Source organism: Mesoplodon bidens, assembly GCF_964165515.1.
Source record: "Mesoplodon bidens genome assembly, chromosome: 18".
Taxonomy (NCBI): Eukaryota; Metazoa; Chordata; class Mammalia; order Artiodactyla; family Ziphiidae; genus Mesoplodon; species Mesoplodon bidens.
This window is the reverse complement of record NC_138175.1, coordinates 45,258,352-45,395,538: the sequence shown is the minus strand read 5'-3', so window position 1 is coordinate 45,395,538 and position 137,187 is coordinate 45,258,352. Positions and strand designations below refer to the sequence as shown.

The 137,187-nt window shown below is 51.9% G+C and overlaps 9 protein-coding genes across 16 annotated transcripts in view; 4 read left to right on the top strand and 5 right to left on the bottom strand.

The window, feature by feature from the left end:
• LRFN3 (leucine rich repeat and fibronectin type III domain containing 3) overlaps positions 1–6,185 on the bottom strand; it is a 7,249-nt gene extending 1,064 nt beyond the window's left edge. The window contains exons 1-2 of the mRNA XM_081216837.1: positions 5,024–6,185; positions 1,941–3,377 (exon numbers count right to left, since the gene is read on the bottom strand). Coding sequence (XP_081072963.1) covers positions 1,941–3,361 — 1,421 coding nt within the window. The 5' untranslated portion in view covers positions 3,362–3,377; positions 5,024–6,185. The remainder of the gene's footprint in view (positions 1–1,940; positions 3,378–5,023) is intronic.
• Positions 6,186–32,263: 26,078 nt separating this feature from the next.
• On the top strand, positions 32,264–35,319 carry TYROBP (transmembrane immune signaling adaptor TYROBP). 2 transcript variants are annotated; one of them, XM_081216386.1, is made up of 5 exons: positions 32,264–32,372; positions 32,747–32,773; positions 32,929–33,063; positions 33,244–33,287; positions 35,085–35,319. In XM_081216386.1, exons 1-5 carry the CDS (start codon positions 32,321–32,323, stop codon positions 35,142–35,144), a joined length of 318 nt encoding a protein of 105 aa, XP_081072512.1. In that variant the 5' UTR covers positions 32,264–32,320; the 3' UTR covers positions 35,145–35,319. The 2 variants fall into 2 exon arrangements, with proteins under 2 accessions (XP_081072512.1, XP_081072513.1); XM_081216387.1 differs by having other exon boundaries at positions 32,303–32,372; positions 33,241–33,287.
• Positions 35,320–35,564: 245 nt separating this feature from the next.
• Positions 35,565–36,843, bottom strand: HCST (hematopoietic cell signal transducer; the record flags this gene model as incomplete). The annotated part of the gene is made up of 4 exons (XM_081215973.1): positions 35,565–35,605; positions 35,831–35,968; positions 36,383–36,406; positions 36,801–36,843. The coding sequence occupies 4 exons, from the start codon at positions 36,841–36,843 to the stop codon at positions 35,565–35,567; spliced, it is 246 nt and encodes an 81-aa protein (XP_081072099.1).
• Positions 36,844–38,234: 1,391 nt separating this feature from the next.
• On the top strand, positions 38,235–45,738 carry NFKBID (NFKB inhibitor delta). The gene is made up of 12 exons (XM_081215203.1): positions 38,235–38,347; positions 39,804–39,904; positions 40,101–40,161; positions 40,555–40,772; positions 41,030–41,220; positions 41,303–41,408; positions 41,527–41,673; positions 41,791–41,842; positions 41,936–42,084; positions 43,843–43,959; positions 44,246–44,410; positions 45,124–45,738. Exons 4-12 carry the CDS (start codon positions 40,620–40,622, stop codon positions 45,175–45,177), a joined length of 1,134 nt encoding a protein of 377 aa, XP_081071329.1. The 5' UTR covers positions 38,235–38,347; positions 39,804–39,904; positions 40,101–40,161; positions 40,555–40,619; the 3' UTR covers positions 45,178–45,738.
• Positions 45,739–49,656: 3,918 nt separating this feature from the next.
• APLP1 (amyloid beta precursor like protein 1) lies at positions 49,657–59,009 on the bottom strand. 3 transcript variants are annotated; one of them, XM_081215345.1, is made up of 17 exons: positions 58,776–59,009; positions 57,728–57,871; positions 56,771–56,903; positions 56,448–56,560; positions 56,085–56,218; positions 55,790–55,974; positions 55,199–55,329; positions 54,749–54,823; positions 53,706–53,864; positions 53,499–53,627; positions 52,470–52,569; positions 51,321–51,428; positions 51,034–51,060; positions 50,802–50,872; positions 50,498–50,560; positions 50,222–50,365; positions 49,657–50,105 (listed from the first exon to the last, which is right to left on the bottom strand). In XM_081215345.1, exons 1-17 carry the CDS (start codon positions 58,902–58,904, stop codon positions 50,007–50,009), a joined length of 1,944 nt encoding a protein of 647 aa, XP_081071471.1. In that variant the 5' UTR covers positions 58,905–59,009; the 3' UTR covers positions 49,657–50,006. The 3 variants fall into 3 exon arrangements, with proteins under 3 accessions (XP_081071471.1, XP_081071472.1, XP_081071473.1); XM_081215346.1 differs by having other exon boundaries at positions 51,034–51,057; XM_081215347.1 differs by lacking the exon at positions 51,034–51,060.
• Positions 59,010–60,420: 1,411 nt separating this feature from the next.
• KIRREL2 (kirre like nephrin family adhesion molecule 2) lies at positions 60,421–68,076 on the bottom strand (the record flags this gene model as incomplete). Its single annotated transcript, XM_081216558.1, has 15 exons — positions 60,421–60,995; positions 62,520–62,585; positions 62,935–63,035; positions 63,352–63,456; positions 63,920–64,139; positions 64,302–64,402; positions 64,713–64,845; positions 64,937–65,064; positions 65,389–65,537; positions 65,654–65,759; positions 66,032–66,182; positions 66,560–66,720; positions 66,881–67,030; positions 67,642–67,791; positions 68,025–68,076. 15 exons carry the CDS (start codon positions 68,074–68,076, stop codon positions 60,660–60,662), a joined length of 2,109 nt encoding a protein of 702 aa, XP_081072684.1. The 3' UTR covers positions 60,421–60,659.
• Positions 68,077–71,356: 3,280 nt separating this feature from the next.
• Positions 71,357–88,704, top strand: NPHS1 (NPHS1 adhesion molecule, nephrin; the record flags this gene model as incomplete). Of its 2 annotated transcripts, none has more annotated exons than XM_081216382.1 (29): positions 71,357–71,804; positions 71,912–72,127; positions 72,204–72,326; positions 72,533–72,661; positions 73,324–73,405; positions 73,785–73,888; positions 74,072–74,199; positions 74,287–74,458; positions 74,646–74,803; positions 75,070–75,214; positions 75,317–75,441; positions 76,642–76,828; positions 77,039–77,168; positions 77,295–77,467; positions 77,884–78,024; positions 78,115–78,255; positions 78,762–78,883; positions 79,873–80,044; positions 80,140–80,296; positions 80,392–80,543; positions 81,918–82,029; positions 82,113–82,294; positions 83,907–83,963; positions 85,678–85,797; positions 85,930–85,954; positions 86,061–86,136; positions 86,293–86,386; positions 86,483–86,589; positions 88,573–88,704. In XM_081216382.1, the coding sequence occupies exons 1-29, from the start codon at positions 71,663–71,665 to the stop codon at positions 88,702–88,704; spliced, it is 3,804 nt and encodes a 1,267-aa protein (XP_081072508.1). In that variant the 5' UTR covers positions 71,357–71,662. The 2 variants fall into 2 exon arrangements, with proteins under 2 accessions (XP_081072508.1, XP_081072507.1); XM_081216381.1 differs by having other exon boundaries at positions 86,474–86,589.
• Positions 88,705–99,194: 10,490 nt separating this feature from the next.
• Positions 99,195–110,691, top strand: PRODH2 (proline dehydrogenase 2). 2 transcript variants are annotated; one of them, XM_081217091.1, is made up of 10 exons: positions 99,195–99,434; positions 99,511–99,707; positions 99,798–99,936; positions 100,018–100,104; positions 105,328–105,408; positions 105,495–105,650; positions 105,755–105,921; positions 108,909–109,019; positions 109,406–109,491; positions 110,468–110,691. In XM_081217091.1, the coding sequence occupies exons 1-10, from the start codon at positions 99,261–99,263 to the stop codon at positions 110,650–110,652; spliced, it is 1,383 nt and encodes a 460-aa protein (XP_081073217.1). In that variant the 5' UTR covers positions 99,195–99,260; the 3' UTR covers positions 110,653–110,691. The 2 variants fall into 2 exon arrangements, with proteins under 2 accessions (XP_081073217.1, XP_081073218.1); XM_081217092.1 differs by having other exon boundaries at positions 99,256–99,336.
• Positions 110,692–119,883: 9,192 nt separating this feature from the next.
• ARHGAP33 (Rho GTPase activating protein 33) lies at positions 119,884–131,141 on the bottom strand. Of its 3 annotated transcripts, none has more exons than XM_081217043.1 (21): positions 131,035–131,141; positions 130,871–130,955; positions 130,441–130,521; positions 130,194–130,331; positions 129,671–129,763; positions 128,623–128,745; positions 128,458–128,535; positions 128,305–128,371; positions 128,162–128,221; positions 127,919–128,071; positions 127,733–127,835; positions 126,380–126,524; positions 126,220–126,302; positions 126,028–126,135; positions 124,492–124,637; positions 124,105–124,146; positions 123,703–123,856; positions 123,474–123,619; positions 123,319–123,393; positions 121,609–122,274; positions 119,884–121,515 (listed from the first exon to the last, which is right to left on the bottom strand). In XM_081217043.1, the coding sequence occupies exons 5-21, from the start codon at positions 129,761–129,763 to the stop codon at positions 120,257–120,259; spliced, it is 3,501 nt and encodes a 1,166-aa protein (XP_081073169.1). In that variant the 5' UTR covers positions 130,194–130,331; positions 130,441–130,521; positions 130,871–130,955; positions 131,035–131,141; the 3' UTR covers positions 119,884–120,256. The 3 variants fall into 3 exon arrangements, with proteins under 3 accessions (XP_081073169.1, XP_081073170.1, XP_081073168.1); XM_081217044.1 differs by lacking the exon at positions 124,105–124,146 and having other exon boundaries at positions 119,884–121,039; positions 121,124–121,515; XM_081217042.1 differs by lacking the exon at positions 124,105–124,146.
• Between the last annotated feature and the right edge of the window lie 6,046 nt (positions 131,142–137,187).

Genomic DNA, 137,187 nt, shown 5'->3' with positions numbered 1-137,187 from the left:
CAGTTTTGCTCCACGCTCCTGCCTGACTTCACGCTGGTCCCCCCACCCTCCTCTCCCCTAGCTCACGGCCCGGGTCCCTCCAGTTTACTACCCCATTTCCCACCAGCCCACCACCGAGTTCCCTCCAGCCCTGCTTCCAGACGTCTCTCCAACTCAGCACCCAGTTTTGTTCGAATGCTGTCTGGTATCCCTCTAACCTGATGCCCATTTCCTTCTAGCCACATACCCCCCGCCACGCCCGTCCAATTTCCCTCTAATCCCACCTCCCAGTCTCCCTCTAGACCTTCACCTAACTTCCCTGTTCCTCTGACTTTCCTCCAGCAGGTGCCTGGTTCCCCTTCACCAGCTGCCTGACCTTCCTCTAGTGTTAAACCTAGAATTCTCTCTAATCTAACCGCCCGATCCCCCCATAGTGCTGATGCCCGATTTCCTTCTAACCTGCCGATGAATGTCCCCCAAGCCCCGCTGCCGCTGCTGTGTTATTATTACCATATCCACAGCCTGCTTTCCAGTGAGCCCTGTCATCTGGCTCCATTTTCATTAAACTGATGTGCCTCAGTCATCACTGCTGAGTTCTTTTTCTCCCTGTTGCCTTATTTCTTTCCAGTTCTGTCCCCTGATTCTCTTTTATCTCTCTGGCCTGGTTTCTATTTATCCTTACCTTTCCCACTCCCTTTTATCCTAAGTACCCAATTCCACTATATTTCCTTTGGTAGCATGGCACCCTGTTGGAGATTTAACTTGTTTTATAATCTGTTTTATTCTTACACTGCTTTAATGAGGGAACTCCATGATTATCTCTAGGAGGGTGATGATCTAGGAGAGCATTTGTCCTGTCCCCTGCCAGGCAAGGTAGATGGGACTTGTGTGATTTTCAGGTGTGGGCCCTCCATGGAATCTACTGAGTACCACTGTCTGCGAAAGGGAGTGGAAAAAGCTCGTTGGATTTCCAGGACTGAAAAGGAAACCAAGTGACTATCTTTTGAGGTTTGGGCTTCTGGGGAAGCACAGGGAACCCAGGTACTGGGTTTACAAGGTGAAGACCCCAGGCCTTGGGAGGCCCAGTCCTCTGCAGCCAGGTGTCAGGGACTGTACCCTTGGTCCAGCCTGGCAGTGAGAACAGGGAGCCGTCCACAGGCATCCATGCAAGCTTGGACTTGGGTGAGATATGTCAGCACACCTGGATGAGAGCCACCACTAGTGACCACATGTGGCCACAGCAGATGTTCCATGTGCTCTCCGGCTTGGGGGCAGAAGTTATGTAACCCGCCTCCTGGAGTGTGTAAACCCCAAGTTTTGTGTTTGCAACAAGAGAAGGGAGAAGGGAGCCCCCAGCAGTGGCCGACTGAACATTCCTGTTCACCCAGAGGTGGAGCTTGAACTAGGTTTAATTTGATTTAGAAAACCAAAAGTTGAGATGTCACCATGTTGGAACTCCAAACACATGGAGCAGGTCACACCGCACAAACGCAAAGCCTAATCTCTATGTAACCTCCTTCCCCATTTTCCTTTTAACCTCTGGTCTGAGTTCCTTTGCAGCCAAGCTGCCTCACTGCATTTTCCCCATGATCCGTGTACTCTCCTGCTCTTTATCTTCCTGCAGACTGGCTTGAGTCTAGTCCTGTCATCTGGAAATACCCGGTTTCTCTTTACTACTTAAGTTGGTTTGTATCCCCTCAACTTTGCCCCTCACCCCCAATTACCTTTTTACTCTTCTGGCCTGATTACTATTTATTCTTGCTGCCTTCTTTCTTTTTACCACTGCTGCCAGATTTCTTTTACCCTCTCTGCCTGATTTCTTTTACCACTGCTGTCTGATTGCCTTTGTAACCTTGCAGCCTCATTTCCAGTGCTGCAGCCTGGGGTATCAGTAGGTGTTCCTCCAACCCTCCCTCCATCTCGCTCCCCCACCCAAACTGCCTGCCACCTGGACCCTGCACCTGTAGACGAGGATGTCGTCGGCTGAGCTGTTGTACTGGATTTGGTACATGCGGATGCCTGGGATAGGCCGCTGATCTGGCCACTGGACTAGAGCAGCTGTGGCCCCGTGCTCAGTCACCTGGACGCCACGGTCGGTAGGGGGCCCAGCGTCAGCCGCCTTGGCGGAGGCAGAGACCGAGGCGGCAGAGGGCGGGGTGAGGGCATCAGGATCCCCGTCCCGCGGGGGGTCACAGCTTGTGCTGTTGGCTAGCTGCGGGGGCGGCGGGGGGCCGACGGTCAGCTCCACAGCAGCCGTGGCCTCGCCAGCTGCATTGGCCGCAATGCAGGTAAAGGTGCCGCCATCGCCCGGCTCGGTGACCAGCAGCTCCAGCGTCCCGTTAGGGAAGGCGCGAGCTCGGCTCGAGTTGCCCAGCAGCCGGCCCTGGGGTGATACCCAGCGCACACGGGGCTCGGGGTCGCCCACTGCCCGGCAGCGCAGGGCGGCTGGCCGACCGGCAGGCACGGCCAGGGGCGGCGAACGGTGTGTCACCACGGGGGGCTCGCACACAAACTCCTCCTCACCCACAGCCCAGAAGTAGCGGCCACCCAGGGCCGGCGGGGAGGCGCAGGCCTCGAGGTCGTCCTCACGCGCCAGCCGCCGGAGCCACACCAGCTCGCAGTTGCAGTGCAGGGGGTTCCCGCCGAAGGCCAGCACCAGGGCGGACGCGGGGGAGCCGCGGGGCCTGGCCAGCAGCGGCAGGCGGGAGAAGAGTGGGTCGGGTGGGATGGTGGTTAGGCGGTTGGAGGTCATGTCCAGCCGCGCCAGCTTGTGCAGGCGGGAAAAGGCGCCGGCGGGCACGGAAGCCAGTAGGTTGTGGTCGAGGCCCAGCGTGTTGACGTTGCCCAGGCGGCCCAACGCTTCCCAGGGCAGCTGTTCGAGGTTGTTGTAGGAGAGGTCGAGGTCCTCGAGTGTCTCAGCGCAGTCGTCCAGGGCCCCAGCCGCCAGGGCTGCCAGCTGGTTGTTGCTCAGGATGAGATGGCGTAAGTTGACCAGGCCGCGCAGCTGCCCCTCACCCAGAGAGGTCAGCCGGTTGCCGTCCAGGTGCAGAGCGCGCAGGGCGCGGAGGTCAGCGAAGGCGCCGGCGGCCACGTGGCGGATGGTGTTGCGTGACAAGCTCAGGTGCAGCAGGCCCGTCATGTTGGCCAGGTCACGGCGCCGCACGGTCGCGATGAAGTTGTCCGCCAGGCGCAGCTCGGCCGCCCGGCGGTCCAGCGAGGGTGGAACGAACAGAAGGCCTGCCCCCGGGCACAGCACGCTTAGGGGCAGGGACTGTGTCTGGCAGCGGCAGCGACGGGGACACGGGCTGGGTGTGGCTGGCTGGGGTGGAGACGAGGCGGGGGCCAGCGGCAGCAGGCAGAGGAGCAGAGGGAGGACGGCCATCGCGGGCAGCGGCGGCCTGCAGGGAAGAAGGGGGTAGTTAGGGCGGGCTGAGGCCAGAAGGCGGGGGGCTAAAGGGGGTTGGGGTGGTCTGAGACCAGAAGAGAAGGTCACAGAGCAGAAGACTTGGTCAAAGATGGTCAGAGAGAGGACTGGTCAGACAGATCAAAAGCCAGAGGAGACGGTCAAAGACTCAGAGAGATGTTTCCCGGGGGAACCCAGGGAGCAGAAATGTGCAAAGACGGTCAGAGGGAAGGGAGGTGATTAGAAACGGTTAGCGACAGTCAGAGAACAGGATCAGTAGTCAGGGTGGGTAGAAGGTAAGCCAGAGAGCTTTAGACGTGGTCAAAGAGCGATACTCAGAGATGGCCAAAGAGAGAAGAGTTGGTCAGGGTGGTGGGAATGATTAGAAGTAGCCAGATGTGACCAGAGAAGAGAGGTGGTTAGAGATGGTCAAGAAGATCAGAAGTGGACAGAGAGGGGAAGTGGCCAGGGGTGGTCAGATCCAGGAGAGATGGTCAAAGATGGCCCAAAAGGGTCAAAAGGCAGAGAGGCAGTCAGAGAGAGGAGGAGAGAACAGACGTGTCAGAGACAGCTGGACATGGGACAGCTGGTTAGGTTGATGGGTGTGGGGAGAAGTCATCAGAGAGAGGAAAGGCAAACAGAGATGTTAGAAATGATCAGAGAACACCAGTGAGCAAGAGAGACAGAGAGAAGAGAGGTGGTCAATAAAGGCCAGGATGGTCACAGACTGGCAGCTGGAGTCAGGAGTGGGTGGAGGGCAAGAGAGATGGTGAAAGATGGTCCGAGAGAGGAAAGACGGATAAAGGGAGTCAGAGAGGAGAGATGGATGGAAGCGGCTGGAGAGAAGAGTGGTAGAAAAAGATGTCACAGATGATCAGAGACAGTCACAGGTCAAGGCTTAGAGTCAGGGGTAGACACGGGCACGAGAGCTGCTGAAAGATGATTAGAGAGAGGTACCTTGGACAGCGATGTCAAAGGTGGTCATTGAGTGAAACAGTAGACAGAGGTGGCTGGAGAGAGAAGCTGTGGACAGGGGGGTTAAAGATGATGATCAAAGACAGAAGTGGCAGACAGAGACGGTCACTGAGAGGAGTGGTGGCCAGAGGTAGCCAGAGAGAAGAACAGTGGACAGAAGTGTCAAAGATGATCAGAGAGAGGAGAGGTGAATAGAGATGGTCAGTGAGAGGAGAGGCAGAGAAAGGAGAGGTGAATAGAGATGGTCAGTGAGAGGAGAAGCAGAGAAAGGAGAGGTGAATAGAGATGGTCAGTGAGAGGAGAGGCAGAGAAAGGAGACTGGAGAGCAGAATGGTGGACAGGAGAGGCAGCTGGAGATGATCAAATAAGACAGATGGTAGGAAGACGCTGGAGAGCCGGTGGCGGGGGGAGGGGGTGGTGGTGAGTGGGTCACAGACCTGGAGATGCCATCAACTGGGGAAGAGGAGGTCAGAGAGGGGCAGGGCTGGCCAAATGTCCAGAGAGTGTTTGAAGCAGAGCAGGAGCTGGAGGCAGAGCCTTGTGAGGGGCTGTTTCCTGGGGAAACTCCAAAGGTGCCCAGGGGGACCTGGTAATCCTTACCTCCACCTCCAGTCACAAAGTTCCTCCCAAGTCCCTCCCCACCATGGGGTCTCCCAGTAGTCTTACCTGAGCTAGAAGCCACCCCAAGGAGCAGAGTCCTCAAGCTCCAAGGGGGTCAGGGGTCAGGGCTCTGGAGGGGGTGCCTGGTCATTCCTTCTCTGTCCCCAAGGCCTCTGTAGAGGGACCGTCTGTTGTGTCTCAGCTCAGATTTGTGGCCACGGAGTCTTGATACTTTGATATCCTTGATACTTTGATAGACCTTGATACTTTGGATCCTAGATCTCCAAATATTGGGCCTCTAAGGGTCCAATTTTAGAGACCCAGGACCCAGTTTGTGTTGCTTGGAGTGATGGTCTCCCAGCTCCAGTCCTGGGATGCTGAACAGTCAAATGGAGAGTTTAAGATCTGAGTCCCAAGCCCAGTCTTGGGATCCGATACTGGGGTGCTGGGTTCAGATACTGGGGCTCTGAGTCAAGACTTGCCCCAAATTTCAGTATTCAGGTTTGCAGCAAGGACTTCAGGCCCAAACTCAGGTTTAGGCCCTTTGGAATGCCAGGGTTCAGATCTTGGAATCTGAGGCCTAAAGTCTCAGGGTTGGGGTCCCAAATAGTGGGTTCCACGGTTTAGAAATGAGAATCCAGTCCCAGATTTCAAGGTCCCAGGCACAGAACTCAGAGTTCAGCTCCAGATTTGGGGTTTTAGATGCCAAATCTTGAGGTTCAGGCTCCAAATCTTGGGGTCCATATTCCAATTCTTGGGGTTCCGGCTCCAAATCTTGGGGTCCCAGGGACTGATGTTGAGATTTCAGCCCCAGATATTGATGTTCAGGCTCCAGGTCTTGGGGTCCCAGCCCCAAATCAGGCTCCCAGGCTTGGGTTTCCAGATCTCTGGAGCCAATCTCGGGGTGCAGGCCCCCGATTTCGGGGTGCGCGTCCTGGATCTGGGGTGACGGCGTCCCGACTTGCTTCCCGGGCTGCGGCGGGGGCTGGCCCAGAGTCGGGGGGGGGGCTGCGGTGGGGGCGCGGGGCGGCCAGGCAGCCCCGGGGGCCGGGGTGGGGCGAGGCCTGGGCGCGGACAGACACGGACACGCCGGGTGGGGGCACCGCAGCACAGGCGGGGGCGCAGGGGGGAGGGGCCGTGCTCAGAGACCCCTCCCCCGCCGGGGCCGGGGCGGGGGCCGGGCGGGGGCCGGGCAGGCGGGTCGGGTCCTGGCGCTCCCGCGGCCTCCTCGCCGGGAACCCAGGGCCGTGCGCGCACCCGTACTTAAAGGCGCAGGCCCCGCGCGCGCCCGCACTTAAAGGTGTAGGCAGGCCCCCTCGCTCAAAGGCGCGCCCCTGGCCTCACCTCTCATGGAGTCGTTCTGGCTTTGCTTCGGAAAGAGAATCCTTGGATAAAGAGAGAGTCAGAGAGACAGAGAGAGACACAGAGACTGAGACAGAGAGGCACACAGAGATAGAGAAAGACAGAGATAAAAAGGGAGGCTTAGATTGAGGGACAGAGAGGAGTAGAATGAGAGAGAGGCAGATAGAGAGACAGAGAGATAGGAAGAGACACACATATTCAAGGAGAGATGGAAATACAGAGACAGTGACAGACCCAGAAAGAAAAAGAGAGACAAGAGACAGCACAAGTTAGAGATCGAGATAGAGAGAAAGTCAGAGAGACAGAGAAATGGGAAAGAGACAGAGACAGAGACAGACTGACCTGGGGCAACTCAGCTATGAGGATGGGTACGTGGATATGTGTGTGTCCAGTTCTCATTCACAGCCTTGAACGTGGTTCTCCATCCCAGAGCCCCCGGCCCCCACCGAAGCCTGTATCCTGTCCCTGTGCCTCAGCACCACCTCTCTGGGATGTCCTTCCCTCAGGCGGAGTTTCCTTTCTTGAACCCTGCCCAGAAACAAGCCTGATCTTTCAGGCCAGAGGGGAGACTCTCCTCCTTCCCAAGACTCCTTGTCCTGGCTGCAAGGGGAAAACTTGGCTCCAAGACCCCGTGCCCTCTGGATTTAGAGCTAGACCTCAAGATACACTGGCCAGATATCCCATGGAGGAAGGAGAAATTAGGACTTGGGAGAGAGGCAGGGGGTTGGATGGGTTGACCCAGAAAAGTATGTCCACTGCCTTCCCCTCTCCCCAACTCAGGTCCACTGCCCCACAGAATATCCTACTAGAATTGTACTAACACATGACTCACCAGGAGTGGTGTCTTCCTGTGCTGATGCTTGTGGAGGATAGTGGAGGAGAGGATGGGGGGGTGGGTCCCACATGTTTCCTGGCAGATGGTGTTGCAGGAAGAGGAATGTGGGCCGTGGTCTACAAGCCTGGCCTGGGGAACGTTGCTATTGGTTATAGCAGCACGGGGGACTTAATCTTTTGCGAACCCTCATCCGAAGGGGGCACAGCCTTGGCTTGTGGTCATGGCCCTACCCTGGGGGGACCTGATCACAAACCACCCCCGGGAACCCCCAGCTGAGCAGAGGAGTAAAGTAACCTTGTTGGGGGCGGGGGAATGAATGCACATCCCCACTGGCATCCCTAGCTCTGCTGAAGGTTTCAGAACAGATTTTTGGCTCCTTCCACTTACGTGTACTGAAAAATTGCAGCTAAAATTAACTCAGCTCTAGGGTCCACCTTTCCCAATCATTAGCAAAGGTTCATCAGTGCTCCTGGCCCAGCACAGCGGATACAGTTTCTCAGATGCTCAGAAGAAGGGTGAGAAATTTCAGAGACGCTGCAGAAGTGGCGGAGGTGGGGGAGATAGAGGAAAATACCTGGAGACAATCCCAAACAGACTGGGATTAGAATTCAGAGGAACTGGCTGATTTGGTGTATGGCCCCAGGAAATAGGCAAGGAAGGGGGAAGAGGGAGGCAGAGGAGGAACAAATTTAATAGAAGGTGCAGACGAGGAATGGGTTACCTCTTTGGGCAACGGGGGCTCAGTTCTGCTGGGGAACATTAAGGAACCCTGAGAACACATCAGAATTGTCGTTGCTTCCCTTCCTTCCCTGCTGCAAAGTTCAGAGAGGCTGGAGCATTTATCCACAGAATCTTGCCCCCTTTGGTGATGACTGTCCCTTGGTGAGAGGGAGTGGTACTGAGAGCCATCTGAGATCTGAGGTGGAAAAGCAGAGGGATGACTTGCATGAACTAGACCCAAGGTCTTCACACTTTAGCTGCATCAGGATCACCTGGAGGACTTGTTAACCATAGATCTCCAGGCCCCAGTCCCAGAGTTTCTGATTTGCATTTCTACCTTCCCAGGTGATGGTAATGCTGCTGGTCGAGGGACCACACTGAGAACCACTGGGCTAAACCAGGAACATCTGCAGTGTGCGTGGTACTGTTCACCACACCTATGCCAAAACCTGGTGAACTGAGGGCACGCAGCACCACAAGTGTGTGACAAAGAAACCAACATGTTTAGAGACATAAAGAGAGATTTGGCAACAAAGAAAGGCAGACGCAAAGATGCTAGTTCAACATTTACTTTGGATTTCTGAGCATTGTTGTGTGCTGGATGACACTGCCGTAAAAGTGTGACCAAGACAGCGTCAGGTCCTGCTTCACTGAGCTCACATTCCAAAAGGGAGAAAGACACATCTCTAGACAGCCTGGCGTGGTCAGGGCGGGGATGGGAGAAGCTTGGGCTAGAAAGATTGGGACTGTCATGACAGAAGGCCAGCCCATAGTGGTCAAAGTGTGCTAGGGGAAGCACAGGGAAAAATAATAAGGGCTCTGATGACAAAGCACAGGCCACAGTGGTCAGGGCTCTCATGGGGGAAACAGAGGGTGTGGGCCCCAGAGGCAGAGTCCAACCCTTCTCCCCCCAACTCCCCCACCCCCGGAGTCAGGAGGGCTTCCCGGAGGAGGGGGTCTTTATACTGAGATCTGAAGGATAAGTGCGAATTAAGCAGGTGGGCAAAGGGACCCCCTATGCCGTTTGTGTGCCCTCATGCCACAGCATGTGCAGTCTGGGGGGGTGGTCCCTGTGGTGCCTGAATAGCACCGTGTATGTGTCTGCATGTGCTGTAATCTCTCATTAGCTCCTGGAAGGGGATCCTGGTGGGATGCTTGTTTGGGGGACTCCGCTTAATTGCTGCATTTACATAATTGCAACATCTGGAGAAGGGGACAGAAGCAGTGGAAACAGCCACAGCAGGAAGAATGAAGTTAAATTGCCTGAGAGCTGAGGGAGACTTGGGAGGAAGGGAACTGCTCATATCGACACACAGAATCTGCCCCAAAATACACATCCATACTCACACATGCACATCACATACTCAGAGGCTCACCAGAACACACATGGATACAGCAGGCACATGGAACTTATATCACCTGGACTCATGTTCAAATACAGGGGCATACAAAAGTGAATACTTAGACACACTTCCAAAACACACACACAGACATGTGAGAGGTCACATGTGCAGAAACACACTCTGCACACAGATTCTCTCTTGTACGCATGTGTGAGCCACACTCCCACACATATGCACAGAAACATATTCAGAGAGTCACATCAGACACCTCCATGGGATGGGCACACACATGCACATGCACATGTGTGCACATATACATTCAAACCAACGGACTCTGTCTGCCAAAAAGGGGTAGCTTTATAGGCCCCTTCCAAGTCAGGGGGTTGTTAGCACAAGAAGGGATGGAGGTGGTATCTCCTTATCCTCAACTAGTACCTACCAACTCCTTGTACAGCCCAAGTCCAGTCAATGGGGTTCATTGAAATTAGCTTGGCTTTGTAATTAGCACATGAATCAGAGCTGAGAACTAGGGACTCACTTTAAAGATCATGTCTGAAGGTGCACCCCCATATGGAGGGGTCAAAAGAGTGGGGCAAGGAGATGAGTACATCCTCTCCATCCACACCCCATACACGCATACGAACCACCCTAAATCAGATTGATGGGTCCCAAGCAAGCACTGACTTCTACACAGCAACCAGGAGACCCTCTACATGAAGTTCTGCTGAACTACGTGGAAGACGGAATGCAACTTTCAAGGTCTGCTCTAATGACTTCCAGCTATCAACATGGAAGAAGACTTCCATAAGAACATGGGGAAAGGTTTACATTTGTGCAAAGAATGGAGGGAAATATGCCGAAAACTTTTAACTAGCAAACAGAGACTTTGGGCCACTGTATAGACCTGCTCTGTGAAAGCCTGAATGCCACAGTTGGGGATTAGAGGTTCATTTTACAGAATGACAGGAAGGCTCAAGCTTTACTGATATCTGGGGCCAGAAAGGAAGGATCAGTGTGTTCGTGAATGTAATGCCAGCTGCTGTAACAAATAACCCCCTGACTCTCAGTGATTTAATACAATAGTTTATTTCTCACCACAGGTGTCCTGCGTGGTTGGCAACTATCCTCCATCTGCTGATTCACATGCCAGGTCTGTTAATCTTGCGCCTCCATTATTTCCTAGGGCTCAGAATTATCTGCTTCTACCTGGCAAATGGGAGGAGACAGAGTGGAGAAGTTTCACCAGCTTCTTAAAAAAACTTGGCCCAGAAGTGACCTTCTACAGATCTCCCTTCTGCTCATATTTTATTGGAGAGATGCAAGGGGGGCTGAGAACATATTTCTAGGCTGGGCAGCTCCCTCTCAGTCACAATTATGCAAGGAGAGTGTGGATTATAATGGAGCCAACATCAACCCCCACCAGATCCACAACCTCAGGGGAAGCAGCAGAAAGGGGCTATGGGATCTCCTTCCGCCCACTACGTGGAGTCCTGCTCCAGGGAGAAGTTCCCAGCCCCACCCTGACCACCCACCCACCCACCTACCCTGGTTCCCTGCCTTTGGGGTGGGTGACCACAAATTTGACTCCTTTGAGGGCCAAGAGAATCTGGCTTGATTTGATAAATCTTTAGTCACTGCAGAAGGATAATGGTGAGAGTCCGACACTCTTTCTCTAAGCATTTATTGAGCCCTTACTGTGTGCCAGGCCCGATGCTGGGAACATGCCCATGAATGAGACACGGTCCAGGCTTTGGAATTGTGTCTCCTCACAGGGCAGAAAGAGAACAGATGATTTCTGAACCTGTGCTTGTCGCTGTGATATTTCATTATGAACAAGATGGGAGAGAGGGGAGGGGCAAGGAAATCACCAAGTCTGTCTGTCTGTTGGTGACGGTTGGGGTGGGGGCAACATTTGAGGGGGTCACCTGGACCAAAAGGGGGTAGAGCTTCCTAGGTGTGAACATAATCCCTGTGTGCAGACTCGTGTGCTAATCAGAAACCTATTATTCCAGTTCCTAACACAAACCACTGCTGATTCAAGTGCTAATCAGAAATCTGATCCCTGTGAAATCTGATCTCTAATCAGAAATCTGATCCCATGTTCTGATTCATGTGCTAATTATAAATCTATGTTGATTGCAAACTCTGTCCTGGAGCAGGGCTAAATCACAAACTTGGGCAGGAACACGTGCTGATAACCTTCAACTCAAAGAGATCCACGTTGCTAATGGCCATCTAGAGTTGATTCCCATGCTAATTACAATCTTGGGATAATTTAATAGAATGATCAGAGGGTGTTAAATTCATAGTGAAGAAGACTCTGAAGACTCTCAGACTCTGAAGCCTGACAGCCTGGATTCAAATTCCATTCCTGTAAAGAGGGGGCTGATAGTAAATCAAATGTCTTTTGGGAGAATTAAATGAGTTAATACAAGTAAAGCGCTGGGAGCAGGGCCTGGCATCTAAGTGCTTACTCGCTAAGTACTAGCTGTAATAATAATGATAATATGCAGCCAACAGTTATTGTTCTGATTTCATGTAATTCTCATAGCGGGCCCTACCTGCAATCTCTTCACCACCTTCCTTGGCCCAGGTCTGAGGGCCTCATCCTCTGGAAAGGTTTCTCAGAGCTTCCCAGGGACCAGGGATTCCCCAGTCCCGCCTTCGCCCCTATCCCTTTCAGCACCCTTCCCAGGCCAGGGCGTAACCACTCAATAGCCACTTGGGGGCAGCAACACACCGTTCAGCAGCTGCGCGCGCGGCGCATTGTGGGGCGCGTAGGCTTGAGGGCAGGTTAAGCCGTGGCTTGGGTCAGCATGCGAACTGCGTTTCCCGGAAGGCCACGCGACACCCTCTGCCTCACCTTGCTCAAATCTGGAAGCGGAGATCTCGCCCCCACAGAGAGCGCGCCTCCAGAGCGGCGCGGGGGATTATGGGGTGTAGGGACTGAGGCCCGCGGGGGGAGGAGGGATTGCTACGCAGGCGTGGGTGGCCTGTAGCGCCCGCTGGACCTTAGCGGGTGGGTGGCCCTGGAGCCACAGACGCGGAGCTGAAGTTGAAGCAGCAGTGGAGGATATGCAGTCCATTACTCGAGGAAGAGCGGGATCCCTGCCCCCCCGCCCTACACTGTGTGTGCCCTGGAACCAGCTCACCAGCCGTCAGGCTCTCTCCTGCAATTCTACTGTCCCTAGTATTTCCTTGGCGCTACAGTATATATATTTTTAATGTATTTATTTATTTTTGGCTGCGTTGGGTCTTTGCAGGCTTTCTCTAGTTGTGGCGAGCGGGGGCTACTCTTCGTTTCGGTGCGTGGGCTCCTCATTGCAGTGGCTTCTCTTGTTGGGGAGCACGGGCTCTAGGCACACGGGCTTCGGTAGTTGTGGGCTTCAGTAGTTGTGGCTCGTGGGCTTCGTTGCTCCGCGGTGTGTGGGGTCTTCCCAGACCAGGGCTCATACCCGTGCCCCCTGCGTTGGCAGGCGGATTCCTAACCACTGTGCCACCAGGGAAGTCCCAATGCTCCAGTCTTAAGAGGAAAAATAAAACCAAAACCTTCTTTTCTTTCATTTTCTTTTATAGCCACACCCCCTTTAAAAAAAACCCACCTTACTACAGTAATGTTCAACCATGCACAAAAATAGAATAGTACAATCATCCTCCAGCTACCCATCCAACAATTATCAACATATGACCAGTCTTGTTTTATTTTTTCCGCTTCCCTCCCTGGCTGAATTTGTTTAAAGCAAATGCCAGACATCATATGAGTTCATCCATAAATACTTCTGTATGTATCTCTAAAATATAAGGTTCTTAAAAAAAAACACCTTTATTACACCTAAAAAGCGAATAATTCCATAATATTATCCAATATCCAACCCATCACCAAATTTCCCTGATCATCTTATAAATGTCTTCTAACTGTTAGCTTGTTCAAATCAGAATCCAAACAGGATAGTGCATTGCATTTTGTTGGTGCCTCTTTAAGTCTTATTCAACGACAGTTCCCCCTCACTCTCATCTATCTCACAGTCTGGTTGCACTTCTTGGTGTCCTTTAATATGTTCTTCTGTCCCCTGTATGCCTAGGTGTGAACTGGTGCAAACTGGTAAATCTAGAGGCTGGGTCGGATTCAGATTCAATTTAGGGGTAAGTATGCTTCATGGGTGATGACAAGTCCTTCCATCAGGAGGCACATAATACTGCCTGGGTGTTTCTTTTTTTGTGTGATGTTAATATTCAGTGTTGGGTTTGAGTGTTGTCGGCCTGATCCATCCATTATAAAACCACAGCCAAACTTCAGGAAGGAAGTGTCTCCATGCTCTCCCCTCCATCTCTCTCCCTCTATTTCACAAATGTTGTCGCCTGTTGCTAAACCTCTTCCTTGTTGCTAAGCTCAAGAGGCAATTCTCCATCCTCAACTCACTGGTCCTGTAATAACGGACCTGTCCTATGCTGTCCAGTAGGGTAGCCACTAGCCACACAAGTGGCTTTTGAGAGGTTAATTAGTTCTAATTGAGATGTGTGCTGTAAGTATAAAATACACACTGGGATTTCAAAGACAGTACAAAAAGAAGAATGTAAAATATCTCAAGAATTTAAAAAATATTGATAACATGTTGAAATGATAGTTTTGGGATATATATATATATATACACGAGAGAGCTATTTTATTAAAAGTACTTTCACCTGTGTACTTTTTAACTAGAAATGTTAAAATCACCTATGTGATTCACATTACATTTCTAGTAGAAAGTGTTGTTCTAGACCAGTGGTTTTCAAGTGTGATCTCTGGACCAGCAGCGTTGGCATCAGCATCACATGACAACTTGTTAGAAATGCAAATTCTCTGTTGCCCTGGACCTACTGAACCAGAGTCTCTGGGGATGGGACCCAGCAGTCTGCATTTTACTAAGTCCTCCAGACTATTCCTGTCTGAAAACTCCCCTCCCAGTTTCTGTGACACAGTACCCTCCCAAACCCATCTACTTCTCACCCCTTCACTGTTAAACCCTGGTCTGAACATCATTCGGTCCTACCTGGACCACTGCAATTGCTTACAAACTGGTTTCCTGGCATCTAATCTTGTACCCTACTTGTAGTTCTCACACACAGCTCTGGGGCTCCTCCAAAGACATAAATCAGATCACATTACTTCCCTGCTTAAGACCTTCCAGTGACTTCTTATTGCATTTAGAATAAAACCCAAACTCCTGCCTGTGGCCCCTGCAGCCTCCCCACCTTCACATCATCCCCCAGCTCGCCCTTCGCTCTTTCTGCCCCAGCCTTGCCACCTTTCTCGCTGTTGCTCACACTCCCAGCTCTTTCTTGCCTCGGGGACTTTGTGATGGCCATTCCCTTTTCTGAGAACACGGTTCTTTGTAGGACTGGCTCTCTCTTTTCCTTCGGGCCTCAACTTAGATGTCCTCATCTCCATGCTGCCATGTGTCATTAAAGCCCGGCTCCCCACACCCATGTTCACACAATGTCACCCACCTTTCATTCTTAGCATGGCACGTACCACACACTGTTCTTCACTTGTCTGTCTGTCACCTCCACTATCATGTACGCACACGGGGGCAGGAACTCATCTCTCTAGCCCACCACTTTGTCCTCAACTCCTCCCACAGTGCCTGCACACAGTAGGTGCTTAAAAAGGTCTTTTCACTGACCCAGCATGTGAACTTCTACAGCTACTCCTCCTCAGTCTCTCTTGCTTCCTCCACCTGCTCTGAAATCAGAGGACCGTTGGCATCCATGGTGTTTGAAATCTCAGAACGTTCCCCATGACAATCCTGGTTTCTGGTTTCTGCCACATTGGGATATCTGACAACACAGAGCCCACTTTCCAACTTGGGACCGGTAGGCTTGAGCTACTATACCTGCGAGGGCTTGCTGAGGATACAGAAAACAAAGAACAGAGGGACATTAACACATCGGGGTGGTTATGCAGCAGATGGAGGTGCTGAGGGGCCAAACAAGAGCCAGTGAAGCCAGCGGAAATTAACAGCAGTGGGAAGCCACCGCTGCTCCAGGCTGGAAGAACAAAGGGAGGAGGTGGTGTCACCAGAGCCCAAAGTCACCTAATAGAAGCTGGAGCCCCAGTGGGATTGGCTGGCTGGCTGGACTGTGGAGGGGGCACAACCACAGAGAGAGAGGGAGGAGTTACTGTGGAAGGGGAGAATTGCTCTGGCCTCTTCCTCCTACCCTCCAGGCTCCTGCCACTGCTTTCCGCTGGCGGAACCCCAGGTGAATCCAGATGAAGGCGAGATGGAACTGTGGCCTGGGATGCAGGCAGAAAGGGGAGGGCAAGGAACAGGTCGGGGCAAATACAGCCCAGAGCAGCACAACATGGGTTCCCCTCCATGCACCAGGGATCCCACTTGGTTGTCCCACGCCAGGCCTCACTCACTGATTTACATTATGTGTCTGGCTGCAGTAGGATTAGGGTTAGGGTTGTTTGCAACTCCAATGTTTCAGTTATCTATTGCTGCATAACAAATTATCCCTAAATTAAGCAGCTTAAAACAACCATTTTCTTTTTCTTCCAACTTCATGGATCAGAAATTCACAAAGGGACTTCCCTGGTGGCGCAGTTGTTAAGAATCTGCCTGTCAATGCAGGGGACACGGGTTCGAGCCCTGGGCGGGGAAGATCCTACATGCTGCGGAGCAACTGAGCCCATGCACCACAACTACTGAGCCTGCGCTCTAGAGCCTGCGAGCCACAACTACTGAGCCCACGGACCTAGAGCCCGTGCTCCGCAATGAAAGAAGCCACCGCAATGAGAAACCCGTGCACCGCAACGAAGAGTAGCCCCCGATCGCCACAACTAGAGAAAAGCCAGCACGCAGCAACGAAGACCCAATGCAGCCAAAAATCAATAAAATAAAATAGAATTATAAAGAAATTCACAAAGACCTCAGTGGGGCTGTTCTCGTGTGGTGTCTGTGCTGTGGCTGGAGTCCGATGTTGACTGGGGTGGGGTCATTTGAGAACTCTAGGGGCTGATGTCCAAGGTGGCTCACTCGCACTGCTGGCAATGTTGCTGGCTGTCGGTTGAGAGCTCAGTGGGCTGTTGACCAGAGCAACTACACGTGGCTACTCCAGCATGGTGACCTTACATGGTGGCCGGCTTCTTCCAGAGCATGTGTTCCAAAAGATCCAGGCAGAAATTGTATGTTTGTTTGTTTGTTTTTATGACTTGGCCTCAAAAATCCCACAGCATCACTTCTGCAGTCACAGACCCACCCAGATTCAAGATGAAGCTACATAGATCCCACCTTTTTTTTTTGCAGTACGCAGGCCTCTCACTGTTGTGGCCTCTCCCGCTGCGGAGCACAGGCTCCGGACGCGCAGGCTCAGCCGCCATGGCTCACGGGCCCAGCCGCTCGGCGGCATGTGGGATCTTCCCGGACCGGGGCACGAACACGTGTCCCCTGCATCGGCAGGTGGACTCTCAACCACTGCGCCACCAGGGAAGCCCAGATCCCACCTTTTGATGTGAGGAACTTGCTACAAAGAATGTTATTTGAGGCACTGATAGGAGTCCTTTTCTGTCCTGACTCTAGACATTCTCCTGAGATGAACTTCTCTGTTATAGTCTGGTGGCTTTGATGACTAACCACATGGCTACGATTCCAAGCCCTATTTGCAGCCCAGACCCTCTCTTGATGTATAGAATGGTTATCAACTGGACATCCCTCCTCCCAGATATTATGTAGACACTTCAAAATATCTAAACTCAGGTAATTCTTTTTTTTCTTATTAGTTATCTATTTTATACATATTAGTGTATATATGTCAATCCCAATCTCCCAATTCATCACACCACCACCACCCCTGCCACTTTCCTTGGTGTCCATACATTTGTTCTCTACATCTGTGTCTCTATTTCTGCCCTGCAAACCGGTTCATCTGTACCATTTTTCTAGGTTCCACATATATATGCATTAATATACGATATTTGTTTTTCTCTTTCTGACTTACTTCACTCTGTATGACAGACCTCCAGGTCCATCCACATCTCTACAAATGACCCAGTTTTGTTCCTTTTCATGCCTGAGTAGTATTCCATTGTATATATGTACCACATCTTTATCCATTCGTCTGTCGATGGGCATTTAGGTTGCTTCCATGACCTGGCTATTGTAAATAGTGCTGCAATGAACATTGGGGTGCATGTGCCTTTTGAATTATGGTTTTCTCTGGGTACATGCCCAGTAGTGGGATTGCTGGGTCATATGGCAATTCTATTTTTAGTTTTTTAAGGCACCTGCATACTGTTCTCCATAAGGGCTGTCTCAATTTACATTCCCACCAACAGTGCAAGAGGGTTCCCTTTTCTCCACACCCTCTCCAGCATTTGTTGTTTGTAGATTTTCTGATGATGGCCATTCTAACTGGTGTGAGGTGATACCTCACTGTAGTTTTGATTTGCATTTCTCTAATAATTAGTGACGTTGAGCAGCTTTTCATGTGCTTCTTGGCCATCTGTATGTCTTCTTTGGAGAAATGCCTGTTTAGGTCTTCTACCCATTTTTGGATTGGGTTGTTTGTTTTTTTAATATTGAGCTGCATGAGCTCTTTATATATTTTGGAGATTAATCCTTTGTTGATTTCTTTGCAAATATCTTCTCCCATTCTGAGAATTTTCTTTTCATATTGATTATAGTTTCCTTTGCTTTGCAAAAGCTTTTAAGTTTCATTAGGTCCCATTTGTTTATTTTTGTTTTTATTTCCATTACTCTAGGAGGTGGATCAAAAAAAATCTTGTGGTGATTTATGTCAGAATGTTCTTCCTATATTTTCCTCTAAGAGTTTTATAGTGTCCGGTCTTACATTTAGGTCTCTAATCCATTTTGAGTTTATTTTTGTGTATGGTGTTAGGGAGTGTTCTAATTTCATTCTTTTACATGTAGCTGTCCAGTTTTCCCGGCACCACTTATTGAAGAGACTGTCGTTTCTCCATTGTATATCCTTGCCTCCCTTGTCATAGATTAGTTGACCATAGGTGCATGGGTTTCTATGCATGGTATCTCTGGGTTTTCTATCCTGTTCCATTGATCTATATTTCTGTTTTGTGCCAGTACCATATTGTCTTCATTGCTGTAGCTTGGTAGTATAGTCTGAAGTCAGGGAGTCGGACTCCTCCAGCTCCGTTTTTTTCCCTCAAGACTGCTTTGACTATTCGGGGTCTTTTGTGTTGCCATACAAATTTTAAGATTTTTTGTTCTAGTTCCATAAAAAATGCCACTGGTAATTTGATAGGGATTGCATTGAATCTGTAGATTGCTTTGGGTAGTATAGTCATTTTCACAATATTGATTCTTCCAATCCAAGAACATGGTATATCTCTCCACCTGTTTGTGTCATCTTTGATTTCTTGCATCAGTGTCTTATAGTTTTCTGAGTACAGGTCTTTTACCTCCTTAGGTAGGTTTATTCCTAGGTATTTTATTCTTTTTGTTGCAGTGGTGAATGGGATTGTTTCCTTAATTTCTCTTTCTGATCTTTCATTGTTAGTGTATAGGAATGTAAGAGATTTCTGTGCATTAATTTTGTATCCTGCAACTTTACCAGATTCATTGATTAGCTCTAGTAATTTTCTGGTGGCATCTTTAGAATTCTCTATGTATAGTATCATGTCATCTGCAAACAGTGAGAGTTTTACTTCTTCTTTTCCAATTTGTATTCCTTTTATTTCTTTTTCTTCTCTGATTGCCGTGGCTAGGACTTCCAAAACTATGTTGAATAATAGTGGCGAGAGTGGACATCCTTGTCTTGTTCCTGATCTTAGAGGAAATGCTTTCAGTTTTTCACCATTGCTGTGGGTTTGTCGTATATGGTCTTTATTATGTTGAGGTAGGTTCCCTCTATGCCCACTTTCTGGAGAGTTTTTATCATAAATGGGTGTTGAATTTTGTCAAAAGCTTTTTCTGCATCTATTGAGATGATCATATGGTTTTTATTTTCAGTTTGTTAATATGGTGTATCACATTGATTGTTTTGCATATATTGAAGAATCCTTGCATCCCTGGGATAAATCCCACCTGATCATGGTGTATGATCCTTTTAATGTGTTGTTGGATTCTGTTTGCTAGTATTTTGTTAAGGATTTTTGCATCTGTATTCATCAGTGATATTGGTCTGTAATTTTCTTTCTTTTGTAGTATCTTTGCCTGGTTTTGGTATCAGGGTGATGGTGGCCTCATAGAATGAGTTTGGGAGTGTTCCTTCCTCAGCAATTTTTTGGAAGAGTTTGAGAAGGATGGGTGTTAACTCTTCTCTAAATGTTTGATATAATTCACCCGTGAAGCCATCTGGTTCTGGACTTCTGTTTGTTGGAAGATTTTTTTTGTGTGTGGTATGTGGGCCTCTCACTGCTGTGGCCTCTCCCGTTGTGGAGCACAGGCTCCGGACGTGCAGGCTCAGCGGCCCATGGCCCACGGGCCCAGCCGCTCCGCGGCATGCGGGATCCTCCTGGACCGGGGCACGAACCCGTGTCCCCTGCATCGGCAGGCGGACTCCCAACCACTGCACCACCAGGGAAGCCCTGTTGGAAGATTTTTAATCACAGTTTCATTACTTGTGATTGGTCTGTTCATATTGTCTATTTCTTCCTGGTTCAGTCTTGGAAGGTTATACCTTTCTAAGAATTTGTCCATTTCTTCCAGGTTGCCCATTTTATTGGCATAGAGTTGCTTGTAGTAGTCTCTTAGGATGTTTTGTATTTCTGCAGTGTCATTGTAACTTCTCCTTTTTCATTTCTAATTTTATTGATTTGAGTCCTCTCCCTCTTTTTCTTGATGAGTCTGGTTAATGGCTTATCAATTTTGTTTATCTTCTCAAAGAACCAGCTTTTAGTTTTATTGATCTTTGCTATTGTTTTCTTTGTTTCTATTTCATTTATTTCTGCTCTGATCTTTATGATTTCTTTCCTTCAACTAACTTTGGGTTTTGTTTGTTCTTCTTTCTCTGGTTCCTTTAGGTGTAAGGTTAGATTGTTTATTTGAGATTTTTCTTGTTTCTTGAGGTAGGCTTGTATTGCTATAAACTTCCCTCTTAGAACTGATTTTCCTGCATCCCATAGGTTTTGGATTGTCGTGTTTTCATTGTAATTTGTCTTTAGGTATTTTTTGATTTCCTCTTTGATTTCTTCAATGATCTCTTGGTTATTTAGTAACATATTGTTTAGCCTCCATGTGTTTGTGTGTTTTACATTTTTTCCCCTGTAATTGATTTCTAATCTCATAGCGTTGTGGTTGGAAAAGATGTTTGATATGATTTCCATTTTCTTAAATTTACCGAGGCTTGATTTGTGACGCAAGATGTGATCTATCCTGGAGAATGTTCCATGCGCACTTGAGAAGAAAGTGTAACCTGCTGTTTTTGGATGGAATGTCCTATAAATATCAATTAAATCTATCTGGTCTATTTTGTCATTTAAAGCTTGTGTTTCCTTATTAATTTTCTGTCTGGATGATCTGTCCATTGGTGTAAGTGAGGTGTTAAATTCCTCTACTATTATTGTGTTACTGTCAATTTCCTCTTTTATAGCTGTTAGCAGTTGCCTTATGTATTGAGGTGCTCCTATGTTGGGTGCATATATATTTATAATTGTTATATCTTCTTCTTGGATTGATCCCTTGATCATTATGTAGTGTCCTTCCTTGTCTCTTGTAACATTCTTTATTTTAAAGTCTATTTTACCTGATATGAGTATTGCTACTCCAGCTTTCTTTTGATTTCCATTTGCATAGAATATCTTTTTCCATCCCCTCACTTTCAGTCTGTGTGTGTCCCTAGGTCTGAAGGGGGTCTCTTGTAGACAGCATATATATGGGTCTTGTTTTTGTATCCATTCAGCAAGCCTGTGTCCTTTCGTTGGAGCATTTAATCCATTCACGTTTAAGGTAATTATCGATACGTATGTTCCTATTACCAATTTGTTAATTGTTATGGGTTTGTTTTTGTAGGTCCTTTTCTTCTCTTGTGTTTCCCACTTACAGAAGTTCCTTTAGCATTTGTTGTAGAGCTGGTTTGGCGGTGCTGAATTCTCTTAGCTTTTGCTTGTCTGTAAAGCTTTTGATTTCTCCATCAAATCTGAATGAGGTCCTTGCCGGGCAGAGTAATCTTGGTTGTAGGTTCTTCCCTTTCATCACTTTAAATATATCGTGCCACTCCCTTCTGGCTTGTAGAACTTCTGCTGAGAAATCAGCTGTTAACTTGTAGGAGTTCCCTTGTATGTTATTTGTTGTTTTTCCCCTGTTGCTTTCAATAATTTTTCTTTGTCTTTAATTTTTGTCAGTTTGATTACTGTGTGTCTCAGCATGTTTCTCCTTGGGTTTATCCTGCCTGGGACTCTCTGTGCTTCCTGGACTTGGGTGGCTATTTCCTTTCCCACGTTAAGGAAGTTTTTGACTATAATCTCTTCAAATATTTTCTTGGGTCCTTTCTCTCTTTCTTCTCCTTCTGGGACCCCTATAATGAGAATGTTGTTGCATTTAATGTTGTCCCAGAGGTCTCTTAGGCTGTCTTCATTTCTTTTCATTCTCTTTTTTTATTCTGTTCCATGGCAGTGAGTTCCACCATTCTGTCTTCCAGGTCACTTATCTGTTCTTCTGCCTCAGTTATTCTGCTATTGATTCCTTCTAATGTATTTTTCATTTCAGTTATTGTATTGTTCATCTCTGTTTGTTTGCTCTTTAATTCTTCTAGGTGTTTGTTCTTTAATTCTTCTAGGTCTTTGTTAAACATTTCTTGCATCTTCTCGATCTTTGCCTCCATTCTTTTTCCGAGGTCCTTGATCATCTTCACTATCATTATTCTGAATTCTTTTTCTGGAAGGTTGCCTATCTCCACTTCATTTAGTTGTTTTTCTGGGATTTTATCTTGTTCCTTCATCTGGTACAAAGTCCTCTGCCTTTTCATTTTGTCTATCTTTCTGTGAATGTGGTTTTCCTTCCACAGGCTGCAGAACTGTAGTTCTTCTTGCTTCTGCTGTCTTCCCTCTTAAACTCAGGTAATTCTGATACCCAGTTGCTGATTCGGAATCACTATTCTTCAAGATGAATGCTAGATTTCTTACAGTGGCATTCATCTCTGCCTCTGGACTTTAGGGATTCACCAAGACAATCTCTAAGTGGTTTCTCGCCTGTGAACCTTAGTACATGCTCTTCCATTTGACTGATTGTGCTCTCATTTTTAATACACATGTCTGGGGTTACCTCCATTGGAAGTGACTTCCTTTCTCAGACTGGGAGAGATACTTGCCTCAGGGCCCAGCAATGGCCTGGGCCCCTACATTCACTGCATTTCAGGAGCCTGTGTCTGTGTGGCCTGCCATTGCACCTGCTTTCTGCCTGACTCTTGTGAATGGCTAATAAGCAGCCATTTAATGGATTGTGGAAGTCAGTTATGCTGAGATTCCCAGAGAGATATACCTCCCTATTCACACTTATATAATCCTCTCCCCTTGAATCTGCCTTGGACATGTGACTTGCTTTAACCAATAGAATATGACAGAAGTCACCCCCAGCCAGTTCTTGGCTAAGCCTAGGATTGTCAGTTTTTGCTTCTGTGTACTCATGAGCTCTGAGCTCCTTGTTGGGGAGACCACATGGAAAGGCCATGTGGAGACCTAAGGAAGCCAGGTAACAGCGAGAATCGATGCCCCTCATATATGACCCCAGTTCAGCTGTTCTAGTTATCCCTTAGCCATTCGAACTTTTCCCAAAGCACCAGACATGCAAATGAAGAAGCTCTCTTGGATGTTCTTTTTTTTCTTGGATGTTCTAACCAGAGCTGACATCATGTGGAACAGAGACAAACCATCTCTGCTCCTATTCAAAATCTTGAAACACAGGACAGTGAGCAAATAATAACACGGTTGCTGTTTTAAGACATTAGTTGTAGGGAATTTTGTTATGCAGCAATGGCTACCTGATACACACTGAGTAAACTATTTCCTATTCCTCTGTACACTCACTGCCCAGATCGGGGTTGGCATATTGTATGCATTCATTTATTTGCTCACTCATTCATTGATTCATTCACTAATTAATTCTTTCACCAGATGTTTATTGAGATCCTGCCATGTGCCAAGCTTTGTTCTAGGTGCTGTGGATACACTGGTGACAAGACAGACAAAATCATGGAATTCATATAATATAAAGTGTGATTTCAGTGTAAGAGCAATCATCCTGGGTAATGTACCAGAATGATTGGCCAAAGACAGAGTAAAGAAAGCAAGAATGTATTATAGAACAGAAACATAATGTTATACCAGCTGGGTTTATGTCTCAGCCATTTGGGGGAAAATATCAATTTGGAGCCTCATCTTGCATGATAAATGAAACTAAATTCCAGATGGACTAGAGGAAAATGTGGGAAGAAAATTACACAATAAAAATTTGAAGATGAAATAAATATTTAATAACCTCTGGGTTGGAAAAGACTTTCTGAACTTTAAAAGAATAAATCACAGTGGCTTCCCTGGTGGTCCAGTGGTTAAGACTCCATGTTTTCACTGCAGGGGTCATGGGTTCGATCCCTGGTGATCCCTGGTTGGGGAACTGAGATCCCGTATGCTATGCTGCACAGCCAAAAATAAATAAATAAATAAATAAATTTAAATCCTGTTTAAAAAAAGAACAAATTACAAAGGAAAGGATTGATGGGTTTGACTGCATAAAAAGTTAAATATCCCATATGTTCAAAAAGGGCATGACGGGGCTTCCCTGGTGGCGCAGTGATTGAGAGTCCGCCTGCCAATGCAGGGGACACGGGTTTGTGCCCCGATCTGGGAAGATCCCACATGCCGCGGAGCGGCTGGGCCCGTGAGCCATGGCCACTGAGCCTGCATGTTCCAGAGCCTGTGCTCCGCAACGGGAGAGGCCACAACAGTGAGAGGCCCATGTACTGCCAAAAAAAAAAAAAGAAAGAAAAGAAAAGGGCATGACAAAAATTGAAGTTAAATCAATAGTAGAGAAAAATATTTGCAACAGGTATGATAGAAAAGTGGTTAATGTAATAAAGATATTAATAAATTAATGCGGAATTAACAGGAAAAGCCAATACCCAAAAGAAAGATGAGTAATTAATATGAAAAGACAATTCAAAGAAGAAATACAAATAGCCAAAAAAGATGAAAGGCAAGTTTATCCCCAGTAATATTCAAATAATTTGCCACTTGAAATACTGAGATGCATCCCTTTGTCTGTCAAATCAGCAAGGATGTTTGAAATGTGGTTCCTTTGGTGAGGAGAGTTCAGGGAAATGGGAGACCCTGTTCACATTCACTATGATTGGGCTGTGAATGGGAGTGACCCTTCCAGAGAAGGATTGGGCAGCCTGAGTCCAAAGCCTGAGAATGTGCATATCTGTTAATTCACCATTTACCCTGCTAGGAACTTAGCCCCTGGAAAGAATCCAGCAAGTGGAAAAGATTTCACTGCAAGGATTTTTATAACACCATTTTAAAAATAATAGCAAAATGAACAAAAACTAATTGGAAAGAAGTTGACTGTGTCCTACTAGCATTTGACAAAGATCCATGGGATGTTAATTGGTATTTGAGAATAAAGGCTCCTTGATAAAATAAATGTGGGAAATGCTGGCTTGAAAGAAGTTAGGTGAGCTGCAGGAATTTTCCTCAACATGCTAGAGTCCATGATAACTGTATGAGGGTACCTCCTAGGCATTTTTTTCCTGAATGTATTTATTTATTTCTGACTTCATTTTCAGTTCTTTAGCAGTTGTTGGCAACTATCATGCCATTTCTTCTCTCTCATTCTATTGGCCACCTCACGGCCCAAGACCTGCTCAGATTCAAGGGGTGGGGTAATAGACTCCATCCTTTGATGGAAGTTGCTGTGAAGTCAGACGGCAAAGGGTAAGGAGCCAGGGAGGGGTGAAAAATTTTGCAGTTTACCAGAGTCCTTTCTTCATGTGTATGAGGCAAGGGAAATTACTAGCAATTGTAACCAAAGAATCCCCAAATCTCAGTGGCTTGATGCAACCTATCTTCTTTCACAGGGTTGTGTGATACAGCAGGTGGGGTAGCTTTGCTCCTCAGAGCCACTTACGGGCCCAGGCTCCTCCCACCTGTCAGCTCTGGGCTCCTTTAGCTTCCCTGCATCTGCCCTTAGTCCTCTCCATTGGTGAATGTTAAAAGAGGTGAGGGTCCTAAGTGGGAGGTTTGGGGCATCACACCTGGAAGTAAGACACACATCTGCCCACTTGCTCATTGGCTCACATACCTGATTATAAGGGAGGACGGGAAATGTGGTCCAGCTGTGTGCAAAGGGGCAAAGGGGGGCAGTTTTAGTGAGCGATTAGTCTCTGCTACACATTTGGGAACATGTTGTATCTGAACATAGAGAAGGGTTATCTTGTTTATTTGTTTTCTTGTGTATCACCTGTCTTCTTCCACTAGGATGTAAGCTGCAGGAAGGCAGTTTTATTCACCATTGCATAGCCATCACCCATCCAGGGGCCCAGTAAGCACTCAACAGATATGTGATGGAATAAATGGATGAATGCATGAGTGAATGAAAAATTCAGTAACTTTGCAGAACACAATATTATGAACCAATTAAGACTGATACTTCTTTTTTTTAAGAGACTTTAAATTTATTTATTTATTTATTTATTTATTTATTTGTTTATTTATTTATGGCTGCGTTGGGCCTTCGTTGCTGCCCGTGGGATTTCTCTAGCTGTGGTGAGCAGAAGCTACTCTTCGTTGCGGTGCACAGGCTTCCCATTGCAGCGGCTTCTCTTGTTGCAGATCATGGGCTCTAGGAGTGCGGGATTCATTAGTTGTGGCACACAGGCTCAGTAGTTGTGGCTCGTGGACCCTAGAGTACAGGTCTAGTTGTGTGGTGCACGGGCTTAGTTGCTCCATGGCATGTGGGATCTTCCCAGACCAGGGCTCGAACCCATGTCCCGTGCACTGGCAGGTGGATTCTTAACCACTGCGCCACCAGGGAAGTCCCAAGACTGATACTTCTAAGGAGATTCTGGGAACGTGAGAAAATGCTCACATATAATGAGCATTTAGGTAGGGTCTATGTTAGGTAGGACATGAATCCGTAAGAGAACTCAGTATAACTATAGCTTAAACAAAGGAGAACTTTAATCCTCTCTCACCAGTAGACCAAGCATAAGCAGTCCAGGGCTTCATGGTGTCAGTATGGAGGCTTTATGGCATCAGAGATGCAGGCTGCTTTGACCTATGGCTCTCCCATCCCTAGGGCAGTGCCCTGGCCTGAGTGGTCCAAGGTGGCTCCCACCACATCCATGCTCCAGGCAGTGGGAAAGAGAAAAGGGAAATGGAGACTCAGCCCACCGCTCTTTCTAAGCATAGGTGGACAGAGAAATAAAATCTCAACTTTGGTGTCTAATTTATTCTGAGGGTCATCTCTTTGGTTTCTTCCCAGGGCAAAGAGCAAGGGTAACAGTGAGGTCACGTCACGAAAGAGTAGTCAAAGGGAATATAGCTGCTTGTTTCAGGTTAATACAAGTTGTTTGCAAAAATGGGCAGAATGCAAATTTGCATATATGATATGGTCAGAAATATATAAAAATATACCCAGTGAAATGACAGGATGGAAATATAACAAAATATTGTAATGAGGTTGTCTCTCAGATGTAGGTGAAGTCTCTTTTTCTCTTTGTATTTTGTTGTATTTTTCAAAATTTTCATAACGAGCAAGCATTATTAGATCTTTTAAATTTTATTTATTGTGACATATAGAACACCTATCAAAAGAGCCCACAAAACCCCCAAACAAAAAGCAAATGCACGGCATAATGAATCATTGAACACTCGACCATCTACCGCCACAGAAAAGAAAGAGGTCATCAGTGCAGTCTAGAAAATGTTTTGTCCTTTCTTATTCATAAAGCTTCCTCTTCTCTGACAGGTTACCACCATTTTGATGTGATAAAATCCCTTCCTTGCTTTTCTCAATAGTTTTGCCCCTACCTGTGCTTCCTAAACACTCTAGTCTAATCTGGACTATTTTTAAACTTTATGCAAATGAGGGCCATATTGCATGTACTCTTTTGTATATGGCTTTTTTTCTTTCACTTAACATTCTGTCAGTGAGATAAATCCATGTTGTAGCAAGTATTGGTTTCTACTGTGTTTATTCTATGGATCCAGGATATTTATTTTCATTATTGTGTGAATGTGCTACAGTATACGTACCCATTCTCCTGTGATGGGCATGTGTGTTGGTTCCCCTGAAGGGCTTTGCAAATAGGGCAGCTGTGAAGAGGTTTACACAGGCTTTCTGGTGTCCATCCACTAGTCTCTCCAGGATACAGGCAGAAGTTCTGAGTCACTGGGAAAAACAATGCCATACTGTTTCCAAAGTGGTTAAACCACTTCCACTCACTCCTTCAGCAGCTTTACAATAAGTCTTGATATCAAGTAGGGTGAGACCTTCATCTTGTTCTTGTCTAAGAGTACCTTTGTTATAATCGGCTCTTTGTATTTCAGTGTAAAATTTGGGATCCATCTGCAAGTCCCACAGAAAAAAGCTTTTAGAATCTAGATTATGAACGGATTGAATATATAGGTAAATTCAGGGGAAACTGCTATCCAAATCCAATAACATGGTATATCAAACCATTTATCTAGATTTTTTAAAAAGTCTTTTACAGAGTTTCCCTGTACAGGCTTTTCATATAGTTTGTTAGATTTATTACTAGCTACTTGGCCATTTATGCTAATGTAAAGGGTTACTTTTTTCCACCTTTGTTTGGTTTATGGCTGGTACATAGCAATAAATTGATTTTTATATTGATTTTAGATTGATTTTATATCCAGGTACCTCACTAAATTCTGTTATGAATTCTAATAAATTAGTCTATAGAGTCTTCTGAATTTTCTTTAGCCAGAATCATATAATCTATTTAAAATGGTGACAATAACCTTTTATTTATTTTCCTGCTTTACTTCAGAGTTAAGGTCACCAGGACAAAATTGAACAGAAGTGATGACAATAGGCATCTTTCTTTGTCTTAGTCCAAACTTAGAAGGAAAACATTTTTTTTAGATTTTTTTTTTTGTTGTGGACCATTTTTTAAGTCTTTATTGAATTTGTTACAATGTGGCTTCTGTCTTATGTTTTGGTTTCTTGGCCCTGAGGCATGTGGGGTCTTAGCTCCCTGACCAGGGGTCAAACACACACCCCCTTCATTGGAAGGCAAAGTCTTAACCACTGGACCACCAGGGAAGTCTCAGAAGGAAAACTTGTAATATTTAACCATTAAATGTTTTAATACTTAACCATAAATGATGCTAGCTGTCGGTTTTGGTAGTGCTATTCATCAAATTTTTTAAAAACTGTTTTATTGGCGTATATTTTATTTAAAATGTTCTACTGGGGCTTCCCTGCTGGCGCAGTGGTTGAGAGTCCGCCTGCCGATGCAGGGGGTATGGGTTCGTGCCCCGGTCCGGGAGGATCCCACATGCTGCGGAGCGGCTGGGCCCGTGAGCCATGGCCGCTGAGCCTGCGCATCCGGAGCCTGTGCTCTGCAACGGGAGAGGCCACAACAGTGAGAGTCCCGCAGTTTCCTGATAAAAACTTCAAACTTGCGTTTTGTTTTCTTGAAAATTCGTGTAGCTATAGCATAGTGAAAGGGGGTGCAAGGATAAACTGTAAGTTCACATGAAAGCTAGGTGACTCCTGGCTCATTCTTACCTTGAGTGTGATGGCCTTCAGGTCTCAGCTTAAACTGAAGAGCAGAGGTTCAGACTCTCCAGTCTGGGTGGATCTGGGCCTTTACTTTTGCTCCTCTCCTCTCAGACTGTCTTCTGAGTTGGAAAATGCCTTTGGAACAAGTGAAGGCATTTGTTCCAAAGGCACTTGAGTTTTGAACTCCTCTCTTGTTTTATTCTGAGTTTTCAGTACTGTTTCTTTAGCCTCTTACTAGTGCTTTGCTGCTTTTAGTAATTTTTTTTCCCCATAGCTTTCATCCTGCATTTTTATCTGTTCTCCAATGGAGGGTGGTTTCTGATTTCTTTAGAACACCGCTCCTGGCAGAAGAAGTCCTGTATTTTTTTCTTCTGCAAAATTGATTTGTTTGTTGTGTTTTCTGATATTGAAATATCATTTTCCCCCAATTACATAGATTAAAAATACTCCCCATAAAAAACATCAGATTTTTAAAAGTAAGAAAATATAGGGCTTCCCTGGTGGCGCAGTGGTTAAGAATCCACCTACCAATGCAGGGGACATGGGTTCGAGCCCTGGTTCAGGAAGATCCCACATGCCGCAGAGCGACTAAGCCCGTGCGCCACAACTACTGATTCTGCGCTCTAGAGCCTGTGAGCCACAACTACTGAGCTGCGTGCCACAACTACTGAAGCCCGCGCGCCTAGAGCCCATGCTCCGCAACAAGAGAAGCCACAGCAATAAGAAGCCCGTGCACCGCAACGAAGAGTAGCCCCCGCTCGCCACAACTAGAGAAAGCCCGTGCACAGCAACAAAGACCCAACACAGCCAAAAATAAAAACAAATTAATTTAAAAAAATATATAAATAGGGCTTCCCTGGTGGCGCAGTGGTTGAGAGTCCACCCGCCGATGCAGGGGACACAGGTTCGTGCCCCTGTCCGGGAAGATCCCAAATGCCGCGGAGCAGCTGGGCCCGTGAGCTATGGCCGCTGAGCCTGTGCGTCCGGAGCCATTGCTCCGCAACGGGAGAGGCCACAACAGTGAGAAGCCCACATACTGCAAAAAAAAAAAAAAAAAAAAAAGTGGGTTATTTGTCTCACTTTTCAGAAAGCTTTCTCTGGCTGCTGTGGGGAAGATGGACTGTAGGGGGGAAAAGTGGAAGCAGGGAGACTGGGGAGGGACTGTAGCTTCCACAGAGGCAAGCTTGTCACAGACTCAGCACACAGCCTGCCTTCTGGGAAAGTCAGCTTTGACCTTGCCCAATTCTTGGGCTGCTGCCAGGAGAGACTGAGACACTTTACAGATATGGTGGCCAGGGGGGCAACACTGCTTCCTGGAGTCTGGCTCTGGAAGGAGGGTGCTGCCTTCCATCTCAGCCTGTTCCTTTTCCCGGTGGAATGGAGACCAGGGAGTGGAGACCAGCCCAGCCTGGCATATTGGGGTCTGCACCCATAAAGTTGTACCTGTCGCTAAAATATTGAAATACTTCACTTTGGGTTGGTAAAGAGCCTCTATCCCACATCCCACAAATATCTACCACCACCCCAGTCAGTTCCCTTGGGACGCCTCAGACTTCCCCACATCTCAGCAACCAAAGGGGAGCCCCAGGACTCTGATCCAGCCCTGTGGCCACATCTGTTCTGACTGGGTGCTGCATGGGTGTGGGGCTGTTAGACTGGGGACAGCCTGGGCCTGCTTGGAGTTGGAAGAATCAGATCAGGAGGCTGAGGCTGAGAGGTAGAGGGAGGATTTTTCTCAAGGCGAGCACAGAACTGAAGACCTGAAGTACTAATAACAGTAACAGCAGTGATGTTGATAAAGATGAACATTCATTGAGCATATACAGGGTGCCAGGCAAGCCTGATTCTAACAGACCTCACAAAACCCTCACAAGAAACTGGCTCCCAGCTCCTGCCCCTGCCCCCCCCACAGTCTGCTCCCCACCCCCAGCCAGAGGGAGCCCTGGGAACCCCCCAAGTCAGATCAAAGCCCTCCTGGCTCAGAGCTTCCTTTGGTCTCTGACTGCCCCCGGCTCGCTGGGCTTCAGCCACCTTGAGATGCCTGGTGTGCCAGTAGGGCCTGCAGGACCGGCCTCCTCCAGACCTGGTGGTGGTGGTGGTGGTGGTGGTGGTGATGGTGGGGTGTTGATTCTTCTGCGGTGAGACTCGGCCAGGCCTGGGCAGTGGTGGCATTAGCAGCCAGTGCTGCCTGGGACTCAGCCCTGGCCCTTTTCCAGACTCTGAATACTACGCCCCCGCAACGGGCCACTCAGCATCTGTCCCATGACCAGCATCCAGTTTCCCCTTTTTGCGCCTGAGCCCGGCCCCCCGGGGAGCTGTGGGTGTGCCGCCTGGACAGGGGAGGGGGGGCTTCCTGCTGCTGGCCCTAACCTCAGGTTCCTCCTTCCCCAGCCCTGGCTTATCTCCTGCTGGGGCTAGAAGTCCTTGTCATCTCCTGGGTGGCCTCCCTCAGGGCTCGCTTCCAGCCACTTCCTCATTTGGTGGGAGGAGCCTAATCTGGCCCAGTGTTACCACGTTTCCCCCACCTGCCTCACCCCAAAGCCCCAGTCCTGCGTCTGTGCTGTGTGCATCTGTGTCACTGCCTATTCCTCTCCCTCTTTCTCTGCCTTCCCGCTACTTTCTCCTTCCCTATCCTCCATCTTGGTTCTTTTTCTTTCTCTCTAAGGGTCAAATATTTGTCTTTGGGTCCTGGGTTCCATTTCTGCCTTTATGTTCTGTGTCACCTTGGGCAAGTGTCTTTATCTTTCTGTAAAATGGGGATCAAAGCATCTACCTCAGAAGAGTGTTCTTGGGGGTTAAATTCATGAACACTTGGGACGGGGTGCCTGCACGTCGTTAGTACCCATATCCCGATGGTTCTCTTTTAATATCCTGTGAACATCACACGGTTCTGATTGTCAAGTAATTATAACTGGTTCTTATAAAAAGCTGACAAGGGTCAGGCCCTGTTCTAGAAATATTAATTCATTTGATTCCCCACAACAATAGTATAAAGTAGGTACTATTTTACTCCTCATTTTACAGATGAGGAAACTGAGGCCCAGAGAGGTTGTGTGACTTGTTCAAGGTTGTCCAGCCAGGAAGAGGCAGAGATAGCTTCAATCACAGTCAGCCACAGCCCCTCCTGCTATAATGATGTCTGACCCCTGCCTAGGGCTGGAGGTCGAGTTGACACATGTATCTTTTGGCCTTCCTTCCAGCCATTGGGGGCTGCAGCGTGGCCCTCTGGGGTGTCAGGGCCTGACTCTTTGGTGGTATCCGTCTCCGTTCCTCCTCCCCCATTGTTCCCTCCTCCCGCCTGCCACCACCCACCTCAGACTTCCTCCTTTACTTGGTTGGACACTACGCCACATCCCACCCGTCTTGGACTGTGGTGTCCAGCAGCGTTGCCTGCATCATGGGGGGCTTTGGACCCTCCAACAGACTCCTGTCTCTCCTGACTGTGGGTGGTGAGTTGGGGGCTTCAGCAGCTCCTGGGCTCAGCTCTGGGCAGGGCAGGGAACAGGGTGGAAAGAGAGAACCAAAGGGTGGGGGTTGGTACCGGAGCAGATCCCTGGCACCCCAAACCCTATGGGTCTCTCCCAGAGCCTGCACCCCACAAGATCTGGCCTCTGGGAGAAGCAGAGGGAGGGGATTCTGAGGGTGTTGCAACAGGACAAGTTGATGTAGAAGTAACACAGTCCGGTGGCCGTGGTGACGGCCCGCAGGTCCCACCAGACGTGGCTCTCCACCCGCGCCTGTCAGGACCCACCCTACCCAGCTTCTCTGCCCAACCCCCAGTCATAGTCACGTGTCTCAGTTTACCTTCTTTTTCTCTCCTAAGGTCTCAGCCTCGTTCAGGCCCACGCAGGTAGGCCTAGACCTTGCGATCCCCCCCCACCTCCCAAAGACCACCCCATCTCTGTCCCTTCCCCAGTCTCTCCACACCACCCCCTGATGACTGACACCACCTCCCAATTCCCAACTCCCACTGGTCTCTGACTCCTGTGCCACTTACGTTCCCAGACCGCAGCTGCTCCTCGGTGAGCCCCGGCGTGCTGGCGGGGATCGTGCTGGGGGACCTGGTGCTGACCCTCCTCATCGCCCTGGCCGTGTACTCCCTGGGTCGGCTGGTCCCTCGGGGGCGAGGGCCCACGGAGGGTGAGTGGAGCTGGCCGGGGATGGCCTGGGACCCTCTGAGGACTTGCCTGGTGGGGAGGGGTAAGCTCCCAAGTCACGTCCACCCAAAAGGAGGCGATGGAGGGGCGGCTCTTGCAACAAAATGGTCCCAATTCTCACCCCGTCTGTCTCTGAACTCTGCTGTCCCCCACCCCCAAGCAGTGACCCGGAAACAGCGCATCACTGAGATAGAGTCGCCTTATCAGGTGAGGAAACCAGCGTTTCTTTCTCACACCTCACTCCTGCCCTGAGGGCGTCTTGTCGCAAATACCCCTCCCCCAGCCCCTGCAGAACCTAGACCCTAAAGCCCACTTTCTCAGCAGCTCCTCAAACGCTTGAAGACAAAGCATCCAAAACTGCTTTCAAGGATCAATCACCACCTTATGCCCAGCTTAAAATGCGTGGAGGGGAAATACAGGGATAGTTTGTCTCAGCCAGAAGCAGGCTCTGAATTCTTCTGGAAAAGCCCAGCCCAGGACAGGCTGATTTCTCAGAGAAGTCCTCATAAGGGCAGAGGATATAATTCAACCCTAGTTTGGTAACTCTAAAGAGAGGAGCTCTGAATTTGTGGGGGAGGGACCCTGCAGCCTTTGAGAAACTGACGAAAGCCAGAGACTCTTCAGAAAAATCCACACAAAAAATACAAAATTGTGCATATCATCTAGAGACACTGCAAGTATCCTTGAAACCCTTCTTAAGAACCATGATGCAAATGTCACCTTTCCATCTCCCACCTCCAGTCAATGCCATTCTTAACCCTTTAGGGGGTCATGAGCTCCTCTGAGAATCTAACGGAAGCCAAACAGACCCTCTCCAGAAGGATGAACTCCAGACCGGGCATTTGTATATGATTTCAGGGATTCTATCTGAGGCCTGCATCTTGGGGCCATAGAACCCCACCCCATCCGCACTGTGAACCCTGCTCGGTGAAATCTGTTCTACTTGTCTGCAACCAACTTTGCTTTGCCTCACTTGTGGATAAAAAGTCTCTTTGTAAAGTATAAGAATCTCAAGTTTGGCTCTGTGAGGTCCAGAAGACTGAAGGGGCTTTCCAGTTACAGGGGGAGGTGGGGGGCAGTGAAATTTTAGGGCAAAGCCCCAGTTTATTCATTCCTTTGGTGGAATATGTTGAGGGCCTATATATGCTAGATGCTGGAGACACAGCAGCAGAGCTTACATCCTAGTTGGGGAGACAGACTTTTTTTTTAAATTAATTAATTAATTAATTTTTATCTTTGGCTGCATTGGGCCTTTGTTGCTGCTTGTGGGCTTTCTCTAGTTGCGGCAAGGGGGGCTACTGTTTTTTGCAGTGCGCGGACTTCTCATTGTGGTGGCTTCTCTTGTTGCAGAGCACGGGCTCTAGGCGTGCGGGCTTCAGTAGTTGTGGCACGTGGGCTCAGTAGTTGTGGCTCGCGGGCTCTAGAGCACAGGCTCAGTAGTTGTGGCTCATGGGCTTAGTTGCTCTGCGGCATGTGGTATCTTCCTGGACCAGGGCTCGAACCCCTGTCCCCTGCATTGGCAGGCAGATTCCTAACCACTGCGCCACCAGGGAAGGCCTGGGGAGACAGACTTGAAGCAGATTAACAAATAAGATCATTTGGGGAGGCAACATGAAGGAAATAAAGTAGGTTGATGTAACAGTGACTCGAGTGTGCAGGGAAGAAACTGTAGATGGGGAAATCAAGAAACGCCTCTCTGAGAAAGTGACATGAGCTGAGACCTGAAGGGTGAGAAGGAACTATCCATGGGAATATCTAGGGGACCAATGTTTCAGGCAGAGTGAACAGCACACACAAAAGCCCTTCGGCTGGGACATAACAATGAGCCAGAGGAGCAGGGGGAACATTGAAGGCACTTGAATAAAATCCAGATCTCTTTCATGGCTACAAGGTTGAAGAAGTTGCCAGGGGCCTTGCAGGCCACTGGGAGAAGGCTAGATTTTATTTTCAGTTTATTTGGTGGACCCCCTTTACTGATGGTCCACACCCTGTCCATCCCTTTAGGAGCTCCAAGGCCAGAGGACAGATGTCTACAGCAACCTCAACACTCAGAGGCCATATTAAAAATGAGCCCAAACCAGGGCACTCAACAACCTGATGCCTGGATCCAATCATTCCTGATGCCTGCCCAGCACTCTATTCCTACTCCCACCAAGATACAGATCCACAGAGTGTCCACAATGAGACGTCAGACCTCTCCCCACTACTGCCCCCAAATAAACGTGGAGCACACAAACAATGTTGAGTTATTCCAGAACCCTCGGCTGACGGGATGGGGATATGCGGGGTTCTAGGGGGATCAAGGACCCAGAAACAGCCAAATGAGAGGGAGCCTTTGGGGAACCTGGGTTGTCTGAGAAAGAATTAGAACAAGAAGTATTTCAATTGCTTTATTCCAGCCCAGAAGAGGGTTGGATTTCCTGTGCCACCACACACAATCCAGGATGACAGGGTCAGAAGTCATATGTCGCAGTTACTGGGGAGTCAGCCCCTGCCAGGCATGTTGATGTAGATTTTGCCATCTTCTGGGGGTGGGGAAGAGAAAGCACGAGGCCTGACCACCCACCTTCCACCCACATCTCCACTTCCTTGGGGACCCCCTGCCTCAGGGGTTTCCTCAGGAGTTCCCCCAAGCACCGCCCCCAGGGTTTCCCCAGAACCTCAAGGGCTTGCCCGGGGGTGCCCGCCCTGGGGACCCCCTCCCTAGGGACACCATGCCTCTTCAGGCCCAGCTCAGTCCCTGCCCTCACCTTGGGTGGGCCTGCTGTGTGGGCGCACACACACAAACACCACCACCACGATTAGCAGTGACACAAACACAACCGCATCTGTGGCCACGAGGCCCGCCAGGAGTGGCAGGGAGAGGGGCCCACATGCGGAACAGGAACCTGAAGGGTGGGAGCCAAGACAGAAGGCGGCTGAGGGGGGTTCCAGACACTTGGGCCTGGGCTTTGGGCATATGGGTCAGAGGAAGTCCCTTTGGAGGTGGGTGTCCCAGATTCCCTGGGGAACGAGAGGGGAGAGGGAGATCCAGAGAGAGGCTGGGGGGTGTCCCAGGGCTCCCAGGACTGTGCTTTGGGCATAGTAAGTACTCCTGAAGACAGGCGGGTGGGTGGCCGAGTCCCTGGGCCTTCAGTTTGGTGATGAGGACAGTGAGATGGGGACCTAGAGAGGACTGCAGATCCTCTGGGGGCTCTGATTAGGGGATGTGTGGTGAGATCCAGGACCCACAGGCCACACTTTAGAGATGGAAGCAGGACCTGAAGTGGTGCTGCAAAGGGGACAGAGTGTTGATTTCTCACCTGGGGTCATCTGAGCTGCAGCCACTGAGGAAAGAGAGGGAAAGGAGATCAATGGGGAGAGGTGGTTCTCAAAACAGGGTGCAGGGAAAGGTGATGTCCTGAGAAGTAGCCTCCACTTGGGAGAGGTCAAATGAGAAAGAGGCGCCAAATGGGAGGGAAGCACCCAGAGACACAGAGGGAGACAGGAAATCAGAAATCTCACCTCACAGGAAATCTCACCCAGCGGTGAGAAGGGGACGAACAGCAGCCATCCAAACTCAGCTTCCCTCCCCAAAGAACCAGGCCCAGAAGTTTCTCTCTGGAAGGGAACGGGCACTGGGAGAAGGACCCATCCTCAGCACCTCTCCCTTCAGATGCCACCCCAAGCCACTCCTTTCACAAAACTCTGCCTAACACCCCCCATAACCACTGGCTTCACCTAGGAGCAAAAGCAGGAACGGGATGTTGCCTGCAGGAACCATGGTGGGCTGGGGGCTGGAAGAGGTCTGTCAAAGGGCTTTGGTCCAGAGAAGTCCTGAGGCACAATGGGAGTAGAGAGGCAGCAATAGCGGATGTCACTTTGCTGGTGGCAAGGCCACCTGCTTCCTGTGTGTGTGTGGGAGGGGGAGAGGTGATGGATCTCTCTGCCAGCCTTTAGGGACAAACTAGGGGGAGGGTCAGAGAGATCAGGGGGGCTGCTGTGATGGTCCAGGTGGGATGTGACAGGTAGACCAGGGTGTGGGCACTGGGGAGATCCTGGAAAGATTTTGAAGGTAGAGCCAACAAAACTTGCTGATGGAGTGGATATGAATGTGTATGAGAGAGAGGGGTCCAGGATAACCAAAGCTTCTGGCCTAAGCAACTGAGAAGACAGAGCATCCTTTGACAGGATGGAGAAAGAGGGGAAGCAGCCTTAGGGGGGAAAATGCCAAGGTTTGGGCAAACTGGGTTGGAAATGCCCTATAGATCTCCCTGTGGAGAAGCTGAATGACCACAGCTGCCTCTTTGAGTTCAGGATAAGTCTGGTCTGGAGATGTAAATTTGGAGATTGCTGGCTTATGGATGGTATTTAAAGCCATGAGACTGGATGAGATCATCAAGGAAGTGAGTACAGACAGAGGAGCAACACCACCTCCTCCCAACACCAAGAATGGGTGAAGAGGAGGAAACAGCCAGTAAAACGGAAGGAGCAGCAAGTGAGGGAGGAGAACCAGGAGAGCATAGAGTCTTGAGGGCAGGGGAGAAATATGATTTACATGGTCACCAAGATGGGAACTGAGAGTGAGCCTCCCACTGGAATGTCAGTTGGCTTGAGGGTTGGGAATTCCTGCCTGCTTAGTTCACAGCTATACCACAGCACCCAGCAAAGTACCTCCCTTGCAGTAATTATTTTTAATGATGAATGAATAAATGAGAACAGGCCTCTGAAAAAGGTGATGTGTGGAAGGGGGTAAATTTGAGTCCACCTATATCACTCTTACCTACAGACCTTTCTTCCCTCGAGACCAGGGAGTTCAGAACCCCAGCCCCCTTCTCTCTCAGGACCCAATAATACTGGCAGCGTCCCCCCGTCCCCCCGCCCCTCGGCCAGCCCAGGGCCTGGGAGTCAAGGCCTCCAACACCCCCCTGGACAAAAGTCCAGGTCCCCAGTTCCCTCCACTTTCAGGAGTCCGCTACCTCAGGCCCCTTCTCCCTCAGACCAAAGCCCAATCCCTGTTTCCGGGGAGACTTAGGAGTCGGTCTCTTAAAGTCAGCCCCGCCCATTTAGACCCCAAGTTTGCTCGAGCGCAACGCGGGGACTCCCGGGCTTGTGGGCGGGGCCCGCCCCACGACTGGGCGGTGCCAGAACCTCAGTTTAAAAAGTCGCGGGGGGACCCGACCCAAGATCGGGGACCCGGCGGCGGCTCCGCGGGGAAACAGCGAGGCTGGCGCAGCGCCGAGGCCGGGGCCCTGGGGCCCCACAATCCGCATCACGGAATCTCCGAGGTAATGGAGGGGCGGGGAGGTGAGACACGCTCGGCCCCTAAGAGAGGGGCTGGGGGACGAACTCTTGAGGCTCTGAGGGACGGAGCTGGAGCATCAAGAGTGAGGGGTGAAGTATCAAGCTGAGAGTGAGGGTACCCGGTGTTTGGAGGGGGCAGAGGGTCCAGACTCCTGGGTCGTGATCCCGGAGCGGCTGGGATTCTGGACTCTTGAGTCCCGGGGTCGGGTGGGGGGCGTGGGGTGGGGTAAAGGACGGTTGATCCTGAATGCTAGGTCCCGGGGGTGAAAGCGCTGGGAGCCCCGACTCCTGCCTGGGTCCTGGGAGGAGGGGGCTGGCGACCCGGACTCCATGCTGTAGAAAAAGAGGCTGGATCGAGTCCTTGGGGGCGTTGTTTGAAATCAGCCAAGGTCTGGGTGGGCAAGGTCCGGGGCTTGGCCGCAGGGATGCACTCTGGCCGTGACCCTGCCCCACCCTGGGATTTCCCGAGTCGCCAACCGGCCCGGGTCCCCGGGCTGAGCAGGAATTTCCCTTGTGCGGGGATTCCACGAGCGCCACGCTTGGCCACGCATCGCGTCTCGGAGCGGGACACCTGGGTCGCCGGGCGGAGAGGAAGAGGGAGGTGGAAGATTCCCTTGCGTGAGCGCCGTGACGTCAGCGCGTCGCGTCTGGGCTGTTTCCGAGTCCGCCCTCCGGCGCTTAACCCTTCCTGTGCTCGAGTAGGGCTCGGAAGGGTGAGAGCTGAGGGCTCGGAAGGGTGAGGGCTGAGGTCCCGGCCTTCTTGCGTCGTGCGAACGAGTCTGGAAACTGGGATTACCAGGTCCTAGCGGGGAGTAGGCTGAGGGCCCGGACTCCTGGGTCCTGGGGAAGGGGATGCGAGTCTCCCAGACTCCCGTGAGGTGGGGCTTGGACTTCTGGGTCTGAAGAGGGGGGCGAGGTCTGAACCTTTGGATTCCTAATGAGCTAGGGGGTTACTGACTTCGTGGTTCCTCAGGGAGAGGGGCTGGGGACTCGGATGCCTGGTATCCCGAGGAAGAAGTATCAGGGCAGCTTCTAGGGCAGAGAGATATCGGGAACCTGGATGTGCGTCTCTAGGGAGTGCTGCCCGGCGACGCCCCGAATCCCTCAGGACTGGGAGATCTGGGAGTGGGGTGGGGTGGGATTTTTCACGGAAGTGGCAGGCAGAGGGAGGGGGGCTGCAGAGGGCGCCCTCCACCTCCTTCCTCAGTTTCCACGACGCTGGTGGAAAGTTGGGTCAGAGGGGAAAGTGCGGAGCAAAAGGAAGGAAACCGCGGAGGCGGCGCCGCACCCGAAATCTTAGATTGGCTTTGGAGTTCTCAGGCGGCATCAGTGTGCCAGTTTTTCCGCGCGGGAGGGCGAAGAGGGCGCTCAGACCCACTCCCCGGCGCACTTGGGTGACTTAACGCCCCCTGATAACTTCCCTCCCTCCTCACCCCGCAGTGAGCCGGAATGAGCGCAGCCACTGCCCATCACAGACGGTGAAGAAGCTCCTAGAAGAACAAAGGCGCCGCCAGCAGCAGCCTGACGCTGGTGGGCTACCGGTGAGGCCCATGAAGCGCCGTAAACTACAACTCCCGTGAGGCCATGTCCTGTTGGGCAAGGACTTGCTGCCTTGCTGGGCCCTCAGGGCTGATGAGAGTCATAGTCCTGACTTAGATGGCCTGTAGGTGGGGAATGGATGCTGAGGAATCTGCCAGATAAATTCACCCTTGTTTCTTTTTGCTTATGCCTCTACAGGGACAGTTCCTGGCTCCCCTGGCCCAGCCCCTGACCCCATCTGTGAATGAGGGTGAAGCTGGTAAGTCTGGAAACTCACCTGGTTCCCTCAGCTCCTAGCCCCAGCTTCCCTCAGGGACTCAAACATCCCAACTCTTAGAACTTTCAGAAGCTTAGGAGTTAGGCCCTCATTCTTGCTGAGACCCGCAGAGTAGAACCAGATTCTCTGGAGCCCAGTAGTCTATGCATATAGTCCTTCAGGGACCCAGGCTCCCAGCCTGGAATCTAGGCCCTCAACCCCTCAGTGTCCCAGGCATTTAGGTCCCATAAGTCCAAGCTTCCAGCCCCTTGGTGCCCCAGAAGTACTAGCTTTCAGTACCCTGGGGACTCCAGGCCCTCACACAGGTCCTGTCTGGGCTGTGACTTCCCTAACTCTGGTAACCAGGCCTGCCCCTGCTCCTCCTCTCACACGCAGGCCATACTCACTTCCCAGCACACCAGGAGACTGTGGGTTCTGGACTTGGCAGCCTGGCACCCTCCATGGGCTTTCCAGACTGGGACCCCAACACGCATGCTGCCTACACGGACAGGCCCTACTCTTACCCTGCTTCTGCTGCTGAAGGTTCCCTGACTCCTGACTTCTACTCACACTCGGACCCAGGGCGGCCGTGTTCATTTCCCCTGGGGATGGAGGTGAGATACAGAATGGGAACTGGGTGCTGAAGGGCTCCTAAGATTCCCAGTTGCCCTTATGCAGCATTCTGAGATGTCTGGGGTTGGTTTAGGATCCCATTCCTCAGATGGGCAAAAATGAGGCCCAAAGGTCCAAGGTCACTTGGCGCAGATGGGACGCCCAGCCACTCTGCCTGGCACTCTGTATGTGTATGTGTCTGTGGTAGAAAGAGGGAATTCTCAGCTGACTGGCTCTCCCCATCACCTGTACCCTTCAGGAACCCCTGGATACTCGGCTCTATGCAGAACCTCCCCTGCCACAGGCAGGATCCTGGAGAGGTTCTGGACTCCCTTCAGGACCCCCACAGTTGCCTCCTGTGGTCAACGGACCATCCCTGGACACTGCCCGTGCTCAGATGCTGGCTTTGGGGCCACAAAAGCTGCTGGCCCAGGATGAGGAGGGAGACACGTGAGTATAGGGGAATGGAGTCTGCAGGCTCTCCTGCTCAGCTGGGGTGCTGTGCTCATTGCTGCCTTCCACCTATCCTCAGGCTCCTGCACCTGTTTGTGGCTCGAGGGTTGCGCTGGGCCGCATATGCCGCAGCTGAGATGCTCCAAGCGTACAGACATCTGGACATTCGTGAGCATAAGGGCAAGGTGAGGGCTGAGGGCCTGGACTCCTGGATCTGAGAGCAGGGGGTCTGGAAGCCTGGATTCCTGGTTTTCAGAGGGGAGGGGGCTGGGGGCCCAGACTGACCTTTCCTGACTCCTGCAGACCCCTCTTCTGGTGGCTGCTGCTGCCAACCAGCCCCTGATTGTGGAGGATCTACTGAACCTGGGAGCAGAACCCAACGCCACTGACCATCAAGGGCGTTCTGTCTTACACGTGGCCGCTACATATGGGCTCCCAAGAGTTCTCTCGGTATGTTCACCTGGCAGGTGGGATGAATGGGATGGACTGATTGCCTGGATCCTGGCTTTCAGGGCTAGGAGGCCTGGGGAGACCGTAATCCAGCTGTCTACCTCCTCCTCCTCCCAGGCTGTGATTAACTCAGGGGCTCGAGTTGACATCGAAGCCAGAGACTTCGAGGGTAAGTTGGGTGGTGGGCAGGGTGGGTGGGGCTGGTGGGGCTGGGTGGGGTCGGTGCTCCAGATGTAAAGTCTTCACTGTCTCTACTCTGCAGGCCTCACCCCTCTCCACACAGCCATCCTGGCCCTCAACGTTGCTATGCACCCACCCGACCTATATCCCCCAGTACTGAGTACCCAGGCCCAAGACAGGCTGGCTTGCGTCAAGATGTTGCTGCACATGGGTGCTGATCATACCAGCCAGGTGAGCTGGGCAAGTGGGCAGGTGGCCTCCAGGAGGGCATGTGGGATGGGGGCGCCTGGCTATCCAGGGGCTCGAAACATTCTGACTTGCCTCTTCCCAGCTGTGTGACCTTGAACATGTGACTTCAATTCTCTGTGCCCCAGTTGTCAACTGGGAATAATATTACTGATCTTAACTTGTATTTACCAAGCACTTAACTATTCATCAAACACTAAGTTTCATGGATTAGCTAATTGAATCCTCACAAACACACTTTGATGTGTATACTATTAATACTTTCTCTCTTTCACTGATAAGGAAACTGAGGCTTAAGGACTTTGCCTTGTGAGTGTCAGAGAGGGGATTTGAGCCCAGGTGGCCTGACCCCAGAATCCAGCTGTGAATACATATAGTCTCCTCCTTCCTGACAGTAGCTCCTTCAAAGGCTGGCTGAGAGAATTAAACATCTACTCATTGTTTTGGGTTTTTAAATTTTTGTTCAAGAACTTTGAACATAGATAAAGTACAGAAAATAGTATAATGAACTCCATGTACCCAACATAAATAACCAGCAAATCATAGCCAGTCCTTTCCCATCCACTTCTGTATTATTTTTAAGCAAATCCAAGCTTATAGTTTTACCCATAAATATTTGTCTTTAGAACTCTTTTTAACCTCTTGTTAACCTCAGTACCTTTATTCCACCTTTAAAAAAATTAACAGTCTCATAATATCAAATATCCTGTGTTCAAATTTTTATTTGGCTCTAAAGTGACATACATTTATTTTTTTTCATTAAAAACAAAACAAAACGAAAAAAAAACTAGGATCCAAATAAAGCCCACACATTGCAGTGATATGTCCTTTTAAGCTCTTAATTTAGAGCTTCCCATCCTTTAGAGTTTTCTCTTTATAATTTTTTTTGATGAGCCAGCTAGGTGGTTTTGCCCTATATAAACCCACAATTTTTTTAAAAATTGAAGTATAGTTGATTTACAGTGTTGTGTTAGTTTCTGGTGTACAGCAGAGCGATTCAGTTGTACACATATACACATATTCTTTTTCATATTCTTTTTTGTTATGGATTATTACAGGATGTTGAATCTAGTTCCCTGTGCTATACAGTAAGACCTTGTTGTTTATCTGTTTTACATGTAGTAGTTTGTATCTGCTAATCCCAAACTTCTAATTTATCCTCCCCCATCCCCTTTCCCCTTTGGTAACCATAAGTTTATTTTCTATGTCTAAACACACAATTTTTAATGTTTATTATCATTACAAATTCTTTAAAGGCACATAGTAAAGTCTCATTGTGGAAAATGTCTTTACTTGCTTCAAAATATGAAGAGAACAGTTCAGTATGGAAGTAGATACAGGCTTAGGTAGGCCACTGATTAATGCTGCTCAATTCCCATCCTTATAGATAAAGTACAGTCCATGTGGGATGTGGGCGCATTTTACTGTGTTTAATAGAATGTGGGCTGCCAGGGCAGCTGCTAGTCCAGAGAGCTCCTTTGGATGAATAGAAAAGAAATCTTTTTCTCAAAGATACTTGGGCTGGAAAATTGTCTTAATAAATGTACCGTTCGGTGATGTGTATGATCTGAATGGCACCCCCTTAAATCTGGTATTCCTGTAGAGTGCACAGCACGTACAACTGTATAAGGCACTCCTGGGTGCTTGAAAAAGAGAGACAGGGTGTCTAAAGGCTCTTGGGTTCCATGGGTGGAGGCTTGGGTGTGAGGACTGGCCTGACCTCTGTCGTTCCCCTCCTCACAGGAGATCAAGAGCAACAAGACAGTTCTGCACTTGGCTGTGCAGGCTGCCAACCCGACCGTGGTTCAGCTGCTGCTGGCGCTGCCACGGGGAGACCTGCAGGCCTTTGTCAACATGAAGGTAGGGGCCTAGGCTGGAATATGCAGATTGGGTGAGACATGGCAGAGAGCGGGCAGTGGGATGTTGGGAGTCCCACGGGCTGTCTGTGGAGGGGCTGCTGTGTGGGATGTGGACGGGGCACGTGTAGGGCCTAGAGAGGTGTGTGGAATGTGGCCCTGGAGGGGACTTCTGGGGGATGTGAGGAGGGACATGTGGGACCTGGGTGTGACGGAATATGAAGCGCGCCGTCGAGGGCCCAGGCCAGCTGAGCCTGCGTCTTCAGCAGGCCCCCCCTCACCGTCCCCAGGCCCATGGGAACACAGCCCTCCACATGGCGGCCGCCCTGCCCCCTGGGCCGGCCCAGGAGGCCATTGTGCGGCGCCTGCTGGCAGCTGGGGCGGATCCAACGTTGCGCAACCTGGAGAACGAGCAGCCTGTCCACCTGCTACGGCCCGGGCCGGGCCCTGAGGGGGTGAGCACTGAGCCCACCCCGACTGCAGGGTGCACCCCCGACCCCATCATTCCTGACTGTAGAGGGTGACTTGTAATCTCAGAAGGTGACCTTGACCCTTATCCAACCCTGACTTCAAAATGTAACCTTGAGGGACTTCCCTGGCAGTCCAGCGGTTAAGACTCCACGCTTCCACTGCGGGGGGCATGGGTTCCATCCACGGTTGGGGAACTTAAGATTTCACATGCCATGTGGCATGGCCAGAAAAAAAAAAATGACCCTGGACCTCCCTTGCCTGATAATGGTGACTCCTCCTGACCTCTATTTCCACCCTGACCTCAGAGTGTGACCTCTACTTTCAACCCTGAATCCTGACCTCAAGGTGTGACCTTTGATCCCCAAGCATGACCTCTAGCCCCCTGACTTTTAGTCCCGACCTCAGAGTGGGACTTCTGACCCCCAAATGTGACTCTGGCCCCTTGCTTCTCCCCTCTGACTCCCAGTCCTCAATGCTAATCCCAAGGTGGGAACGCCCAGCCAGCAACACCTTTGCTCAGGAGCCTTGATTCATTGTGTGAAAGAGGCTTCACCCCCAGCCCCGCATCTTGACTCAGAACCTCTGACCTTCAAACCCAACTGACCCTACTCACTTCCCTCTGACCCCCAACTTCACAGGGTGTGCCTGTTCTCCTTGCAACCTCTCAGGCTTCTCCCCCATCTTGTCTTGTCCACAGCTCCGGCAGCTACTGAAGAGGAGCCGTGTGGCACCCCCAGGCCTGTCCTCTTAGGACTCAAACCCAGAACCTGGACTGATTTTCCAGTCCCCACCGTCCTGTGGGACAGCCAGCGTATGCTAATGTTGCAAACTGTGATAATGTATGTGCATAATGTCCTGCCATCGGGGTCTTACATTAAAACCCCAAAATGGCTGTTGGCGGGTAAACAGTTCCCAATATTTGGGGTGGTATGATACCCTTCCCCCACCCACAAGGAGCCCCCTTGATGATTTCTGTGAAATCGAGACCCCTTGATTGTTTCTGTGAAACACACTGGACCCCCAACCCTTTCCCCACCAGGATCTTTTGGGGTCCAGATATAACTCCCCTATATGGTACTTGGGGTATGCCAAAACAGCTTCCAGTACCATCCTAGTAGAGCTCCTAAGATGACCCCTGACCTCCCCAGGACCCACCCCCTTCAGGTCCTTAACCCTGAGACATAGGAAGGACTCTCGATTAGAATCCCCTAGGTCCTACTGCTTTAAGTCAGAACACAACCAGGCCCCTGACCCAGACCTCAGTATTTCTAGTGAATCCCTCCCCTATATGAAACTCTTGATTAAACTCAGTTTGGACTAAAACCGTTACTGTCTAATCTCTAATCATTGGTGCAGGGAAGCGGCTGAGGAGCCGTGTTTGGGTGAATGTGTCTGGGTGGGGGGTTGTAGCAGACACAGCGGGTGCCAAGTCCATATCCTGTCCCCCTCACCCTGTCAACACCTGGTGGTCTAACTGCCAGGGCCAGCACGTGACTCTGCCTGTGGGCATTCTCAGACCACTGGTGCCCGCTTTGCCCTGGGTATGAGTGTGGCAAGACTTCCATGCCAGGAGGATCATGCCTCTTCCCACTCCAACCGCTCTCAACCAGTGACTGACTGAAGGGAGACGGTATGTAAATACTCCAGGTCCCCTGCCTCCGTGGGGGTAACTGGGAAGTGTGTGTTCTACACGGGCTCTCAAAGCTCCAGTTGTCCACCATGGTTCTGGCTTGCTAACGTACCCTTTCTTGTCAGCTTTCCCTTTTCTGGGTCCCTTCCTGCCTCCCCTATCAACGTTCTCCACTCCTTGCAGGTAATCTTGTCCTCAAGTCCTTGCTTCAGCCTCTGCTTCCGGAGAAACCCAAACTAAAGACAGAAGACCTCCACAATGCCCCCCTGTACCTCTGCCCCACAGCCTCTGCTCTGTCCTGCATCCCAGTCTCGTCGCTCCAGAAAGCCCTCTGACGCATGGTAGCCCCCACTGCTTGGAGCCTCTCACGGACAACAAACCAAGCACACTTCAGGGCATATGCCAGTGTCTGTACCCCAAAACTTAAGGCTTAAAACAACCACCACTTCTTTTGTTTTTTGATAAATTTATTTATTTATTTTTGGCTGCATAGGGTCTTCGTTGCTGAGCGCAGTCCTTCTCTAGTTGTGGCGAGTGGGGGCTACTCTTCGTTGTGGTGCGCAGGCTTCTTTGCAGTGGCTTCTCTTTGTTGCGGAGCACGGACTCTAGGCATGGAAGCTTTCGTAGTTTGGCACACGGGCTTCAGTAGTTGCGGCTCGTGGGCTCTAGAGCGCACGCTCAGTAGTTGTGGCGCACGGGCTTAGTTGCTCCGCAGCCTGTGGGATCTTCCTGGACCAGGGCTCGAACCCGTGTCCCCTGCATTGGCAGGTGGATTCTTAACCACTGCACCACCAGGGAAGTCCAACACCACTTATTTTGTTCATGATTCTGCGATCTGGGCTGGGCTGAGCTGGGCAGTTCTGCTATCTTGCTTTGGTCACACACGTGGCTGCAGTCAGCTGGAGGCCCGATTGGCCTGGACAATAGCACTCGCGTGTCTGATAGCTCAGCTGAGATGGCTGGAACTTCTGAGAGTGAGCCGAGCCTCCCTCCCACTGTGGTCCCTCCAGGAGGGTAGGAGGATCTCCTCACGCAGTAGCTCCAAGAGGGAGTATTCCAAGAGAAAAAGCCCCTGCTTGCATCATGCCTGCTGATACCCCATTGGTCAAAGTCAGTCATGTGGCCAAGCCCAGAATCAGTGGGTAGGAAGGTACTGCACTAGAACAAGAATATTGGGAGGTGGAGTTATTGGTGGTGCCAGCACAAGTCTCCCACATCAGCTGCCTTGGACCAGCACGACTGTGCTCTTCTGTGTGTACTCACGTAGTGGCAGCTGACCCATGAAAAATTCATAATAGTATGTTGTATTTCATTAATTCTAGGAAGAACTTAATTGGAATTCATCTTACAATTATGTGGCATAGTTTAATGTCTGCGCATTTTTCCTTTGTGGTACATAAAATAATGGTATTTCTTATTTATTTATTTATTTATTTATTTATTTATTTGCGGTACGCGGGCCTCTCACTGCTGTGGCCTCTCCCGTCGCGGAGCACAGGCTCCGGACGTGCAGGCTCAGCGGCCACGGCTCACGGGCCCAGCCGCTCCGTGGCACGTGGGATCTTCCCAGACCGGGGCACGAACCCGTGTCCCCTGCATCAGCAGGCGGACTCTCAACCACTGCGCCACCAGGGAAGCCTGGTATTTCTTATTTTTGATGGCATCTTAGATTCTGTTGACATATAAGATGTGTTTCCCGACATGTATCAGCGCACACACACACACACACCACTAACGTGATAACACGTCTCTAGGAAACTTTGCTTTACTAAAAGAAGAAATAAATTGTATTTAATGGGAAAAGAAGAGTGGTTTAGGGGCACAAGAGCATCAAATGAGCAATAGTAAAGCTATTTTTCCTGCTGGAATTTCAATAAAAAGTGTTTTTAAACTAATTACTCTTAAGTATTGCCATTAAAATGCAAATATTATTAGGGAATCATGCACTGAGCGTATTGAGCAAAATGGCCTTTCATTTCCTATCCCACCTGCTTGGAGCTCCTTACCTATTGTTAGCCTGTTAATCACCCTTGGCTGTGAAAATACAAAGGCAGTTTTTCCCCTGCTTGTGGTGCTACTTATAGATTTCTACTAGAATGCTCTGAGTATACCTGATGGTAAAGCCAGTATCAGAAGGATGTTGCAAACTGGGTTCTTAATAAAGCTGTGGCATTGTATCCAACTTGCATCATGTAGGCATCTTCCTCCCAATACCTACCATGTCTATATTTAATATACATGACCTATAATTCATGTATATCTTATGTAGAGCTCATCACTGTGAGCTCATCAGTCTGTTGGAAGAATTAAAAATACATGCTCCCTCCCTTAGCCATCTGTCAGAAAATTGTGCTATCCTGATATTAGAACATGGCACACTACTGCTATCTGCTGGGAAGTTGTGGTAAAAATGCAAATCTACAATGTCTAGGAGATGAATGGTATCACTTGAAATTTTGCAGTGAGCAACCCAAACACCATATGGGACAGCCATGAATTATTAGGCAGGAGGTTAGCAAAATGGCCTAGAGTATGGGCACTGGAGCCAGGTTTCCTGGGTTGAATTCCTAGCTTCATCCCTTCCTAGATGGTGACCTTGGGAATGTGATATAACTTCTCTTTGCCTCCATTTCCTAACCTATAAATGAGGATAGTCATAGTACCTACTTCATGGGGTAGAAATAATGATTAAGTGTGCCAGTGCATGAAAGCCCTTGGAGCAGTGCCTGGCACAGGGTGCCATATGAATGTTTGCTGCCATGTCATTTTAGAATTTATTCAACAAGTACTTGCGAAGTGCCAGGCACAATTCTAATGTCCCAACAAGTATTACTTTTTTTTTTTGTGGTACGCGGGCCTCTCACTGTTGTGGCCTCTCCCGCCGTGGAGCACAGGCTCCGGACACACAGGCTCAGCGGCCATGGCTCACGGGCCCAGCCGCTCGGCGGCACGCGGGATCCTCCCGGACCGGGGCACGAACCCGTGTCCCCTGCATCGGTAGGTGGACTCTCAACCACTGTGCCACCAAGGAAGCCCCAACAAATATTACTCCTTTTAATCCTCACAACAACCCTCTTGAGACAGGTAACAGTATATATAGAGGGACAACTCTTGACATGTCACAAAATGCGATGCACTTGCAGACATCACATAACCCTCTCTGGGACACATGGTTGGATTTCCACACTCCAAGGGGATTCTAATCACCTCCCCCAGAAGGGCTTAAGACTCAAGGATGACAAGAGCAGTTCAAGATTCCCTGTCCCTGATCGAGTTCACAGGTTGGGGGGTGGATGTTGTATGCGATTGTGTATGAGGGTGAGTGGGAGGCAGGGGAAACTTGCTGGAGCCCAGCCTCCTTGGAGTCCACCCTGGAACCCAGCTGATACAGGCTTAGAAGTGGCTGCCCAGTCAGTACCACGGAAAGCTCCTGGGTGGGAGCCTAGCCTAGATCTCTGGACCCCGCCCCTCCCCAAGGCCCCGCCCAGACTTAAAGATCTCTCCAACAGTTTAAAGAGGTGAAGGAGGTCTGGGCGGGCTTGCACACCAATGTCCAGAGCTGATTATACCCTGATTCCCCCACAGAGACAGAGGATGGCCTGGTGGGGAAGAGGACTTTATTGGGATATTAGTGGGGGACACGTGGGAGGGTGAATTCCAGGGAACAACAGACAGTGGGACCAACTGGTGGTCACCTTAAGGAACAATACATTAATGTACAAAATAAATTAAAGTGAGGAGGTCCCAAGCGGGGAGGCAGCTGGGAATACCTGGGGATTTCTTAGGGATGAAATTTGGAATTGGACAGGGGAAATAAGACTTTCCAGCCCCCTCACAAAGGGTGTGAAATGAACTTTTTCAAGACCCCTCCCCCAGGCTGGGAGTTGGGGTTCTGGGGCTCCAGGAAGAGGGAAGGTCTGGGCTCAACCAAAGGGGTGAAGGGGGCTGGTTCAGGGTCGTTCCTCCAGGAAGCGGTAGGTGGGGTTCTCATAGCCGTGACGCTGCAGTTCACGCAGCTGCTGCTCCTCCAGGGTCAGCATGGGGTCCACCTGCAATAGGGGCAGGGCAGGCGGAGTGGGCCACAGGGACCTGACCGCAGACCTCACAGCCCCTCTACCCCCAGGCTCTGGAAGTCCTCCCCGTTCCAGGTCTCTTTGCCTCTCACCTCCACCACGCCATGGCTGATAGCCCCGTAGGGTTTCTTCCTGCGCAACAGCAGCATGGAGAGGATGACCAGGGAGCCGCCACCTGCTCCCATGATCAGCAGACCAGACACAGCCTCTCGGGACATGCCTGTTCCAGCTGGTGCCTGCAGGGGGAGGCGATGGGGCCGGGGTCATCTTGGAGGCTCACCAGGGCCCTGCGTGGCTTTGGGAGTCACAGCCTAGCCCACTGACCTCTGACCTCTTCCCCTAAGTCCCCAGAATATTCCTCCTCTTACCAGCTCATCTCTCTGAATCTCCGATGAGTGGAAAGGAAAACCCCTTGGAACAGACGCATTCACCTGGGGGAGCAGGAGGTGTCAGGGACCCAGAAGTCTGGGCCCCTGCCTCCCCCTTCCTTGGGCCCCAAGAAGGCATCCCCCAGCCCTCTCCTTCCCTAGGACCCTGAAGTCCATGTCCTCAGTCCCTTCTTTCCTCTGAGGCCAAGGAACCCAAACCCCTAGCACCCTCCTCCTTCAGACCTAGGAGTCCAGGCCCCCTGGCCCATCCTCCCTCCGGTGCCCGTGGGTCCGACTAACTTACCTTTCGTTCATACTGCTCCAGGGGGGACATCTTCTCTTTCCCAGAGGATGCAGCATCTTGTTCTGTGGACCCTACCCCCCAAATCCTATCTCATTCCTGCGAGTCCAGAATGGTACTACCCCCGCCTGAAGAGGGGGTCAGAAGGGGCACCAGACACCATCCCAGGAGGCCTTTCTGGGCTCAAGGACTCAGAGGGATTTGGTGGCTGGGGGCTACTCTGTGAGATACTCACCTTTTGGAAGGGCCATGGGGGTGTCTGCTGGCAGCCAGAGGAGGCAAGGCAGGTGGAACAGTGAAGAGAAGAGAGCATCACCAAAGATAGTGCGGGGAAGCCCCCTCCCAGGGGCCGAGGAAGGAGGATCGAGGATCCTACAGAGGCCTCTACAACCTCAGACATTCCTTCCCACCCTCTGCCACTCACTGTGGTGGCTAAGACACCCCCACACTTTAGGGGATTAGAACTGAGGTTGGGGACCTGTACCCCAAAGTCTGGGATTATGTATATTTGGGTTAACTCACCATCCTTGGAATCCAGGGGCTGCAGCCCACCCTTGTCCTCATTGCTGCCCCCCGGGGCAGGGGCTTCCAGTTCACTGGGGCCCAGGTGTTCAGAGTGGAGAAGCTCCTCTGAGGGGAACATGCAGAAAGGTGGTGACGTTGTGAGCATAGGGATCCACAAAACAAAAATGGGTGAATGCATGGCACCCTAACAATAGAGTGATTGGTGGGGGGGGGGCATACCTGTGACCTGGGGAAGTGGAGCTGAGTGTTGGAGGATGGAGGTTGAAGTTAAAGAGAACAGCCTCCTTAAAGGGCAGGAGAATTAGGGTTTGGCATGGGACATCCAGGAGGAAGTCACAGCAGATCTGGGGGTTACACTTTCTGGTATTCATGCTCTTGTGAAGGCCCTGCAGCTTGAATCTGGACTGGGTTTGTGACTTGCTTTAACCAATAGAAGGTGGGCCCAAGTCTTAAGAAGACCTGGCAGTTTCCACGTGCACAGTATGGGGAGCCTGAACCACCATGTCCAGCTCCCCTGTTGGAGAGACCACATGGAGGGGCTCCATGGCGAAGAGAGGCCCTGAGCCTACACAGAGAGGGAGATTGGCTCATTTGTGCCAGAGTCCCAGCCCTTAGCTGACCTGCTAGCCAAATGTAGTGACACGCTGGACTACTGACAAGACCGGCAGAAGAAGCACCCAGCAGAACCCAGAGCAGACGGCAGAATCATGAGCAATGAAAATGGTTGATTTAATACAGCTATAATACCGGGTACATGCTGTCCTATGACCAGAAGATGAAGATTTCCTATCCTCAGTGTGCATTTGAATTACTCAAAGAAGTTGTTAAATGCAAATTCTCCATCCATGTCTCAGAAGATTCTGATTCAACAGGTGTGGAGTGAGGTCCCTAAACTTGCATTTTTAACAAACTTTTCAAGTGATGCTAATGAAGGTCCTTGAAGGACTGTGGACCATTTTTAAAGAAAGACTGGAATAAACCTTGGTTTCCCAAACTCAAAAAAAAAAAAAAAAAAGAAAGAAAGAAAGAAAGAAAAGAAAAGAAAGTGGTTGATTTAAGCTACTAAGTTTGGGAGTTTGTTACACAGGAATAGATAGCTGAAATGGCAGGGGAGTCAAAGGCTGGGGGTCAGGATTGGGCACTCACGGATCTGGGGCCACAGCTCCTGAGCCAGGCGGGGGTTCTGGTCAAGCAGCCCCAGGCTCTGATTCATCCTTTCCTCGATTACTTGAAGGTGAGTCTGCACCTGTGGGGGAGTGAGTATGACGGATGAACTGAGCAGTGCAGGCTAGAGATGGGGAAACGGAGGCAGGGTGAAGGAGGAAGGTCAAGAGGTTCCAAGCAAAATTAGCACATACAATGGACAGGAAGTAGGGTACAAGGGCCAGGAACTTGGCCATGGGAGGAAGGAAATTGGAGAAGGAGAAGTGGAATACAATGAAAAAGGAAAAGATGTACAGAAGACAGGCTGTGAGAGTCTTGGGAAAGAAAGTAAGGAAGAAGGAAAAGGAGTAGTTGCTAGGAAAGGTGGGGCACAGGAGACAAGGTAAGTATAGGGCACAAGGAATATGGTATAGAAGATGGTAAGTGGGTAGGAGGGGCAGAGAGCAGGGTCTGAGGAATAGGAAGTGAGGCTTGAGGAGGTTCTGAAGAAGGAAGTAGAATTGGAGGGTCATATAGAAATGATGTGGTTCAAGGGCAAGACTTGGAGTTCAAGAGCATAGAATGGAGTATTCTTGGACAGGAAGAGGACATCCAAGAAACAGGAATTAGGATCTGAGGGCACAGAGCAAGGGTGCCAGGGAGAACAAGTGGGGTTAGGGAAAAAGGAGAGTTGAGGGACAGGAACAGGGTTCAAGGCGCAGGAGGGGGATTCTAGGAAAGGAAGTAAGAATCCAAGGGACAAGAAGTGGGGTCAAGGGACAGAGAGTGGGAATTCAAGAAAGGGGTCAAAGGCACAGGGGTCGGGGAGGCAGCATTCCAGGGTCAGGAAGTGAGGATCTGAGGGACTGGAATGGGTCCCAAGCACAGAAGGGGGAGGTTCCAGGGATAGGAAGGAGGTCCAAGGGATGGAAAGAGGGTATGAGGGGCGAGAGAAGAGTTTGGGGGATGGGGTCCAAGAGGCCGGGGGCTGAGGGCTAGCTGAGAATTTGGGAGCTGGAAGAACCTGAGCACCTGGAGGCGCGTCTGCTGGGCCTTCTCGGGGTCCACGGCGGCCACGTGCTGGTAGTGCCTCAGCGTGTGCCTCTGTTCCTTCCGCTCTGCTCGCAGGTAGCGCCGCAGGGCCAGCAGGACGCGCTCTGGCTGTGGAAGCGATGAAGGCTGCCCAGGCCTGCCCCAGCCCTTTCCACCCCCTGCCCTCTGCCCCCACGGCTCCCGCACCTGAGGCGGATCCCCCTGCAGTGCCGCCAGGAAACCTTCCAAGGCAGCCCGGCGCTGGTCGTTGATAAGGGCAGTGACTCGGGTGGCATGGGTCTCCACCAGGCGCTGTCGCTCACCAGACACCTGCTCCTCCAGGGTCTGCAGAATGGACTGGAAGTGCTGGCGAGGGGGTGGGCACAGGGCCAGGAGAGGCGTAGTGGGGTGAAACCCGGGTCAAAGGCAGTCTGGAAAGGTAGGGCTATAGGGTCAAGTGGCGGGGGAGAGGGAGGCGTGCAGTGGATCCAGGCCTGGGCAGAGTCAACCTGGGGTGGGACTAGGTGACAGGAGACTGACTGGTGGAGCTGGGGCTGCAGGGCCAGGTAGAGTGGGGGCAGGGCTAGGCCTGCTGGGAGCCCCGCTGAAGGTGTTCACTACATGGGCAGGAACAGTCTAGGAACAGAGCTGGCCTGTGTTGAGATGAAAGGAGCCAAGTATTGTAGGAAAGGTAGGGCTCAGGCCTGGGCAGGACCCGCTGGAGACAGGCTGTAACTAAATAAGACTGAGCTGGGTAGGAGCAAGAGTCAAGTAATAGCGCTCAGGCGAGTGGGGTCTACACAGGGTAGGGCTGTACTAAGGTGAGGCTGAGAGAGGTGGGTCAGAGAGTCATGAGGCCGGGACTACTGAGGAGGGACCGAGTAAAAGGGAGATTACAGGGGCAGGATCAGAGTCAGGGAGCAGGGCCGAGCATCAAAGAGAGGCTGAGAAGGACCGGGCTGTGTCTGCAGGGGCCCAGCTTGGGAGAGGCCTCCAGAGCCAGCCCTCAGAGGCTAGGATCAAGTTAAGACAGGGCAAAACATGGCCAGTGGGAAGAGGAGGGAAGCAAAGTCAGGTTGGATGTAGGCCAAGAGGGGCTGAGCCGAGGGTAAGGGTGGGGCCTGGAGAGGCCCATGCAAGTAGGAAGGGGTGAAACTGGATGAGGCCAGACAAAGCCTTAGCCAGGCTGAGACCCAGTGTGCCCCAGGTAGTGGACAGGCCTGAGTAGGACACCCTGGAGGTTGTCCTACCTCATTCAGGGCCTGTCTGTCGGCCTTAGGCAGGTTCTTGGACTGGTTGTCCGCCATGGCCCATTCACGCATCACCTGGGGACAAGGGGAGCTTCAGGATCCTAGAATCCACCCTGCTCTACCCACTGAATCTCCCCTGTTCCCATCCTTCTTCAGAGTCTCCAGATCCCTTAAGTCCCCCTGCCTCTTGGATTCCCAAGAGAGAGGATTCAGAAGGAATTTAAAGTGGAAGAGTACCATGCATCAGAGTTTCCATAGAATCTGGTGGCATCTCAGTGGGATTCTAGGTGGGTCAGAGATCCCTGGTCATCTTAGGGGTGGTGTTGAGGACTGGGGCTTAATGGGGTCTTGGGGACTCTTTAGAGGTAGTCTCAATGTGTCCCTGAGGAATTTCCTGATATTTAGGGAGCTCTGTGTTATGGGGGGTCCTGAGGCCCCCAGCACCATCACCTCGTTAATCTGACGCATCCTGCGCTCCTCCAGATCCATCTTGGCCCGCAGGAACCCCTCATGCTCGCTGATTTCTCCAGGCATGCCAAAGTACACGTCCACACCATCCGTGGGCCTCGGGGTGGGAGTCGCTGCAAGGCCAGGAACCAGGGAGTCAGCCAGAAGCCCAGCTCCAGGTCTCCTTCCCTTCCCAGAGAACTGCATTTCCTAGAGCGCGCTGGAGACCCTCATGTGTGCACTTCAGCCATAGCTGCTGCCTGGCATCATGTGAAATGTGGTTCTGAACTGGGTCTGTTCCTGTAAAGCTTAGGAATCCATTACACTATCCTCCAAGCTTTCCCCCCAGTAATCCTTCAGACCTACCAAATGACTCCTCCACTTCCGGGTACCCCCAAACCACCCTCCCCTTTTGCATTCCTCACAGGCTGCCCCTTCCACCTCTACTTTATTCAAAGCCATTCCCATCCCTCCCATTTCCCCCAACAGGGCTTCTCCCCCACAGGTCCCTCCCAAAGAGGCCCCTATACCAAGGCTCCCTAAATCATCCTCCCCCCAGGGTGGAGGGGACTGGGGGTTCAGAGCCCGCCTCACCTTTGCTGACCCCTGCAGGGGGATGGGAGCTTGAGGGTGGGGCTCTTTCCTCCTCTTCTTCCTCCTCAGCCCGTGGGGGCTCCACAAAGTAATCGTCTACTGGCTGTAGGAAGGATTCCTCCTCTTCCTCATCCTCACCCCCCTCAACTCTGCCCCCGGGAGGCCACGACCGAGTGGAAGGATCACTGAGGGAGCGGAAGACCCCAGGCAATAAGAACCTGGGCCCAGGCCCCCAGGCTTCCATCTCCTGCCTCAGGAGCCTTGGGTTGGGCATGGAGGCTTCCCTCCCACTCACCCAACTGCTGTCCCAGACGGGTTGGGGGTCACTGGAGGGGGGCAGCACACATACTCCACACCTCGGAACCGATCTGCGCCACAGGGCAAAAGCATGCCCGAGCCATGCAGGATGAGGCCCTGGGAGCTGCAGGCCTGCGGGAAGAGTGGGCCCAGATGCCAGGACTGTGGGGTAACAGAAGGTAGGGGGGAGCCCGGATGCCTGGGTCTTGGGGGCTGATGGGGCTGGGAGCCTGGATTCCTGGTTCTGTCCCATTGGGAAGAGAGGGCTGAGGCCCAGACTCTTGGGTTCTGGAGGAGGAGGGTGTTAGAGGACTGGATCCCTGGGTTCTGGGGGGTGAGGACGAGTGGGCTTGGTCCTGACCTCCTGTGCCTCCTGATGCCTCCGGGTTGAACTCTCGCACTGGTCCATGCGCTCCTGGTGCAGGAACCGGCAGCCTTCAGGCACCAGCAGGGCCTCGCTCACAAATTCACCCTCTGGCAAATGGGGGTCATCGATGTGACACACTGCCACAGCCACTAGCCCTACCTTCCTCAGAATCCAGATCTCTTATCCTCATAGGCTTTTCGGTCCCACTCTGGACCCAGGCATCCATCTCCCTAATGTGAGCCTGAAACCAGGGCCAGAATCTCACCCCTCGGAGACGCCCCCCTCCTTCCGTTCCCCTCCCCCAGCCTGTGACTCACCCAGGCAGCGGAAAGGCACAACCTGGTGGTGGGGGTGGGCACAGCGGCCACCTCGGGCATCCCCGCACCATTGCTCCATGGGGATGGCCTGTGTCGCCTGTTCCACACGTACAATCTGCAGCTCCGGGTACATCTGGGGGCACCGGGTGGGGGTGATCAACCCACGGCCCCGCCTGCGCTTCTGCACTGGCCATGTCCCTTTTCAAGTCTCTAGTATTCATAAGGACCTCTCCTCCCTAGGCCCTGCTTCTCTGTAGAACAGGTCTTAGATATCTAAGCCCCTCAAGCCCGTTGGCCACGCCCCCTAGTACCTCTCCCTTAAGCCACGCCATCCTTAGGCTCCGCCCCTTTGCCTGTCCAGTTTCTTTACGAAGGTCCCTCCATTGCCCAAAAACTCAATCCCTCTAAGCCCACCTCTCTTGTAGTCGCCTCGGCCCCTTCCCCCTATCAGGTTTATCTCCCCATAGATTCCTCCCTTCGTTAAGCCTCGGCTCTCTCTCTGGCCTCTCAGTAAGTATCCCTTCTCTTTGTGTTAGACCTGCTTTCATAGCCACGCCTCCTAGCTTTCCACTCTCCCATTGGGTTCCACCCCGTTCCCAGCCACGCCGGTCCAAAGGTCTTTTTGTCTTAGCCCCGCGTCTCCTTTGGTCACGCCCACCTACACCTGCTCTTTAAGGAGTCCCCCACATTATTGCTAAACTCCGTCTCTTCATTGGACACCTTCCTCAGCGGGCCGTCTTTGCACGGTTCTTCCCCTTTCTTGACCTAGTTTCTCAGAAACAGGCCCTGTCCTAACTTCGCCTCTTTGGTGGCCACGTCCCCTAGTTTCCCATGCCTTCTTGGATCCCTTATCTCCCTGGACCTTGCCTTTGCACGACTAGCTTCTCACGCGCGACCCGGCCCCAAGTTGGATCCCCTTTCTTGCTGGCCACGCCCCTCCCAGTAGGTCCCGCCTACCTGTCTGCAGTACTCCAGCACGCGTTGCGGGTCCCGGAGACAGCGTCGTGAGAGCTGTGGGTCTGGTTCCCAGCGGCCGGTACGCAGGTCCCGGTGAAGGGTTGGGCGCCCGCATAGTCCAGCCACCTGAGCAGACCCTGGGGCCTGGGGGTGGGGACGGAGGGGTCAGCGAGGGCACGGGGGACGCGGGCATGTGAGTCCCCTGGTCCTTTGCTCCCTAGGACCCATATATTCACACCCCCAGCACCAGCCCCCTCCACCAAGCACCGCGCACCGCCTCCATAGAGGTTTGGTTCCCCGGGAAACAGCTCCCACAGGGCGGGGGCGCCCCAGCTCTGCCGTTGCTATGGCGACCCGGGTCCCCCGGGATTCTCGCGGCCTTGTTGCCGCGGAGACAGGCTCCGCCCTCACCCCAGCTCAGCCGCACTAGAGCTGAAAGGGTTAAACGTGAATGGCGGGGGAGGAGGTCAGAACCCAGGCGTTCTGGCCCCTCCTCCCTCCATCCCTAGCTCATGCTCAAATTCTCGGGTGCAAAGACCACAAGGCCTGGCTTCAGGGCCCTGCAGGCCTGGACACCAAGTCCTTGAGGGATGGAGAGCTACATCCTGGGTTGGGGGGCGGTGGCTGGCGGCCTAGACTTCTGGGTCCTAGGAGCTTTGCGGGAGGCCTCATAGGGGTCCAGAGGATGCAGGGGGCCCAGATTCTTGGCTGTAGGTGCCTTGCTGCCTGGTGGGTCCTGTTCAGGTGGGAGGGGTCTCGGGCTGAGTCACCTAGGTCGAGAGGGTCTGAGGGGACTGGACTTCTGGGACCAGGGGCTCTGGAAAGGCCAGTTCCTACGCTGGGGGCTGGAGGGGACTGGGACGACGATGATGAAGGAGATGGGGCCTGGACTTACGGTTTTCTGAATGCCTAGTGCAGTTAGCGGCGCCGGGGGGCCCCGCCACCTAGCTGGAAAGACTGCGCTTTCTGCTCTGGACCTGTCCGCATCGGGGTCCAGAGGCCCGGTCCCGCCCCTTCCCCCATCCCCTTGGACCCGGCCGGGCCTCACCTCGGCAGCGCTGGGACTCCCACCGGCCAGGCTCCCGACGGCGAGCTGCGCGCGCAGAAGCAGCAGCAATAGTGGCAGCAACAGCGGCAGCGGGCCCAGACCGCGAGCGGCGGGGATGGCGGGTCCCATGTCCCGGCCCTCGCGCCCTCACGTCCCCAGCACTTCCGCCCGGCCCGGCCCGGCCCCAGCGGTGACAGGAGCTCCCAGCGCCACGGCCGCCGCCGCCTCCTCCTCCCGCCGCCCCCGGGCTGCGCCGGCGCCGCCAGCCCCGCCCCGCGCTGGCCCCGCCTTCCTGGCCAGGACAATAGCGTGGCAGCTCTGCGCACAGTGGAGAAGCTTGGAAACCCTGGTTGGGAGCCTGCGCCAGGCCCCCGCCGCCTTGAGATTCTAGGCGTCCCATCCCATGCACGGGCCTAGCCAGGAGTCTGGGTCACGGCCTTCCTGATTGTGGATTTTGGGTTCTCCCTCAAGACTCTCACCACCAGTGTTCCTCTCCCTCGGATCCAGATAGTCACAAATCATCTCCCTTCTCCTCTAGGGATGCAAGCATTGGAGAGCGGACCCCACCCCCAAATCCTCTCTTGAGGTCCCATTATACAGGCCTCCAAAGTTTCCCCAATCAAGAACATAGCACTTGAGACCCAGTCCCCTTCCCCCTCAGATCCAGGAGTCTGGGTCCCAGGTACCTTCTCTCTCAAGACGAGAGACCAAGCCCTCAGCCCTTTCTCCCTAAGACCCACGAGTCCAGGCCTTCTGCTCTGCTTCCCAGGAACCCCAGTCATCTAGACCTTTAACTCCTAGATCAAGGATTCATGAACCAAAGTCCCCAGACCCTTTCTTTAAGGATGAGCCGAGTCAGGTAGCCAGCACCTCAAGATAAGAGTTGACCCCCATCCTTGCTGTAAGGATCAGGGCATTTCTATTTTCCCACCCCTAGCCTCTCCTTCGCCCCCTCCCCTTCAGGGCTCACTTCTTTCTCTCCTCAAAATGCACTGTAGAATTGTCTTCCCCAAGCTGACTGGGGCAGTCCTGTCATGTGTGTGCCTCTGTGCATGTATGTTTGTGTAGATGTATCTTAAAAGAGCCTAGAGTGCTCAATGGGTAGCAAAGGGCTGGGGGGTGGCTCACGGTTTTTTCTACAGCCACTTCATAGTCTAGGGTAAGAAGGGCCTTGGGGCAGCTTTGATGGACCCCTTCTTTGATAGACAGTGATAATGCCAGGAGAATCTCTAAGACAGTCACTTCACAACTTTTTTTATTAAACATAAATATTCTCATTCTCGGATTCCAACACCACCCCCTCACCCCCCCAACCCCACAACAGCTCTCACCCTATCCTTACTCCTTGGGTCCAGTTCTTCCAGGGCCTTTAAGGAAGGTAGAAAAAATCAAGATAGTGACCATCTTGGATTCCCAGGGAGTGAATGGCCATTTTGGCTGCAATTCCATGGGCGAAGCAAAGTGCCCCTTGGGGAGAGCCAGGACAGGTCCTCCATCTTAATCTGCCTTATGTTGCCTTTCTTCTCAATGCAGGTGGTCATCTTGAAATATCTTCTTTCAATGTTTGGAAACAACTTCCTTCTCTGCCCCTAACTCCCATCACCCCCTGTCCCCCCATCCCTCTGCAAAGGGTCCATGTGCCATCTTGAATCTCTTTTACACAGGGGAAGAGGTAGGCGCAGTGGCCTTCTTGCTCCCACTTGGGGCATCCCCTTTGGCTGAGCTGACTGTATATCAATGACCCAGACAATTGTAATGATCTTTCCCTCCCCTCAATGTTCAATTTTGGAAGAGTAAGGTCGCCAACTTGTTCTGGTTCCTCAGAAATCAGGACAATCCATTATGGCAAGTTGAAGATCCCAGGACTCTTCAGTTGGAGAGATGTCACACATGAGTCTGGAGACGTGGGTGGCTGGGTGTGGGGAAGGCAGCATATGGGAAGGGGGGAGTGCTGGGGGCCAGATCTGGGGGTCCAAAGGATGTAGGTTTGATGTAGCTGGTAAAAGCTCGAGGATGGGGTGTGGTGAGATAACCTGCCTGGGCTCTATATAATCTGCAGGGGGGAACAATGCCCAGATGTGTTTTGAAATCATAGAAAGTAGGGGTCCCTGGAGGTCCAAGAGGGGAGGAGGGTGGTAGGAAGAGACCTCCTCCAGGGGCTTCTCCAAGGCTCAGGCTCACACTGACTCCTCGGACCTTGTAGTAACCATTGGTTGGGTCCTGAGGGGACAAAATGGGACTTGGTAAGGTATGTAAGGGTACAGCGGGGTGAAGGTCACTGATGGAGAGACACACTGAGATAGAGCCAGACCTAGGGGGAGACGAGAAGATAGAAACAGGAGCAGTCAGAGACCCAGAGACATATAGACTGGTAGAAGAACAAAGTGACACAGAAAAACACAGTGACAAGAGATGAAGGGACAGGAGATGGGCAGAGAAAGAGACGGAAGGATATAGGCCTGCTGAGGGGTGGCAGTGAAGAAGGAGACGCAGAGGGAACAAGAGAGAGAAATGGCGATCAAGACATTCATTCATCCATTTGCTCAACAGCCCTGAGGTTTTGATTCTGAGTCGTGCCCTGCGCTGCATGCCTAGACATCTCTCACTAGGATAGACCTAGCCCTGTCCTCATGGAGATCCAGGCCAAAGGAGAAATGATGAATCACTAGATAGAGCCAGGAAGGTCAGGGTTGTGATGGAGGAAGTTCAGGGAGTGACTGGGACAGCGATGGGGTAATCTTCAGACTGTGATGGGGAAGCCTAGCTCACAGTGGTCATGGCTATGACAGGTGAAACACAGACAGAAGGATCAGGGCTACGAGGAGGGAAGCATTAGCTTTCTGGAACCAGAAATGTTTGAGTTGAGACCAGAGGAATGATGGAGAGAATTAGGTAGGTATGTGAAGAAAGGTAGGAGTGTTTAGGGCCAAGAGAATAGCATGTGGTAGGTACAGAGAAGAGAGAGAAAGGCTCTGGATTGGGGACTGGGGTCAGTGGGGCCTAAAAGAGGTGGGACCCTAAAGGATGTACAAGTTTGGGGAAATGTGAGGCCAGTGTGGAACCTGGTAGGTAGAAGGGGCCTGGGTGAAGCAACCAGGGAGAGGCATCTAGGAGGCCTGAAACATGACTGTGATGGGGAAAGCACAAGCAGACTGAACCTTGATCTGGGGCTCAAGATGGAGGCCAAGGCTGGGGCAGATATGTGGGCATAGTCAGCAGATAAACAAACTGAGACTGGAGGTGGGTGAGACAGCCCAGGAGGCAGCAAGAAGTGGGTGGAGGGGGTTAGGTGCATCTCTGGGGGCAACAGAATGAAAAAGGAGGGAACAGAAGTGGAGAGAGGGACTTCTTTGGTGGCACAGTGGTTAAGAATCCACCTGCCAATGCAGCGGACACGGGTTCGAGCCCTGGTCTGGGAAGATCCCACATACCACGGAGCAACTAAGCCCATGTGCCACAACTACTGAGCCTGTGCTCTAGAGCCACAACTACTGAGCCCGCATGCCACAACTACTGAAGCCAGCACACCTAGAGGCCATGCTCTGCAGCAAGAGAAGTCACTGCAATGAGAAGCCCACACACCGCGAGGAAGAGTAGCCCCTACTCGCCACAACTAGAGGAAGCCCCGCGCGCAACAACGAAGACCCAACACAGCCAAAAATAAAAAAATCAAAAATCAAAAGAAAGAAGTGGAGAGAGAGTTGGAGATACAGTGAAGGGAGCCCCTCTTTTCCCAACACTCACCTTGGTCTCCAGAGCTCCCTCCTCATCCAGAGCCAGGTCACTGTGGTCTGTGTGCATGATGGGGCCCTGGGGTAGGGTGCTTAGTGAAAAGGAGTGTAGAGGAGCCTCTGGCCCCAGTGCCAGACCCCAGAGACCCTCAGTTGAACATCTGAGGCCAGGCAGGAGGGACCAAGGACACCTGAGAACTGGGGTCTGGACTCAGGACAACAAGGAGCCTTAGGGACATATTGGGTCTAGGGAATAATTGGGTCAGGGGTGTATTTGGATTTGGGGGATATTTGGATCTGGGGATCACTGTTGGGACTATGGCTCTTTTTGAATTTGGGGTGCCCAGTTGCGACTGGGATCACAACTGGGACTGGGTTACTATTTGGGTCTTGAGGTACCATCAGGTCTGGGGACCCTGGCGTCCTACCTGGTCCTTGCTGCCTCCTGTCTCCTCCTCGGGACCCCTCGAACTGGAGCCGTTGCTGCTCCCTGGGATTTGCACCAGATTCTTTTGCTTGGAGAAAGAGGCTGAGGCCAGGGACATTGGGGGTGGGGGCAGAGGTAAATGATGGGGCTGGGTCACGGTCTGTGGAGACCAGCGAGCAGGAAGAGAGAAGACTGGGGCAAATCAGGTCGGGAGACTGGGAGAGAACCCTGGCCTAGGAGAGTAAGGGGTGTGTGACCCTGAGGAGATGGAGTTAGAGCTTGAGCAGGGAATCAGGTCCTGAATGTAAGCCAAGGCCAGTGAGGGTTTAGAGAGACGGGACTGGGACCAGGTCCCAAGGCCAGGCCAGTCAGTGGGCAGGGCCTGTGTATGGGCCTGCGGTGGGGCTCAGGTACTGACCCTTGCCGTGGCGCCAGCAGCAGAGGGCAACCCCAGTGATGACCATAAGGAGAGTCATGGCCACAGCGGCCACTCCAGCCACAATCCGCACAGCGGGCAGCAAGTCTGTGGGAAGAAGAGGGGGTTCCTGGGGATGCTGAGCAGGAACTGGGGAACAGGGCTTGGGGCTTTTGTAGGGAATCTCTGGGTTCAAAGGTCACCAAGTTTGGGGATTCCAAGTTTTGCAGTCCCCTAGCTTGGGGTCCCTGGGTTTAAGGACTCATAAACTTGAGGTTTCACAAGTTTAAACTCCCTGGCTTCAGGGAGTCTTAGACTTTGAGGGTATTTTTACTTTGCCTGTATTTGGAGGTTGCCTTCTTTGGAGCCCCTAAGTGTGAGGGGTCTCTCAGTTTAGGATTCCGTATTTGAGGGAAATTATTGTTTGGGGATCTCAGGATTCAACAGACTCATAGTTTTGAGGCTCCCAAGGTTTGGGGATCTCTGCACTTGAGGGTCCTCTGTTTGGGGGTTGTGGCATTTTGGGGGCTTGAAATATTCAGATTTGGGGTCTTCGGGCCCAGGGTCTCACCTCTACGTCCCAGGCTGACCTGGGTGCCTCCTTCGCCCAACCGGTTCCGGGCAGTGCAGTTGAAGCCCCGGCTAAAGTCGGACTCCTGGGTCCCCGAAATGTGCAGCACAGAGATCAGGCCTGGACCCTGTCCCCCGCGGCCCTCTGGGGCTGGGAATGTCTCCACCAGGAACCGACCCCTCGACCCCGCCGTCAGGAAGCCCTCATCCCAAGACCAGACCTGGGGGCACAAAAGAGGAAGGTCACTGAGGAGACGAAGGAGGGCGGGAAGAGGAGGTCAAGGGGTCGGGAAAGTCACAGATAATCACAGCAGTTTTGGGAGTCCGGCTAGGCGGTCTGGGATCACCGCTGGAAGGGTCATGAGAGTGGAGACTTTCCTTACCACGGCTTCTGGGGCGGGGGAGGCTAAGACTAGACACTGGAGGCGGGCGGGGCCCCTCAGGAAGGCGGGCGCAGAGTGCAGGGCGGTCACCACTGGGGGAGCTGGTTTGGAGATTGTAGACCAATCAGAGGAGAGGTCTCGCCCCCCACCCCCTTCCCCGGCCTGTTCTCAAGCAGGCAAGGCCAGGCCTGGGCACTCCCAACTAACTCCAACCAACTAGGCCATGCCTCTCAACAAACTTCGAACCCCTCTGAGGCTTGCCTTCCCTAGGTCCCGCTTCAATCCAAGGGCCCCAGCCGTCAGTTAAGCTCCCCTTCTCAAGGCCACGCCCACTCCCATTAGCCCTCGCCCCCTCTGCCCACTTCTTATCCCAGGACATGCCAGGTCCACTAGGAAGCACCGCTTTCTCACCGTTCACAGTCAACCTAGCTTCCGCAGCGCCTCCCCGCAGGCCCGAGAGCCCCGGCCCAGCTCTGCAAACGTAGTCGCCTGCATCCTCCAGCCCCACCGCGAGAAGACGTAGCGTGGGCCCGGAGGCCAGCACCTGGGATAGGGAAGGGGCGTCAGGGACACGACCATGGGAGAAAGCCCCATCTACTGCCAGCCATGGCTACAAGCCCCAGGTCTGGCCTCACCTGCGCGTCCCCGCGGCGGGTCCAGGTTACCCGTGGAAGCGGATTCCCGCGCCAGACACAGCTGAAGGAGGCGTCTTCCCCTACGTCCACGGATAAGGGTTTCGGCTTTGCCTGCAGAATCGGCCCAACTGGAGGAGACAGAGGAGGGGTCACATGACCAGGGAGGGATGCAACTTTTGACTTGGGATCAGCCACTCAGAAACGACACTCCCAAGGGCCATTGGGTTTAAGCCCCCAGTTCACAACTCAGCTCGTACGTCCGGCTCACAAGCCCCGGCCCCGCTCTCGCCCCGCCCCTACTCCACTTTGGTACTGATCCAGCACAGCCAAATCCCGCCTAAATCCTACTTCGGCCCCACCACCTCCCGCAGTCAGAGCCGCGCCTCACCGAAGCCCCAGTCCCCTTTCTCTCGCCCCACTTTGGCCACACCCACGGCCCCGCCCCTGCTCACATCGCACATCCAGCGCTGTGCTGCGGTTGGCGCTACCCACTGCGTTGCTGACCTCGCAGGACACCGGCGCAGTCAGGAGTGAAGCGTCCGCCACTACCTCCAACATTGGTCCGCGGGCCCCAAGCACAGGGAAGCCCCCCTTTGCCCACCTGCAAAGGTGGTGGGCTGTGTTGTCCTTGCTCCCGAAGCACACCTACTCACGTCCTAGCCCCAGCCCTCCCCAAGCCTGTTCTCCCGGCTGGGGAGAAATGATCTGTGTCCTCACCTATAGCCAGTGACAGGAGGTTGGGCTGTGGCCTGGCATAGGAAAGTGACCTTCTCTCCCTCCTTCACTGTCTGTGGTTCTGCAGACAGAGTCACCACTGGGGGGTCTGTAGAGGTGAGTCAATGGTCAGCGGTGGGCAAGGACATGCAACACCTCCGTTGATGACCTAGTAGTCCAATTCTCAGGTCCTCCACCCCAGGAGTCTGAGTCCCCAGTCCCCTCTTCCCTTTCAGCTAGGAGTCTAGGCTTCCAGTACCCAATTCCCCCAGGGACCCGAAGTCCACAGCCCTCTCCTTTCTCATACCCTGAAGTCGAGGCCCCAGCTCCCTCTTTCACCAAGGACCTTAGGCTCAAGGCCCAGTGTCCAACTGCACTCACACTGCAGGCTCAGTGTGATAGTTGTGTCCTTCCCCGCAGGCAGGGCCTGGCTCCGAGCCCGGCAAACCAAGATGGCTCCATCATCGTGGCTGGAAGGGGTCAAAGATAAGATGCTCTCCACTGACCCAGTGGTTCCTTCCTTCAACAGGGTCTGTAGGTTATGAATAATAATGATGATTTCATCTACCCTTAGGTAGTACTTACTTTATGTCGGGCGCTCTTCTAGACATTTATAAATATTACTTTATTTAATCCTCACAACTATCCTAGAGGTGCATACTACTATTAACTCCATTGTACAGATAAGTAAACTGAGGGACGGAGAGGTTAAGATCAACTAATGAGTGGCTGAGCCAGGATTTGAACCTAGGTAGTCTAGCCCTAGAGCCCTTATACTTAAGTATGTACCAAGGATCCCAAGTCTTGAATCCCTGCCCTCCCATGCCTCCTGTGGATGAGCCTGTGGTCTGAGTGGACCCCCAAATTTCCCTGAATGAGCAAGGGCTGGCACAGAGACATGGACCTGACCTGGCGGAAGGTGGCCCCATCTATCCGGACCCCATCTCGGAACCACAGCAGCTCAGGGGCGGGGCGGGCATCCCCACGGCTCCGACAGGTCACATTCGCAGGAACCCCAGCAACCAGAGACACAGAGGGGCCACCCAGCACCTGGGGGGGTTCTGGAGGGACTGTAGGGTGGATCTGGGGTCAGAGCTGGATCCTGGGCCCAGAGACCCTGATCTTCCCAGCTCTGACTGACCACTCCTCCATTCTCCCCAGACTCTCATATTCCCAGCTAGCACTGGCGGTCCCCAGGGCTCCCCAGGGACAAGTGGGCTGGGTCCTCACCCAGCACGTGCAGTTGGGCTCGTCGAGAGCGGAGGCCTGCTTGTGTAGCTTGACATTCGTAGGATGCTTGATCCTCTAGCTCTACGGGCCTAATGTGGAGGTCGTGCTGGCCGCTGGCTGCATTCCCTGATATCCAGTACCGGGACCACCCTGGAGTCAGGGAAAAGGCAGTCACACCATGGTTCTGAGTTCTTGGCCCCAGGCCTCCATCCCCAGACATCCCACACCAGAAAGACACTACCAAAAGTGGGTGCTGGGCCAGAGAGACATTAATCCTCTCCCAATCCAGAGTCGCTGCAAACTTGGGGTGCGGTGGGGGGTGTGTGTGTGTGTGACGAATTCAGGAAAAAAAAAAAAAGCAAGAAAACAATTGCCATAAAAGTCAGATTAGATACTACCTCCTGGGTGAGGAGGGAGTGGGCTATGACAGGGGAAGGGAATAAGGAGGGCTTCTGGGGAGCTGGCAATGGACCTGGGTAGTCGTTACATGGCTGTCTATTTTAGAATTATTGGCAAATCTTCCATCTATGCTTTATGAGCCTTTCTGCACTTATGCAATATTTTACAATAAAAATTAAAACTCCCAAACCCTATGGGTCACCTCCGAAGAAGAAGCTGAAAATTCTGAACTCCCAAATGTTTCCTTGAGCTCATTCATTTTCCAGACTTGAAAACGTCAAAATAGAAACTTCAGTTATAGCCCAAGCCCAACACCCTCACCCTGGAGTCAGCCCCTCCCTGAATAGATAGAACAGCCTCACCTGGCAGGTCTCTTTCGCCCCCTAGAGCCAGCCCATCCTTAGTCCACTGAACCAGCCCCCAGTATGCGCCCAGGGCACAGGGCAGACGGGCCTCGTCCCCGAGCAGTACTACCAGGTCTTCTGGCTGTTGCAGGAAGTGGGGTGACAGGCCTAGGAGAATGGGGCGGAGGACCAGAGCAGAGCTTAGCACATTCAAGAGTTCCCTCACTCAGGAGGGAGTTCAGTCCCCAGTCCCCTCTGCCCTCAGATCCGGAAGCCCAGGGTCCCAGAGTTCTCCTCCCTCAGATCTACGAGTCTGAACCCTCAGCTGCACTTACCACAGTAAAGCGACAACTGGCAAACAACCCTCTCTTGTATTTAACTGCCCCTGCCCCTCGCGGTACCTGCACGCCCTCTGAGGCAGAAGAAGAGGACAAGGAGTGCGGGGACCAGCATCCTGAGTGTGTGTCCCCCAAGATCCAGCAGACTTGCTGGTGCACTGGCTTCCCTGCCAGCTCCTTCCTCGGCAGCACACCTCCCACCACTTTAGCCTGGAGTCCCCTTCGCCCCCAACTCTTCGCTCCAGGCTAGAAGCACCCCCTGTCTCCGCCGCAGGCTCCGCGACTCTGAAACGCAGGCCAGTTCCGCGCGCTCGGTCTCGGAGAGACCCTGGAGGGCCTGATCCCCCTCGCCCCGCCCCGGCCCGCCTTCTGGGAGACCCGCCCTCTTCCCGCTGAGAAACTCCCGCGGCCCAGACGCGGATGAATGGGGGCACGCAGGGCCGGGTCCCCCCAGCGGGAGGACACCCCAGCGCCCTTTCAGTCTGGGAGCTGGAACACCTGGGTTGAAGGAGGGGGTACCGGCTGGGTTGGACACCTGCACCCTGCCGGGGTTGGGGGATGGCTGGGAGTGAGGAGGAGGGAGGGGAGGGAGTGGAAGAAACTTGCTCAGCCTGGGTCCTGGAGGGACCGCACTGAGTGGAAACGGAGCTATAAATGGGAACCCCTGGGGACTCGCTAGTTTCCGCGACCCGGAGAAGCGGGGCCCGGGGCTCCTCTGGGCCTGGTGGGTCAGGAAGAGGGCACCGTGTTTGCCTGGGGGGCAGCTGGGAACCCCCGAGAAGGGGGGGTTCAGCTCTCCCCACCTCAAAACCCCTTCTCAAAATATCCCTCTGCCTGATTTGCTACCGCTGCAAACCATAGCACGTCCTAAGATCCAGAAATCCAGGCCCCCAGCCCCTCCTTTCCCAGGACCCTGCGGTCCGGGACCACCCCCTCGCCCCACTCCGCCGTGGTTGCCGGGCGACGGCTGGGAGGCGGCGGTGTCTGGGCTGAGTCAGGCGGGGAGTCTGGGAACCACGCAGCTTGTCCTGACGGCTACATGCCGCCCAGCTGGGGCGTTCCCACGCTGCCGGCCCGCGGTGCGCTGCGCAGCTGGCCGGGCAGGTGGGAGGGACCCGGAGCCGACAGAGCGGGGACTGGGGGCCTGGGACCCTGGGTCTGACATTCTTGAGCCTGTAGGGACTGGGGCTCCACACTCCGTTGTTCCTGAGCTCAGATTCTTGTGTCCCTAAATAGCAGGGGCATGAATCCCCAGGATTCTATGACTAGGGGTTCAGACCTCTGAGGACTGAGAAGCTACTGGCCTGAACTCCAAGTTTCTGAGGAGTTGGGGACTCACCTAGGTCCCCTGCCGGCAGCAGAGTGCAGTTGGGAAAGGATGACCTTGGGTCAGAAAATATGGCCTTAAATCTTAGAGTCAGTGGATTTAACCAACAATCTCTCTCCCACCCCCACTCAGGCCCAGGAGGATTTGAAAATCAGCAGACAGTGAACATCTGCCCTAAGTCCTGTGTGTGCATGGTGTGTGGGGGGGGAAGGATTGGAGGCCTGAACTCCCAGGTCCTTGGGAAGAACAGGCCTGGACTCCTGAGTCTGAGAGGGTAGATCCTGGGGGCCCAGACTTCTAGAACTCTTGGCTTTTGTTTTGGGGATCCAGCCCCTGGATTTTGAAACAGGATGAGCTTGGGTCCAGGACTCCTGAGTCTTGGGATGGAAGTCAGGTAGTAAGGCTGTTTTTCCAGACACCTGACATCGCTTCCCCTTCCTGGCTCTCTGGGGCCACAGGCATGGAAAGATGGAGAGCCTGAGGTCCCAGGAGCATCCAGAGAAGGAAAACATCCAAGGTGGAGGGTGGAAGGTTTGTGCTAATTAAAGGTCCCAGCAATGGACAGCTCTATGCCCTGGCCCCGAGGGACACCATCTGGTCACGGTGCTGTGAGAGAACCTCGAGCTCTGCATCCAGCCCATTCCCCAGGAGGCGTGGGGGCGTTGGGAGAGGGAATGTGGGAGGAGGGCAAGGAGCCAGGAATGGGAGGGAAGAAGAAAGATTAGAGGGAGCATCAAGGATGGAGGTGTGGGGACTCAGGCCAGATGCCTCATCTTGTTTCTGGATGAGGACCAGATGGGGGTCATACTGGGGAGAGAGAGAGAAAACGAGCAGTTCCAATTCCTGCAGGAGATAAGCGGGCAGAAGAAGCTTATCCCATGTGGGTGTGTATGTGCACACTGGAGTGGGGAGGGCAGGCCAACCAGCATATGGTTATAAAATCCAAGGATGTGACAATCAGGAGGACTCAGAGATGAAGAAACAAATGAAAGAAAGACACACAGTCAAAGGCTGACTGAGAACAAATATTTATTGAGCTCCTGGTGTGTGTGAGAGACAGAGTATGGGGTGGGGGAGAGATAGAGATGAGAACAGAGACAGAAAGTGAGAAACAGAGAAACATACAGGCACAGACAGTGACAGAGTTAAAGGCTGGCTGACATGTAACCACCTAATGGAGAGAGAGAGGGGGAGAAAGACACTGAGTCAGAGAGGGAGAGTCTCAAAGCGATGGAGAAAGATAGGAAAATAAATCGAGATGGATTGAGGGAGGGAGAGAGACAGACACACCCAGAAGGCAAGAAGAGACAGAAAGAGCTAGAGGGAAGCTACGTGAACTAGAACTCACAAGGCCCTTGCCAAACTGTTCCCGCACTGGGCTCAGTGCTTGTGGCCTCGGACCCTACCTGTCACTCCTACCCACTCAGATTGCCAGGCACACTTAACACCTTAGACATTTACACACACACTGCACAAACTTCCACAGATCACAGCTCACTCTCACTTTCCCCAGGCTCACACGCATGCTCACACACTCACAAGCACTTCACACATATGTGTGCACACAGATATCGGCACTCTCCCACTCCCTCTCACACACTGTTGCACACTCCTCAGCAGAGACCCCTAACGTCACCGAGAGGGGGACGTCTACTCAAAGAAGGAAGGGACTTGAAGGTCAGGTACCAGGGTAGGAAGAGCCGAAGAGTCTTACCCCCACCCTGGGTCCAGCTCTCAGCTCCCCATGCTGAGCTGGGACCTCCTGGGTCTGAACTGCTCCTCCTTTATCCCTGGCCCAAGCCAGGCCCTTGGGGTCATGGGGGCTGGGGAGGCACCGAGGAATGTGCTTGGCATGTGCTGACAGGGGATTTCTTGCTCCAGCTGTGCCGGAAGGAGCCTGTTGGGCAGAGGCCTGAAGCTGGAGACGCAGGAGGGTGCCTGGGGGAGGTAACAGTGTGAGGACGAGATTCGACTTCGAACTGGACCCAGCTCTGCCACTGATTGCATCCTTGCTCTCCTGGGCTCCCGGGGCCTGCGCGACTCAGCAGTGGGTCCTCCCAGAGGGGCTATGAGTGGTGAGAGGAGACCAGGGGTGGGAGTGGACCAGGAGAAGAAAGAGAAATAGACACTGACTTCAGGGAAGGAGATAGAGACTGAGAGAGAGAGAGAGAGAGAGAGGGAGAGAGAGAGAGGGAACTTGAGACCAGGAGAGCACGATAGAGAGAATACAGGAGGGAGATCAGAGGGGACTTAGGGCAGGAAGAGAGAGAGAGAAAGACAGTGTGGGGGAGGGGAGACTGACTCCTGGGAGGAGAGAAAAACAGAGAAGTAGAAGAAGAAAAAGAGAAACAAAGAGAAAGTAAGAGACGGAGACATGGAAAGGGACCCAGAGAAAGACAGAGGCAGACGCAGGAGGCGGGCAGTGGTCCCTGTGGGAGCCACAGGCAGAGGACCTGGGATGGCTCTAAGGCTCCCCATCAGGACACCGCTGCTCTTCATGGGGCTGCTGATGACAGGTGAGTGGGATCCTGGCCGGTGACCAGAGCCAGGTGGTCCTCATTTTCCACCCACATCCTCCAGGCAGAACCTCTGCCCTCTCCCACTGACACCTCTGTGTCCCCAGGCCTGGCCCAGGTGCCAGTCCCTGCCTCAGTCCCCCGAGGCTTCTGGGCTCTGCCTGAAAACTTGACGGTGGTGGAGGGCACTGCCGCTGAGCTGTGGTGTGGGGTCAGCGCCCCTGGCAGCACAGTCCAATGGGCCAAAGATGGGCTGCTCCTAGGCCCCGATCCTAGGATCCCCAGTTTCCCACGGTATCGCCTTCAAGGGGACCCTACGAAAGGTAAGGGACAAGAGCCTGAGATTCTGAGCCACCAGCAGAGGCTGACCGCGGCCCTGACCTGGGGTCCTCCCTGCAGGTGAATTCCACCTGCGTATTGAAGCATGTGACCTCAGCGACGATGCAGGGTATGAGTGCCAGGTCAGCCGCTCAGAAACAGGCCCTGAGCTCGTGTCGCCCAGAGTGATCCTCTCCATCCTGGGTACGGGTGAGAGACCTCCAGGACCCATGAGTCTGGACTTCCACCCTCGCCAGCTCCAGGGTCCAGGAGTCCAAGCCCCCAGTTCCCCACCACCCCCTTGCTTAGATCCAGGGTGCAGAACTCATTTCTTGAGCAATGAGACACAAAGCCCAGATCCTCATATCCTTCTGGGTGCTTCTGGCTTATTCCAGACCCTTTCTCACCAGTGCCCCCCAAGGTGCTTCAGCTGACCCCCGAGGCAGGGAGCACGGTCACGTGGGTAGCTGGACAGGAGTACTTGGTCAGCTGTGTGTCTGGGGATGCAAAGCCAGCACCTGACATCACCTTCCTCCTGAGTGAGTGTGGGTGAACTGATGGGGGCAGCGGGAAGCCCCTGGAGTGGGGAGGGGATGTGTCCCTGCCCAGGGTTCTCCTGAGATGGGATGCAGGAACAGGCCTGGGGAGATGCAAAGGCCAGTGTGGGACCCAGTGGATGGGAGGGGACATCCAGGAAAGGTACCGAGGAGTTCACGGGACTGCTAGGTCGGGACTCAAGGGAGAGGCTGAGGCTCCAGATAGAGATACGGGTGTCCTTCTGGTGCAGCAAAGAGAAGCTGAGGTGATGGGGGTGGGTAATACAACCCAGCAAGGAGGGGAGGGGAGAGGGACTTCCCTGGCGGTCCAGTGGTTAGGACTCCGCACTTCCACTGCAGGGAGCACGGCTTTGATCTCTGGTCAGGGAACTAAGATCCCTGCAAGCCAGGTGGTGTAGCCAAAAAAAAAAAAAAAAAAAAAAAAAAAAGGAGAGGAGGGGAGAGGCCCAGGCCAGGACTCAGCCCTGAGTGAGGACTCCAGGATTCAGGGAGGCTGGAATGTGTGGAGGGAATGGACATAGTGTTTCTCCTCCAGAACCAGGAGGGAGGGGTTGTATGTCCACCCTGAGGAATTCCAGGCCATGCTCCCCAGAATCTACCTTGGGGGAAACCTGGCACCCCTTCAGCCTTCTTGTTACCCCAAGGTGGACAAACAATTTCTGACATCTCTGCTAATGTGAATGAGGGATCCCAGGAGAAACTCTTCACCACAGAGGCCACAGCCAGGTATGGAAATTGGGGTGCCCTCCCCGCAGACTGATCCCCAAATTTCTCCACGAAAACCCCATATCCTAGGGATTCAAGCACGGAAACTTGGGTCAGGTAGGAACATCCGGGACCCAATTCTTCACCCTGATGCTCTAAAACTTCTTCATGGAATCCCAGTTCCAGAAGATCAAGTACAAAGGTTTTGGCCAGGTGTGGGCCTCTGGGACCCCAGTTCTCACTGTTGACCCTGAAATCTCTTCCATGGAGCTCTAAATCTTAAAGGAAATCACCATAGAGACTTAGGCCAGGTGTGGGGAGCTGGCTTGCCCACCTCTTCACCTTGACTTCCCAAATTTCAGATGATAACTGACTTTAGAACCCCAACTTCCCACCCCAGGGTGACACCCCAGAGCTCAGATAACGGGCAGTTACTGGTCTGTGAGGGGTCCAGCCCAGCTTTGGACACCCCTATCAAGGCTTCAATCACCATGAATGTTCTGTGTAAGTGGGGAACTGAGTCAACTGTTGGCATCAAGGATGGGGAGCAGGAATTGGGGGGCGTGGGGAGCACAGGGATCATGGAAGGCTCAGACTCTCAAGGGGGAAACACAGGGGTTCAGAGGCAGGTTGTGGGGCCTGGAAAGAATGCATGGAGTCCCCAGGCCCGTGACTGCTGTTCCCCAGTCCCCCCAGGACCCCCTGTCATTGAGTGGCCAGGCCTGGACGAGGGGCACGCGAAGGCAGGGCAGAACTTGGAGCTGCTGTGCATGGCCCGAGGCGGGAATCCACTAGCCACACTGCAGTGGCTGAAGGTGAGGCAGAGGCAGGTCTGGAGATGGGGGAAGGGGCGAGGGCCGGGAGCCGGCCCTGAGCTGGCCCAGGCCTGTCCCTGTCTCCAGAACGGCCAGCCAGTGTCCACAGCCTGGGGCACAGAGCACACTCAGGCAGTGGCCCGCAGCATGTTAGTGATGATCGTGCGGCCGGAAGACCATGGGGCAAGGCTCAGCTGCGAGGCCTACAACAGCGTATCTACAGGGATCCAGGAACGTGGGGTCAAGCTTCAGGTCACCTGTGAGTCCTGGTGCCAGCTGCCCATCTGTCAGTCTGTGCCCCAGAGAACCATCTGTCTGTGCCCCCAAATCATGCCTGTCTGATGCCAAAGACCTCATCATCTGTCCCCAGTCTCCTCTCTGTCTGGGCTCATCTGTGAGCTGTGCAGCCCAGCTTAGTGTCTCTCCTCTGTCCATCATCCCTGCAGTTCCCCCCAGTGCCATTACCATCCTGGGATCTGCATCCCAGTCTGAGAACAAGAACGTGACCCTCTCCTGCATCACCAAGTCCAGTCGCCCAAGGGTCCTACTGCGATGGTGGCTGGGCTGGCGGCAGCTGCTGCCCACAGAGGAGACAGTCATGGATGTGAGGCGGGGGCCAGGCTCCTGGGTCTGAGGGAGGAGGGAGCTGAGGGCACAACTCCTGGATCTGGGAGAGGAGGGGTCTGGCAGCTTGGATGCCTTGGTGCCTGGGGAGCAAGCATGGACTGGGGCCCAGGGCCTCCTGGGTCTAACAGAGGAGAGGGTGGAGATGATTCATGTGTCCCTGCTGGGGTCTGGGGTTGACCCAAGTCACTGGTACCATGGATGGGGGTGCCCTACTCCCCCAGTCTGAAGCTCGCTCTCTGCCAGGGCCTGCATGGTGGCCACATCTCCATGTCTAACCTGACATTCCTGGCGCGACGGGAGGACAATGGTCTGACCCTCACATGCGAGGCCTTTAGTGAGGCCTTCACCAAGGAGACCTTCAAGAAGTCACTCACCCTGAACGTGAAATGTGAGGCTCCACCCTCACCCGGGGGTGCCCCATGCCTTAGAGACCCCCACCCTCAGGCCCCAGCCGGGAGAGAAAATCCACTCTTCCTGCATCTCCCCACAGATCCTGCCCAGAAGCTATGGATTGAGGGCCCCCCAGAGGGGCAGCGTCTACGGGCTGGGACCCGGGTGAGGCTGGTATGTTTGGCCATTGGAGGCAATCCAGACCCTTCCCTCACCTGGTACAAGGTTGGTGCCAAGCAAGGGTTGTGGGGTGGCTGGGAATGTGGGGGAAAGATGAAGCCCCTTCTCTCCTCCTCTTGGGAAATTTTGGGAAACCTGAATTTCTTGAAAAATACTGGAGATTTTGAGTTTCGGCAGGGAATTGGAAAAGACAAATGCCATGAGAATTAAATGCGACCTTAGAAAAAGTGAGGAAATTCTGGGAAAACAGTGACAATTCTAGAATAAAAGAAAGAATTCTGGATCCGGATTGGGAATTCTAGAGAAAAGGCAATTAATTTCATTAAAATTAAAGGAAATTCCGGTGAAATCTTGGAATTCAGGTGAAATGGCAGGAATTTTGGGAAAGACTAAGAATTCCAGAAACAAAAGACAATGGTGGGCAAAGCCTAGAAATTTGGGGGGAAAGACTAGTAATCCTCCAGCACATTTGAAAAATCCATTAATATTAAATTGAATTCTTGGGACTTGAGGGTAAGAAATTGAAATTCCATTAAAATTTTAAAATTCTGGCAGAATTCTGGGAGACTCTTGGGAAATTAGGAATCTAGTGGAAATTCTGGGGGAAAGACTAGGCATTACGGGAACGAAATTGAATTCCATTTAATTGGATGGAATTTTGGAGAAAAACCACGAATTGGGACAATACAAAGGATTCTAGTAAAAGATTAGGATAATAAGAGAATATTGGGGAAGGATTCAGAAATTTGCGACCAGCCAATGGAATTAAGGGAAAGATCAAAGGAAATCTTTGAGGAAGGTGGGGAGTTTAAGAAAAAGAACTAAGGATAGGCAACAGTGAAGGAATTCTGGGAAAGGTTTGGGAATTCCAAGGGAGTTTCCTGGCGTAGGGTGTCTGGTAAACATAGCTGGAATGAAATTTGAGGAGTGGGGCTGAGGGTCGGCCGAGGGCCTCCAGAGAGCAGAGGAGGCGGGGTGGGGGGGCCGGGGGTGGTGAGGCGTGGGACTGGAGGCGGAATCAGACAGCAAAATCTCGGGGCTCCGGGGGCCCAGTCGGCGGGAGAGATTCCGGTAGGATGTGCTCAGTTCCAGTCCCCATTCCTCTACCCTAGCTGGTGCCCACGGAAGGGGGCGCCTTTGCCTCATCACACAAAAGCTTTATCTGGGCTGGCAGCCAACCCAGTGGGGCGTCTCGCGGGGAATGACAGGGCTCCCCGCGGTCCCCCAGTCAGTCTCGGCCCTCAGGACTCGCGCACAGTGACCGAGCCGCGGCCGCCCCAGGAGCCACGGCGGGTGCAGCTGGGAAGTCTGGAGAAGTCCGGGAGCACCTTCTCCCGAGAACTGGTGCTGATCGCCGGTCCGTCGGACAACCAGGCCAAGTTCACGTGCAAAGCCGGCCAGCTCAGCGCGTTCACGCAGCTTGTGGTGCAGTGTGAGGGGGCGCACGGCCGGGCCGGGGGGGAGGGCTGGGCCGCGGCGGGGAACTGAGCCGGAGCCGTGGCTGGTGGCTTGGGGATGGGGGGCGGCTGGGGGAGGGGTGGATGCCGCAGAGTCCCGGCGCGCTCGGGGCTGGGCGGGGCCTGGGTCACTGCCGGGCCTCCTCCTCACCTCTGAGCCTCGCTCCTCCCACCGGCTCTCGAAGTCCCCCCAACTAACGTGACGATCCTGGCCAACGCGTCGGCGCTGCGCCCCGGGGATGCCTTAAACTTGACGTGCGTCAGCGTTAGCAGCAACCCTCCGGTCAACTTGTCGTGGGACAAGGAGGGGGAGAGGTGAGAGTGCGAGTGGCCCCGTCGCTCCCTGGTTCTGGCCACGCCCCTTGACAGTCAGAATCCCGCCCCTGCCAGTACCCAGTACCCAGACTCTGGCTCTGGTCCTACTCCCTGCCCGGTCCACAGGCTGGAGGGTGTGGCCGCCACGCCCCGGAGTGCCCCATTCAAAGGCTCCGCCGCCGCTGGGAGCGTCCTTCTGAGAATGTCATCCCGCGACCACGGCCACCGCGTGACCTGCCGTGCCCACAGCACCGAGCTCCGGGAAACCGTGAGCGCGTTCTACCGCCTCAACGTGCTGTGTATGTGCGCAGGCCTGGCATCCCTCTTGATTCCCTCCTGACCCTATACTGCGTGGGTCTTCATCTTGATACTGTCTTTGACTTCCATCCTAAACTTTGAAACTTTCCCGACCTTTATCCTCACACCCGACCCTGCACCAGCTCCTATCCTGCCCAACCCCCATCCTGCCTTTTGTCCCCTATCCTTACCCCTGACCATCACCCCCATCCCGACCCCTCTTTCCATCCTTAAAACTGACTCTGGCTTCTCCTGAACCTAACCCCCATCTCAGCTCTGAACTTAATTGCTACCTTGTCCACAACCTTAAAATCTAGTCATGATCTCGACTTTAACACTTCATGCCTGCACCTGATCTCAAATCCTCCCCGGATCCGAACCTTAACAATCTTGACTCCCAGCGGCGCCTCCTCCGCAGACCCTCCAGAGTTCCTGGGTGAGCAGGTGCTTGTGGTGACCGCGGTGGAGCAGGGCGAGGCACTGCTACCCGTGTCTGTGTCTGCCAACCCCGCCCCGGAGGCCTTCAACTGGACCTTCCGCGGCTACCGCCTCAGCCCAGGTACAGGGGAGGGGAATGAAGAGGAGCGCAGGTCTCCGGGACTCCGGGACGGGAGGGTCTGGTAGGCCCCTCAACCTTTACTTCCCCCAGCTGGCGGCCCCCGGCATCGTATCCTGTCTGGTGGAGCTCTGCAGCTATGGAACGTGACCCGCGCTGACGATGGTCTCTACCAGCTGCACTGCCAGAACTCAGAGGGCACCGCTGAAGCTCTCGTGAGGCTGGACGTACACTGTGAGCCCCCTCATCACCCTAGGCAACTAGGGAGTTTTGGGAGCCCCGCCCACCATGGAAACCACACCCACCCAGGGAATCTTGCCCACTGTGGAGTCTCCTCATTGTGGAAGCTCCACCCACCCAGGGATTTTCACCCATCCTGGAAGCCTCCCACTCTGGGAGCCCCCACTATGATGGAGCCACGTCCACTTCTGGAAATCTGCCCACTAGAGAGACCCTATGTAGAATCTCTGCCCACCTACTCCCATCAGGAAGCCAAGCCCACTGTGGAAGCCCCACCACCACACAATTCTGGAAGTCCACAGCACCTACTCTGGTCACTACAGTGGTATAGTAGAGGGTGGGGACAACCTCATTAACCTTGAGAACTTTACTCCAAAGGCAGACTTTATCACACCCATGACTTTCTCAGGCACCTCTAAGACACCTCACCCACCTGGGGCCCTCTTCCACCATGGCCTGTCTGGGCCCAAGTGCCTTCCCCCAGCTCCACCCTTCCCTAGATGCTCCCATCATCCGAATTCTCCAAGACCCCACTGAAGTGAATATTGGGGGCTCTGTGGACATAGTCTGCACTGTTGATGCCAATCCCATCCTTCCTGAGATGTTCAACTGGGAGAGGCTGGTAAGGATCCAACCTTTGGTAAATGGAGGGGGCTGGGGGGATGTGATTTCTTGACTGTGAGTTCCTTGGGAGGAGGGGTCACGTCTACATGACCCTCTATAACTATGTACTTGTCCGGGCATGCTCCAAGAACTAACTGCTGAATGGCAGATGGATGGGTGGATGAGTGAATAGATAACCAGGTGAGTGGGTGGGCAGGTGGGTGGATATATGGATGGATAGGTAGATGGGTGGATGAATAGGTGGATGGATGAATGAGTGGATGGAAGAACAGATGGACAAATGAACAAGTGAATGACTGGATAAATGGATCAATAAATGGGCAGTTAGATGATTGATGAGAGAAATGAGTAGATTAGACTAGAGAGTAGATGGATGGATAGATACACCATCAGTGGAAAAGATGTCTGTGGAAGGATAATGGGTAAATGGATGGATGGATGGATGGGTGAGTGCACAGGTCAATGGAGAGATGGAGAGATGGATAAATAGGTAGCTAGATGCATTGATGAACAGATGCATGTATTTATTGGTGTGTGTGTCTATGAGGAAATAGATGGGGTGGATGGGTTGAGAGATGGAAGGGTGAATGGACAGGTAGAAGGAAAACAGCTGGTTGGATGAATGAATGGGTGAATGGGTGAATGGATGGAATGGGAGGTTGATGGATGTATGGATAAATGAATGAATCGATGGATAGGATGGTTAAATACATGGATGGATGGGTGGGTAGATGGTTCCAAGCATGAATGGTTGAATAAATGGTTGGGTGAGTGGTTGGCTGGATTGGTGGATGAATGGATGGATCCATGCATGAATGGTTGGATAACTGGATGGATGGGTGCATGGGTGGATGACAGCAGGAATCTTTTCTTTGCTAGGAAGGGTGATTGTGGGTGGGAGAATGAGGCTACAGAGGGGACCCAGTTTGGAGGATAATGGAGCTGGGGCCAGACTTGGGGACCATCTCCTGAGTCTTGTGCCTCCAGGGAGAAGAGGAGGAGGACCAGAGCCTGGATGACATGGAGAAGATATCAAAGGGGTCCACAGGGCGTCTTCGGATTCACCATGCCAAGTTGACCCAGGCTGGTGCTTACCAGTGCATTGTGGACAATGGGGTGGCACCTCCAGCCAGAGGGCTGGTCCGTCTTGTTGTCAGATGTGAGTAACAACCAAAGCCCTAACTTCAACGCCTGCCACTAAATCCACATATCATGTCCTTCCATACACCTCACGTTGACCTCCAACCCCTCTAGTTGCCCCCCACGTGGAGCATCCCTCTCCTCTAACTAAAGTGGCTGCAGCTGGAGACAGCACTAGTTCTGCCACCCTCCACTGTCGTGCCCGAGGTGTCCCCAATATCGTCTTCACTTGGACCAAAAACGGGGTCCCTCTGGATCTCCAGGATCCCAGGTGAGCCCAGGCCCAGCCAGGTAACAGTCCAGCCCTAACTTTGATCCCCCAGCCCCAATCACCCTACCTGAGTCCCTGCCACACCTCCTCTCCAGGTACACAGAGCACACATACCACCAGAGTGGTGTCCACAGCAGCCTCCTGACCATTGCCAACGTGTCCGCAGCCCAGGATTATGCCCTCTTCACGTGCACAGCCACCAACCCCCTTGGCTCGGACCACACCGATATTCAACTCGTCAGCATCAGTATGGTGGGAGGGGGCTCTGAGGGTTTTGGGAGGGTGCTCCCCTAGGTCAATCCCCAAGTCTCTGGTTGCTCTCAGAATGGCAGTGTTCCTGAAACCTGAGAAGTGTTTAGGAATGAGGATGGAGTTTTTGCCTGCCCCGAAATCCCAACGGAGACTGGATTTTTTAGGGAAACCCACAACAAAGGAAAAAATGGAGGGAGTTTCTTATTGGCCCAAGTAACTGAAAAGTAGATTTTCAGGAGTCGCTGAATCTAGGTTCAGCTGTCATCAAGAACTCCCCATCTCTCAGGACTGCTTTTCTCTGTGTTGGCCTTATTGTGAGATGTCTGTTAGACATCTAACAACCACTATGAGAAGCTTTACAATAAAGTAAGGCTTCCTAACAGTGGTGTGAAAGTATTAGAATTAAGATCCATTGGTTCCACTTGGCTCCCAGCCCATCCCTGATCCAATCAGTGGTGAGGGGAAGGCAACGTGATCTGATTATTGCTTCTGTTGGCTAGGCCTAGTCACATGTCCATCCTACAAGGAGTGAAGTCACTTCCATCAGAAGCACGTGGCCTGAGAATGTGGGCGAGTGGTTCTCCAATGGATATTCAGGGTTCTGTAACCAGAAGAAATGAGGGGAATGGATATGAGATAGGCACAAAAATCCACTACAAGAAACATATTATACAGTCAATCCTCCTTATTTGTGGAGTCTGTATTTGCACATTTGCCTGCTTGCTAAAATTTATTCATAACCCTCAAATCACTACTCATGCTGCTCTCTCAGACATTCAGGGGACTGTACAGAGCGGGTGAAAAATTTAAGTCACCCAATGAGTACATTCTCAGCTGAGGTGGAGCAAGACAACACTCTGCTTTCTTACAGCACTCATATTTTGCACCTTCGTGCTTTTTGTTAGTGATTTTGCTAAATAAAATGGCCCCCAAGCACAGCACTAAAGTGCTGTCTGGTGTTCCTAAGCTCAAGAAGTCTGTGGTGTGCCATTTGGAGAAAATACTTGTGTTGGATAAGCTTCGTTCAGGTGTGAGTTATAGCACCACTGGCTGTGAGTTCAATGTTAATGAATCAACAAGATATATTAAATAAGATGTCTTTAAGCAGAAACATGCATAATACAAGATCATGTATTAATTGGTTGATGAAAATGTGACTAGAGGCTCGTGGGAATCTAAGCCTGCATTTCCCCTAGAAGCAGTGGTTTGGTATTTGCTCGTTGAGGGTTCACAGTGACTTTAGAGAACATGACCACCATGAATAATGAGAATCGACTGTATATTTAAAATCATGCTTAAGGAATCTGGAAGGAAGCTTTCAGAATCCTTCTGTATCCTCTGACTATGTCCCCCATCCCTTACCTCAAAGGCCGCCCTGATCCACCACTGGGATTGAAGGTCGTGAGCATGACCCCATACTCGGTGGGGCTGGAGTGGAAGCCTGGCTTTGATGGGGGCTTGCCACAAAGCTTCCAAGTCAGGTGGGTCCCGGTCATGGCAGGAAGGGGTGGTAGCCAATAGGACTGGGGCACCTCCCTGAATGACTGCCCTCCCTTTCATGCAGGTATGAGGCTCTGGGGACTCCAGGGTTCCTCTACATGAATGTCCTACCACCCCAGGCCACCACCTTCACACTGACTGGGCTGCAGCCTTCTACACGATACAGGGTCTGGTTGCTGGCCAGCAATGCCCTGGGCGACAGTGGACTAGCTGACAAAGGGTCCCAGATCTCAGTCACCACTCCAGGTGGGAAGGGACATTCTTGGGCAGGTTGCAAAATTCCTCAGAGAACTTATAGGGTGGTATAGTGAAGTCAATACTATTATTCCCTTTTTGCAGATGGAGAAACTGAGGCCCAGAGAGGTTAAACAAACTGTCAAAACTCGCACAGGTGGAAGGAACTACAGAGAAGTAGTTCAACTCAGATTTAAACTCAGGCAGATGAACTCCAAAGACTAGTTTTTGCCACTAGACTCACTCTTGAAATGTCACTGATGACACAAAGGAAATTATAAGAGAATTTGAATTGAATTAAAATGAAAACATGAAAATTGTGGGGTGCAGCTAAAGCAGTGCTTAGCAAGAAACTTATAGCATTAAGTGCTCATATTAGATTTTTTTTAAAAGTCTTCAAATGGTCTCTCTAAGTTTCCATCTTAAGAAACTAGAAAAAGAAAGACAAATTAAATCCAAATCCAAAGTAGACAGAAGGAAGGAAATAATAAAGAGCAGAAATTGATGAACTAGAAAATCAAAAAACAATAAAGAAAAATCAATGAAACCAAAAGCTGATTTGTTGAAAAGATCAGTAATGTTTATAAAGCTAATCAAGGCAAAAAAAGAGAGAAGACGCCACTTAAACAATATCAGGAATGAAAAGGGGGACATTACCACTGATCCTACAGACATTAAAGGAAATTAGGAAGTATTACAAACAATTTTATGTCAATAAATTCAGCAACTTGATGACATGGATAAATTCTTATAAGACTGAGAACATTTTGACTCTGGTAGACACTACAGTGTAGTGGCTAATCACACAGAGCCTGGTTCAGACAAACCTGGGTTCAAGTCCCAGCTCTGCAACTTCCTAGATGTGAGACCTTAGGCAAGTCACTTAAGATTCAATATAATCTTTGAGCCTCAGGCTCTAAAGATAAGGTGTATCTCCAGCCTCTGTATCTCAGTTTCTGAAAATAAGGTCTATCTTAGACAGTTGTGAGGATTAAATAAAATATATCTAAAACTCTTAGAACAGGGCCTTGTACAAAGTAAGTGCTATGTAGATGCTAATTTAACGAAATGTCCCCTGCTCTTCTGTTTACTTTGCCCCATGAAAGCTCCCTTTTTCTGTCTTTCCCTTCCTGACAGAGCAGCCTTTTTCCTCATGGCAGTAAGGACTCTTTCCCATCCCTACAATCTTCCCTCCCCTTCCCCCCACCTCCATTCCAGTTTTCCCTTTAAGCACTAAAGCATAAAGTAGTACTATACTTACCTCCCTTGCTCTAGAACTTATACCTCTATTAAGGCATCCTGAGAACCCAGCATCTTTTTTGATTAATCCCCAAAATTGACAATTCAGGTTAAAAGAACTTTCCACACCATAAAGCACTCATCAATAATTTATTATTTTTATTATTAGCATTATTATCATTAGCATTAGCATTAGAATGGCTATTAATAGTATTGTCATTATCATCAGCAGTTTCCAGTTCTCTTTGAAATATTCCTAAGAAGTCATAAATTAGTTCCCATGAGTCTCAAAATGGGTTGCAAAGCTCAATAGGAGGCTGAGAAATATTTAAGGCTTATCTCAGATTAATGGTGTTAATTTGCATTCTCTATATTCACCTCCCAGGTCTAGACCAACCTTCTGGAGAACCTGACTACCAGCTTCCCACAGAGCAACCTGCAGGCAAGTCCTCAATCCCCAAACACCCTCTCTCTCCTGGAAAAAACTTTCTGGTCTCTAACCCCACCTCCTCTTCCTTGTGGCCACAGCCCTTTAAGGCTTAGCTCTGCCCTGTAGGCCCTCACTCATATCCTTAGCTCCTCCTCTTACCTGGATGTGATAAATTTTCTCTCTTCCTAATTCAGTTTAATTCTGAAAAACAAAGCAAAACGAAAAACTAGCTGATTCCATGCCCTGTGCAGAGCCTGTGTCAGTTGGCTTTTGCTGCGTAACAAACCACTCCAAATATGCGCACTTACAGCAACAAACATTATTTCTTGTGATTCTATGAGTGGCTGAACAGTTCTGGTCTGGGCTATAGTCATGTAGCAGCTCTGCTGGGACTGGTTGGTCTAGGGGGGCCCCTCCTCACACGTCTGACAATCTGGCTCTTGGTTGGGACAATGGAGGTAAGTGGGCCGCATGTGTCTCCTTGGCTTGTTCACATGGAGGTGGGATTCCAGACATGGAGGTGGTCACTGGAATCCCAAGAGCAGCAGGAGAGGGCAAGTTCCAATTTACAGGCACTTTTCAAGCTTCTGATTCTGTCTCATTGGCTGAAGCAAGTGACATGGCTCAATTCAGAGTCAGTGTGGAAGGGGAAATCTCAAGGGTGTGCATATAGGGAGACAATTATGATCATTTTGCAAATAATCCCCTTTAGAGTCTGAGAAGGTTGCAAGTGACAGAAATTCAGCTGTTGTTGAATAAATAAAAAGAATGGCTTGGCTCATGAAATTGAAACCTCTTAGTGTGCCTGGATTCAGGTGCTCAAAATTTTCACCAAGAATCAGTTTCTCACTCTCTCAACTTTGCCTTCAACTCTGATGACTTCCTTCTCAGGTTCTTCTCTTAAGAAGGCAAAGAAATCCTCCCACACCTTCAGCTTTTATTTCACTTCTTAGCAGCTAGCAGAAGAGTGTCGTAGATGTTCTTGCAAAAATCCACCTTAGGTTAAATGCCAGTCTCTGAACTGATCACTGTGGGAAGAGGGATGGGAGCTCTTATTGGCCAGTTCAGGCCATGTGTCCTCCACGGAGTCCTGGGGAGCCACCCAGACTGAGAGCAGGGAGTAACCACCGTCAAAGGAAAATGAGTCCTGTTAGCAGAAGTTGGGGAAATGAGTGCTAAGCAGATGTCTACTGAGAGGGACTTAGTCCTGTCCTCAGGGATATAGCAGAGGATTCTGATATTGTCTGGGATGGAAGTTTGTGCAAAGAGGAAGTCATTCGAGATGGAGTTTGAAGGGAGAATAGAAGTTTGCTTGAGAGGAAAGGACATTTAAAGACAGACACTTGACTATTCGAAAGCTTAGAAGTGTGGGTTTGTCTCAGTGATTCTGGAAACAGCCAGTGGTTAGTTTTGTGTGGCTGGAGGGTCAATAGTTTGTGAGCAAGAGTGGGGACATGGAAAGAGGCCAGATCACAGAAGGTCTTGAATGCCCAGCTAAAGAGCTGAAGTTCCTGCTTGAGTCCATACAAGGGGCTTGGGCAAAGGTAGGACCCACTGCTAATGGCCTGATTTGAGAAAGGAGCCACCTTCCCTGGGGTGGCAAAAGGAGTGGACATGGAAACACCTGCCCATCTGCTTTCCTGACCTAGGAGGAGGACTTTGCTTGGTCAGGGAGAGGCTTTTTCAGAGAACCCCAATTGAAGTCTAAAACCAGTTGTCCCCACAGGACCCTCAAAGCTGCCCCTGCTGCCTGTGCTGTTTGCTATTGGGGGTCTTCTGCTACTATCTAACGCCTCCTGTATCGGGGGATTCCTCTGGCAGCGGAGACTGAAGCGTCTTGCTGAGGGTGAGGAGGGACCTGCCAGGACGGAGGCCCAAGGGTGATGGGAGCCCTGGGTTGGCTGCATATTGAAGGTATCCCAGGGCCAAGTGGGCTCGAGGAGCATGTTTCTGACCCCTTTTTTCCTACTTCCCTCAGGCATCTCAGAGAAGACAGAGGCAGGGTAAGTGGGGATATTTTTCTGTAAGGAAGACTCTGGGGAGGAGGTTTGAGGGAGACAGCTGTCAGAGGGTCAACACCCAGCTGCCCCCATGCCTCCATCCTGGAAGGTCAGAGGAAGACCGAGTCAGGAATGAATACGAGGAGAGCCAGTGGACTGGAGACCGTGACACTCGAAGCTCCATGGTGAGTGGGGGTGGTCCTGACACCCCCCGACAGGGGATTGACAGTGACGAAAATTCCACTGTTAGCTTCACGTTAATCATTGCCCTTTCCAGGAATGATGGAGTCAAAGGATGGAAAAGACTTTATCTGTTTTTTTTGGGGGGGGGGCATTGACAGGTCAGCACAACAGATGTAGAGCCATATTACCACTCCATGAGGGACTTCAGCCCCCAGCTGCCCCCCACGCTGGAGGAGGTGTCTTATCCCCGAGGTGAGTGGTGAGCAGAGTGGAACCCCCCCACCCCCATAGGTAATCCTGACATCTGGACCTGGTGCCCTGATCATCTCTCCCTTCCAGGTGTCACAGGTCTTAAGGAGGAGAAAATGGCTTTTCCTGGGCACGTGTATGATGAGCTGGAAAGACTGTATGCCCCGTCTGGGGCCTGGGGACCCGTCTACGATGAAGTACCAATGGTGAGGAGATTTGTATCAGCAGAGATATTTCTTGGCTGGTACTAGAAACCCACCTCCTACTGCTTGTATTAATTAGGGTAAGCTAGCTGCTGTAGTAAAGAGGCCTTAGCCATAATCCAGTGGCCTAAACGAGACAGTCTATTTCTTTCTCACATAGCAGTCAGAGGTGAGTGGCCCTGCTGCATGTGGTTATTCTGGAACCCAAGTTCTTTCTGTTGTGTTCCTCTGCTATCCTCTAGTAAGTTGACCAAGTTTACATGGATGGGACAGTTCCCTGGGGGTTTCAACTGGTGGGAAAGGGGAAAAGAGAGCATGGTAGAGGCACAACCCTGACTTATGGTACAGGCCCAGAAACAGTGCATTCTGCTCTTATTCCACTGGTGAGAATATGGACATGGTCACACCTAACTGCAAAGGAGTCTGAGAAATGCAGCCTATTTGGCAGCTATATCCCCTACTACAATTCTGTTACTGTGGAAGAAGGAAGGTATGTATTTGGTTGGATAAGTAGCCATCTCCACTATACTGGTTAAGCAGAGAGATATAGAGAAATAATTTTTTGGCCCACTCAATGGAAAAGTCAAGGGATAGAAATGTCTTCAGGCCCACCCAGAATTTCCTCTCTAAAGATGTCCCTAACAAATTCAGGTTTGTATCCTATTAGATTAGAAACCTTCAAATAAAGGGAATGCCTCTTTTTCAACAGCTCCAAAGCCCCAACGCAGACACTTATTGGTTTAGTTTGGATCATACTCATTGCTGGACAACTGAAGTGGGGAGTAGTATATGCTAATTGGACAAGTCTGAATCAGTGCCCACCCATGGCATCAGGGAGTAGGGGCCAGCCCCATTCAATCCACTGGGCTGAGAGTGGAAGAGGGATGGAGAGCACAGAGGGAAGTGAAGATTGTGGCTGGGCAGGCAAAAGCAGCCGACAGGGACCTTGGCCACAAACTAAGCCCCACCTACTGTAAGGGAGGTGGGGCAGAACCCCTACTTTCTGTGTGGCCTTGACTAATGCTCTGGCTACAGTGAGCCAAAGATTTCCCTCTGTAATTTTGTCCAGATGGGGAACTGTTCTCCCCACAAAGGTGGAAATAAAGTGCACAATGCTGTCCATGGTGCTGAACCACACGTGCCCTCTAAAGCACAGATGCAGTCTGAACACTTTCTGAAAAGGGCCACATAGTAAATATTTTGGGCTTTGCAGGATATAGTGTCTTTCTAGAAACTCCTCACTCTGCCATAAAAACAGCAATAGACAATAGATAAACAAACAATTGTGGCTAAGTTCCAATAAAACTTTATTTTGGGGCACTGAAATTTGAAATTAATATAATTTTCACATGTCACAAGCATCATTCTTTTTTTGATATTTTCCCAGCAATTAAAAAATGTAAAACTATTCTTAGTCAATAAAAAGTACAGTGGGCCATATTTGGCCCGTGGGCAAGTCTGCTCTAAAGTTTACTGATCAAAAAGAACCATTTTCTCCCAAATCTAGGGAAAGCACATCCCCAGTAGCGACCACCCTACATGGTCTTTTATCTCTTCTATTTTGATGAGGGAATGTTTTGGACATTCATAAGACTGACAGAATCAAGACTCACATTCCACAATTCCCATATCTGATATCGTGGGCTAACTAAAAGTTTCAAATGTCTGACATTTAAATTATTTTTTGACAGTACATCACAAGATATCTTGGACTTGCTTAAAAATAATCCAGTTTTGGGGGGATGAGAAGATAGAGATATAGATAAATAAAGATTGACCAAAGGTTGATATTGTTGAAACTAAGTGATGGGCTCACGGGGCTACATAATAATCACTCTCCTCTTTGTTTATGTTGGAATTTCCCCCATAATTAGAAGCTAAAACATTTTTTTCTATGAAGTAGAGCAGGAGGTTGTATCCCCCAGAGCTGCAATGATGACCCACAGAGCATCTCTCTATGGTTCTAACTCCACCTTTGCTTGTCAGGGCTCCTGTGACCTCTACTGGCCTGAAGACAGGTATGAGGATGCAAGAGGAATCTATGATCAGGTGGCAGGAGATTTGGACCCTATGGAACCTGATGCTCTACCCTTTGAGCTGAGGGGACAGCTGGTGTGAGAGCCTTCTCAACACCCTTCTCCTACACCTGCAAGACATAATATCCCAATTGTCTTTTTTATTCCAGCCTAGGCTGAGCTTGTTAAGTGATCTCCATTGGACACAAAGGGACTGGACTTTTTCAGGAGGGAAGTGGAGGGGTGTGTGTAAGTGACAGAAGATGGTTCAGGCTGGTGTCAAAGTATAAACAAGCCTCCTCCTTGGGTTGGATTTAGAGTTCTCCATAGGGACACAGTGAATTGTTAAAGACATCTCAATAATGAAAAGCTAGTCCGAGGGTCTTTATGCTTTTTAAAGTAAACATTTCAGAAGTGGGAAAAGACATGTTAAAAACTCAGTTCATTTTGAGTTCAACTACATCTGAAATAGCGTGGTTTATGCTTTTCCATAGTTATCTACAACACGATGTATAAACTATGACACACATGTAAACATAAATAGACTCTGTAGAAAATAAACAGCCTTTATTGAAACAAGCTGGACACAAAATAATACATGCTATGTGCTTTCACTTATAGAAATTCTAGAACAGGCAAAGCTAATCTACAGTGACAGAGCCAGATTAGTGGTTGCCTGGGGCCATGGGAAGGAACTGACTAAAAAAGAGTGTGAGGAAATTTTTGAGGGGGTGATAGAAATGTTCTATATGATGATTGTGGTGGTAGTTATATGAATGTATACATTTGTCAAAACTCACTGAACTCTACACTTAAGATGGATACATTTTATGGTACATAAATTATACCTCAACAAAAGTGACTTTAAAAACAGGCACCATAGGGGCTTTCCTGGTGGCGCAGTGGTTGAGAATCCGCCCCCCAATGCAGGAGACATGGGTTCAAGGGGGAGGGAGAGGGGGAGGGGGGAGGAGGGGAGGAGGGGGAGGAGGGGAGGGGGGAGGGGGAGGGGGGAGGAGGGGAGGGGGAGGGGAGGGGGAGGGGGAGGGGGAGGAGGGGAGGGGAGGGGAGGGGGGAGGGAGGAGGGGGGAGGGGAGGGGAGAGGAGGGGGGAGGAGGGGAGGGGAGGAGGAGGAGGAATAAGAAGAAGAAGGAGGGGGAGAGGGAGAAGGAGGAGGAGAAACATACAACATTCTGTTTCCACTTTGGCTAAGGAGAAAAGGTGAATTTATTGAAACAAAGCTACGAGGGGTCTACCTCTCTGTATCTCTTGGCTTTGCTGTTCTCTGTGTTGACTTCATTCTCAGGTAGACCCTTCATTTGGGAGACAAAGATGAGCACTTGCAGTTCTAGGCTGGCATTCCACAAGCTCAGGAGCCAGAGTACATCTTTTGCCAATAGTTCTGGAAGGTCTTGGGGCTGTCGTTCGTCAGCCCAGCTTGGGTCTTACGTCCATCCCTGAACCAATCATTATGGCCAGGGAACAAAATATGTGGATAATCCAGGTCCTGGGTTGCTCAGAACCACACAAACCACTTGGGTAAGGCTCACCAAAGGAACCCCCAGGCTGCGGTTGGGTCTCTTCATGCACTTTTTACTTCCTCTTTGCTACTGTCTGAATCAATGTAACAGATATCTATTGCTTCTGTCTGCCCAGAATCGGGTCCCTCTTAATTTATATAGCTATCATTGAATAAGACAAGTTCCTAATTATGCTAAGCCCCTGGATCCAGCTATACCCAAAGTCAGAGCCACTCCTGGACTATACATTCCCCTTTTCCCTTACGTAAATCTGAATGGTGTCTTCAGTTAGTTAGATGCAACCATAAATTACCCTCTCCCTTAAGCCAGTTTGAATGGGGTCCTTAGTAAACTGATACAGAAATGAATAATTTACAAGGGGAAGAAACACACCCAAATTAGTAGAGCTAAAAGGCATTTACTTTATTACTTACTAAGGGAAAAATAGTAATTTCACAGCGGAGGAAACCTGACAGATGCCACTTTACCAAATGATCAAAATTAACATTACCAGGCATATAAGAAATTGACATCATGGGCCTGATGATATGAAATATTGAGGATACAACAGTATGTCAATGATATTCCTGACTAAAGTGCATAACCTGAATCTAATCATGAGGGAGACATATTGAAATTGAAGGATATTCTACAAAATAGCTGTCCTGCAATCTTCATATATGTCAGGTCATACCACACAAAAGAAGACTGAATTGTTCCAGCTTAAAGGAGACTAAAGAGACATGGCAACTGAGGGCAACACATATTTTCTATAAAGGGTATTATGGGGACAATTGACAAAACTGAGTAAGAATTGTAGATTAGATAACAATATTGTGTCAATGTTAATTCCATTACACTATGGTTGGGTAAGAGAATGCCTTGTTCTTAGGAAATGTGCACTTAATCGTTTAGGGTAAAAGGTTATTGTGTCTTCAATTAACTCTCAAACAACTGAGAAAAATAATGTGTGTTTATACAGAGAGGTAGAAAGGATAAAACAAAGGTAAAATGTTGACATTTGGGGAATGAGGGTGAACTGTATTGAAATGCTTTGTATCCTTCTTAGAACTTTTCAGGAGGCCTGATATCACATCAAAATAAAAGTTGATTTTAAAAAGTGCATTGTAAAGGTGCATGACAATGTCATAGAAGAAAAGAATCGGAAGTACAACTGGGTCTCATGGGTTGTGCAAATCTATCCAGTTCTTTTTATCTTTCATTGGTCCCATCATCTTTTGTCTACATCCCTCAGCAGGTTTCCTCCATTCTCTCCTTGTAGATACCTAGCTTCCCTCTTTGTCCATAATTATTGCTTGTCCAGGAATTGACTGCCCCAGTTCTAGAGCACCACACCCTTGCCTGACTCTGAAATGTAGTGTCTTTATTCCAAATTTCAGACAGATCAAATCGGATTGGCTCAAGTTGGGTTAAGAAAAGGAGATCATAGGGGAAATGAAGACTATCTAGAGCAACAACATGGATGAATCTCACAAACACAGTGTTGAATTAAAAGTCAGACCCAAAAGAGAACATACTGTATGATTTCATCTCTTTAAAGTTAAAAACAGTCAAAACTGATTTGTGGCAATAGTGGTTACCTTTGGGGGAGAGGGAGACAGTGATTGGAAAGGGACACACGGAGGGTTTTTACGAGACTGATAATGTTGCTCCTTGACCTGGGTGCTAGTTACACAGGTGTCATTTTCTGAAAATTTATCACACAATACTTGTGATATGGGCACATTTCTTTATGTGTGTTATATATCATTAAATTTTTTACATTATATCTCATAGATGGCATTATGGTTGGAGTTATAATTTTATGATATGGTTAACAACGCTTGGTACCGTTCTGGACAAATAAATTATAAATGTCACTCTATTTACTGTATAGTTTCATTTCAGAAAAAAGTTCGTATATTTTAAACCATACCAAAAATTTTCATGCATGCGTATTTATGTTAATTTCAGATAATTATAAACTTATCTTTTTACCCATATGAATGCCTTTAACGATGTTTTCAAGTTGTTCAGGACGCGGACGCAATATCCAGCAGCATGCCTTGACGCTGGCCTCTTAAATGTCTGGAGGGAGGGAGACGCAAGAGGGAAGGGATATGGGAACATATGTATATGTATAACTGATTCACTTTGTTATAAAGCAGAAACTAACACACCATTGTAAAGCAAGTATACTCCAATAAAGATGTTAAAAAAAAAAAGTCTGTAGCGTCCTCCGTCAACGCGGCAACCAAAAACGTTTGCGCAAATTTCCAAAACTCCCACCAGGGGGCGGTACCGCCCCGTTTGAGAAGAACCAATCTACTAGAAGATTTGTTGTGTATTGGGGAGCTCGGGGGGGCGGGTCTGTGCTGGAGATGATAACTTGGTGGTGGTGGTGGTGGGAGTGTATTCTGCATGTTTAGTGGTCACTGAGCCCCAATATTAAAGGCTAAGTAGCTGTGCAGGGCATCAAGACATAGGGGACCGCAGGAGCACAGAGTGCAGAGGGATTTTCTTAAAATTGTCGCTGGAGAATAACTGTCAAGGCAGGGGGAGGTAGGAATCGAGGCTGGCGAGATGGGCAAAGATATATCACGAAGGTCATCTTATGGAGTTTGTATTTTATCCTATGGGTGATACGAAGCCACTGAATAGCTGAAATGCAACAACGGACAGACAGCCTTTATTAGCTGTTTCCACATGCCAATCCCTCTTCTAAGTTCTTTTTATGTATTCTCTTCCGGAACCATCAGAATTACTCATGAGCTCAGTTGTTCTGTCATCCAGAGTTCATTCACCCTTTTCCTGGTGACCTGCAGTCTTCTCTTGGGAAGCATCGGTGCCTGGCTTCCTACTTCAGATCTGCTTTGTGCTTCGTATGTAGCCCACTCTACCTGGGGCTCCACGTATAGGGATAGCCCTGGGAACTGACCAACCAGAGTGTCTTATTTTCTAAGCCCAGTGGTTGGCTTACGAGTCATCAAGTGACCCAGTCAGAACCAACGAGAAGACTCTGACCCCCGCAGTTGTTCTCCCCCTTAGAACCCTGCCCTGCCTCTGAGCTAATATTAAAGCCCCTTTTACTCTCAGCAGGAAGTGGGTGGTCACCCACAGAAGGACCATCTGGGAACTTCATTTAAGAACCTTCCCTAGCTACTGTTGAGCAGCTTGTTGTGTTCTGCCTGTTTTGCCAGGAGCTCAAGTTTCCCCACTTAGCCTCTGCCCCCCACCGCACTGTCATTTTCAACTTCACTTTCTACCAATCCTAGTTCTGTGTTTCAGGTAGTTAAGAAGAAATGCTTTACCTCCCTGACTTTAAATCGTCTGTGATCTCGACCTGGTATGCCCACCCATTTTATTCAATAAGAATTTGTGGGGCATCTAGTCCATGCTATCCTCTGGAGGATGCAGAGATAAATAGTAGATCTGGTTGTCTTCAATGTTGTGCAATTTCGTTTTGATGTATTTAGGCATGAATTTATTTTTATTTATCTTGTTTAGGATATACTTGCTTCTTGGAACTGTGGATTCATGTTTTTCATCAGTTCTGGAAAATTCTCAGCCATCATTTCTTCAAAGATTGCTGTTCCTCTGTTCTATTTTCTGCTTTTTGGTCTTTTATTAGATATTTGATGTATCTTAATCTCTCTTTCATATATCCATCTCTTTGTCTCTTTGTGCTATGTAATTTCCTCTGATAAATCTTTCAGTTCAAAAGTTCTGTCTTCAGCTATGTCTAATCCACTGTTTTAATTTTTATTGTGGGAATTACATTTATTATATTTTTAATCTCTAAAAGTTTCATCTTTTATTTTTCAAATCCACTTTTTTCATTCCTGATACTCTCTTGTTGCTTGCTTACATTTGTGATTGTATATTTTATTTCTTTAAACATTTTACAAAGAGCTAGTTTGTAGTCTGATTTTGACAAATCCAATATCTGAAATTTTTGCAGGTCCGAATCTTTTGTTTGTTGTTACGTTATGTTGTATTTTTCCAAAGATGGCCAAAACAAGATTTGCTCTTTACAATATGACTTGACACAGGGCAAGTTTATGACTATGGCAGAAGTGACATTGTGATTTCCAAAGCTAGGTCATAAAAGGCAGTACAACTCCTCCCTGATTCCTTTAGGATGCTCACTCTAAGAACTCCACCACCATGCTGCAAAGAAATCCAAGCATCCTATGGAGAGGAACTGAGGCCCCCAGCCCACAGACCTGACCGAATCTCCAGCCAACAGCCAGCACCAAGTTGTCAGGCATGTGAGTACAGTATCTTGAAAGTGCATCCTCCAGCCCCAAGTTGAGCCAACCCTGCTCATCCTACATGGAACAGAAACAAACAACTGAACTGAGCCCTGCCCAAACTGAGAAATTGTAAGCAAAATAAATTATTGCTATTTTTTAAAGCTACCAATATTAGGGGTAGTTTATTTAGCAACAGTTGTTAACTGGAGCAGTTGCTTCTGCTAACCCTCACTCACGGTGGCTTACTTTCTTGTGTGCTTGGTGATTTTTTTTATATATATATTACCAGGCTGGAACATCATTATTTTATACTTTTTTTTTTTTTGGCAGTATGCGGGCCTCGCACTGCATCATTATTTTAGAGTGATTTATCTTCTCTTTTAGGACAGACCTCAAAGTTAACTACTGATGAGTTTTCCCATTTCTCATCTCTCTTGCTTGATAACCCTAAAGAACTCACCACCCCTAGTCTTGGATGGCCCCATCCTGGGACAGTCTGTACTTTTCACATTTGTAAATATCAATATCAGACTGATAATAATCTCATCACCACACCCCAGTTCACCCCCCACATCTCTACCCTGAGAGAAGAACTAAATTCTTCGATTGGTTAACACATTGTCAGAGGTCAGGGAGCAGGCTAGTTTCCTCCTACTACAGGAAATAGAAGACAACCACACACATCACTAGTTCAGTGTAAGTGTGGCTCACCTATGCCTAATTTGAGAAAGGAACAAATTCATTCTCCCTTCAATAATCTCCGTCTATCACCATTAACCTTTGAGATCCCTAAATGCAAGCAGTTCACCTGCTGCTGCTTGGTTCTATCGCCTTAGTTGTGGCTCGCTGGCTCCTTAGTTATGGCATGCGGGCTCCTTAGCTGTGGTGTGTGAACTCTCAGTTGCAGCATTCATGTGAGATCTAGTTCCCTGAGCAGGGATCAAACCCGGGACCCCTGCATTGGGAGTGTGGAGTCTTAACCACTGTTCCACCAGGGAAGTCCTGGTTCTATCTCCTTAAGAACAAGCAAGGGGGGAAAAAAAGTAAGATCTGCCAGGTGAGAAATAAAAAATATCTTCTCCAAATCCCACTAAGGTGCCTTTCCCACCCAGAACTGAGTTTTCCCACTGTTATATATCTCCTTGTAACTTAATTAAAGAGCAATCAGGGCCTGCCTGCCTACCCTCCAGCATAAACATCCTTGGAAAACGTCAAACACACCTGGATAACTAATTTTGTCATGAGAACCTGTCATGAGAGAGGGGAAGATCTTGGCACCACCTCTACTGGAGCAATGAGTGGAACACCACGGCACCTTGGTAAGCAGCCCTGCTGTCAGTAACCACTGTTAGAGCAACTCTACCTCTCCCAGCTGCCCCCTACTCCATCCCCTGTCAGATCATGACTTTTTTGAGGGAGTGATTCTTGTGGCCTCCTTTACTTCTTGCCGGATCAGCACTGACTCAAGAAGTTGATCTTATCCACATGGAAACAAATGTCCATCAACAGATGAATGGATAAAGAAGATGTGGTACATATATACAATGGAATACTACTCAGTCATAAAAAAGAATGAAATCATCCTATTTGCAGCAACGTGGATGGACCTAGAGATTATCATACTGAGTGAAATAAGTGAGAAAAAGAAAGACAAGTGCCATATGATATCACTTACATGTGGAATCAAAAATATGACACAAAAAACTTATCTATGAAACAGAAACAGACTCACAGACATAAACAGAATTGTGGTTGCCAAGGGGTGGGAGAGGAATGGGTTGGGAGTTTGGGATTAGCAGATGCAAACTATTATATATAGAATGGATAAACAACAAGGTCCTACTGTATAGCACAGGGAAGTATATTCAATATCCTGTGATAAACCATAATGGAAAAGAATATGAAAAAGAATGATGTATATATATGTATAACTGAATCACTTTGCTGTATGCCAGAAATTAACACAACATTGTAAGTCAACTATACTTCAAAAACATAAATTTAAAAATGTATGACTTTAGACCCAAACTCTGGGTTACAGGAGATACAGAAGATAAAGGAACACATTAAATGACATCACAATGACATCATAATCAGGCAAATACAATATGTAGGACATTCTATAAGACAACTTTAAACTTTGTTTGCAAATTTTCATGATAAAATATCAGGGAAAGTGAAGAAATTATCAGTGATGGGAATCCATTCAAAACAACAATCTGCAAATGTTAAAAATGAGGCAAATCAGCAAACTATAGAGAAAATGAACAAAGCCAAAGTTTGAAAAAATCAGCAAGATTGATAAAATCCCCAGTTAGACTGATCACGAAAAAAAGAGAGAACAGAAATTACTAATATCAAGATTGGAAGAGAGATTATCACTACAAATTCTGTCACCATTAAAAGGATGTAAAGAGAATATTATGACAACTTTGTGTCAAGTCCTTGACAATTTAGATGAAATGCCAATTCCTTGAAAAACACAACGTATGAGAGTAACTCAAGATGCAATAGAAAATATATTTATTCAAGAAATTGAACTTATTATTAAAATCCTTCCCACAAAGAAAGCTCCAGGCCCAGATGGCTTCGCTGGTGAAATCTATCAAAGATTAAAGAAAGAAATAACATAAAATCTTTCAAATCTGAGATCCAGCTATATGTGCTGAGATGGAAACAATCCCTCAAAATACATTAAGTAAAAAAATCAATGTGCAAAGGGACAAGTAGTATTTTCTCATTAATGTAACAAAAAGGAGGTATATAGGTATGTTTCTATGCACAAACTATCCTCTGCAAGGATACCCAGTTGCTTTAGAGGCATGAATTGAGGAGTTGGAGAAACTGTTTCACTCCTTTTCCTTTTGTGTTATCTTAATTTTAAAATATGAACTGTACATGTAATAAAAAAAGTTTAAAGACTTTTTAACCCAGGATTTTCTGGATTTATAGTCTGACTCTTGTCCCTTGATTCTGTGAATTAGGTACTGAGGAAAAGACTGCAAAAAGGGTGGTTCAAATTTTATTCCTGGGGTTTAGGGGACAAGGACATTAAATCCACACTTGGCCACTGGCTGTGTGACTTCAGACATCTTTACCTCTCTGAGGCTCCACTTTTACTATCTGTGAATGGGAGGTTGTGCGTTAGAGGATTAATTTTGTCCAACTCCTGGGAGGTAACCTCTAATCCCTTGGAATATCCTGCTTGTTAGGACTATCTTTGTTTACCTGGGGTCCTTGGGCTGTGCAGTATAAGCTTGATCCCTGGAGGGGCTGGAGACTAAGGTCAGTCATGTGGGAGGTAGGCCATGCCCATGTAACTGACCCCCAGTAAAATGTCTGGACACCACGGCTCATGTGAATGTCCCTGGCGTGGCACTCCATGTTTGTTTTCATGTTTTGTTTCTGGGAGAATTGAGCACCATTCACTAGGCTCCACTGGGAAAGGACAATGAGAAGCTTGCCTTGGTGTCTCCAGGGCCTATGTCTTGTCTTGGTGTCTCCAGGTCGTATGTCTCCTATGTCCCATAGCTTCTTCCCTTTGATATTTTTAATCTGTATCCTTTCACTGTAATAAATCATAACCATGAGTAAAACAGCTTTTCTGAGTTGAGTCCCTCCAGTGAATCGGTGAGCCTGAGGTGATTTTGGGGATCCCTAAACACAGGGGTGATTAATGTCATATACCTCTTCAGGGGCATAGACACCAATGGGGTTGTACGTACACAAAACAATGATCACAGCCAGTATGTATTGAGCACATACTGTATACCAGGCTGTGTGTGTCCACGAGCTCACTGGCTCCTCATAACAACTCCGTGAGGCTGATACTATGATTAATTTCTTATTTTTATTTTATTGTGAAATGTATTGTACATTCAGGAGTGTAAAATATAAATGTATGGCTTTAAAAAATACTTATAATGCGAACAACTGTGAATCCTCATCAGGTTAAGAAAAAAAGGACATAGAAGCCCCCATGAGCCCCTACCCAGTTACGACTCCTCTAATCCCTTGAGGTAACCACCTTTCTGACTTTTGTGATAATAATTTCCTTGCTTGCCTTTTCTTTATAGTTTGACCGCCCATGTATGTATCCCCCATACTATATTGCCATTTCATTATCCCTGCTTTTGAGTTTTTTGAATAGAATAAGACTGCATGTCCTGTTTGGCTGTTTGGTGTCTGGTTTCTTTCACACACCACGTGTGTGAGATTTATCCATGTGGTTGTATGTATCAGTAGTTTATGCTCTTTTCATTGCTCTGTAGTATTCTGTTGTATGACTAGACCACAGTGTATTTATCCATTCTCCAGTTGATGGAAATTTGGGTAGTTCCCATTTGGGACTATTACAAAGAATGCTGCTGGGAACATTTCTTCCTGTACATGTTTCCTGATGCCCATGTTCAAGTTCTCTAAGACATATACTTAATATGGAACAGATAGGTAAAAGGTTATATGCATTTTCAAATTTATTCAGTAGCACTAGCCTCTCTCCCATTTTAAGATGAGGCAATTGCAACAAGAGAGGTTAATAACTTTCCCGAGATCACAAAGCCACACTGCCTTGCTCCCAGAGCCCACATTCTCACTTAACACCCACTGGCATATGATGGGCACCTAATAATTGTGAGCTGTTATTCTGAGGGTCGTTGGGGGCTGTTTTGGGGGGTTTTCTTTCCTGTCCCCATTATTCTGAACTATGTCCCCATAAGTTAATAATTAACTGCCCCTCAAGGAGCCTGTGATCCTAAAGATTTACCTTTCCCTGGTTACTGTCTGGTTAATCAGTCACTGCCCCTGGCCGGGCAAGGGGCATTAGGTGGACCAGCTGCCTCCAAAGCCCCCTGACCTGGTGTGGAAGTGGCGAAGGATTCCTGATGCTCTGGACCTGTCGTGTGTTCTGCTCCCAAGCGGGCCCCTCCCCTGGGGGCTGGAAGCCCCTGAGCTTTGATGGTGGGGCCTTCCACCTCAAGGGCACAGGAGAACTGACCCGGGCTTTGCTGGTGCTACGGCTGTGTGCCTGGCCCCCTCTGGTCACCCACGGCCTGGCGGTGAGCAGTGACCGTGGGGACTGGCCCAGGGGGTCCCCAGGGCCAGGCTCTGAGCCCTTGCTCCCTGTCACCCCAGCTCCAAGCCTGGTCTCAGCGACTCCTGGGGTCCCAGCTCTCGGGCGCGCTTCTCCGAGCATCCATCTACGGGCAGTTTGTGGCTGGTGAGACCACAGAGGAGGTGAGGGGCTGTGTCCAACAGCTCCAGACCCTAGGCCTCCGGCCCCTGCTGGCAGTGCCCACCGAGGAGGAGCCAGACTCAGCTGTCAAGACTGGGTGAGTAGGGGGCCAGGGACCAGGGTGGCCGGGAGGCTTGCAAGAAGGGGGTTAGTGGGCTCCAAACCCTGACGCCTGCTGGCTGGGCAGCGAGGCCTGGTATGAGGGGAACCTCAGCGCTATGCTTCGATGCGTGGACCTGTCACGAGGCCTCCTGGAGAGCCCTGGCCCGACTGGCAACATCCTCATGCAGCTGAAGATTACGGCGCTGATGAGCACTCGGCTCTGTGTAAGGGACTGGCAGGGTGGGAGGGGAGGGGGTGGGCGCCCCCCAGGTCCCCTCGCTACCCCACCTACCACCCCATTCCAGAAGGAGCTAACCTCACGCGTCCGAAGGCCAGGGGGGTCCTTGGAGCTGAGCCCTGAAAGACTGGCTGAAGCCATGGACTCTGGGCGGGTAAGGAGCTCAGGCTGGGGGAGATTGAATGGTTGGTGGGGAATGTGGGGGAAGCAGAGCCCCCTGGACTTGGAGGTAGCAGGCACCCGCCAGCGGCATGTTCAGAATGTTTAACTACCTCTACTTTCCAGGCTTAGAGTGATCAGAATAAGTGTGGCTACAGACCTGGGGCATGGCTGGAATAAATGGAATATGGGTCACCTGTGGACTCTAGGGGAGGGGCCTGGGGGCTGGGAGCTCTCAGAGGAGAGATTGAGACGGCAACTCTTTACCAACTAGAAGAAAGTAATCAATATTTTATAAATCGACTCAGCTATGCTAGTGTGTGCTAACTAGCTGGCAGCTATGATTAGACCAATGGGTTTTGGTTCACTCATTCACTCATTTGTTCTTTCATTTATTCTTTTTTTTTAATTAACTGTAACTTTTGAAAAATGTTTACTTTATTCATTTATTTATTTGGTTGCGCCGGGTTTTAGTCGTGGCAGGTGGGCTCCTTACTTGTGGCACGTGTGCTCCTTAGTTGTTGCCAGCAGGCCCCTTAGTTGCGGCATGTATGTGGGATCTAGTTCCCTGAGGAGGGAACGAACCCGGGCCCCCTGCGTTGGGAGCACGGAGTCTTAACCACTGCGCCACCAGGGAAGTCCCTCTTTCATTTATTCTTTATTTCTGTATCTTATTTCTACCCTCCCTGCCATCAGCAGCATGTATCTCTGTTACTGTAATTTTGTTTTGCCAAGTATATGCTCTTTGGGGGCATTTTTTCCAACATTTTATTATGAAAATTTTCGAACATACAGAAAAGTTGAAAGAATTTTACAGTGAACACCCATATACCTGCTGCCGTTAACATTTAACTATATTGCTTTATTTATTTATTTATTTATTTTTTAAACATCTTTATTGGAGTATAATTGCTTTACAATGGTGTGTTAGTTTCTGCTTTATAACAAAGTGAATCAGCTATACATATACATATATCCCCATATCTCTTCCCTCTTGCATCTCCCTCCCTCCCACCCTCCCTATCCCACCCCTCTAGGTGGTCACAAAGCACCGAGCTGATCTCCCTGTGCTATGCGGCTGCTTCCCACTAGCTATCGGTTTTACATTTGGTAGTGTATGTACGTCCATGCCACTGGGCATATACTTGCTTTAAATCTTATCTATCCTTCTATCCATTCCTCTATCCATCCATCAATCCCCATTGTTTTGATGCATTTCAAAGTAAGTTGCAGACCTCAGCACACTTCTCCCCCAAATGCTTCAGAATGCACATCACTAATTAGAGCTCTGTATTTATTTCCTTTCAGGTAAAATTTACATACAATGAAATGCACACATTGTAAATGTACCCTTTGATGAGCTTTGACAAATACACACCTGAGCAATTCAAATCCCTATCAAGGTATAGAACATTTCCATCACTGCAGGAAGTTCCCTTGTGCCCTTCTCCATCAATGGGGTTGGGTGGGGGGTGGAGGGTATAGTTTTAAACGCACACAAGTAACATTATGTTATCTATGGCATTCTGTTTCTTACTTTTTTCACTGAGCACTCTGATTTTAAGATCTCTCCAAGCATCTCTGTGTACATCTAATCCATTTTTTAAAATATTTATTTATTTATTTGGCTGCTCTGGGTCCTAGTTGTGGCAAGCGGGATCTTTGTTACCACGTGCGAGATCTTTTAGTTGTAGCATGTGGACTCTTAGTTACAGCATGTGGGATCTAATTCCCTGACCAAGGATCGAACCTGGGCCCCCTGCACTGGGAGTGTGGAGTCCCAACCACTGGACCATCAGGGAAGTCCCTAATCCATTGTTTTTAATGGCTGCTTCTGGCCGCATGGTTTACCTCTCCTGGGATGGACACCCGGTTGGCCTCTGAGTCTCCATCACCCCAAATAATGCTGCCTGGGACCTGCTGAGGTTTCTTTTTTTAATTCGTAATTTTTAATACGTGTCACAGAACACATAGAAGCAGGACTTAGTGCTTCAAAGGATCAGCTTTGGAGTGTACCGAATTTCACCTCTTCGTGAACTTAGTTTACTCATGTGAGGACAGTGATGGTAATTTCTTCCCAGTGTGGGTTTAAAGACTAAAGACCCTGCCAGGCTGGCATCCGCACGATGACAGAGGGGCCCTCATCCCTCTGTGTCACTAGCTTCCCTTGGCTTCCCCAACACCATCAGACCTGCTGTTCCTTTTCCATCTCTGCCAGCTCATTCTCAATCTGTTAGGTTTTACTCTGCCTGACTCTTAAATATGGAGGTTCCCCAGGGCGAGGTCCCGGCTCACTCCCCTCTCAGTCCTTACTCCCCTCCAAGGGGCCTTCGCACCCACCCCTACAGCCTGTTTCCCTGCTCTGCACTCATGATGCCTGCCTTCTGTCTCCAGCCCCAGCCTTTCCCCTGAGTCCCTCTGGAACCTCCGCCTGGACGTCCCCCAGACCCCTCACAACAACTGGGTCCCACACTGGCCTGTGTCTCCCCAAACCTGCCCCCTCCTCCTGTCCCCATCTCAGAGCAGTCCTACCACCCCCATCCCAGATCCCAAGCCCCACCCATCCTTGGTCTTCACAGCCACTGGCTCCACAGCACGATTCATAACTGTCCTGTTCACGGCCATATCCCAGGCCATGGCACCTAGACAAGATGTGATAAACATATGTTAAATAAATGAGTAAATGAATGGAGCAAGTGAGTCTGAAGCAGTAAACTAATGGTGGAGAACTTACCACTCACAACGTGCCACGCACTGTCCTAAGTGGTTTACATGTGTTCAAGGGAAGCATTTACTCTCTGCCTGGAGATGCTGAGGTTTAAATCCCGGGTCAAGCTGTGTGATTTTATAAGTTTATTTATTTATTTATATTTTTGGCCACGTTGGGCCTTTGTTGTTGCGTGCGGGCTTTCTCTAGTTGGGGCAAGAGGGGGCTACTCTTCGTTGAGGTGCGTGGGCTTCTTATTGCTGTGGCTTCTCTTGTTGCGGAGCACAGGCTCTAGGCATGCAGGCTTCAGTAGTTGTGGCACACGGGCTCGGTAGTTGTGGCTCACAGGCTCTAGAGCGCAGAATCAGTAGTTGTGGCACATGGGCTTAGGTGCTCCGCAGCATGTGGGATCTTCCCGGACCAGGGCTCAGACCCGTGTCCCCTGCATTGGCAGGCGGATTCTTAACCATTCTCCACCAGACACAGCTTGGAAGTCCCAAGCTGTGTGATTTTAGATGAATGACTTCAACTCTCTGTGCCTTCACCTCTGTTTCCCCCTCTGTAAAATGGGGATGACAATAGTCCCTACTTCAGAGGGTGGTGAAGGGTAAATGAGGACCTGAAATTGCATGTGGCACCCTCTTGGCCCTCTGTGAGGGTGGCGGCTCCACCAGCTGCTCACACCCCAGAACTCTCCTGGGATGATGCCCCATAGGGAGACAATTCTCTGATTGGGGAGAAGAACTCCACAGGTGCCCCTCACCCTTCCCTTCTCCTGGAGAGTCTTCTCCCCCAGGATGGGATCCATATCCATCCTGTTGACTATACTGGAGCCCTAAATTCCACCTGTTCCTCTTTCTTTAACTTTCCAATTTCTTTGAACCCAGCTGGACTCTCTGAGTCACCAGCAGCTCATATTCACCCTCGAATCCCCATAAGAGGACCCTGAACTAGGAACAATTATTATTTCCACATTACAAATGTAATAATTCCCTAAATGTTTGTTGAACATCTACCACGTTCCAGATGCTGTGCCAGGGGTGGGGATGATGACCAAGATAAACAAAATCTCTGCCCTCGAGGTAATTTCTTGCTAGTCTGGGAGACGCAAGAGACACTCAGTTGTTAAAACCAAAGCCCAGTCGGGGCTTGCAGGGCCTTGTGCCGGTGAGGGGGGTGCGGCGCAGCGCACCGAGCCAGGAAAATCATTCTTTTTCAAGTTTAGGTTCTAGTACCCCTCAGGGTCTCAGTTTCCTAATCTGGAAATTGGGAATAATATTTACTTAATTGTTTTAGGGGATCAAATTAATTAATGCAGATAAAGTAGGTGCTTTTGAAATTGGGCTCCGAGAGCTTCCCCCTATTAGTAAACCGCCTTTTCACCTGAGCTCTTTTGAAAGGTTTCTGTTTATTGTTCCCTTACAGTCCAATGATCTTGGATTCAGATGGGGAGAGTGGTGCAGAGACAGACACAGAGGAACATTGCCCTCTCTTCACTCTATCCATAAGTGTGTGAAAAAATGTAATAAATGTTTAATTGTACTAAAACAAAAAACAAAGCCGATATGTTACAAGTATAGACAGCCATTGTAGGGAAAAATAAGGCTGAGGAAGGGGAAAGGAAAGCCCCAGGAAGGGAGTTGCAAGTTCAAACCAGAGAAAACCTCATAGAGAAGGTGGCATTGAAATAAAGACCCTGCGGAGAGGTTGGAGTGAAGTAAGTGGACATCTGGGCGAAAAGTGTTCCAGGCGGAAGGAACAGCCAGAGCAAAGGCTCTGAGGTGGGAAGGTACCTGGCATGTTCAAAGACTAGCAGGGAGGCCAGTGAGGCTGGAGGGCAGTAAGCCTGGAGGAGGGTGGGAGGAGGTGAGAGCAGAGGGGTCAGACCAGGGGAGCCTTGTGAGGTGCAACGAGGCCTTCAAAGTTTGATGAGGAAACTGAGGTCCCAAGAGACTGATGCGAGGTAACACGTATGGCTCTTACTATGAGCTAGCTACTGTTCCAAGCACTTTCTAGATGCTAATTCCAAGTCACGCCACTCTCCCACTGGAAAATAGAGCTTGGAATAACATCTGCCTACTAGGATCATTGTAAAGAGTAAATACATAAGATGGCATTTGAAGCCACCTATTATTATAACATGTATTGAGTGCTTATCATATTCTGGCACAGTCCTGTCCTGTTTATGTCCAGGCACATCTCATATATTGACCCATTTTTATCCACACAGCGACTCCATGAGGTAGTTATTATTATCACCCCCATTTTACAGAGGAGAACATTGAGGCCCAGAGAGGTTATATGATTTGTTCCAGGCCACACAGTAAGTGGTGGAGCCAGGATTCAAACTCAGATTCTGAGCTCTCAACCATTGTATCAATATCAATGTGATACAGTTACTTTTCAATTTCTAAACTGTTTCTCCCTTCCTGCTGGTGGGGGAGAGAAGACTTAGGCTCTGGAAGGGTCCAGTAGCCCTGAACTGCTCTTGCCACCCCCCACCCCCCACAGGACCTCCAGGTCTCCTGCCTCAGTGTCGAGCAAACCCGGCATCTCCAGGCCTCCTTGAGCCGTTTGCACCGGGTGGTACAGGTAACACCTGCGGCCGCGGTCTGGCTCCACTGCACCTGCGTGCTGGTCGCTCCTGGGGGCCCGACCACAGTCTCTCTCACCCTCAGCACGCCCGGGCCCAGCATGTGAGGCTCCTGGTGGATGCTGAGTACACCTCCCTGAACCCTGCACTCTCTCTGCTGGTGGCCGCTCTGGCCACTCGCTGGAACAGCCCCAGGGAAGGCGGGCCCTGGGTGTGGAACACTTACCAGGCCTATCTGAAGGTGTGTGGTGCACTTGGGGCGGGGGTGGGGGAGGGGTCCGGGGGAGGGGACCGCAGGCCGGGGTCCCAGCACCTTGACCCGAAGCTGCCCCTGTGCTCTGCCAGGACACCTATGAGCAGCTGAGGCGGGATGCTGAGGCCGCAGACAGGGCTGGCCTGGCCTTCGGGGTGAAGTTGGTACGAGGGGCGTATCTGGAGAAGGAGAGAGAGGTGGCCCGGCTCCAGGGTACCGAAGATCCCACTCAGCCTGACTACAAGGCTACCAGTCAGAGGTGGGACTGGGGCAGGCTGGTCTCTGAGACAAACAATATTAGCATCTAACCTTTCATTAGCACTCACTTCCCAGGGAGCTGAGTGTCCTGTGTGGGTCTACACAACACTCCCTCTCCCCAGTCCAGGACACCGTCACTTCGCCCCTGAAGAGCAGCCTCCTCCTTGGGCTTCCTGCTCCCTTCTCTATCCCCCCTCCCCATTCAGTCCCCACATGCAGCCAGAGGGAGCCTGCCTCACATCTTGTCCCTCCTCAGTTCAAAATCCTCCCATGGCTCCCAGTGCACCCTTGATAAACCCCAGATCCTTGCAACTGCCTGCAATCCTGTCTCCTCGCTCACTTCACTCCAGCCACACTGGCCTCCTTGATGCCCCCCAGGGCCTTTGCACTTCCTGTTCCCAATGCCCAGAACCTTCTCCCTCCAGACAGTGGTGTGGCTCAATCCCTCACCTCCTTAGGTCTTTACTTGTTGGTACCTTCTCAGGGGACCTTCCTGCCCTCCCTGTCAAAAACTAGAACTCTCCACACCCACTCACTTCTTAGATTGATTTTTCTTCCGGTGCTTATCAGCAGTTGAGGTTTCACATTCGGTTGCTCATTATTCGTCTCACCCACGGGACTGTGGGCCCAGGAGGGCAGGGCCTTCTGATTTGTTCACTGCTGAACCCCCAGTGCTTAAAATTGCGCCTGTTGTGTGGTGGGTGCTCGGTACAGATCTGTTGAAAGAACGAATAAACCACCCAAGCGGTAGACACTGTTATTATCATCCCCATTTCACAGAGGATGAAATCGAGGCACAGAGAAGTGGAATCACTTACCCACGGTCACACAGCTAGTGAGTGGCAGGGCCAAGATTTTTGGCAGACTGGCTCTAGAACCCATATTTTTACTCACCTCAAATCATTGTGAGTTCCTTGGGCCACCGTCCCATGGCCCTGGGAAGAAAGAATTTATTCTTTCAGGGAATTTCCTGGCAGTCCAGTGGTTAGGATTCTGGGCTTTCACTGTTTAGGGGCCCAGGTTCAATCCCTGGTTGGGGAACTAAGATCCTGTAAGCCGAGAGGCCGCAGCCAAAAAAAGAATTTATTCTTTCAGTACATACTTGCTGACCACTTGATTTATTTATTTTTCTTTTAAATTTATTTATTTATTTATTTATCTTTGGCTGTGTTGGGTCTTTGTTGCTGTGCTCAGGCTTTCTCTAGTTGCGGCAAGTGGGGGCTACTCTTCGTTGCTGTGCGTGGGCTTCTTATTGTGGTGGCCTCTCTTGTTGTGGAGCACAGGCTCTAGGCGCACGGGCTTCAGTAGTTATGGCACACAGGCTCAGTAGTTGTGGCTCACGGGCTCTAGAGCTCAGGCTCAGTAGTTGTGGCGCATGGGCTTAGTTGCTCCGCGGAATGTGGGATCTTCCCAGACCAGGGCTTGAACCCGTGTCCCCCGCATTGGCAGCGGATTCTTAACCACTGTGCCACTGGGGAAGTCCCTGACCACCTGATTTAGATCAGGAACTGTGTTGCACCCTGGTTGCAGTGGCAACCAAGGTGGCCACCAGGCCCTGTCCTCATGGAGTTTTCAAAGCCCAATTCCATTTCACAGTGGACCAAGGAGAGGTCTGTAGAGTTGCAAGTACTTACCAAGCTTCCAGAGCACGTTGCCAAGCCACAAAGGCTAAGCTTGCATCCAAGCCCATGAAGGTTCCTAGGCACATTTGTGTCCCATAGGCTTAATCATTTGGCACCATTTTTTTTTTTACTGAGATATAATTCACATATCGTAAAATTTGCTATTTTAAAGTGTACAATTCAGTGGCCTTTAGTATGTTCATAAGATTGTGCAGCCATCACCACTATCTAATTCCAGAACATTTTCATCACCTCAAAAAGAAACCCCATATGCGTTAGCAGTCACTCCCCATTCCCACCCACCCCCAGCCCCTGGCAACCACTAATCTACTTTCTGTCTCTATAGATTTGTCTATTCTGGACATTTCCTATTAATGGAATCATATAATATATGACCTTTTGTACCTGGCTTCTTTCACTCAGCATAATGTTTTCAAGGTTCAGCCGTGTTGTAGCATGTGTCAGTGCTTCATTCCTTGTTATGGTCGCATAATATTCCATTGTATGGAGAGTTCACATTTGATTTATCCTTTCATCAGTTGATGGATATTTGGATTGTTTCCACTTTTTTTGTCAATTGTGGATAGTGCTGCTATGAACATTCACATACACATTTTTGTGTAAACATACAGTTTTCATTCTCTTAAAAGTTGAGTTCTCTAGGACTGGAATCGCTGGGTCATATGGTCACTCCATGTTTAACTTTTTGAGGGACTACCAGATGGTTTTCCAAAGTGGCCGCAGCATTTTAGACTCACACCAGCACGGTGGGAGGGTTCCAGTTTCTCCACATCTTCTCCAGCACAGTACCATTAATGTTTTAATAGAGATTTTGAATAAATAATACATTCACATGATTCAAAAATCAAAATGATATGAAAATGAACACACCAACACAGCTCACATCCACTCACATCCCCATGTAATCATGGGGTCTCCCTGCCCCCGCAGGGGCACTCCACTCTCCTCTGGGTGTTCATTTAGCCGGTCCCCCACTTACAGACATTTGGGTTGTTACTAACCCTGCTCTGTAGACACTGCTGCAGTGAATGACCTTGGATAACTGTCATCTTGTGTGATGTGGCCCTTAGCTGTGACAGTGCCATTGTGCCAGAGGCTTTATGTCCACCCTCATCTCACTCCATCCTCACAGCAACACTGTTAGGTGAAGGTGGGTTGTTAAAGAGAAGAAAAAGGCTCAGAGAGGGGATGTCTCTCGCAGCGGAGGCAGGTGGGATGCAGGTACTTCCTGACTTCAGGGTCCTTGCCCTTAGGCACCCCACCTCCCAAGGAAAGAAATCTCCAGTCCCTGGGGCCTAACCCTCACTTAGCAGGTGTCATATGCCAGACCTTCATCTCCCTTCAGTTACAGCCGCTGTCTGGAGCTGATGCTGACCCAGGTGTCCCATCGTGGCCCCATGTGCCCCCTCATGGTGGCTTCCCACAATGAGGACTCCGTTCACCAGGCAACCAAGCGGTATGGAGTAGGGGAATGGGAAACAGGTGCCCAAAGGGTGGTGGACGTGGAACAAGGGGAGGGACAGTGTGGGCCAGTAGGTTCAAAGGGGATGGGGAGGATATTCAAAATATTTAACTCCTGCTACACCTGCAGGTCCCATAGTCCCCAGCTGAACAAGGCATTGCCCCTTATTTTCTGGGGCATGGGGAGGTCCCAGGGCTCCAGAGAAGAAGTAGGGGCTCACTGGGGATCCTTCAGGGGGCCCAGGGCAGTGGTTATTTATCAGTGAGTCTGGAAGTACTTCAATATTTGAGTAACTAGAACAGCCATATGAGTGCATCATGGCTGACTTTCAGCTCTGGATCCAGCCACTGTCTGGATTGATGATGTGGCCTTTTCTGTAGCATGTGGGAGCTGGGCATTCCTCTGGATGGGCCTGTCTGTTTTGGACAACTTCTGGGGATGTGTGACCATGTCTCCTTGGCACTGGGTATGTGAATGATCCGTCCCTCCCAGCCCCACTCCCACATCCCACCCAGTCAGCCCCAGGCCTCATTCCCTCCCACACAGATCCCATCTTCCATTCCCAGACAATGCCTGGCCAGGCTCCCATCCAGAGCCTGCAGCTGGCAGAGCACCAGACCATTCCAGATAGATCTGTCCCATAGCTGAAGGCCTTGCAGGCCTGTGTCTCTGTGTCTGCGGTCTGTTGTTTTTGTTGGTTCTTCATCATGGTATCTTGTTGCCCGTGTGCTTTGTTATCTTTACTGTGTTGTTCACCAGGGCCTGAGACCAGAAGATTTATGTTTTCTCCTGCCAGGTGCTAAGGGGTACAAAATCAGTGCACCCTAACTTCACAGCTTGAGGTTTCTTGAGATATCCCAGGGATGCAAATTGGGGCTGCAAATATTTTAGGGGACTAACCCATGGCCTCAACCTATCAGAGATGGATTTCTCTATTTTTTCCCTTGCTCTGCTCATGGTCGAGGCCATTCCCTGGGAGTGAGGGAGGGTGGGAGGTTTGACTTCTTGTTATCTCTTACTTTGAGGGTCTAGATTTTTGGGTTCCAACTTAATCTGGGGAAGTTCTCCTTTATAACTCTTACCCTGGTCGGGCTTTGGGCCTCCATTTCTGTACCCCCTCAGCTTTGAAGTCATTAAATAGCAGCTCAATTTTGCCTTCAGGATAGAAATGCTTCTTGTGTAACCCTTCCTTCTCTGGATTCTCACTTTCTCTTAATTCTTGGATTAGTAAATTCCTTATTCTCTTGGCAGCATTTTCATAACTTTGAGGAGATTTTTTTTTTTAATGTTTACTCCAGGATTTTTAGTTTTTTCAGTGGGAGGTTTTGTCCAACCCACCTAGTCTGCCATGTTCTCGGAAATGGAAATCTCTGTTCCAGATGGGGCCTGGGGGAGCCTCTCCCCAAACACCAGCCCACACCCTGCAAATACTCTCCCTCCAGGGCAGGCTGGCTATGCTGTGTACAAGTCCATCCCCTATGGCTCCCTGGAGGAAGTGATCCCCTACCTGATCCGGAGGGCCCAGGAGAACCAAAGTGTACTGCGGGGTGCCCGCAGGGAACAGGAACTGCTCAGCCAAGAACTTCGGCGGAGGCTGCTGGGGCGGGGCCTGAGGGTACCCCATTAGCACCCCCAGGGGTCATATGGTCAATAAAGGTCCTGAGCTGCTGCCCAGGCAGCTGCCCTGTACGGAAGCCACCTCCTTGGGGAAGGGCTCATCTCAGCCTCAGCCAGCCCAAGCTAAGGGGGCTCTGTGGCTCAAGAGAGATCTTTAGATGACCCTAGAGCATAGCAAGGGCATTGATCAAAGACTAATGAGCTCCGCCACCAACCCTGAGGCAGACGATCCTGCGATGGGCCTGGGGTCAGCTCTACTCAGCCAGTTAGTGGCTCACGCGGGAATTTTCTTCACTCCAGTGGACACCCAGGTGAAGAGCACAGATGAAGAGCAGACACTGAGGCACTGAAATCTAGAGGCTGGGCTAAGGCCACACGTCCACGGAGGGACAGAGAGAAGACCCAAGCCACTCTCTCATTTAATAAGCATTTACTGAGTCTCCTTCTGAGCTAGGCTTCCAGGTGAACAGTGCTAGGGACACAACAGTGACCAAACACAACCCCAGGCCTGGCCTCACAGAGGTCTTAGTCCAGTAGGGGTAGACAGACCCATCTTCAGACAGTGACAGCCCAGGGTGGTCAGGGCTGTGATGAGGGGAGCCCAGGCAGAGTATCAGGGCAACGTTGGGAAAAGCCTGGAGGCTGTAGGAGGCCAGAGGAGACACCTGGTGATCAAGAGGGCGTCCCAGAGAATTCATGAGAATAACCAAGTGAATACTGAGAAGAGCATTCCAAGACAAGGGCATGTGCATAAACAGACTCCGGAGTCAGGGACAAGGATGGAGGCCGGGGGGCCAGAAGATGCAGTCTTTGGTGCCACACTGCAGGGTATCGACTCTGTCCCAAGGGCACTGGGGAGTAAGGAGGCTTTGAAGCAGGGGAGGGACAGAGTCAGGCTGGGCTTTAGTGAGAGTCCCTTGGCTGCAGCACGGCGAGTGGACCTTGAGCTTTCCGCCTGAGAGCCCAGAGGAAGCTGGGGTAGGGAAGCCTGGCAGGTGGGTAGAGCAGGGCAGGGTGTGGGGAAGGGAGGAGGGGGCTGGTGGAGAGAACCAAATCAGGAGGCTGAGCGGAAGGGCCGTGGAGCTGATAGGCTGGATTTGAGGCAGACGTTCAGGGCCAGGCCCAGGGCTCTGGCTTAAAGAGGGGACAGTGGCTCCAACTCTGAGATGGGGATCTGGGAGGAGATGCAGTTTGGGGGAGATACTGAGGCCAGTGTGGGACCCAGTGGGTGTGAGGGTCCCAGGGGACGTCCAGAGAGAGGCAGAGTATCAGGACATTGTGGACCCCCAGGTGTGGGGCAAAGAAGAGAGGCTGGGGCGGAGATGGAGGAAACCGCCCGTGGGCGTGGGCGAAAAGCATGGAAAGGCAGCCAAGGGCAGGGATCATAAAGGGCCCGCCAGCCCAAACAAGAAGGCGGTAACATTAGGGGGCAGTCAGTAGCTCTCGGGTGGCCATTGCTGTCTCTCCTACCGGGTCACCTCGGGGCCGCAGGGGCAGCTCTCAGGGGAGGGTGGCTACTGCGCAAGCGCACAGGTGGCCAGAGACAGCGGGTGCGCACGAGCCTAGGATTCGCGCTCAGATCGCCAGAACTAGCGCACGGGGTCACGTGGGGGTCACGTGGCAGCCACGTGGGGATCACTGTCGGAGCCCAATGGTAGGTACAAAGCTGCAGGGACTGGGCCCTCAGCTGTCCACCAGGCCCCTTCCGCAGCCCACAGACCCCCGCCCTCAGACCTCCCCCTCCCTCACACTCCTCCCTCCTTCCCACCCCTCCTACGCCCTCAGACCCACCCCTTTATCAGACCCTGTTCCCTTCCCTCAGCCCACGGATGCAGTCCTCAGACCCCTTCCTTCTCTCCGCCCCTTCTCATAATCCACAGACCCCATCCTAGCACACAGACGCTTCCCTAAACCTCAGCCCGTGCCCCCAACCCTCAGACCCTCTCCCAGCCGACAGACCCCAGCCACTACCCTCAGACCCCTCCTCAAGCCTGCAGACCCTGCCCTCAAGACTGTCCTCCTCCCTTGGACACCTCCCTCTCACAGCCCGTAGACCCCCGCCCCTCTCAGGTCCTAACCCTCAGACCCCTCTTCCTCCAGCGCCTAGGTAGTCTTCAGACCCTCTTCCCAAGCCCCCAGACTCCTTTCCTTGGCCCAGATCCTATCCCCGTAGCCCTTACACCCTCTCTCCCAGATGGAGACCCCAGCCCTCAGATTTCCATAGATCCTCTTCACTCCCAGACTCCCTTGGACCCTGACCTGTTGTGTAGCTGTCCCAGAGCCCACCCCTTTTCTCATTCTGATGCCTCTCTCCAAAGCAGACCCCTCCCGAATTGCCTTTTTTTCTCAGCCTGCCCCCCAGGACTCCCAGCCAGCTCTGTCTTCATTGCCCCCCAGAGGTCTAGTCCTTCACTTCCTCATGCCCTCATGAGACCCGCTAGCTGATCCCTGGCCAGGAGCTGAGTCCAGAGCCCACAGACGCCCTCACTGCGTTCTCGCTTCCCCGTGGAGCTGGGCTCCGTTCGGGATCCAGGAGGCCAGGTGGGCCATCTGCATCGCCTGGCTATGGCCAGGGACCCAGGCTGGGGCCTCACCCGGCTCCTGCGGAGAGGTGAGAGTTTGGCTGCTGGAAATGCCTGGGGGGACAAGATCAAGGGGCAGAATGGAGGGTGCGACTTCAGTTGGCCAGTCAACAAGTGTGTAGCAGGCACCTATGGTGTGCCAAGGCTCTGTTGTCTGAGATGGGGATTTATGGGTAAACATGACCTTCTGGGTCATTGTGAATGAAATCTAATATGAGAATTTAAGAGAGTGATGAGAATGATGTAGAAAGGAGAGGTAAAGAGGATGGCCTTGGGCCTCCCTGGTGGCGCAGTGGTTGAGAGTCCGCCTGCCGATGCAGGGGATACGGGTTCGTGCCCCGGTCTGGGAGGATCCCATATGCCGCGGAGCGGCTGGGCCCGTGAGCCATGGCCGCTGGGCCTGCGCATCCGGAGCCTGTGCTCTGCAACGGGAGAGGCCACAACAGTGAGAGGCCCGCATACTGCAAAAAGAAAAAAAAAAAAAAAAAAAAAAAAAAAGAGGATGGCCTTTCGGATAGGGTGATACTTGGGTCCTCCAGTATGAGTCAGTCATGCAAACAGCTGGGGGGAGAGCCCTTCAGAAAGATGGAATCGCCAGTGAAAAGGCCCTGAAGTCAAAACACACTGGGTATGTGTAAGTAGCAGCAAGGAGCAAGGGGACTCAGGGAGAGAACTGAAGCTGAGGGGCAGCAGGTACAGACAGGAAGGGGCCTTAAGAGGGGCGTGAATTTTGTTGGATTTTGTTCTGTGTGTGATTGGAAACCATCGGAGTTGTAGGCAGGAAATTAACACTATCAAATTTAGTTTCTGTTTCTCATTGATTTTTGTAAGTTGATTGTGTATCCAGCCACTTTCTGAACTTGCTTAATAGTTGTAATTGTGTGTTGATTCTTTCACTTTTTTGTTATCTGCAGACGGTGACAGTTTGGTCTCAGCTGTTCAATCTTTAAACTCCAATCTCTTTTTCCTGTCATAAGGTATTGGCCAGAACTCCCAAACTTTGTTGTCAATGGCCATCTCTTTCCTTGTTCTTGATATTAAAGGGAAGAGCCTATGTTTCTGCACTAGGTACCATGCTTGCTCTTTGGGTTTTGGTTTGTAATTTTAATCAAGTAAGGAAGTTCCCATCTATTCTTAGTTTTCTGCGGTGGGTTTTTTTTCTCCCTAATCATAAGTGGGTATTGAATTTTATCAAGTGCTTTTTTCTACTGATGCAGTTATACGTGATTTTTGTCCTTTAATTCATGAATGTGTTTTGTTACATTGATAGATTTTCTTTTGTTGAATCATCCTTGCTTTCTGGGAAAAAATCGATTGGGTTACCCTTTTTACTTTATTTAGGGGCTTTGCGTATATGATCATAAATTGAATTGACATATAGCTTCATTTCTGATTCTGGAAACTCTCATCTGGTTTTGGAGTTAAGGTCGTACTAGCCTCATAAAAATGAGCCTTGCCCTCTTTTTCTATTTTTCTGTTTTGGACCAACTTGTATAAGGTTATACGTGAAATGAAGTGATTATTGTAATGATTATATTGTGAAATGATTTGTGTTTTAAGATGATCCCTCTGCAGGGCAAAGCAAATGCAGAAAACCAGTTAGGATGCCACTGCAAAAGATGGTAGGCTACTGAGTAAAATAGGATGCAGTAAATGTGATATTCAGAGGTTCCTGAAGGACCACATTTGGAAGGATTTTGCGGCAGAGACCAAACTAGGTTGGACCAAGTACGTGATTAATTAGCTGTGTCTGCCAGTTACATAGGAATGCGGGGACAAAGACACCATGGGTATATGGGATAGAGTCTGGAGGAAGAGGCACTCAGGGATGATGGATGCAGAGAAACAGGGCTTGGGACGTGATGGGTGTGGAGATGAAGGGCTGGGAGTGGGGCTCTGAGCAGGATGATGGTGCGTAGAGGATTGGCGAGGCCATGGAGGCTGAATCCAGAGGAGGTTACTACCTGGATTCAGCTCTTAAAGGCAGTGCTCAAAAATAAACTTGAGAGATTTCCTGATAAAATCCAGAGAGTTTGCTTTTCTTGAATTTGGTGCTGACCACATGGGACCTGTATTCATATAGTGAAGTTGAGCTGGGTGGAGCCTGCCTGCCCTAGACAGTGCACGAGGCTCCTGTAAGCCCAAGTGCCCATGCAGTCCACTTCCTCCTGGCCCCTGGGTACCTTGGTGTGATTTTGACACCTCTGGGATGGGGGATGGATATTGGCATGGCAGGTAGATGTCACCTTGTTCCAGTTCTGTGGACTTCATGGTGAGGACTGTGTTGAGATGGATTCTGAGGCAGTGTCCCCAGCGGCTGGAAGGTGGGCGCTCCAGGACATAGAGACGGAACCTGGAGTCAAGCAGGGACTGTGGGGGCAGGGAATTGGGAGAGGACCTCTGCCCCCGGAGTAAGGGGCAGGGGTAATCCTCAGCCTTGCTGCCCCTCTGTTGTCCAGGTAGATGGTGAGAGCTCTGCCGGGCAGACGGCGCTCTTCCTCGCGGCGCTGCTGGGCCACAGCTCTGCCGTGCAGCTCCTGCTGGCCTTTGGTGCCAGCCCCAACCAGTGAGTGGACAGGTGGTGATGCCCCACTCTCCCAGCGCCCTGAGTCTGAGTCCCAGCGAGCCTGAGAGCCAGGGCTGTCTTCCCCAGAGGCCTCTCTCCCTCAGACCCCCTTCCATCCCCTGATGACCCTGCCATCCCCAGGGACCAGCCCCCACCTTGTTCTCTCAGTTCGCCCCTTCTTGTCCTCCAGTGACTATTCCCGTTCTCCCAGTGCCTCCCATGCTCACCGCTATCCTCTCACCCTCTCAGACTCCAGTGTGTTCCCAAGTGAGCCCCCCATCTTGATAGCCACCTCCCATGATCGTAGTGACCCCTTTATCCCTCAGCTCTCCCATCCTGCCACCTCCTGTCCCTGTTCCGTCCCTTTCCTAATCCATTACTGTCCTCATCGTTCTGCTGCAGCCGCTGCCTGGACGGCAGCACACCTGTGCATGCGGGTGCCTTCTCGGGCCGCAGCCTGGTGATGCTGCACGTGCTGCAGGTGGGGGGTGACCTGCGTCTGCATGGCCAGCAGGGTCGCACCCCTCGGGAGTGGGCAGAGCTGGGAGGTGAGCCCTGGCCGGGGGTGGTGAGGGCGTCAGGGCGGGCGCCCCACCCTGCCTCACCCCACGGGCCACCCCCGGTGGCCGGGTGCTGGAGCCGTTACAGCTCTGCCGTGCCCACACATCCGCACTGGTGCATGGCAGTGAGTTGGCACCCACTGCACCCCTGGGCCACTTGCAGGCCAGCTCTGGACAGAGCCTGTGTGGTGGTGTGCGGCTGATGCAGGCCGACAGGTGACAGCCCACATCCCGAAGCCTGCCCGCCCACCACTCCCAGCTACCCTGGACTTACTCTCAGACGGCCCTTTACCCCAGGGCATGGAGGCCGGAGCAGATCAGGAGAACCCCCCAGATCCCAGCCTTAGGGTTCGGCCAGGTAAGCGGGAGACGTTGGAGGGAGTGGGGACCACTCTGTCTTCTTCCTGCCTCATGGTCCCGCTCCCACCCCAGAGGAGCAGCTTGTGGCCACTGGGGCTGGTGACAGGCGGACCCTGAGGAGCTGCTGCCAGCCTGGGGTGAGCCCGATCGCACCTACGAGAGCAGCTCCCACACCCTCATGGCCAAGTGAGAGGGAGACCCCTCCCACACCCCTGCCTGGCTGTGCAGCAGAGCTCGGGGGAGAGTCCAGCTCTCCTCTCCCCTTACAGGGAAAACCCCCTTGTCTCAGACCCACACTCTCTCCCCCTCCCCGTTTCTCCAGCCTCCTGTGGAGGGCCACCCCGTGACCGAGACCGTGACCATGACCGTGTGGCAGCTGAAGGCACCTGGAGCCCAGCCTGACGTGCTGTTGCCTGACCTTCAGCACTGCAGGTACGTCACCCCAGCCTTCCCGCCAGGCCAGCCCAGTCCTGCAGAGCAGTCTCCTGCCTGCCCTCCTGACTCAAGTGTTTCGGAAACAGAAGCCCAGGGAGTGTGGCAGTGGCCGCGGTTACAGTCTTCACCTCTGGGCCAGCGCTTAGCGTGAAGCCCTCCAACTGGTGTGACCCCTCCCCACGGGCAAGTGGGTACCCAGTTCTGCGCACTGTCTTGTAGGCCTCTGAGAGGCGGCGGGTGTAGGGAGGGGCACCACAGACAGGGTGCTGGTTTTACCACTGCCAGGCTGTATGACCCGGGGGCTCGGTTTCCCCTCCGTCTGGTGGCTCAGGCAGATGGTCAGCCCCTGGTGCGTGGTGATCTGCGCCCGAGGGCAGCCCCCTTCCCCGTATGGGTTGGGGCCTCCTCACGAGTGGCCTGCTCTCCGCCTGCCCAGCGCCCTGCACCACCCCAGCCTGTTGCTGCTGATGGCACTGAGCCCCTCGGCCAACCCGTCGGGGCTGTGCCTTCTCTTCGAACCCGTGTGTCTGGGACCGAGAGAGGGGGCCCCTGCCCTGTGCCGGCCTGCTGCCCGGCCACCTGCCGCTGCAGGTGCTGGAAGCCCTGCTGTTCCTGCAGGCCCGCTGGCGTGCACCTGGCGGCCTCAGCTCCCATGCTGTGCAGCTGATGTGGCCAGGCCTGGCCAAGGTGGGCAGCCTGGAGCACGGGCGCCCGCTGCACCAACTCTGGCTGCGGCCCAGGTGAATGCCTGCCTCACTTGCCTGCCACTGCATCCCTGTCCGGCGGCCACTGGCTCACCAGTTTCCTCGGCCTCCACAGGCCACAGCAGGGCTACCCGTGGGGAGGCCCAGGCCCAGGCCCAGGGCTGCCCCCACCTCCCGAACTGTACCCGTGGTTGCCACTTGAGCTCATCTGCGGTAACACGCCTGCCGCCACCTCAGACCTCTACAGCTTCTGCATCCTGGCCCAGGAGGTCTTCACTGGTCAGCGAGTGACCCCGCTCCCTGCCCCAGTGAGGCCCCCCACCCGTTTGGGTCCCCCAGTCATGCTTCCTCACAGGAGAGCTTCCCTGGGCTGGAAGAGAAGGGCCTGAACTGGAGGCTGGTGAAGGCTGAACTGGAGGCCGGTGAGAGCCCAGCCCTGGACCCCCTGGTGCCAGCCCCCTACCAGGCCCTGGTTCGGGCTGGGCTGGGTCTAGGGCCTGCTGACCGCTGGGGCAGCCTGCAGAGTACACGATACCTGCTGCGGAAGGCCATGACTCAGGTATAGGGCAGGTCGGCCGGGGTGGGTGGTAGCCCTGGCACCTCAGGCAGGGCCCGTGTCCCACACCCGGCCTCCTCTCCACAGGACTCAGCCTCTGAGGTGAGCTCCCCAGTGCATTGGACCACACTGTGCCCTTCACCCCAGGGTTCTCCACCAGGTTAGAGGGCGAGGAGGGGATGGTAGCAGGTGCTAAGCACAGGTCAGGTGTGCCCCCACCCCATTCCAACCAACTGGTCTGTTCCCCCAGAGCCAAGACTGCACTCAGGCCTGTGCCCCCTCTGATGTCCCCAGGCCCCTCCCCATCCAAGGTAGGAGCCAGGACAGGCATGTGGAGGACCCAGGGAGCTGTGGGGCACCTGGGCAACCATGCCAGCTCTCTGCCGTCGCTCTCTGCAGGTCATGGGCCACAGCAAAGTCCAGAGGGGTGCAGCCTGGGACTCGGGCAGCAGTTCGAGTCCCAGCCCCAGCCTCTGCCCAGGGCACAGCCCCACAGCCAGGGTCAGCCTGGACCGCTGCCTGGAGCCCAGATCAACAGTATGGATACCCTGAGCCCTGCGCCACCATCCATTTGCTCACCTGTGACCCCTCCCTTCAGTTGTCACCAACCCCAATTTCCCTGGCTGCCTCTTCTCTGATCAGGGACCCGCTGGGACCCCCAACTGTCCACTCGATGACCTGTGACCCCCAAGCAACCCTGCTTCCCTCAGGGCCCTGCCCTGTACTCCAGCCTTCAGGACTCAGCCTCCCTGCTGGGGACTCAGAGCTCTGAGGAGCAGTTTGAGAGGAAGTTCTCAGCCAAGATCCAAGCCCTGCAGGGGCTGCGGCGGCACACACACAGGGCTGCCCTGCTGGACCCCCAGCCCTGTGAGCCCACCACCTGCCTACTGACCCACAGGGAAGCTTCCCACACCCTGGAGGCTGCTGGCAGGGAAGGCCACGAGGGCAGGTGAAGCAGAGGGCCCTGAGCCCGGCCCCTGCCCCACCCCACCCTCCCCAGGCCATCCTGAGCTCCGTGGCCGCCCGGTGGCAGCTCTGGTCTTTTTACTCCTGCAGGTGCCCAGCCCTGAGCTGATCAGAGGAAGTCTCTTCTCCAGCCTGAAGAAGTGAGAAATGGGGCACTGGTGGGATGGCCACAGGCCCCTTCCTCATCCCTGAGATAACCCTCAGTCCAACCCTACCCGCCTGCCACCGCCCCCCCCCACCAGGATGGATCTGCTGGAGGAGATCATAGCAGAGCTAGAAGGTGGATGCCAACTTGAAGACAGGCCCAGGCTCAATCCCACTCCTGACACAAATTGTTAGGGCACCCATGGCCCCTTCTCTGCAGATATCGCCCCTCAGAGTCTCCCAGGAGTGACTCGCCACTTAGCACCTGCTGAAATGATAAAATGAGAAAGCAACCCATCTGTTACTGCCTCTGTATTCACTGAGCCTGGCCCCAGCATGACACTAGCAGCCACATTTTCACCATTTTTATTCATTAATTTTGTCAGGTGGTTTAGTGGGGTATGTGGGGGGAGATGGCAGGAGCTGTCCCCCCACCCCCTGTGCACAGGACAGGACATGCTGGGAACTCCTGGAGAGAAAGGGAGGACAGGGAGTCAGCCTAACCCTCTCAGATCTGTGCAAGAGCCCCCAGGATGGAGGATGGTGGGGGGATGGGCATGCCCTTCAGCCCAGGGTAGGTAGGCCATGATAACAGGTTAGGGACCCACATCAGAGGCAAGTTACAAAGTTAGAAACCTGGGGTAGGGGTCAGGAGCTCAAGAAAATACAAAACAAGGGATAAGGTTGGACCAAGATCAGTGAGGGAGAAGAGAAAGTAGGAAGGTCTCTCCCAGCTCTGGCTCAACAGTAGCTTCGGGTCTGGCCCTCAGAGTGGAAGGACCAGCTGGGAGTGGGGTAGGGGGGTGGGGGACCAGCCCCCTCCCTTCCTTGCCCCCCATTCCTGTACAAGGACCCTCGGTGGTGCTCACCCCCCCTCCCATAGGCTGGTGGGGCTGCCCTGTAGGGGAGAGGGTCTGGAGGGCCCCAGGGCCCAGGCACCCTGTGAGGGGTGTGGTGGCCCCAGGGGGCCCGCTGTTTCTGGGGGAGGCGGGGGGCTGGGGGACCAGGATCAGAGCGGCTTCTGGGGTGGGCCGGAGGGGAGGAGGAGCTGGAAGAGGCAGGTGAGGGACCCCTGGGCCCTAGGGCTAGGTTGACATAGAGGGGCTCAGGTCGGGTGGGGCGCCGGGCAGGGTGCTGGGGGGCTGAGTAGCCAAGGTGGTCGTGGGGAAAGCAGGAGGGGGGTGGTGGGTAACTGAGCAGGAAGTCGGGGGACCTATGGAGTGGTGGTGATTGGCCAAGCATGCCGTACGAGGCATTGAGCCTATCTGGGGGCATGGAACGCAAAGGACTCCAGGACCGGGTGGGACCAGAGTAAGGGGACCCCTCGCCCGCCTCGATCTCATAGTACAGGTTCTCTCCTCTGTCCAGTGGTGCAGGGGGACCCAGGGGGCTCCTCCAGACTGGGGCCGGGGAGCTGGGCTGGAAGGATGGGGAGCCGAGGGGGTACAAGCCTGGTCTGGGGACCCCGAGGAAGGATGGCAGGCACTCCCGGGGGGCTGAGGAGAAGAAGCCAGGGGTAGGAACCTGTGGGGGGACAGAACACAGGAAGTGGGCTGCCATCTCTGGCACATCCCTGCGCCTCCCACCTGTCCTGAGCTGGGCACTGACCTGGGAAGGGCCCCTGGGTCCCCTCCTTGAGGTCCCCGTGGGCCGCTGGCTCCTCACCAGGCTGCCGTCGGTTTGTTGTCTCGGTAGGGAGGGTGGGGGTCCCGGAGCCCAGGCAGCTGGGTGGGCTAGGGAGCGGGGGGGTGGCCCACCCCCTGAGGTCCCTGGGGGCTCACTGCCCACCTCCGGGGACCGCGAGCCATGGAAAGGGGAGTGGGGAGCAGACGGGATGCTGCCCTGCTCCTGCTGACTCTGTCTCTGAGCCACCTGCTGAGCCCGCTCAGCCAGGGCCAGGGCCATGAGGCGTGCTGGGTTTTTGGGAGGTGGGGGCGGGGCCCCCCCAGGGCGAAGGAGGGACAGGGGTGGGGGCAGCAGCGGTGAATCCATACCAGCACCTAGGAGAGGAGTGGGAAGAGGAGTCAGCAGGGTCTTGGGCGCAGCCTCAGGGCTGTGAGGGTGCGGGGTCGGGTGGGCTGGACAGGACTCACCATGCTGGCCTTGGGCTCCCCGGGGACCAGGCAGTGCCAGCTTGCTGCAGATCTCCTGTTGGCAGGTGTCGCTCAGCTGGGCCTCAGCTCCACGCAGCAGCAGGGGGATGAGATGGGGGCGCAGGCCTGGGCTGGGGCTGAGGGCTGGCGCTGGGGTGGCCGAGGCAGGTGTTCCCCCAGCCCCCAGCAGCTCCAGAACAGCGGGTGGCACCGATACAGCCAGGGGCTCTGAGATGTCCAGGGCAATGGGTGAGGCAGGGCCGGTGGGCCCACGGGGCGAGAGGGCCTGGGGGGTCATCCTGGGTGGAAAGGCAGAGGCGGGGGCCGGGGGTGCCGGGCTGGCGGGAGGTGCAGGGTCCCCTGGGGTGGGGCTGCTGCATCGAAAGGTAAGGGGATCAAAGTCAAGCCCCCGGAGCCCCTCCAGGCAGCGGGGTGGGCTGAAGTCCAGCTCGTCACCATCATCTAGCCAGGCTGAGGCTCGGTGTGAGGGGGAACCGGAGAGCGCCCCCAGCCCAGCTGCTGAGGACTCGGAGGACTCAGAGGACTCGGAGGACTCGGAGGACTCGGAGGATGACAGGCTTTCGCAGGAGCCAGCAGGTGCTGGGCCCACAGGAAAAGCATCACTGCTGGAGTGGGGTCGCCGTAGCCTGTGCAGCCTCTGGAGGCCTGGGAGGGCAGTATGGGGGGGGCAGTTAGGGGTCAGAACTTTACATACCCATATACATCAGTGAGAACAGGACACACCACCCAGTAAGTTGGGGAAATAACATGAAGAGGCACATCCCTGGATGGGGTCACAATGGCTGGGAATCCAGGGAGAGCTGTTCAGACTCATGGGTGATAAAGGAAATAAATGGCAAGTCCATAAAGAGAATCCTTGCAGACCCAAAGGCAAGAATGAAGTCTGACGACCCCACTGGCTGTGAGCGTGAGACCAGCAAGATCTCATACACAGTGGCTGGGAGTACAGCGTGGGGCGACCACGTCTGGGAAATACTTGGGCCTTGTCTTGTACAGTTGGACGTGAGCATACCGTACAGTATGCACCTCCACTCCTGGGCGAGCTCATCAGAGCCCCCAGATCCATCAGGAAGAGGGACGGACAAGCAACTCCCAAGGGGATACCCACACATGGAACACTAGAGAGTGACGGAGAGGAAGGAGGCTGAGCTACACTCAGCAGCGCGGACGGCAGCCTGTAATGTAGTGGTGAGTGAATCCACATATAGCACGATACCGCTTTTAATGACACCCTTTAATTAAAGTTTCAAAACAACTAGAACTTCGCAGTATGTTACTGATGCCTGCACCTGTATGTGATAAAACTGTAAACGCAAGGGGATGAAGACTATCAGATTTAGAGGATGCCTGTGGGGGGGAGGCAGCAGGTGGGAGGGGGAGGAGTTCGCGGGTAACGAAGTGACGCTCTTTTAGTTCTGGCCAGTGGGTTCATGAGTGTTCATTATACTATTTAATTTTGTTTTCCAAAAGGGATGAATAAAAGACTTTGAAAGGACGCTGCATGGACCAGTGATCACAGTGCATCATGAAACAAGGGTGAAGCTTTATCCAACTTATTGTACCTATGGTCCAGATTAAAAACGAAAAAATCCAAGACCCCCCAAATCTGAAAACACCACTTGGAGGCCAGCTCAGGGCCCAGTCCCTCCCAGCTCCACCTGGGCATAGGCAGCGCTGCCCTGTGCTCACCAGCCCCGCTGGCCTGCGATGACAGAGACTCCTCACTCTTGGTAGATCTCAGTGTGACGGTGTCAGGTCGGCTGCCTGCAGGGAGAGGAAGAAGGGTCATGGGGGGCACTACGCAGTGCCTCTCTGACCACCACGCCAGCTGCCCGGCCTCTGACCTGAAGGCGGCGGTCGGGCACGGGTGCCCCCTAGCCAGGGAAGAGGCTTCTTTCGGGGGATGCTGGGGCCCCGGCCCAGGGCAAAGAAGGTCTTCCAGCTGCTACCCCCAGGCTTCCGCTGTTTCTCGCCTCTCTCCCCTTTCCTCCTGGAGTTTGGGTGAGACACAGGAGGCAGGCTGAGAGCTAGGGCCCCCAGGCCGGCCCCTCCCCTTCCAGGCCTCCCACTCACCTTTCCACAGGTGAAGCTGGGGCCTTGGAAGTTGTGGGCTCGGTGGGCGTCCCCAGGCGGCCCTGGGTGCGAGCCTGGGCTTCTTCCAGCGTCAGCAGGCGAGTGGAGGGGCCGCTGCCCGCAAGGGACTTGGGCCTGGGGAGGAGGCAGCGGCCTGGGAAGTCGGGAAAGGGGGCAGCCGTCAGCTCTGGGACCATTCAAGGCCACAGGCAAAGCCAAGCGCTACAGCCCAAGCCCCGGCCCAGCAGCGTGCCCACCCGGGCTGGCAAGGCAGGGGGCCAGGGCGGATCAGGCGGGAACGGGTGGGCAGCAGGCAGGTGAGGAGGAGGCGTGAGGCAGAACGAGCTGATGAGGAGGCAGCTCCCAGCAGCCAGCGAGGACAGCGGCTCTGGCTTCAGTTACCTCGAGCCAGAGGGCCCTCCGACGTGCTGAATCCTGACTGGGCTGGGGTCCGGGGCAGGGCGGGGAGTCTGGGTGGGGCCGGGGCGGGGTCAAGTCTGGGGACCTCCCACCTCCTCCCAGGTGGACCCAAGGCCCCGAGCGCCCCCAGGAGCTACAAGGGGTGAAGGAAGAACGATGTCCGGGCCAAGAAGTGGGGATCCTGAGCGTAGGAGCTGAAATGAGAAGGGGGGGGAGGGGAGGGAGAGGCCGGGGCGGGGTCCTCAAGGAGCCAGAAGGGAGGTCCAGCTTCAGTGGGATAGGGATGGGGCTGGGAGCCCACCTGCCCTCCCGCTGCAGCCCGGACAATGAGGGGGCAGTAGTCAGGACATCGGGGGTGGGTGGGCATACCTGCAGGGTCAAGGCCAGCAGAGGTGAAAGTGTCACTGAACAGGACGTCCACGTGGGTGAGCAGGAATTCCACCACCACCGACTGCACCCGCACCTCCCGGAAGGCTGCTGCCCCCCCCAGCCCCACTGACTCCAGCTCCATGGACCTGGATGGGAGGAGGGGGAGGGTGGCCGGGTGCCTTGAGCCCCAGCTGGTGGGTTCTGGCCAGGTGAGGTAGGGAGCCTTGGAAGCAATGACTATCATTCAATGTCTCTGACCCCGTCAAACTAAAACTGCATTCTCAACCCTTCCCCGAACCTGCTCCCTCCCTGCCTATCCGATCTCAGTCAGTGTACTTCTACTGGCTCAGGCCAAACACCCTAGAATTGTCCTTGACCCCTCTTTCCCTCACACTCACATCCAATCTCAGCAGACCCTGTGGGCTCCACCCACAAAGTCTATCCAGAATCTAAACTCTGCTCCTCCACTGCCCCCACCCTGGCCCAGCCTCCATCCTCCCTCCTGTACCATCACACAGCCTCCTCCCTGGACTCCCTGCTCCCATCCCGCCCCTACAGTCTGCTCCCCACACACAGCCAGAGGGAGCCTGTGAACCCCTGAGTCAGATCAGGGCCCTCCTGGCTCAGAGCCCTCCTCTGGCTGCATCTCACTCCTGGTAAAAGCCGAAGTCCTCACTATGACCCACAACCCATAAGTCCCTCCCCTACCTGGTCCATCACCTCTCTGACCTTACTATCTCCTCCCCCTCAACCCCTCCCTCACTCACTCAGCTCCAGTCTCACTGGCCCCTCTGCTGCTCCTCCAAAACACTAGGCCCTGACCCAGCCCCAGGACCTTTGCACTTGCTATTCCCTCTGCCTAGTTTGCTCCTCCTCAGATATCCACATGGGTCCTTCCCTCACCTTCTGCAGGTATCAACTCAAATGTTACCTTCTCAATGGAGTTTTCCCCACCCACTTCATTTAAAATTGTAAACCTCTATATTCCAGGTCTGTCTTTATTTTTTCCCCTGTAGTTCTTATACCTACCATGTACCATCTATTTTATTTATTTACTTATCTGTTTCCCAAGAAGAACTGAACTCCTCCAGGATAGAGAACTTGCCTGTCTTGGTCACCATCAAATCCTCTAGGGCTTACCCTGCTGCTGGCCATGGAAGACTTCTTCCTGAAGCCTTCACTGCCAATCTAAACATTTCAAATGCCATGGCCCTGCAGATCGCCCTTCCCCACTTTGTAATCTTTCTCCTTGCCACTCATCACCATCAGACAGTGCTCTGTGTTTTTCTTGTAATGGTTCACTGTCATCTCCTGCATGAGAATGTGAGCCCAGGGCACAGGTTCCTGCTCACTACTGTGTCCCCGGTGCTGAGAACAGGGACTGGCACACTGGCATCCAACACTTAAGAAATATGTGAAATGAACAAGACAGCAAAAGCTGGGTGGGTTCCTGGGGTGGGGTAGGCGTAGGGGGAGACTCAAGGCCGAGCCTGTGGGAGGGAGCTAGGGGGGCAGGCTGGTGAGCTGCCAGCTTACCGTAGCAGGTTGGGTGCCCAAACGATGGCCAGGTTGCGGGCATGCATGCTGGTGTTGGCACTGTGTCTCGCCATGCGGGCCAAGTGCCTCAGCAGGTACTCCAGGGTCCTGGGGGTGGAAGCGGAGGGGGACGCCTGAGCCTCAACTCCCTTGGGAGCCCACCACAGCCCTTCCCTGCCCCTCCTGGTTTACCTGTAGTGCGGCGGGGGCAGCTGCTGGATGACGTCGTGGACCCGCACCAGGCGTTCCTCCTCCCCAGGCACTGACATGGCTTCCTGAGATTGTGCGGGCATGAATGAGGGGGGCCGCACGCCTCCCAGCACCCTCCAACCTTGCCAGTGCCCTCACTCACGCTGAACTTCCCGTAGAGCTGGTATGTGAGCAAGGGGTTCGGCAGCTCTCGGAAGTAGAGCTTGCAGAGGGAGGACACGCTGTGGATGTCCTGCAGGAAGGCGGGGCCAGACAGTTCAGGGATCCTCTCACTGTCAAACTCATGCCTGAGGCCACCAGGTCAAGGAGGAGGAAGATTCGGGTCAGAGCTAGCCCACCTGGCCGTGTCCTTCCCCCGCCCCCTAAAGTGTCCACAGGTGGATGCAATCCTTTTCCTGTGCTGGGCCCTTCAGAGGCTCTCAGAACATTACTGAGCCCCCTTCCCCCCAACAACCCTATGTGCCAAAGACAAGGGCACCCCACTTACAGAGGAGGACACTGAGGCTCAGGTGGGAGATGCCCTGCTTGTAGCTACCCAAGGCTATCTGCCTCCACAGTGTGACCGGGCTCTGTCCACAAAGTTGTGCCATTTTCCTGGCTCCAAGAGGTCACACTGGAAAATGCGGCTGAAATCCCAGCGGCCCCTGCTCAAAACCTGGCGGTGTCCCACCCTCTCAGGTAAAAGCTCTATGCACGTGACCTCGGCCTCATCTCTCACTGCCCCAGGCTCCACGCTCTTGCTTCACGGCCTCCTGTCAGCGTGGAAGCCCATGCCTCACTGCTTCCCACCTCTTCGACTGTTGTTATGCATGCTGCCCCTCCAGGGTTCAGAACCCATTCTGTGGTTCCCCTCTTACTCCCAGTAAAAGCCCAAATCCTAACAGTCATCAAAAAGGCCCCGCGTGCTCTGCCCCTAATCATTTCGCAGACATCATCTCCTGCTGCTTTCCCTTCACGCTGGCTGGCTGGTCCCTCCAACGTGGATAAGCACATGGCTCGCTCCCTCACCTCCTCCACAGCGAGCTCTCCCCCAGGAGGCCTTCTCCACCCACCCTACTGAAAACCGCAATACCCCTCCCTGGTTTCTTATTATGATCCTCCTTACCCCTGTCTTTTTTTCTCCATACCACTTGTCACCTATTGTAAACTCTCTCATTTCTTTGTTTGGCTCCCCCTCTAGCACGTGGGCCCCGTGAGGGCAGGAGATTCTGGCTGTCTCATTCACCGCTGCGTCCCCAGTGCCTAGTGCTTGGCGTGTGGCAGGTGCTCAGTGAAGGCCAACCCCTCTGCTTTGAGTGCTTGTTCTGCTCTCACCTTTCAGACTTCAGCTGGGGTGTCACTTCCTCAAGGAAGCCTTCCCTGCCCCCACCCCGGTCCAACCCTGCCCTATGCCCTCCCAATAACTCTGTGTCCCCAGCACATGGCACAGGGCCTGGAATAGAGATGACGCTCAATAAATGTTTGCAGAGGGAAGGGGTTGGTGGAGGGTCCTCACCGTAGCCTCTGGATGTTGGATGACACACCCGAGAGCCGATAGATTCCATCTACCACCCCATGGGCCTCGATAAACTCAGAGCAGCAGCGAAGCACCTGGGGCACTGGGAGAAACAGCGGGGTCAGGGCTGGACAGGTTGCAGCCTGGGTGGGACGATCAGGCAGGGCAGGTGGGCCCGGGCCTCACCATCCTGGCCTGAGTTGCTGAGGTGCTCTCCAAGGTCACAGCCGAACACCCTCTGCCGCAAGATGCCCCGCTGCCGCAGCCGCTGCCGGGAAGGGCGGGAGTGCATGAAGGTGCGGAGGAGGCCGGCCAGCTTCCCACGCGGCCGGGGCACAGCTGTGGGAGTAAAGGCGGGTCACACAGGGTCAGTGCAGCCCCTGGTCTGGTGGGGTGGGAGGCAGGGGCCACGCCCCTCGTTTGCATTACCTGAGGTCAGAGAGGAGATACCCTGGGGAGCTGGGACACCACCCGGGGGACCGTCGGCATCTGTGGGGCGAACAAGGGGTGGAAAGGATGGATGGCAGGCAAAGGATGCAGGAGGGCCTCCCCACTTTGCCCAGGACACTCACCCCCCTTTAGTCCTGGACCTGGCCGCTCTGTGAACAGCTCCACACACTCGCTGGGGAAGAATCCGACCTGAGGAGGGTTTGGGGGTCAGTGACTGGGCCATCTGAGCTGGCGCGGTGCCCCGACCCCACCTGTCCACCCCAAGCCAGGCTCACCTGGAAGCCCCGCTTGCCCCGCCACCAGCTCCGATCCTCCGTGGGCGGCATGTCGATCACTGAGACAATGTCTCCCACCTGGGAGGGGGCAGGTGTGAGGAGGGAGGGTCAGAAGGCGCAGGGGAAGTGGGGACCCAGCTGGAGTCTGCTCCTCCACAGCCTCACCTCAAAGGACAGCTCGTCTGGTGCCTGGGCCGTGTACCGCTTCACCACGTGGGCAGCGGCCACCGCAGGGATATTGAGTGAGGCCTCCTCACTGAGGAGCAGTCGCCGGCCGTGGTTGTCCAGCTGAGATGGAAGGGAATGTGGCAGGGAGAGGCCAGAGGAAGGCGATAATAAAGACAGAGAATGTTCCTCCATGCCCAATGGAGGCCACCACCTGTCCCCCACCCAAAAGCCCGTCACTCAGTGCTATTGGTCAAACACCTACACTCTTGCCCCTCCCAAAACAAAGCCCTTTCCATGTCCCAGGACTCCCCTGCCCGAAGTCTTTCTGATACACCCCTGCACCCTCGTCCTCCACAGCAGACACTGCACATCTGCTATCTAAAAACCTGCTGCTTGGGGCTTCCCTGGTGGCGCAGTGGTTAAGAGTCTGCCTGCCAATGCAGGGGACATGGGTTTGAGCCCTGGTCCGGGAATATTCCACATGCCACAGAGCAACTAGGCCCATGTGCTACAACTAGTGAGCCTGCGCTCTAGAGCCTGTGAGCCACAGCTACTGAAGCCCGTGTGCCACAACTACTGAAGCCCACATGCCTAGAGCCCGTGCTCCGCAACAAGAGAAGCCACCGCAAGGAGAAGCCTGCGCACCACAACAAAGAGGAGCCCCCGCTCCCCACAACTAGAGAAAGCCCGCGTGCAGCAACGAAGACCCAATGCAGCCAAAAATAAAATAAATAAATAAATTAAAAAAAAAACACCGCTGCTTTAAGCCACTCTTAGCCCGGCATTCTGTGAGCTACAGCCAAACCTATTTCTAACCAATATACCTTGAAATCCTCACATCCCTACAGCTCAACACCTGCGCGCACACGTGCGCGCACACGTTCTTCCCTCATAGGCAAGCGCCCACACACCCACTGAAATACCAGCGTCTCCTCCATTCCTACTCGTTTCTTTCCTGTGCCCACACACACCCTCCCAGGCTGGTTCTTGCTCCCCAGACATCCCTCACTCACTCCCAGCTCCAAGCCCTCCTGCCCGGGCCCACCTCCATCCAGGTGAGCACGGGCCCACAGTTGAGGTTACTGTCCACCAGCCCTGACAGGGTCTCCAGGTACTGCAGCAGCAGCGGCACCAGCATCTGGGGGCAGGTGGTCAGAGTGGGCTATGTGAGAAGACCCCGCCCAAGACAGCCCACTGCCCTCCTGTACTGCCCTAGCTCGCCTCTGGCAGAGCCGAAATTCAACCTGTACGCATGGGCGCTGCTCCACGCGCTCTTAAGTACTGAAATGCTGCCATATTAATTGGTTAAATAGACCATGCCGAGTCCCTGTGTGCCCCCATCGGTCTGGCCGTTCTGAGCCTTCCAGGGAACCCCCGGGGACTCCCTATGATCCTACAACTAAAGGGAGTCTCCAGAACCCTGCTGCAGTTCTAAGCCTCTGACTGGCTGGGACTCGGGCCATACCAGTGCTTAAATATTTATCTATTCCCATGCCTTGATGGTTTCACACATCTCTGATGAGGACACACCTTGGCTGAGGTAGGGGCTGGGATAACAAGTAGTTTACCTGGGCAGCCCTGGCACCCTCTGGGGGTGGGGGAAGCTCTGGGAGGCAGGAAAACCTCCGGTCAAATATGCACCGGTGGAGGTGGGCATCCAGGGAACGGAAGTCATCGTAACTGCGAAGAACTGGCCAGGAACGGCCCTGTGGGAGTGGGAAGGAGAGGAGGGAGCAATGGTTCCATTACCCTGAGCTGAGGACTGTGGCAACCAGTCCGCCAGGCTCTATGAGAGGCAGGGGTGGATGGCCTCACCTGACAGGTCACCTGCACCCCAAACACCAGTTCATTCTCTCCAGAGAAGCTGGGACCTTCACGCTCTGGAGACAGCAGGAGCTGTAGAGGGAAACAAAGGTCCAGGTGAGGGTCTCACTTTTTTCCAGCCCTGACCTCTCCAGGTTGGCAGTATCTAAGGATGGGTCTGTGTCCCCCTCCTGAGCCTCCCCAAAGGCAGGGCCTGGTGATGTCTCCGTCAGAGCACAGGGTCCTGGCACGAAGCATACACCTAACGAAAAGTTGTTGCTGAATGAATAAAGGAACGAATGAATGAACAACTCTCCGCTTCTGCCCTGCAGCTCCTGCCACTGAGCAGCCAGTCCCAAGGGCGGGTTTCAGTGGTAAAGTGGCTGATACTGCTTCAGGGTTGGGTGGGATCTTGCCTACCCACCTGGTGCAGCCCCCATACCTGAATGTGGCCGAAGTCAACGTTCTCGTAGTGGAAATGGGCACAGTCAGCCAGCCGGGGAAAGGGACCTCGAGGAGCCGAGAGCCTGGGGGACAGGTGACAGGTCACTAGTGGCTCCTGCGCTTGGTTCCCCTCCTAAGTTGAGCCTCTCCCTCACCTCTCACCTCTTCCCAGGCTTGCCCTTCACACTGGGCCCCCCAGCTGGGGGCAGGGGCTGCACTGAGCCTTCCCCTGGGCCATCCAGGCTGTCAGTGCTGCGAGCCTGTAGAGCAGAAAGAAGAATCAGAGGCCCCCAGAGATGGGAGCAGAGAGACAACGGGAGCATTGTTATCTGTCAGCCTGGGCCTGCGGGCCCGAATTGCTCCATACACTGCCCTGAGCAGGGAGAAGACGGGTAGGTCAGGGGGAGGTAAAGGCTGGGCTGAGGGTAGGTCTGCTTCTTTGTGTGTGGTCTGGGGTGGGGGGCTGGCAGGGCAGGGCCCATGGGTGAATTAGGGAAAGAGCATGTTGGTACCATCTCTCCCCATTTAAAACCCTCCTGTAGCCCCAGCAGAGTATAGTCATCTCCTGTCTGTGCCTCTCCACGCCTTTCATAGACATCTGGACAGTCACTGCTCCCATCTTATCAGTCTTCTTGCTTCCACCTCTCCCTCCCTGCCAGCTTCTTCACAGCAAGAGCCAGTATAACTTTCACAAAACACAAATCTGCCTCTGTCTCTCCACAGGTCATGAATCTTCAATGGCTCCCTGTTGTCTTTAAGATAAAGTCTACATATTCTGGTCTGTTTACCTCTCCAGCCTCATCTCTTCCCATTGCCTCTGCTCTCAGAGCTCTCAAACTTCTAAGAGTCCAACAAAAGTACCATCTTCTCATTTCCTTCTAGGGCTTTGCAAAGGCTGTTCTTGCTGCATGGAACACTCTTCCCCATCCTTTCCCTGTCTTTTCACTTATCCCTCAGGTCTCAACTCTCATGTTCCCACCTCTCGGAAGTTCTTCCTGACCCTTCAGGCTGTGTCAGGCCCCTCTTCTGGACTCCCGCATCCCCTGAGCCACCCCCATCCCAGGCTCGATGATGTTGCCTGAGCTTCCCTCATTACAGCCTTGAGCACTCTGAGATGTTCCTGTCTGGTGACAGTCCAATGGAGGAGTCCATCTCCCCCATTGGACTGGGGCTGAGTCCCTAGTCCCCCAGCATTGCCCAGAACAGAGCTGGGCACAGAATTGATGCTCCTCACAGGTTGGGTTGTGCCTGATTCCTCTCTGGGTCCCAATGCCCAGTGCCAGCTCAGTCACACAGCGGGGGCTGGGTAAAATCTGATGAATAAATTAACCATCTGCCAGATGAGGATTCCTCAGACTGGGCTCTAGCCTCTCCCTCCTTCGTATCCCTACAACGCCGACTTCATCCTTTGGGTCTCACCCTTGGGTGGGTCCCTCTCCAGCCCATGAAGCTCCCCGAGGCAGGAGGGGATCTGACTTTCTCTGTGCCTGGAGCAAAGGGGCTACACAGAGGTCTCAGTGAATGTTAAGTGAGCGAATGAGGGAATGAATGGATGAATGAGCAGGAGCAGCAGGGTGGGAGAGGGAGATGGTGGGGGAGGGCGGATGAGGACTAGAAGATGGAGAGGACCCAAGGATCACATCGGGGTACAATGCACGCTCGGGATTAGGGTGGAGTAAGCAGGAGGGTAGCAGCTGGAGAGGCTGAATGAAGTAAAGGTTCAGGCTGATGGGGATAAGGGAAGGTTGGTTGAGAGGGACTGGGAAGGGGTGAGAAAGACGAGAAGGAGAAGAAAAGGGTCAGGCTGAGGATGGAGCCGGGTGGGGGTGGGGCTCAAGAATGAGAAACCGGCTGATGGTAGGAGGAGGAGGGGTCTAGGCCAGGGAGGGGTGGAGGCTGGGATGGGGACGCTGAGGATGGCTCTGGGGTAGGGCCTGGTGAAGGACCCAGACAGCCTCAGCAGGCCCCTGCGGGGGCCACTTGGAGGATGCGGGGTCCTTCCCTGGACCAGCCCTTTTTCCTCCCAAGTCTGGGTCTTCGGCTACTGTCACCCCCATCCAGGGCGTGGAAGGGGGATGCGCGCTGAGGGGGCGGGGCTCGGGTAAGAGCTCGGGCCCAAGACCGGGCCGGGGTACGAGAGGGACCGCGGTGAGGGGTGAGGGGCGGCGCAGGCCGCGGGCTCGGGCGGGGCCGGGGGCGGGGCGCGCGGGGCGTGGCCCCGCGCGGACAGACTGACTTCGCCGACAGATTGACGGCCGCGTGGGCGCCTCACCACCATGGTCGCGTAGCCTCCTCAGGCGCCGGCCGCGCTGGAGCCCTCGCTCGTCGTCCTCGTCGCCGATGCCGCCGCCATGGCGACACAAAGGGGAGGGCGCGAGCTGCGCGCGGGCGGCTGCAGGCCCCGCCCCTAACGGCCGCCCGTGGCTCCGGCACTAGCCTCACAGGGGCGGGGGCAATGCGGGACGCGGCGCAGCGTCTCATTGGCTCCACCCTTGGCCTTAGGACGACGCCCCGCCCACCTGGCGGATTTTCATTGGCTTGGGTCTCATTTCTGGCTCGGTCTCTGCGGTCCCGCCCAGCGAAGTTTGACAGCGCCACGCCTATGCCTGCTTTTCATTGGCCGTCATTCCCCTCCTGAGACACACCCTCAGGTTCTTTATGCTTTGCTTCTAACATTTCTAACACTAAGCAGTGGACCCTTCCCTTAGTCCACTGTCAGTGACCGCTCCTCTGCCACTTTCAATTGGCTTCTCCCATGGCCTCAAGCTTTTCTCCATCCCCTAAGCAGCTCTTCAAAGTCTCGATCTTCTGACCCCACTTTGTCTGTCCTTGACCCCTCCCCTGCCCACAGAATACTAACAACATTGGCCCCTGGATGTTTTTCACTGGCTCAGATGCCCTGCCTGGGACATAACCCTAGGCAATCTGCGACTTAGCCTCCCCCTACTCACTGGACATTTTCCTTGCCTCCTCCTCTACGGCTTCTTACAGGCTGGCCTCCAGCCTTGACCCCTTTTTCCTAGGAATAAATTTAGCCTGCATGCCTGAACATGACCACGCCTCCCATAAAGCCAGTCCCAGTTGTTCCCGCTGTTGACTGAGGCTCAGAAAACACTCTGTAGGGACTTCCCTGGTGGCTCAGGGGATACGGGTTCGAGCCCTGGTCCGGGAAGATCCCACATGCCACGGAGCAACTAAGCCCGTGTGCCACAACTACTGAGCCTGCGCTCTAGAGCCTGCAAGCCACAACTACTAAGCCTGCATGCCACAACTACTGAAGCCTGCACACCTAGAGCCTGTGCTCTACAACAAGAGAAGCCACTGCAATGAGAAGCCTGCGCACCGCAACCAGGAGTAACCCCCGCTTGCCGCAGCTAGTGAAAGCCCGCGCGCAGCAACAAAGACCCAACACAGCCAAAACTAAATAATAAATAAATAAATTATAAATAAATAAATAAATGAATAAAGCTCTCTGATCCCTGGCCAGGTATGTACATTAAAAAAAAAAAAGGGGCTTCCCTGGTGGCGCAGTGGTTGAGAATCTGCCTGCCAATGCAGGGGACACGGGTTCGAGCCCTGGTCTGGGAGGATCCCACATGCCGCAGAGCAACTGGGTCTGTGAGCCACAATTACTGAGCCTGCGCGTCTGGAGCCTGTGCTCTGCAACAAGAGAGGCCGTGATAGTGAGAGGCCCGCGCACCGCGATGAGGAGTGGCCCCCGCTTGCCACAACTAGAGAAAGCCCTCGCACAGAAACGAAGACCCAACACAGCCATAAATAAATAAATAAATAAATTTAAAAAAAAAAAAAAAGAAAGAAAGAAAGAAAAAGAAAACACTCTGTAACAACGCCCTTTCCAAGAGAATTTGCCATTGGTCATGCCCTCAACAAGGCCCTCGAAGGTACATCCTTGATCCACCCATTCATTCATTCAAAAACTCTGATCGCTTAATTTGTGGATATATCAGTAACCAAAACAGGGGAAAATATACCCTGCCCACATGGAGCTCAAAAGCTAGTGGGAAAAGACAGTTTACAAAATAAGTATTTTAAAATATAGAATATTAGAAGGCAATAAGTTCTATGGATAAAATTTAAGCCAAGATTGGGGAAAGGGAGTGCTGACGGAGGGGTAAATTTACAGCTACTTATTTCAGTTTATTGAACTTGCTGACCTCACTTCCATAACAGGGATTTCCCACATGAATTTCCCTCCGACCGGAGTATTCTCTGCGCGCCCCACCCCCCCTCCCCCATTAAAACTCGACTGCAAATTCTTTCACACTCCTCTCATGAAAAGGTAGAGTCTATCTCCATCTGGGCAGGATTGTGACAACTTCAACCAATAGAGAATAGGAATGAATAGAAATTGACACTATGTGATTTCCAAGGCTATGTAGTAAAAGGCAAAGGCATTCTTTGTCTACTGGAATGACTAGCTCTGGAGCCTTGAGGCATCATGTGAGAAGTGCAACTCTGCTGAGGTAGTCGTGCTCTGAGGAAGCATAAACCACATGGAGAGACCTTGTGTAGGCACTACAGTCCGTAGTTCCAGCTTAAAGTCATCTGAGCCCTGATGTCAGACTTGGGAGTGAAGAAGCTCCAGAGATTCCACCCCCAGTTGTCAAGCCACCTTTGTCTTCCCAGCTGAACCCCTAGACATCATGGAGCAGAGACAAACTGTCCCCAACTGTGCCCTGTCCAAATTTCTGACTCACAGAATCCATGAGCATAATAAAATGATTGTTTTATGCCACTAAGTTTTGGGGTGGCTTGTAACCCAGAAATAGTAATTAGGATGGCCCTTTGTTAGTTATTAATTCCTACCTGTCTCAGCTCACATATAACTTCCTCAGGAAAATTTCTAGGTCCCACTCACCCCCCAAGATCAGATTCTGCTACTATAAACATCTTTTTTTCTCCTTATATCTAAGCAGCTATTTCCTTCTTTTGATTTTATTTAAATGTATGGTTTGTTCAAAAAGACTGAAAACAAATATTTACTATGTCTGTGACATACAGAAGCTACTTTTTAAAAAATAAATTTATTTATTTATATTCTTTATTTTTGGCTGTGTTGGGTCTTCGTTGCTGCGCGCGGGCTTTCTCTAGTTGCGGTGAGCAGAGGCTGCTCTTTATTGTGGTGCGTGGGCTTCTCATTGTGGTGGTTTCTCTTGTTGAGGAGCACGGGCTTCAGTAGTTGTGGCTCGCGGGCTCTAGAGCGCAGGCTCAGTAGTTGTGGCACACGGGCTTAGTTGCTCCGTGGCGTGTGGTATCTTCCCAGACCAGGGCTCGAACCCGTGTCCCCCTGCGTTGGCAGGCGGATTCTTAACCACTGCGCCACCAGGGAAGTCCCAGAAGCTACTTTTTACCGAAATCTATCCTATCGTCTCTTTTTTTGTAAATACAAATATCAAAATAATCCTGATCATATATTCTCCAACATTTTATTATAAAAATTTTCTAACATACAGCAAAGCTGAACAATTTTACACCCATATACCCACCACGTAGATCCTACCATTAGCATTTTACTATATTTGCTTTATCTCACATCTACCTATTACTCTATTCATCCATTAATCTAATTTTTGGATGCATTTCAAAATAAAGACATTGTATACTGTCTCCTAAATACTTCAGCATGCATATCCTTCATTGGAGTTCAATATTTATTTTTTTTTGAGGTAAACCTTACATACCATGTAATTCATAAATTTCACTGAATTTTGACACCTTTGTAGTCAAAATCCTTATCCAGGATGGCAACTGGACTTTTTATATGGCATTCCAGGGCTCCAAAAGGAGGGGGACGGGGAGAGACGGAGAGAGAAGAGGGACTGGGAGAAAAACAGGTGGAAATTATATCATCTTTTCTAATCCAATTTAGAAAGTTAAAATAATATCACTTCCTCTGCATTTTATTTGTGGAGGCAGTCACAAAGTTCAACCCAGTTTCAAGAAGGGACATAGACTCTACTTTTTTGATGGGAAATGTGTCAAGGTATTCACAGATAAAACAATAGGTTTTTCACAATAGTCCCGACAGGTGACGATAGCCTAGACTGGGGTGGGGCAGTGGAATGGGAATAAAGGCGGGGTTAAATTCTGGAGAGATTTTAAAGATAGCGATGATAGAACTTGCTGGTCAGCTGACTGTGGGTGTGAGGGAACGAGAGGAGTCAATGACAGCTGTGAGGCTTCTGACCTGAGCAAGTAGAAGGATGGAGCTGAGAGCCAGGGAGGAGCAGGTTTAGGGGGAAGATCTGTGGAGTCTGAGACATCTCTTAGACCTTTTTGTGTGGATGATGAGCA

Excerpts from the sequence above, each read along its gene's own strand:
- TYROBP (XM_081216387.1), top strand. The coding sequence starts at position 32,321 with ATGGGGGGCTTTGGACCCTCCAACAGACTCCTGTCTCTCCTGACTGTG. Across the intron at positions 32,774-32,928 it reads CCTCGTTCAGGCCCACGCAG|ACCGCAGCTGCTCCTCGGTG; the intron begins GTAGGCCTAGAC and ends TTACGTTCCCAG. Across the intron at positions 33,288-35,084 it reads AGATAGAGTCGCCTTATCAG|GAGCTCCAAGGCCAGAGGAC; the intron begins GTGAGGAAACCA and ends CCATCCCTTTAG.
- NFKBID (XM_081215203.1), top strand. The coding sequence starts at position 40,620 with ATGGGCTTTCCAGACTGGGACCCCAACACGCATGCTGCCTACACGGAC. Across the intron at positions 41,409-41,526 it reads TTCGTGAGCATAAGGGCAAG|ACCCCTCTTCTGGTGGCTGC; the intron begins GTGAGGGCTGAG and ends TGACTCCTGCAG. Across the intron at positions 44,411-45,123 it reads CCGGGCCGGGCCCTGAGGGG|CTCCGGCAGCTACTGAAGAG; the intron begins GTGAGCACTGAG and ends TCTTGTCCACAG.
- APLP1 (XM_081215345.1), bottom strand. The coding sequence starts at position 58,904 with ATGGGACCCGCCATCCCCGCCGCTCGCGGTCTGGGCCCGCTGCCGCTG. Across the intron at positions 55,330-55,789 it reads CCCTGCAGGGGTCAGCAAAG|CGACTCCCACCCCGAGGCCC; the intron begins GTGAGGCGGGCT and ends CTGGCCTTGCAG. Across the intron at positions 53,865-54,748 it reads ACAGACAGGCCCTGAATGAG|CACTTCCAGTCCATTCTGCA; the intron begins GTAGGACAACCT and ends CCCCCTCGCCAG.
- PRODH2 (XM_081217091.1), top strand. The coding sequence starts at position 99,261 with ATGCTCTGGACCTGTCGTGTGTTCTGCTCCCAAGCGGGCCCCTCCCCT. Across the intron at positions 99,435-99,510 it reads TGGTCACCCACGGCCTGGCG|CTCCAAGCCTGGTCTCAGCG; the intron begins GTGAGCAGTGAC and ends CTGTCACCCCAG. Across the intron at positions 99,937-100,017 it reads TGATGAGCACTCGGCTCTGT|AAGGAGCTAACCTCACGCGT; the intron begins GTAAGGGACTGG and ends ACCCCATTCCAG.
- ARHGAP33 (XM_081217043.1), bottom strand. The coding sequence starts at position 129,763 with ATGCTGGTGCCGCTGCTGCTGCAGTACCTGGAGACCCTGTCAGGGCTG. Across the intron at positions 128,372-128,457 it reads GGGGCAAGCGGGGCTTCCAG|GTCGGATTCTTCCCCAGCGA; the intron begins GTGAGCCTGGCT and ends AACCCTCCTCAG. Across the intron at positions 126,303-126,379 it reads AGCTCTACGGGAAGTTCAGC|GAAGCCATGTCAGTGCCTGG; the intron begins GTGAGTGAGGGC and ends GCACAATCTCAG.